At 42.5% G+C, this 144179-nt stretch overlaps 1 protein-coding gene across 7 annotated transcripts; it reads right to left on the reverse strand.

Annotated features, from left to right (window-relative positions):
- Positions 1 to 1671: 1671 nt before the first annotated feature.
- Positions 1672 to 65717, reverse strand: CYYR1 (cysteine and tyrosine rich 1). Of its 7 annotated transcripts, none has more exons than XM_051625525.1 (4): positions 65561 to 65717; positions 63391 to 63493; positions 5676 to 5833; positions 1672 to 2728 (listed from the first exon to the last, which is right to left on the reverse strand). In XM_051625525.1, exons 1-4 carry the CDS (start codon positions 65655 to 65657, stop codon positions 2595 to 2597), a joined length of 492 nt encoding a protein of 163 aa, XP_051481485.1. In that variant the 5' UTR covers positions 65658 to 65717; the 3' UTR covers positions 1672 to 2594. The 7 variants fall into 7 exon arrangements, with proteins under 7 accessions (XP_051481485.1, XP_051481478.1, XP_051481509.1 ...); XM_051625518.1 differs by having other exon boundaries at positions 63391 to 63496; XM_051625549.1 differs by lacking the exon at positions 65561 to 65717 and adding an exon at positions 65189 to 65256 and having other exon boundaries at positions 63391 to 63496.
- Positions 65718 to 144179: the final 78462 nt, after the last annotated feature.

A 144179-nucleotide genomic window follows, 5' to 3' on the forward strand; every position in this document is an offset into this window, starting at 1 on the left:
CTCAATATCCTATTTCCCTATTTTTCCCCTGAAATAAGCCATATATACATTGTAGGTACTTTGGTCACCAAGACCTTTATGCAGTATCATCAGGGGCAACACGCAATAACAAAGCTGAAAACCAGAGGACTCTGTGATGACAGACTTTTAGTTATTTTCCAGAAATGCCTTTTTATTTAAGAAATCTGCTTTATAACTTGTTCTGACAAATGTCACGGCTGAAGAAATTCTTCCACTAAGGGAAGATTTATGATCTATGGAACAGTTTTCTTTCTCTGTATTTTTCAGGAGACTGGATTCATCAAATACAAACTGCTTTTTGATTTGTGTGTCTGCTTGTGCAGCACAAAGAAAAGAAATACAAGAATGCGAAAAATGACAATACTCTTTATCTCTAGGTAAGTTTTTGACACAGAAATATCATCCAGTGTGATTAACTGGAAAGTGCTGAGGTACTACTGTAGAATGATGTGACAGGAACAGGATTTCCCAGAGAAGACTGTTTATTTTGTTCTTCATGCTGGCCACTGCATTGGCAGATGGTTTTCAATAGGGACTGCCAAAACACCGCACACAGAAGGTTGCCCTTCATGAAAGGATTTTAGCTGAGGAATATGTCTCTTGAGAAGTCATGGGACCAGCTGAAATGTCACAGGACCCAGCCCAGAGCATCAGTAATTGTAAGGATAACCTGATTCAGGACAGAAATTGGTATATAACTTTCCTTCCACAGAAAAGACTTCAAGGTGCCAGCAGTAACCAAACCTGTGACACAGCTCAGTTTTCATCTGATCGGGTTACAAATGCCAAGGTATCTAACGGGCCTGTGACTCAAGGCTCAGTTTGGCCAAGGGCCAGAACACAGGTCTTCTGAACTTACAGTGAGGCCACTTGTGCTTTCAAGTGGGGTTTCAAAAGGATACGCTTAGTCAGCCTGGGAAGAACAAATGCAATTACAAACTCTAGGCAAGAAAAGTCAATGAGGTCTTGTTCACAAGAAAGCCTCTGAATAAATTTTGTGTTCAAAGCAGAAAGGTTGCTTGAGTTCTTCTCTGAATCAGGACTGAATGCCAAAAATATCAGACTTAGGGAGTGATGAGAAGCTGTCAGCTGACCTCACCTGGAAAGAAGATGAGGGCTACACTGGAAAACATTCCAATGCCTTCTGATCTCTGGGAATCAGCCGGTGTGCTCTAGTCTCTTCCTCTGAAATGGACCTGGTGCCATGCCCTGAACTCTAGATGCCACCCATTTGTCACCTTCCACTATTTTGGCTGTAGCATTCTCAATCTGCTAGCCACCCAACTCAAGCTAAGGGTGTTCAGCACTTTTACACCCCCAAAGAGAACCACTGTTGTTGTGGTTTGCATGTAAAGCTGAGAAAAATACTAGTCTTATCACTGAAGTATGATGCTTTAGGTAATGGGATACTCTATTGTGAAGTCAAATCGCTGCTGCTGAATTCCAGTGAGTTCCGTAAGGATATGGAACCTTTCAAATCACAAAGGCCTGTACTTTACATAATAGAGATTGAGTCACTTTGAACAATGTGTGACAAATGCAAAAAACATTATTTGGTGACTTACACTTTTGAAATGTCCAAAACAACATGCAAAAGTAATATGATGTTCACAGTCTCTCTGCTCATCTCTTAAGTTAGGCAGAATATAATTATTACTGGTAAACAATATGAATTTTATTTTTAAAATAGCCTTTATGCAATCCAATTGAAGACAAATCTATGATGCTTTAATACTTGGTTTGTATTTCTTCTCCCACTTGTGAGTTTTCCCGATTCAGTATTTTTTTAAAAAATGGAAATATCTCTTGTTGATAAAAAAGGCATTATAGCATAGGTCCAACGTATACAGTAAATCCAGGTAACTCAGCTATAAATTAGTATATTTAACATATAAAAATGCTCTTTATGTTTACATTACAGGTCACAAAGTAGTCTCAAACTGTTTAAAAGTAGGCACTTAAAACAACCTACACTTGGCAAAAAATAATATCCATCAGTTTTTGGTTACTGAATAATTCCAGCAGCACTTCTCTTGATAATAAGCTTACCAGACCAATACAGCTGATAGTGAGGTATTATCAGCCTGAAGTAGAAACTGAAAATAGCTTCAGCCCCCCCAGTTCTTCCTTATTCCCCTCATTTAAAGAAAAGGTGTAACACGTGCTTGAAGACAACAGTTGGAGTTTCCTCCCAAAACAGACCCCAGCAGCTGCTTCTTGTGCTTTCAAAACAGCTTGTTGAGCCATTTGTGCCACTTCCATGTTCTTTCATGGAAAGACCTTGCTCCCACATGGTATACTGGACTGCGGATGAAGTGAAGCACTGATGATAAGAACTACTCATCAGGCACTGACTTACAGGAACTGTTTCTTTGGTCACGCTTTGCTTAATCATGAAACGTGATAGTCCAGAGTGGACAGTATTTTTCTTCAACCTGAGCCATGGCAACTCTCCCAGGTTATTTCAACACCTGGCCATAATGTGTTGATGCAGACCCCATCCAATTTGTCCCTGAGCTGGTAATATTTGTCCCAACGGTGCAGGCAGTTAATATTTGCGTGAAGTCACATAATTATTTCCCAGAATATCCAGGGTAAGGAGGGGGTGGGGGATATTGTATTGAATTCTGTGCCGTTGGAGTATAAGGTGGAGGTAGCTCAGCTGGGTACTCCATTTCGTATTCATAACTGTATGGTGGTGGAGCCACTAAAATGAGAGAAAAAAGAAGACATAGTTAAAAATATCTTTTTCAGATGCAGGTCCTCAGGTATGTTTTTGTTGACATTCAGACTTCCATACAACAGATGTAAAGTGGCAATGTGCTCACTTTTTTTTTCAGACTGTCATTACACAGTCACTTTCTGTCAGTGCAAGTCCTTGCTTATTGCCCTTTCCTTCTGTGCTTAGCCATGTGCCCACTGACTTGTTGTGCTGGTAACAGAGTTGAGTAGCCATTTGGCAGACAATACCAGGGTAATATGGCACAGCTCAACTTTTTCAGGAGAGGAAAGTTGAGCTTTTATCAGATCCATTCCCTTTCATCTGCTTCAGCAGCAACATGGATTTATGTTATCTTGAAACGATGAGGTAGTCAGGGCTTTTGCTGATCTCCATAGACCTCCTAAATATCCTCTGGATCCCCAGGAGATGTGTGACATGCCACATCATGCCAAACACAGCAGCATCACACTTCCCAGGGCAAATACCACCCATCTTCCCAGGACATTCCCAGGGCTTGGGTTAAGAAGAACAGAGTTTTCACCTTGTTCATTCCAAAGGAGACAGCTGAGGAGAGCCCAGTGTTTGTAAACTGGGTCAGGCATTTAGAAAACCAAAATATTCACAAACAGGTGAAAACATCTTCTTAATTATTTCTACTGATCTTAGAGAAAAAGGATTTATTCAGTGATCAACAAGCCAGTAAATGCTGCAGAATGATAGCATGCTAGGAACTGAAGGCTCTACATCAAGACCCCATTAGAGTAGACTTTAAAATTTTAAGGTTGAGTCTGCTCATGTCTGTGTTTATGTCACCATGGGTACCTTCCAATCTCCTCCCTAGATGTTTCAAGCAGACTGGCAGTGAAAAAGCACTTGAATAGAGAGGAAACAGAAATCTAGGATGTTTGTGATGTGGGGAAGAGAATCAAATCCCAGTGTGCCAGAAAAAGCATTCCCTGCTCTCTGAAAACCCAGCTACCACCGTGGCTGAGGCCAAAGGAAGGGCAGGCCCTTGCTTGCCATTCCTGTCCAAGACAGGTAGTGGCAGGGGGAGGAGTTGGTCACAAACCCTGCAGCCAAAGCCAGGTCAGTCATTATTCCAGAAGTGTTCATGACAACGGAGAACACAAAAATAATTTCAGAGCACCAGGAACAGGGAGTGTGCAAAGTCAAACTCCTTGGAGGTGCAGAGACAGGGGTGAAGCGCTGCAGAAGCAGAACTGGGGAGGAAAGGACTACAGCCCTGGAGTCTTCATTTTGCTCTTGTTTTTACAGCTTGCAGTGACTATTAGATTCTGAAGTATCTCTTCAGCAATTCATCGCTGAGAATATTGCAGTTTTCTTTCATTACTCATCTTTCTATGCAAAACAATGTTGCAATGATAAAGATGATAATAGATGGTTGTAGTTTAACTGGAAAGTAAGAGCATGAGGGAGAAAACAGACACTCAGAGCAGCGAATGTGGTAAAGGAACACATAATAAATATTGCATAGCTTGCCTATAAGTATACATATTTCACCTAGGGTTTGCTTCAACCTTTGCAACAGGAGGGAATATAAAGGCAGGGGATCTCTAAAAAGTGGGATAAGGGGACTTCACACCATTGCCTTTTATTACAGTGAACTCTCAACTTATCCCAAGGCAGTCTCTCCTAGAGTTGTTATTAACAATGTCACTGAAGCAGACACAGCTACATTATAAAACACCATTATGCTGCTTGGAGGGTCAGCTTTGCTCTTCAACAATGTGGCCACTTTCACGTGGTGGGGAGCCCAGACAAATGAACCTTGCAGACCTCAGCTGGCTTCGTGCAGACCCCCTTTGGTCCTCCTGCACCACAGTCTTAGGCAGGCATGAGATGACAAGTCAGGTACAGCCTGATGTCCCACTTCCAACTTGCTGTGGGCATAACTGCACTGGAGCAGACCCATGAGGGGTCCTTGCTGTCCCCTGGGGTGCCCAAGAGCCCCTGACAGCTTATTAGCGTGGTCCCAGATCTGACTTAGGCTCTGTGCCTCCCTTGATGCTGTGCTGCACCTGAAAAACTATTACACCAAAACCATGTAAAGCCACAGACAAGCCTGCATTGAGCACGTCTAACACTCAGCTAGAGCAAGCAAGCACTGCCAGATCTCAGCTAACTTAGACCGAGGCACAACAGGCATCTCTGCACTGTGCTCCAAATCCCTATCAGTTCAGGCATGGTGCCAGGTGGATGCAGAGAGCTAGCTTGGATCCAGCACCCTGTGCCAGCCAGCAGTCACTCCTGGGATACAGGAGAGAAGACACTGCAAAGATGCCTGCTAGAAGTAATCTGTGGTTGTGCAGCACCCAGCAGGGCTTGTGAGTTCTGCCTGAGGACCAGCCATCTTGGGCTGCATTAGACTCCACACGACACCACTCAAAGCCTTTGCACTATGATCCACAGACCTTAGTGTCCAGGTTTTCCCCTCTCTGTGGTATGCCGGGCCCCCATTATATTGGACAATGAAAGGGAGCTGACTGCACGTGAACGAGAGCAAATACAAGAACCAGAACACAAAAGAAGAACAACTGATCCATTGCCAGGGAGCTGCTGGCACAGGGAGAAGGTCTATCCTGCACAATGCAGCACCGCCCTGCGCGAGGTCTCGACGTGCTACTGCGGGCACGGCGAGCCGTGCAGCTGCGTGAGCGTGGCACCCGGCCAGACCTCATCAGCCCACTGAGCAGCTGAATAAATGAGCCCAGGCAGAGCGCTGTGCTGATGAGCACTGTGCACTGAGCTGTCTTGCCTTCCTCAGCAGGGATTTGTACCACTCCCCTACGGACAGAGAAGAGCAGCCTGCTGTACTCACAGCTCTCATTTACTGTGGAGCCGAAACTATCCAAAGATACACTCCTACCACGAGTGCAGGCCCTCTTGCAGGGCTGTAACTGCCCTTCCTTACCTGGGTACGTGCTGATAGCGTTGATGTGCGTCGTTCGGATAACTCCTACTCGAGTCCCACGGTTGTTCTTCATGCACATGCAGATGCAGATGGCAATCCCAGCTATCACTCCCATTATAAATACTATACCGAACACAATTCCAGCTATTGCTGTGCCTCTGCAAAGGGAATGGAAATGTGTAGTCAGTCTCAGCCAAATAATGTCACCAAACCAAAATTCTTTTCCCAGAAGCAGCCACTCTTTGAGAAAAAAAAATGCATATTGGTTACTGGAAATGCTGGAAATCTTGACCTATCAGGGAATCTGAACAGAAGAAATGAAAGATCTCCGAGCCAAAATGAGAAAGTCTTTTAAAGTCACCTTTGCAATCATGCCAGATCACACTGCTGATTTTACTGTATGTTAAATCCTCCTATTCCACGGCCTTCTGAATTGAACAACTTTTAAATATTACCAAGCATAATTTCTTCCCTTTTCCCTCATAACACAAGACTTTTTTCTTTTTTTTTTTTTTTCCTAAAGGCATTGGTATGATTTTCTTTTGAAAAGAAAGCGTAATTTTTCCCCACTAATATATTCCAGAAGCATCCCAAAGTGCCTGCATGCTGTGCTTCCACAAGAATGGTTTTATCATTGTTTTGTCTTAGGTCAAAAAGTCCTGCTGTACTTCTGAGCCCACAGATTAAGGATAGCCTCCTCTTCTTGAGGATGAGCAGCAAGAAGCAAAGTGAATGCCCACTCTTTCACACATCTGCTGCTGAAGCCAGCACAAGCATTCGAGGCTTAAATGATTCCTTTTAAAATGGTCCAGAGGAAAGAATTTAGCTCAGTGCCTGAAGTAATGAATCAGCCTCTCCCTGAAATTATATAGAGAAAGGAAAGGAAGCCTTATTGCATGGACACACAGGAGAAAAACCTCACCAAGAGGCACTGAAGAGCTCCCAGTAATATTGAGGGGAAAATCAGCCCTTCTGATGAACCCTAGTTCTCTCAGGTTTGTTGTCACGCACAGGCAGTGAAGCATATGGTCTGGGAAAGATGGCATTTATAGCCTGCCCTTTTATGAAAAAAAAAAAACGAACAACAAAACCCAACAGTGGCTTGCCAGAAACATTCCTACTCTGTGCATCTCTTCATCTTCCAGCATGAATTTCACAAAACTGGCAACATTTCTACTGGATATTTTAATCAATCTAGACTGATAGTTTGTCAACATGAGTAAGCTCCACTAGGAATTATTGCAATGCAGGGAATAAAACAGGCACTGCAATACTACAAAGACAAACATTAAAATGAGTCTAAAACATAGTTTGGCTTCCACATACAAGCGTGGGAATAAGTAGCAGGCTTGATTTTAAAAATGCCAATAGCCTATTTGCTTCCAAAAAGTCAGCAAGAATCAGGATGGACTCAGTATTTGAAAAATCAGACTTTCTACTTAGGAATCTAAATATGAATTTAAGAATTTGATTTTGGGCTCCAACTATTCAAGAACTTGACCAAGATTTGCAGTATAATTACTGAATTGTTTAGCATAAGGAAACACAGACACTTTGCTGTCTTACTAAAATATACTGCTAAGGAGCTAAATTGCTACGTGCTGTTATGTAGCAATGAATGAAGAGTGTGCAGGGAGAGCAAACCTATATTTACAGGTTTGCAGAATATATAAAGGTCTAATTCACAAAACCCCAACTCATGGCAGCAAGCATCTGGCCATGGTCATACCATTCAAGTTAGAGAAGGCGAAGGCATGGACTGTGAAAAGGAGGATCTCCCCACTCCAGGAGAATAGCAGGTTTGTCTGAAGGATCTGAACATGTACAGGTCCATAGGACCTGACAGGATTTATCCACAGCTCCTGAAGGAATTGGCCAATGAAGTTGCAAGGCCTCTGACCATCATATTTGAAAAGTCTTGGCAGTCTGGAGAAATCCCCACTGATTTGGGGAAAAGGGGAAACATAACTTTTATTTTCAAGAAGGGAAAAAAGGAAGACCCAGGGAACTACAGACCAGTCAGTCACACTTCTGTGCCCCACAAGATCATGGAGCAGATCCTTCTGAAGGCTCTGCTAAGGCAAGTGGAAAACAAAGGGGTGATTGGTGACAGCCAATATGGCTTCACCGAGGGCAAATCCTGCCTGAATAATTTGCTGGCCTTCCTCAATGGGATCATGGCATTGGTGGGCAAAGAAAGAGCAACCAATATCATCTACCTGGACATCTGTGAAGTCTTTGACACTGTCCTGCACAAAATCCTGGTATCAAAACTGGAACAGTACGGATTTGATGGATGGACCACTCATTGGATAAGGAACTGGCTGGATGGTTGCACTCAAAGAGTGATGATCAATGGCTCGATGTCCAGATGGAGACCAGTGATGAGTGGTGTTCCACAAAGGTCGATACTTGGACCGGTGCTGTTTAACATCTTTGTTGGCAACATGGACAGTGGCATTGAGTGCACCCTCAGCAAGTTTGCTGATGACACCAAGATGTATGGTGAGGTCAACATGCTGGAGAGAAGGGATGTCATCCAGAGGGACCTTGACAGGCTTGAGCAATGGGCTCGTGTAAACTACGTGAAGTTCACCAAGGCCAAGTGCAAGGTCCTGCACCTGGGTTGAGGCAATCCCAAGCACAAAAACAGGCTGGGTGGAGAATGGATCAGAAGCAGCCCAGAGGAGAAGGATTTAGGGGTGAAAGTGGATGTGGCCTTTGTGTTGAGGTTGGAGCACTTGCCAGAGAAGACTGAAGCAAAGAAGTCATTGAGGACCTCAGCCTTCTCAATATCCTGTGTTACTATTTCACCAGTTCCCTTCAGGAGAGGGCCTACACTCTCCTTGGATGTCCTTTTCTCCCCAACATACCTAAAGAACCTTTTCTTATTGTTCTTAACATCCCTGGCAAGATTTAATTCTAGCAGGGATTTGGCTCTCCTCACCTGATCCCTAGCTGCTTGGACAACCCCTCTGTAATCCTCCCAGGATAGCTGCCTTAGCTTCCACTCCCTATATGCTTCCTTCTTCAGCTTGAGCTTTTCTAGGAGCTGCTTACTCATCCATGCTGGCCTCTTGGAGTTTCTACTTGACTTCCTCTTAGTTGGGATGCAATGCTCTTGGGCCTAGAGAAAGTGATCCTTAAATATCAGCCAGCTTTCATGGGCCCCTCTACCCTCCAGGATGTTATCCCAAGACACTCTTGAGCAGATCCCTGAAGAGGCTGAAATCTGCCCTTCTAAAGTCAAGGGTAGTAAGCTTGCTGTGAGCCCTCCTTCTGCCCTAAGGATCTTGAACCCTACCATTTTGTGGTCACTACAACCTAGGCTGCCCTTGAGCTTTAACATCCCTCACCAGTCCTTCCTCGTTGGTGAGGACAAGATCCAGCATAGCACCTCTCCTTGTTGGTTCCTCAATTACTTGGAAAAGGAAGTTGTCATCCTTGCACTCTAGGAACCTCCTGGATTGTTTATGTTTAGCAGAGTTGTTCTTCCAACAGATGTCAGGGTGGTTGAAGTCTCCCATGAGGACCACGGCATGTGAATGTGAAGCTGCTCCTACCTGTCTATATAGTGCCTCGTCTGTATTATCCTCCTGCTCAGGCGACCTGTAGCAAACCCCCACTGTGATGTCACCTTGGCCTTTCTTCCCCTTAATTTTAACCCATAAGCTGTCTGCTGGCTCCTCATCCATCCCCAGGGAGAGCTCCATGCACTCCAGCTGGTCTTTGACAGAGAGGGCAACACCCCCACCCCATCTCCCCTGTCTGTCCTTCCTAAAGAGTTCGTAACCCTCCATTCTGAAGCTCCAGTCATAACAGCCCTCCCACCAGGTCTCAGTGATGCCAATGAGATCATAGCCCTGCAGGCTCACCCTCATCTCTAATTCCTCCTGTTTACTCCCCATGCTGCATGCACCTGTATAAAGGCATTTAAGCTGGGCCTCCAGTGAGGTTGCCTGACTAGCTGACCTGACCACTCAAACCATTCTATGATTCTGTGATAAAATCAGTAACTCAAAACACTGATGTGATCAGGTGCTTTGTTATTAACCACCATGAATAACTGAGAAACACCCTCCCACTCTCCTATATCCCCAATAGCTTGCATCTAACAAAAAAAGTCTGTTTTTGGAAGATGTGATCAAGTTTTCCCATCCAGCTCTCTCTGGTAACATTATTTCTACCTTGAGAGAAACTGCTGCATGAAAAAAGCAGTTTGATTCAGGAGACATTTTAACACAATATCCTCTTCAGGTCAGAAAGATTTCTTATAATACTGTGATTAAAATATTGGGCATAATGCAAGGTCCCCCTGTCACAACCAACAGTGAACCACTAGTGCTTTTTCTACACGCACTTAGTGGATGAATGGCTGTGCCCTTCACTGGGACTGCACGGCAGAGTCACTGGGAACTTGGTTATGTTGAAATAACCCCTCTCCCAGGTGGAAGAAGCAGAACCAGCCACTGCTGACCACTGTCCTCAGGTCCTGCACTGCATTTCTGCTTTCTGTGTGGTCCACTGCTGCTCAGCTCCTGCATCCCAAGGATCTCGGCCTGGCGGATCTGCCCAAATCCCAGAAACTGCAACATTTCTTGCACTTGTAAGCAGCTGCACTATGAGGAAAACCCAACCTCCTTTCTGAAGGCTGACAGAAATGGGTAACACACAGCATGTTACCTTCCCAGTGCTAACTTCAACATTCTTTATTAATGAAGCCCATTTTAAACACAGTTTAAACAGTTTGTCTCAGCTGTCTCCAAAGACAAAGGTATCTCATTTGTTCCAAAAGTGGTCAGCCAGATGCCATTTGGTCATCTGCCCTGAGCAATGGGTTGTGCTCCTCAAGTGCTGGTACCTGCCAGACACCCCAGACTCACACCCCAAGCCCACTCCCCACTTCTGCGTGAACAGCAACTGCTCCAAAGCAGCACTGTTCCACTAATTTAAATGCCAATTCCATGACAGTTTACATAAGAAGTAAGAATGTTCGTAAGGAAAGGAAAAGAGATTAAAAAAATGGCTGATACCATTTTCGAAAGGAGATTCCACCTCTCCTGAGATACTAAACAGATGCTTCTACACACCTGCTAGCTTGCTGTGGGTGAATGAACTGAGATCCAAGGACTCACTTGCAGTCATATTTTTTTTCCTAGTGACTCCTTGGAAGTGCTGGCTGACTGGTACAATCTTGCCTCTGCAAAGAAACCGCAGCAGACCAAGACACAGCTGAAGAAAGCCCCACTGTATCTGCCTGTATCCAAAATCCAAAAAGGGCTGAAATCCACTGACAAAACTTCAAAGTTTAAAAAGTCCTCATGGTCTAAACACAACTACACTGGAAAGTGAAAACCACTTTTGACAGGCTAGCAAATCCGGGTCAGTAAGTAAAATAAAGAATATCTGCTAAAGATTTTTTTTGCTGGTCCCCACCATAGCTCCTTCTGGTATAGCCATGAACCAGAAAGAAAAATGGTCACCAAAGAAAATATTCACCAGGGCAGCTCTGCTGACAGAACTGGCAATTGCAAGTCTTGCTCAGGCTGTGAAATTAGGACAAAAAGTGGCTTAAATAGTTAGACCCACAGCTGTCTGTGGATTCAAGTTTTCACACTGCAGTGGTAAATTTAGATCACCTATGAATGGTTACGCAAAGAGAGCCTGAGATGTGGAGCAAAAGATGTAGGTCACTTTTTAAATCCAGTAACAGCCTGACTGAGTACCAGCAGAAAGGCACTAGCTGGTCTTGGTGGGCTTCAGATGAGACCCAGTGCCACACATATGAAACTGTTCCAGGAACCGAGTGTTTGAACTGAAAAGGATCTGCTCCAGAGGACATTAGGAGAGGTACTCCTATATGCTATACTACTCTCTGACAGTGAGTCAAAGCAAAAACCCATCCTGCTTCAGAGACCTGCAGCCCCTGCCACTCAGAACAGCCACCAGTAAAACCAGGAGCACTCTGCCTCTAAACATCAGGCTGCACCTTCTCAGTACCCAACTGTGGCAGTGGCAGGGTCGTGCAGTAGCTGCTCTGCGCACACAGAACAAAAATAAATGCTTGTTCTTCTTGTGGAAAGCCTCTGGTATGACTAGAATGTATGAAGAAAAATAACCATGTATTTTTTATAAAATGCCAAAGTTTCCCTTTGTGCTACTAGGGATTTTTTGAAAATAAATATCCTATAAGTAAATATCCCTTATTTTATAATAAGTAATGCTTGCTTTGTCTCTCTTTCTCTCACTGATATGCTTGACTTCTGTATAGAGGCAGAGAGGGATACAGTGATTTTTCATATTACCACCACTGTAGAGCCGTTCAAGTTAAAGTGCCTAAGAGGAAAATGACACCGTAAAGCACAAGACCTAAAAACCACATAGCAGAGTCATACAGCAACTAGGGAGTTTGAAATAAAGGGAAAACTTTGACATGGAATAATTTGATGGAAAACATTAGGCAAAGTCCTTTACAGAAGCAAAACCAAAGAAGAGAAAAAGACTGCCACAGAAAAACAATGCACAGAACAGTAAAGATGGAGAGGGGAAAAGTAATTTCAGTGTAGAAACATCAAGAGACATTATTGGGGTAAAAATCAGATATTCAAAGAAGCAGCTTTCCAACTGCTTTTAGCAACATCCCAGCTGGAAAGAATATCAATTTCATTCACAGCTTAACATTTCTGGCCCAGCAAAGAGAGATCTGTGCAGGGGATCAGGCCTTCTACTGAGCAGTACCAACACTTCAGTAATGCTGGAACCAGGCAGGGCTCTCATCGCTCTTGCAGCTATTGTGGTTGAGATGCTTGGGTAAGACAACCTGTTCTTCAGTGAAACTGCTAACTTGGGTGTTTTACACAAGTGACAGAGGCATCACCAGTGGTTGCTCCAACATGCAATGGCTATGGTTGAGGTGGCTGGAGAAAAGGAGAGAGACTGAAGAGCAGCCCTGCTCCATCAGATCTTAATGGAGTTAATTTTGTGCCCTTTCCTCCTCCAGAAGGCTACTAATTTGGGATTTCAGCTAGCAAAGTGGATGTGGAATTTGTTCAAGAATAAATTCTACCTCTGTGGTCATCTCATTTTTGGGGGACTGTTGATCTCAGAGGCCTAAAAATTTTATGGCTCAATAGGCTAGTGTTTCCTGAAGGAAGAACGATTACTGAATAGGCACCAGTTTTTAAATGCATTACCAATATCTGGGGGCCAGGTATACATGGCCTGCACTGCTGTATGGCAGGGACTTTGTAGTTAGTTTTTTCTTCTTGGGTTCTGCCCTAACTTCACACATGGTATATCATCGTGCATAAAACTTTGCAGGGGAGCCTCGTTTATTACTACAAAACTGCAAAGAGAAAACCTTTCAGTCAGCTTTTCCAGAAAGCCCTCAGGCTGTAATGCAAAATGTTTTAAGCCCATTGGCATCCAGATAATCCCTCCTGACTCTGCCTCCTACTACCCCTGCTTCCGAAGCAGAGAGCCCCAGCAAAGTGCGCATCCCAAAAACTCCCCACAGCACTGTGGCCAGTGGGACTCCTCCTGCCACTGAGGTGTCCTCAGCATGGGGGCATGCACAGATCTGTCTCCAGTTATGGGTCAGGGAAAACCAGGTGAGGCACAGGGGCACAGATGCCCATCAACCTGCCCTCGCTGCACCAGAGACTTCCAGCCACATCCTTGCATCCCAGTGCTACTTCAGCCTCCACCCAAACCCCTACTTCTGAGGCTTGGGTTGCCATCCTCCCCTCATGTTTGCACTCATGCCTCCACACCTGCATCTCCTCAGTGTGCTGGGGCAGCCCCAGCTGCTGGCACTATTCTTCTCTGACAATGCCATGGGACTGTTTCCATTTGCATGTCCTGCCCCTTGTCCCCTAGGTGCCTTGGAGAGTGGAGGTGCTGCCCAGCTCTCTGCTGGCTGTCCCTGAATCCCTGACTCTTCAGCTTCGAGTTCTGCAACCCTCACAGCTCTGCCCTTTTGCATTTGTTATTCTTCACAAGCAGATGTTTTTTCTTTACTCCTGTTTTCCTTTAGCCCATCTGCTCCCTGGAACACCTTTACACTAGGGGCAAGTAGCCAAACAGACATCTCTGTAAGAGTCTAAGAAAAGCAAGAAAATGTCTGTTTCTCTTCTGGCCTCCTTCAGTGTTTCACAGCTCAGCAACTTTCAGACCCAAGTGGGTTGGTTTTGTTTTTAACTGTAACACTCAAAGGATTTCTCCTCTGCAAACCTGCCCAGCCTCATCCTGAGCTCATGTAAATTTTAGCATCCATAACCTCATGTGGCAACAGAGCTCCCCAGACTAATTATGTGCCTGTCTCCTCTGGTCTATTCTGAACCAAATACCTTGGTGTTTCACCCTAACATCTCAACCTGTCGGCTGCCAGCTCTGCCCTGCCTGTGATTTTACAGACCTTTTGCATCATGCCTGGCAGCCAACTCTTCCCCACCCTGCAGGAGCCCCATCCTACTTGGCTGTTCTGCTTACAGGGGCTGCTTCACACCTCTGATCATCCTGGCCACCCATCCTCTCACTTATTCTCTTCTGTTGTTTTCCAAGAGCCACAGCAGAAGGATGTATGACAGAAGCACAGTAACATCTGCTGGTTTTACCTCTGTTTTCCTCTTAAATAATACACAGTATTAGCACAGTTTTTTCTTGACAGTTGGGAACTAAGATTTTATGGCACTATTTACCATAATACCAAGTCTCACTTCTTAGAGGTACTGTCAGGCCAGAGCCCATCAATTTGTGTGGGAGTTCAGGCTGTTTTTCCCTGTATACATTACATAGTGATTATGGGCCCTGGATCTCCTGCCTGGACTCCTCTGCCAGAGGATGCAGGCTAAAGCTATAGCACAGGTGAACTTAAGGCACCAATTTTTCCGAAGCCCAGCTCACTCCGTAAACTGTATCAGTTAAGAAACTATCATTGCAGAAGTGGCAGAGCTCTGCACCAAAGATGCCTTTATTGGCATGAGGTCTTTTCATCCTGTAATAGCTGACATTAGCAATTTTACAAAAATTTGACCAAGTATGGCAAGAAGTTTTTAGAAACATGTGATGATCAGTATTGCCACTCTGCCTTCACTGTATTTCATAACCATATTAGTACAAGAAAGACGTGCCATTCTCCGTCATCACTTTGCTCATCTGTTCCCTTCCACCTCATCATCTTTCCTAATTTCCAGTACTTTTTTAGTTCTTGAATTAAATTATTGCCAGCTCTCTGTATCTATGATTTGCTGGCACTGCATGTCTAGAGTAATATGAATAATAATGCATGCAATACATTTTAGAATACTACTGTTAATACTAATAAACACCCTTTAATTTTTTTTCCCTTTCAGGCGTTCAAAAAGAAGCTGATCACAGCTTTTTAAAAACTCATTCTCTGAGATAAAATAAAATTAAAAAAATCAATGATCTTTGATCTTCTGATCCAGCCATTGACATTTTGAAAAATGCACTCTTTGGACTCCTAATCAGACTTATGTTACTTGGAGGGAGGGTCTGTCAGGCATTTATTTAATTTGGTTGGCAAACCCCAGTTTACTTGGAGCGACAGCAGAAGTGCAGCGAGGTGATGTGCCATTTTCTCCTGCATCCACTGAAGCATGCAGACCCATTCTTGGGGGGTCTGCCCCTCTCAATGGTTGTCTCTTTATTTTCATAAGGACAAAACCACGTAGTAAGTAATCTCTAAGAGACTGGTTTTGCTGTCCAGGGCATTGTGGTTTTATGGCTGGGGTACCTTAAGAACTTAAAGGCAAAAGATGACGGAGGTGTGACTGAACCATCTGGAGTATCCCATGGCTGACCCTCTTCACCACAGAGTTCTACAGCCCTGGAATGCAGACACTAGGGTAGCATGGATTGAAAAGCCATTCAACTTGGGAATCAGCTAAAATAGTCAGCTAACTGCTGCCTCCTGTTTTAAATTAAATAATTAGTGTACAGAGTAACAACTCAAATGGACCAGGCTTGTCTTTGAGGCTTTACTTTGCAAGTTTTACTTAGACGCAATTCCTACTAATACTTCCTTTAAATACACATTTTACAGCAGGGAGGAAGGAGATGATTGGCAGCTTCTGTAAACAAATCCTGCCTGCCTGTTAAAACTGGGTACAGACTGTACTTGGAAAGTATTTCCCTATTTTTGTTCCTACTAGGTTGTATTTAATGTGTGTTGTTAATGTTTAATTCCTTCAAAATAGTTTCCTCTGTGCCGTTCTCTCACTACCTTTTTGTATTTACAAGATTATTAACTCAAGCACCAAAATATCCTGAGTGCAGCAATGGAGAAGTAATGGGTAATCGTCCCAATTCCTGAGCCCCCTCCTCCCAGTTCCTTGTGGACAGGTCATCAATTTACAATTGCTCCATATTGTTAATCTACATAATCTTGCAAAGGGTTAAAGGATAGTACTTCCTGTCTTTTCGTGTTGCCAGTGCCTGAGCAATAGGGCACCTTCTACAGCTCGTTAAGACTACTGAACCACCGAAACATATGAAACTGTGGCACACTTGAAAAAATGGAGAGAAAATCATGTAAACTGCAAACCAAAAGGATATGTAATTATAGCTTGTTCTGGTTTGGACCATTGTTGGACAGCCTTTTCAGACAATTTACCTTATGAGAAATATGTGGTCGCTTTATGCTTACTTACTCTACGCCAAACCATACGCTTCTCTCCCCACCACACTGCCAGGGCTGCTGCTTGGCCAGTAACGCTGCAAAGTGCTTCAAATAAGCAATCCTGGAAAGGCCAACGTAGCTGCTACAGTGAAGGGCACGTAGACAAAGTGAGCTGGTTCCCTGCCTCTGTACAACAGGCCTGAGATGCTCCCACTGCTCTAGACAGAGGAGTAGAGGGAGGGATGGCATGGCTTGTGTCCTCCTTAAGACTCAGTGCAGGTCTGGTTCAGAAATAATTTCATGGACAGAGGGAATGATGCATGAAATGTAGCTGGGAGGCACATGTTGCAATATAGGAAGCACAATACTTATTACAGTAGCGTTACTCACTGATCATGGCTAAGCAAATACATTTGATCAGTCTCAGCCTGTCCAGCATTTTCATCAGACTAATACGTGCACACATGCAGATGCTGGTTTTGAAACACTGAGTCTGTCTGGCAGTTCAAAAACTTCAGAACATTGCCAGAATGTGAAAAAAAAAACAAACAACAACCAAAAAACCAAAACCACATAATTAAATTAAAACAAGAGATTAAAAAAGTCAGCAATAACAGAGGGCAGGGGGGAGCTTTTTTGTAAAAGACCTTTTATGTAAAAGAATTCTGATTAAGACATTGCAAGGTTTCCAGTTACCACTTTTCACCCTTAAGCTCTCCTGCTGCCTTTCTGTCCTTGTTTCACAGCAGCTCCTCTAGCCCCACCTTTCCCTCTCAGACATCCTGTGCTGTTCCCTGCAGTCATGACCTTCCCTCCCTCTGTAATGTGCTTCACATGCTTCCCTGGAAAGGAAACAGAAGCCATAATGCAATTTCCACTTTCCAAAATGTTCCTCATTGTGCTCACGAATCCAAGGTCCAACCTGGCATTGACTTAAATAGAAAATTATGGCACAATTGTAGCTAATGTAGCCTTTCCTTATCATTAGGGATTTTTATTCTTTTTATGCCTGCAGTTTGCTTTGCTGGCTGACCCCGCCATTTAAATCATTTTCTGAATTAACAGCAATGGGAGAGGCTGAAAATGCTTTGCTGCCCAACTCCCAGCCTTTTTGAGCATCAAGGTGAGAGAAGTCAGGATGATATGGTGGGCTTCCAAGAAGACCACAAAGTTAGTAACCCTCAGTAATAGCTCACAGCTAGGTTACTTGGTATAGACACCAAGAAGAATCCCAGGAATATTATCTTTCTGGTAATTCTTAATATACTCTTTCTTACAGTGATTTATTTATACCAGCTTCTGTGAATGCTTGACTTTGCACACTCTGTGAGCTCAGAGCAGGAGAATCCCATGGCTCCCCTCTCAGGAAGGTCTTGCTGTAGGAGCCTGACTTACTATTGTGACTGCTGCACCTCTTACCTGTCAGATCCTTAAATCTCTGAGCTATCGACAGTCAAACCCGTCTAGTTTTGCCCAGGCATGCATCTTGAGTGTTATTTTTACCCAACCTGAAGCCAAGCCTGTAAAGACATGGTTGCCATAAAGGTCGATAGTTCACCACCTTTTAGCATGCTTGCTGCCTTCTTTGTGCCTGTAATGAACTCCAAAGTCAGCTCCACATGATGTGATTTTGATGTGCCACGGGATATCCTTCACATGGCTAACTCTTTTGATCAGTGAAACAAGTGAGCAGGCACTAAGGGAAAGGGCCAAAAGACAGGGCTCTTAACTCTAGCTCCATGAGGCAGAGGGGCACCAAGGCAGTATGAAGGTGACCCACAGATTAATTCATTTTAAGAGAGAAAGAACCATGATGACTGTAATTAAAAAGAGCAGCTCCTCATGATTTCCAAGGCAATGGGCTAGACAGAGAAGTAAACACTAGATATGGAAACCAAAGGAGAGCTCTGATATCTCCAGACATCCTGTGTCTTCCCTTCATTTTTTTACTGTTAGCCTTCATAGTTTCACAGCTCTTTGCCCCTTTGAAGCAACTTCACTTGCAAAGTTTTGCATGGTAAAGTCTGGTCTTCATTTTAATTTTCTCTGCATAAGACTGTCTCCTTCCCAACAGCCTTGCCTGTTCCCTCCAGCTGCTACCCGAGCACTCCAGGATAAACGAGTTTCTGGTAGAGGTGTGAGCTAACCATCCTTTGCCACATTTTCTTTAGCTGGAACAAAGAAACCAATGAAAGAATTAACTGGGTGTTGGCAGAAAATCCTCTATCCCTTTCACATGACAACCACACCTATTAATTGCAGTTTCTGAAAAACAACAACAAAAATAGTAGTAGCACTCTCCTCTGTGATTCATTTGGGTGGCACAATGAAAGCAGATTGGCATCTGAGTGACTTTCCTCAGCTGTTGAGATCTGGCACCTGATTCCCGGACACGGCATCCTCCAGGCTTTCCTACAAGCACTCATGCTGGCACAGCAGAGAACAGAACCAGGTGGCTCAGGACAACAGCACTGGAAAACATTTCCCCTGCCCAGGGGAGAAGACTCTCCACTGGTCAGTGAGGACTGGGTTAGAGGTTGCTTGGATAAACTGAAAATGCACAAATCCATGGACCCAGATGGGGTGCATCCACGTGTGCTGAAAGAGCTGTCTGATGTTGTTGAGCTGCTCTCCATCAGTTTTGAAGAATCATGGAGAATGGGAGAGGTGTCTGAGGGCTGGAAGAAAGCCAATGTCACTCCAGTCTTCAAAAAGTGCAAGAAGGAAGACCCAGAAAACTACAGACCAGTCAGCCTCACCTCCATTGCTGGAAAGGTGATGGAGCAGCTCATTCTGGAGGCCATCTCTAACCACATGGAAGAAAAGAATGTTATAAGGAGTAGCCAACATGGATTTACTAAGAGGAAATCTTGCTTGACTAATCTGATGTCATTCCACAAAGGCATGACCAAACAGGTAGATGGAGAGCAGTGCATGTCATGTATCTTGACTCCAGTAAGGTGTAAGGCTTTTGATACTGTCTCTCATAACATCCCTATAGGAAAACTCAAGATAGATAATGGGAATGTGAGGTGAATTGAAAACTGGCTCAACAACAGAGTTCAACAGCAGGGTTGTGATCAGTGGCACAGAGTCAAGTGGGAGGCCTGTGGCCAGTGGTGTTCCCCAGGGATCAGTATTGGGTCCAGTTTTGTTCAGGATCTTCATCAATGACCTGGATGAGGGGTTAGAGTGTACCCTCAGCAAGTCTGCTGATGAAATGAAGCTTGGAGGGGTGGTTGACACACCAGAAGGCTGGGCTGCCATTCACTGAGATCTAGACAGGCTAGAAGGTGAACCTCATGAAGTTCAATAAGGACAAGATCCAAATCCTGCATCTGGGAAGAAATAACACCAGGCACCAGTACAGATTAGGGATCGCCCTGCTGGAAAACAGCTCCATGGAGAAGGACCTTGGAGTCCTGGTGGACAGTAAGTTATCCATGGGGCAGCAATGTGCCCTTGTGGCCAAGAGGGCAAATGGTATCCTGGAGTGCGTTAAGAAAAGTGTGTCTAGCAGGTCTAGGGAGGTTCTTCTCCCCCTCTACTCTGTACTGGTGAGACCCCACCTGGAATAGTGTATCCAATTTTGGGCTCCCCAATTCAAGAGAGACACGGATCTACCAGAGAGAGTCCAACAGAGAGCTACAAGGATGACTAAGGGACTTGAGCATCTCTCCTACAAAGAAAGGCTGAGAGATCTGGGGCTGTTTAGTCTTGAGAAGCGAAGGCTGAGAGCGAATCTTTATTAATGTCTTTAAATATCTGAGGGATGGGTGTCAAGGGGAAGGGGCTAGTCTCTTTTTGGTGGTGCCAAGTAATAGGACAAGGAACAATGGGTATAAGCTAGAACATAGGAAGATCCACCACAATATGAGGAGAAACTTGTTTACTGTGAGGGCAACGGAGCACCAGAACAGGCTGCCCAGAGAGATTGTGGAGTTTCCTTCTCTGGAGATATTCAAGATTCACCTGGATGCAGCCCTGAGTAATGTGCTTTAGGCAATCCTGTTTTAGCAAGGGAGTAGGATTAGATGATCTCCAGAGGTCCCTTTGAACACCTAACATTCTATGATTTTATGATTCCCAGTGGCAGCACAAACTCACGCCAAACTCAACTGACCGACTATCTCTGCCTGAAACTCAATGACTGAGTGAACTGAGGTAACAACATTTATTTCCCTGCCATTTAACTGTAACCAGAGTTGTGTCTTTGAGAAGCAAAGTGCCACTGAATGCAACTCTAAGACAATGTTACTATTTCGCTTGCTAATGAGAAACCTGTTTGTAGTCTGCAAAGCTGGCTCTTCAAGGCTGTGACCCTGGGCTTTCTAGGTTCCTCTCAGGGGCTCCCAAAGAAGGCCATGGTTGAAGCATTCCCTCTCAAAATACTCAAACAGAGGCAAAAGCCCAAACCTAAGTTTCTTGTATTCCATCCACACTTCATATAAAATGGCACGTTGCTGGCTCAATCTCCTTCCCAATTATGGAAAAGTTGAGGCCAACAGAAACATTTTTTTCCTTCTTGGTGGTCAGCTCTGAAAACAAAAGTTATCTAGATGCCATTCTAGTAGCTTATGTAAATTGTTAAGTAAGACATATTTTTGCTTAAATGCAACACGGCCCCTAAATAAATGGTGAATCATTGCAAAGAAGTGCACTATCAGCTCCTAACAGAGACAGCACAAGCCAAACATGAGCTTTCAAAGGAATGAAGACCACAGAGTGCAGAAGAACCCATCAAGCAAATGCCACAGACTAGATATTACAAATCCAATTGCAGCTTTCTTGTGCAAATTGAACTGGAAGAGCATAATAGAGAGATACCCTTGTCCCTGAAATGTTCCCTGCTTATTCAGCCTATTTTTCATGAGTTGATCATTCTCCCTCAAGGGGGATCACAGATCTTCCTCTGGCCCCCTAGGATATGTGTTCATCACCTATTTAAAAGGTGTATGAGACCTTAGATAATCCAGAGTAATTTATTTTCCAGAACAAGCTGGTTCTTCATGAATTGCCTCTCTGACCTAAGTACTGTTTTAGGAAAGATCAGCAGGCACCTGAATGCAGCAATGCCAGGAGTGCAAACCATATTTAGCCACAACATCACTGGAAAAGCATCCAAAGAGTATAAACAAATTTGACGCACTGGCTCCTCACTGTACCTCCTGGAAAGAGAAGCAATACTCCTGCTCCTTTTAATGGCAGGAGCCTCTGGGTTGCTGCTGGTGGAAGCTTTGTGGACACCAGCATCATGAGGGGAAGGAGGGCTGCGACCCACTTGCTGTAGCAGTGTCATGGCTGGTGCCAGTGACCTGGTGACTACAGCTGCGACCAGAAAACAGCTTTGATGGCAAAAGGCCAAACCCTCTCCAGTTCCTGCAAAGCTCAATGCATGTGGCACTCAATTAATGGTCCTTTCCTAACTAACAGTATTGTTTCATTTGCACTCTTTCATTGACATTAGTGAGCTATAAATTACTGCCAGAACAGAAACTGACTTTTTTCTTTTTTTTTCTTTTTTTTTTTTTCTTCATGGAGATTGAGGCAGGAAGGAGAGAATTTTGCCTTTTTATGCAACAGAGAGGAAGACTGTAACTAAAAATCCCTTTTCATGACAACAAGAAAGTGAAGATAACATAGAATAAATCAAAGCAATAAAATACCTGAAAATGAACAGATGCCTGCAAACAAGAGTAGGTTATAGACCTGAAAAAAAGGTTTTTTACTTTTTCAGAAATCTGATTTTCAGAACATAAACTGGCATGCCCAAAATGAATTTATGCTTTATTAAATTTCAACTCACATTGGATTATTTTACTGCTTTTAGAACTGTCTGTTAGCTAGACAAATGAAAAAAATGTAGGATTTTTCTGGACATTGAATAATCTGAAGTGGTTCCTGGAGGGTCTGGGAGAAAAAGTCTGGATTAAGAGATTAAAAAGCCCAGTGTCATAAATTATTTGACTCAGTTTTTGAAAGAAAATTATAAATTATGTGCATTGCCTGAGTAACAGTGCAACAGCTTTTTAAAAAGGCAGTGCCTAGCTAGTATGATATATTTGGAGTCTAAATCTGGGCTTTGAGTTATCCAGCATAGGGATTTTTCCCTCATATCTTCCAATAAAAATAATAAGACACTGAGAGTTTAATTTTAGAAATTCTGGAGCAGAGTGGAAGGGGAAAAAAATGTTTTTCATCTTCTCTTTCGATCTTCTTTTTCTAATCTACTTTAATATTCAACTCTTACCCCTGTGAAAGCAATAAAAGAGCCTCTTCTGCATTCTTTTCTGTATCCGATTTATAACACCAATTCCATTTTTCTTTCTGATTGTCTCTTCCCAGGTGCTGCGTTGGAGCTTATGAGGACCACAAAGACCCACTGAGTACAAGCCAGTGGGCATACTGGCTCTATATCAGCATTTGCAAAAACCTACAATGAACTTGAAAGTATTTACATAAGTCTTTGTAGGATTCAAACCTTATTATGTAGCATAAGGAAATTATGGGTTTAGTGGTTTGGAACATCCTTGTTAAGCATGCATGAAGTGCTATTTACAAAGGTAAAAGAAGTTAAGTGCTTGGATAGATGAATAATTTTATGTTTCTGGAGAAAAGGACTATGAGTCAGAAAACTAAAAAAACCTGAAAATTAAACTGTAGTTATAAAAACGTGCTGTAGCTCTTATAGATTCCATAAAATGAAGAAAGTCTCTTTATCTGACAGTAGTTATGCTGAGGATGCAGAAGTCACTGCACGATAAAAACATGTGCTCATGCTACATTAAATAACATTGAGCTAGATTTGACCTCTTCCACTTCAGGAGCTGTCTGGGGGCTGGAGAAGAGCCAGTTACTGATGAATCAGCAGTAACTTCCCTTGCAAATGCGTGAAACCCTTGCTCATCCACCTGCATGTCCCAGATGAAGGACAGGGAAATCCCACCAACCAGTGAAGGAGAGCAGACGAAGGACCCAGTCCCTTCCTCCCCTTTCTCAGGAGACAGGACACTGCTTATTCCTGTAGAGCTGTGTAGAGGAGACCCCTTTGTCCTGGTCACTTCCTCACAGTTTTTGGTGCCTCTTTCCCTTGCTTTTACACTAATGAGATGTAGCAAATTTAACAGTCTTGATTTCTTTTGGCACAGAGCCCAGTGCCTTTTCCCCTCCCATGCAGGGAAGGTGAAGAGTGCTTTCCTGAGAGCCTTGCTTGGAAACCTCAGGAATGAGCTTAAACATATGCTTAGGTTTAAATATCACACTCCCAATGAAGACAACGACCTCCATGTGCTTCACTGAATAAAAGCCTAAATCCACTGTCTGTCAGACAATTAAAGCATTATCCTTCCTTTTCAGTTTTGCCTAAGGTAACAGCTTTGACACTCACTCAACTATTTTAAAAGAAACCCTCTGCTCTCTCCTCTTGGAAACGCCAGGAAGCCTGGCAGAAGGCTCTCCCATGCTGTGATTATCACATTTGACAGTAGTTAAACACAACCGGGAACACCAAAGTGCAGCCAACCTTCAGATGTCCTTTGCCATACTACATGCTCTAGTAGGTTCATGCTCTTTAATAAGGCTGAGCGTGTGTCGTGGCTTGGTGAAACAACACCAGCATCCACAAGCCAGAAGAGCTGATATCTACGCAAGTATCTCTGGCAGCAAAAATAGAGATGTAGTGACGATCTGAGCTGTTTTGACAGAACGATCTGTAAACATAGCATTTCTGAAGTCTTCCTTGAGGCTTCAAGTCCTGCTGTTATGTCACGACCTGTTACTAATCTAAATTTCACAACTGTTCTGCAACAACGTGAAGGAAGCAACTGAATGCCGTTATATGGCTTGCAAAATATGCAACATTATCCACAACCATTAAACCACATATGAATACAGTCTTCATTAAGATACATGCTCAGGGGTAATTTATTTCCCCCCCCCCCAACTGTCACAGTTCATTACAGTCACTTCAGACATATGTTTAACTGTGTTTAACTGTTGGAAAGAGCAGACAGGTCAGTCAACAGTGTGGAGAAGAAACGCAGAAAAATGTCCCCCAAGGAAAACGGACTGAATTCTGTTTCTTGGTGTAAGCAAGCTACACACCCCACTGATTAAACAAGAACTACACTCTTGAATCAAGAAATGCACTTTAGCCTACACAGTTGACAGGAATGCTGTGATATATCCCCAAAACAACTCTAGTCTGGAAACAGCATTACTTAAAAAGGGCTCAAAAAAGCTATTTCACAGTTTTACACCAAAATGGCATATGCAGGGTGAATTTAGAAATGTAGCCTTAGAATTAACAAACTAGTAGAGGAAGCTTGCAAAATAAAAGGTTTTCAACAATCAGAAGAGTATAACTCTGAACAGCTTTCCACAAGATGCAGCAGGGGTTAGCTCCTTTGAGAGGTGTGAATGTTCAGCTTGACAAATTTAGGAAAGCAAATCAAGTGATGGGTTGCCTGTGATAGAGGGAGCCTGGTTGCAATGACCTGGGAGTGCAAGGCAAGCAAAAGTTCTGAATTCAAAGCTGAGCTGCAGTAGGTTTAAAAAAAATATGCAAAGACATCAAAAGGACTTCACATCTCTCTGAGTCAGTGCTAAGCGACAAAAGCTCTATGAAAGCTCTGGGCTGAGAGATTGAGAGGGGGATCTAATTAGCAGCCTCCATTCCAAACTTCTCCAAATTTTCAGTTCTTTTCTTTCTGAAGCAGCTGCAAGCATCAACTGTTCCCACACAAAACACAGGAACACTCTTGTATTAAGCAAACATTTAGTCCAGCACAGATATTTTTATCCCATCAGGACAAATGGAGGTGAGACGGTACCCTCAAACAGGTCTTATCATGGCATGGGAGTGGCATTCTTGGTCACCTGCCTGATGGTACCAGAAGCATGTCATGGGCCAGCCATTTTGAACTGCCAACTCAATTAAACTAATTGTACTGTGCAGCAAATTTTCTGAGGTACAAAACAGAATTATGCTTCCAAGCTCTGGGGAAGACAAGTGGTAAATGAAAGAAGAACAAAGTGATGTGAAGCAAAAAGGCAGATGGTACAATAAGGCAAAGAAAGTAAAAAATGGGAATCTGAGAGCAATTACATTGAAGAACCAGAAAGACTAATAAAAGAAAGACTTAATTGGTCCTCTCTGTGCTACTGAGGATCTCTCCTTGTGCCTTTCAAACTTCAAAGGCTACTCACACTCAAACAGGCCGAGCTGAATGCAAAGGTCCTGACTCAGCAAAACACTTCATTGCTTAGAGCTGAACATATGTTTAAATGCTTTGTGCACTGGGACTCCAGTGCTTAAGGGGAATGAGGAAAGCAGGAATAGAAAAATAAGAGGTGGTGTGTTGGACTTGGCAGAAGCAACAGAATGTACTCAGTCTAATACCTGACATGAGCTGAAATGGAAGGAGGCTGGGAAAAAAAAAGTTAAGAATTAACAGGGTTTTAAGTACCAACAGCCTAACTGTCATACTGGCCAAGAAGGTCTAATCCTGAAGTTAAGCGAAGCTAAGGAGGCACAGTGATTTCTCTAAAACAGATCAAAAATTTATCAGCAGTGATGGACTTTTGGACTGTGCCTCACTTTACAGACAATGGCCTTCCTGCTTCTCCCCACTTTGTGTGAGTAGTGAACACTTGAACCAGACTGACAGTTTGGGCCAGGAACAGGACAGCAATGGCACCCACATGGTGGGAGAAAGCAAGGGTGGGGGCGATGGGAGTATTCAAATTCAGGTTGCCTGACATGAGCCCATCCAGAAGTATGAGAAATGCATGAGAAACCCATGGCTGTATCACCTGGCACACACATACTCCCGTCACAGAAGAAGGTCCCCTCATGGGAAGCCACTACCTTTTGGCCACATGATGAAGATACATCCAGACACAAATTACGAAAAAGGCAATGGAGAATGAGAACAGCAGTTGAGAAAGGTATCAGTTGCATTAATTAGCAAACTACCCAGTCTCATATTTGAGGAAATTTAATCACTGTACAAAAGCAAAGCACCACTGGGAAGACTAAAGAAAAGATTTAAGACTTCAGAAAAAGAGGGAAGAAAAACATGAGTGAGCATAATGAAGAAACTAGAGAAAACAGGGAAAAATATGAAGGTGTTTTATCATACAGGTCTCATTTTCAGGCTTTTGCAACAACTTACTCTGAGTGGCTCTTTGCAGTTTCACTATTTCATACTTCAGCTATGTAAGTCTGCCTGAACAAAAAACATGACTGAACTATCAGGCAAATGCATTTTTATCTGCCTGTCTTTAATGCTGCTCTCTTGTCAGCAGCACTGAATAGAAGGTAAAACCCATAAAGCAAGATAATACAATGACTGGTGAATATGACTTAATGGTGTAATTTAATGGACACGTTTCCTGCAGTAAAAATGCACTTGCACCTTTCTTATGGCCTGCCAGCTTATGAGTAATGAAGTATGTGATCTTCTAGGTACTTAATTATTGTAATGTTTCTGTAGTTTGGTTTTGCTTAGAAATTATTTCATAATCCTTTTTTCCACATTGTGATGCTACTCTACTTTATCACATAGATAATTACCAAGAAAAAGATTTACAGCTTCTTTTGGTTTTGATCAAAGAACTCATGTGGATAAAGTAACATACATGCTTGCATTTTTTATAAAGCCTTAATTTCAAACCTCAGGATATCACCTGATTTTCAGCCTTCATCTCCTGCACTCACCAAAGACAACAAAGCTTCTAACAGGACTGCATCAATGACACACCACAATTATTTTAAAGAAGCAATTTGCATTTTTTAAAGTGAATTTAAGAACTTAAAATAAAAAGCAGTCTCTCTGTAATTTTAACATCTTAAGATATTTATTCTGGACCAACTCTTCAGTACATCATACCTCACAGTCACCACAGTAAAACAGAAATATCACAGCTGCCGAAGAAGTAGAGTGAAGTATCTAAGGAATAATTTCAGTCCCTCTGCGCTTTTCCTTCCCTTTATCAGCAACTTATCTTGAAAGGTGTTTCATCTATTTCAAAATGTTTTTACAATCCAACCCCGTCATTTCTCTAATGGGTTTGGGGATTATGAACAGACCTTCCTGCCACAAGGGAATCAGATAATGCTCAGATAAACATCTGTTTAGAGACTGAAGGTTGTTGTAGATCCATTACCAGATTATGGGTGGTCTGGAGACCCTGTTATAAACACTAACTTTTGGGAAACAAATAAACAGATAAATCAAATCCTTCAATTTCAAACCAGCAATTTGACAAAGTGTTTTTTCCTGTTTTTCCCCCTTCAAAAACAGGGTTCAGGAGATTTCAGGGAAAAAGGTTTTCACTACTAGCAACAAGCTTATCTGAAAGCTCCTATGATTAAACCATGGTGTTCCTTCTTCCTATTTAATTGTCAAAGAGAACAGCCATGTTTTAATTTTGGCCTTTCCTCATTTACTAATTGCAGAGATAGTTGTTTAATTTAACTTATTTAGTTCCAGTTCCTTATGGAATTAAACTCTACAAAAATAAAATGGAAATAATGCTCAATCATTGACAATTTAGGCTACTGGCAAGCAGTTAAGTCTGATTCAAAGAAGGACTTTTAAATGCATATTCAATTCAGAAGTTATGATCAAACACTCTGCTTTTCCTAGACTTACAGATGGAGATGCACACCAAGACTGCCTTTGACTGGTGTTTTGCACCATGCTTCTGGTCCCACTACTCAACCTTCAGTCTCAGGTGTTCGAGCCTTCTCAGGGTAAGGGAAAGCAGGAGATGGGGAGAGAGAAGATCTCTTTCCCTGCTTCCTAAAGAGCCTCATCTCTTTTTAATTAATTGACAGCATGCATGTGTGAAAGTATTCACAACACAAAAAATGGCTTCTCCTTTCCTTTCTGGTAGGACAAAAAAGTTGTTTCAGATCCATGTCTGGCTTGAGACAATATAGATCTATGAAAGCTGACAAATACTAATGCAGATATTCACAAGCCAAGGACATAGCTCAGGGGGTTTTAGAATAACTTCTAAGTATCATTCAAATGACTCTCACTGTACTTCCTCTGTGTAAAACTACAGTGAATGTCAGTAGAAATAGTTTCTCCAACTCCTGCAGGTATCCACGCTTCAGCCCACTGAGGAGCACATGCTGGAGCAGGGGAAAAGTGTGATGAAAAAGGAGTGGCAGAGAAGAGCTGTTATGGACACACCCCATTCCTCATCTTCCCTGTGAAACTTAGGAGGCAGAGGAATTGGGTATGAGGAGTGAGGTTGAGCCCAGGATGAAGCCTGGGGTGGGGAATGAGATAAGGGGTTCTAGTTTTTGTCTGTGTTTCTCACCATTCCATTTGTTATTTAATTGGCAAAAAATCTCCCCATTTTTCCCTGGTCAAGTCTGTTTTGTCCATGATGGTAACTGATAAGTGATCTTTCTGTCCTTATCTTGACCCACGAGCTTTTTCGTCTTACTTTCTTCCATCTGTCTTGCTGAAGAGGGAGTGTGAGGGGTTGGATAGGCATCTGGCAGCCATCCAAGTACAAACCACCAGAAGCAGATAGATGATTTAGAGCCCTAAATCTAATTTTTTTTTTTACTATTCCAGCTCTCACAGAGAGATGTTCCAAGATACCCAAGTACTCAGCACCTGTGCCAGAGGAGTCAGATTTTTAACTCATTAGAAGGCAGGATCTACCTTAGAAACCCCCAGGACTGGCCCTTAGCTGCCAGCTGTACCCCCTTCTCAGAGAATCCCATCACCTACTGCAGAGATTGTTCAGGTTTCTGCTAATTACTTACTCAGCCTCCACAAATTACAGCCTGATGTATTAAGAAAACACAAAACTGGAGCAAGTTTGCCTTAACTGCATGAAGCTTAGCTGCCACTTTAGGGCAGGGGGCATAGTTTTTCATTTAATGTCCGGGGTTTTTTTGTGCTTTGGTAACATTAATGTGAGCTCTGAATCAGGGCAGTAGAAAGTTCTTCCTCTTCCCAAATTTTCTGCTTGGTGAGAGCACATACAAAACAATTCACAGTAGAGACATCAGAACTGGCACAGACCAGCAAAGAATACATTTTACTTAAAAATGTAACACACAGGTGCTCAGAGGTTAAGCTCACCTATTCTAGTCTCAAGCTGACATAACATAAAATCAGAGGTAGAACAGCTTTTGTGAACCGAACTGAGGGAACAGGCCATTTATTACAATGTCATCTTGAAAAACTGGAGACAAGTGACAATAGTTTAAATGGAAAGCAAAAATAGAATGAGGGAAAAAATATCCCTATTTAGCAGTCCAGTAACATTTTAAAAGACTTGATAGTGGGTGGATAACCATCATTTCCAGAAAAAAAAAAATCTCCATGAATTAATGTGGAAAGAGGAAAATAAGGACAACCCCAACACTACAAAAGAAAAGAAAAGAAAACATATTTCTGTCTGTAAGGTTAAACTCAGCAAACACTGTATCATCTAAAAGTATAGAGATAAAGCCAGATCATACCTCTCACAAGTATCTGTGCCAACCTTACTAACCTTCCACAGGGAAACCTTAGGCACTTTTTTTAAGATGTGTGCAGCATCCTGTTATGTGGAGCTGTAAAGAAATTAGTCAGTGCTGGAAGGACAAAGCTAGGAAATGTACCCAAGAAAACCAGCATAGAAGCTACAGTGGTGGCAGAAAGATTTGCTGCTGTCCTGAGGCTAACAGCGAGAAGTGGATAATATTTAGTCCTTTTCCACCCTACCAGTCTCCACTCCTGGGGACAGGATCTGAGTAAGTTTGATGGTAGCAATCAAATAAAATAGAGATGCCATGTCGGAAGGAATAGCATGGTTGGACAAACTAGAGGTCACAGGCTGAATTTTGCCTCAAGAGCCTGTCTTCTTTTCACTATCTGAAAAGACAAATGGATTCTCTATACATTCACTCCTATGTAGCAGGTTTGCTTTGACAAAATAAACACTAGAAATCACATTTTTTTAAGTTGTGGAAGTTGGTGCTGGTGCCTCTAACTGGGTTTTACAAATGTTGTTTAGGATACCAAATGAGCTTTATAAAAGCACTCCAGTAAGTTAAGTAAACAACAACCACATTTTACCAAAGAAGAGGAGGTACAAGAGATTGAACTGCAGCAGTTCCTGAAAAAGAACCCACGATTTCGAGTCCTCATATATATTAGCTGCTTCCCATGGGCATTTGTTTATTGCAAAATAAATGCAAAAGAATTTTCAAGTATTTTACTACATTGATGTGGAGATACTGAAAAGAAGTGCTAGAGGCTTCCTCAACAGTCAGAGCACAAAGATGTGTACAGAAATGTGGAGTTTGATGCAGGCTGTAGGATCTTCTCCTTTCCCTTACCATACACATTAATAGAATCATAGAATGTCTGGGGTTGAAAGGAACCTTTAAAGTTCATCTAGTTCCAACCCCCTGCAAGGCATAGGGACCTTTTTGACTAGACCATTTTGTTTAGACTTACGCGGGGAAGAAGAAGAACCGTTTCCCACACCAGGCTGCTCAGAGCTCCATCAAGCTTGACCTTGAAAGTTTCCAGGGATGGGGCCTCCACCACCGATCTGGGTAACCTGTTCCAGTGCTTCACCACCCCCATATTAAAGAACTTCCTCCTAATATCCAATATAATTCTACCCTGCTCTAGTTTAAGACCTTTGCCCTTTGTCCTACTGCTACATGTCCTTGTAAACAAACAGTCCCTGCCCCAGCTTTCCTGCAGCCCCCCTCATGTACTGAAAGGCCACTATAAGGTTTCCCTGGAGTTTTCTTTTCACCAGGCTGAACAGCCCCAGCTCTCCCAGCCTGTCATCACAGGAGAGGTGCTCCAGCCCTCGGATCACCTTCACAGCCTTCCTCTGGACTTGCTCCAAGAGCTCTATGTCCTTCTTATATCAGGACCTCCAGAACTGGACACAGTACTCCAGATGGGGGTCTCACGAGTGTGGAGTAGAGGGGCAGGATCACTTCCCTTGACCTGCTGGCCATGTTTCTTTTGATGCAGCCCAGGCTGTGGTTGGATTTCTGGGCTTCAAGCACACCTTGCTGATCCATGTTGAGCTCTTCATTGACCAACACCCCCAGGTCCTTCTCCTGAAGGCTGTTCTCAACCTATTCTGCCCCCAACTTGTATTTGTGCCTGGGGTTGCTCCAACCCAGGTACAGGACCCTGCACTTGGCCTTGGTGAACTTCATGAGGTTGGCATAGACCCACCTCTCCAGCCTGTCAAGGTCCCTCTGGATGACCTCCCTTCCCTCTAGGGTGTTAGCCACACCACACAGCTTGGTGTCATCAGCAAACTTGCTGTGGGTGCACTCAATGCCATTGTCCATGTCGCTGGCAAAGATGTCAAACAGCACTGGTCCCAGTACTGACTCCTGAGGAACACCACTCATCACAGGTCTCCACCTGGACATTGAGCCATTGATCACTACTCTCTAAGTGCAACCATCCAGCCAATTCCTTATCCATAAAATCCATATGCTTCCAGCTTGGAGACCAGGATGTCATGCAGGACGGTGTCAAATGCTTTGCACAAGTTCAGGTAGATGACTTAGTTGCTCTTCCCTTCTCCACTGACACTGTGACTCCATTGTAAAAGGCCACCAAATTTGTCAGGCATGACTTGCCTTTGGTGAAGCCATGTTGGCTGCCACCAACCACCGCCACATTTTCCATGTGCCTTAGCAGAGCCTTCAGGAGGATCTGATCCATGGGCACAGAGGTGAGACTGACTGGCCTGTAGTTCCCTGGATCTTCTTTCCTTCTCTTTTTGAAAATGGGGGTTATGTTTCCCCTTTTCCAGTCAGTGGGAACTTCACTAGACTGCCATGACTTTTCAAATACGAAGGAGAGCTGTGTTGGAACTTCATCTGCCAGCTCCCTTAGGAGCCATGGATGGATCTTGTCATGTCCCAGGGACTTGTGCACTTTCAGGTTCTTTAGATGGTCTGGAACTTGCTTTTCTCCTACAGTTGGTGCATCTTCCTTTTCCCAGTGTCCACCTCTGCCTTCTGTGATCTGGACAGTGTGGCCAGAGCCCTTACCGGTGAAGACTAAGGCAAAAAAGTAATTCAGTACCTCAGCCTTCTCCATATCCTGCATGATGAGGTCTCCTCTTTCCTTCTGGAGAGGGCCCACATTTTCCCTGTTCTGCCTCTTATCACTGATTAACCTGTAGAAGCCCTTTTTATTACTCTTGATGTCCTGGCTAGGTTTAACTTGCTGAGGGTGCCCTCGATCCCACTGTCTGTATCATTGATGTAGATATCAACCAGTACTGGTCCCAGTAATGGACCCCTGAGGGACACCACTTGCCACCCATCTCCATCTGGCCATCAAACCATTGATCACTACCCTCTGGATGTGACCGTCCAGCCAATTGCTTATCCACCTAACAGTCCACCCATCAAATCCATATCTTTCCAACTTAGAAGGATGTTGTGGATGACCATGTCAAAGGCCTTGCAGAAGCCCAGATAGATGACACACGTAGGTCATCCCTTGTCCACCAATGCAGTCATTTCATTGTAGAAAGCCACTAGGTTGGTCAGGCAGGACTTGCCCTTAGTAAAGCCATGCTAGCCATCTCGAATCACCTCCCTGTCTTCCATGTACCTTAGCATGTCTTCTAGGAGGATCTGTTCCATGATCTTCACAGGCACAGAGGTGAGGCTGACAGGTCAGTAGTTCCCAGGGTCTTCCTGCCCTTTCTAAAAATGGATGTAATGTTTCTCTTATTTCAGTCAGCAGGCACCTCACCTCACTGCCATGACTTTTCAAATATCAGGGAGACTGTCTTGGCAACTGTATCAGCCAATTCCCTCTGGACTCTGGGAGGCATCTCATAAGGTCCCATAGACATATGTTCAGCTTCGTCGGGTGATCACAAACCTTGTCTTCACTTACAGTGGGAGGGACTTCCTCCTCCTAGTCTCTGTCTTGAGGTCCCTCAGCTCAGGAGGTGTTGTCAGTGAAGACCGAGGCAAAAAAGTCAGTGAGAAATTCAGCCTTCTTCTCATTTGTTGATGCTAGTTTGCCATTCTTGCTCACTGGGGGGCATGCTTTCTTTAACCTTCCTTTTCTGATTGATATATCTGTAGAAGCCCTTTTTGTTATTCCTCTCATTCCTTGTCAAGTTCAGCTCCAGCCACCCCTTGGCCTTCCTGACCTCATACCTGCATGACCGGGCAGTGTCCTTGTACTCTTTCCAAGATACCAGTCCCTGCCTTAACTGCTTGTGCAGTTCCTTCTTGCCTTTCAGTTTGGCCAGCAGGTCTCAACTCAGCCATGCTGGTCTCTTCCCTTCCTTGCTTGATTTCTTGCACCTGGGGACTGAGAGCTCTTGTCTTCTATGGATAGCATCCTTAAAGATCTGCCAGCTCTGTCCTCTTCCCTTGTCTCTAAGGACTGTTTCCCAGGGAGTCCTACTAACTCCTTGAAGAGCTGGAATTTTGCTCTCCTAAACTCAGGGTCCCGACTACACTCCTCATCTGACTTGTATCCATTAGGATGGTGAACTCCACCAAGGCGTGACCACTGCAGCCTGGGCTGCCTCCAATCTTGACAACCCTGATGAGCTCACCTGTGTTGGTGACCATCAGGTCCAGCATTGCATCGAAGGGTCTAACACATAAAGACCATACTTTAGAAACGGGTGCCAAACTGAAGAGCACTCCAGTGATTCAGTCTGACTCCAAGCTTCAATTTCCTTCACTATTTACAAGTTCCTACCCAAGGGGGCTGGCAAGCATAACTGTATAGCTGTTTGTAGATACCAGTAAATTTCCATGGTTTGTTAGTTTGGATCTGGGCTGAATAGGAACTGAAGCTGAAGAAGTTACAGGTCAGGGCTCTGAAGTATAGGCAATAAATGGAAAAATACAGCCCCAGAATGTACCACAGTTAGTCTCAAGCTCTTCCAGGCATCTCTACTCAAAACCAGACTGGGTTTATTGGGTGCTTCTCTTGCCTCAGGAGCTGTGGCAAACAGGACACTTACAGAAATGCTAATCCTTCATGTACTCAATATGTAAGCATTGAAGGCTGCAGATAAGCTGAGTGTAGCTAATGGAAGTAGTAAACTTCAAGCATTTCCCCTCTTTTGTACAGTTACTTGTAGACTTTTTTGTCCCTCTTTGACTAGAAGATGAATGGCATGAGTGAATCCAAGGCAGAGTTTTGTAGGTTTGCTTACTGTGTAGAAGGGAAGGAAAGGCCTCCAGCTTTCCTGAGGTCCATGTAAATACACAATACTTCTTCTTGGCACTAAGTCATGGGACAAGAAGCTGAGCGGAATGGAGTAACTTCTCAAGAGAAAGACATAGGTATTCTCACCTATCTGTTAATAAACAGGAAAAAAAAAATTGGTAGCACATCCCGTTCTTGATGTTTTCCACTTTAGTGTGGCCATTTACATTCACGTTAAATGATAGTTGAGTTTGCAAATGAGAAGGGTAGGAGTTTGCACTCACTCTGCTCCTGTATAAAAAGCAGTGGCAGGGTGGGGGGAAACAGAATCAGGAATTGCTGGTAGCAGTGGTAGGAAAAAGAAGATTGTAATGCTTTCATGAAATCCTAATGGCAGGTTGTAGAAGAGCCATTTAAGAACAACACTCCAATCTTTCTGTGCCCTATGGGCTATGCATGGCCCTAAGCCCCTGTCAGTCTCTGTGAGGCTCCTTCTTTCACACAACTGATGCTGTAGCAGAGGGGGAGTTATTTGACAAGCAACGTGCATTTTTCATATCATTATTACATGCTCAGACCTTAAAAACTAGGAGTGAAATGGTAGCACAAATGTAACACAGAAAGACAGTACCCACTCCCCTGGGAATCTTAATAGCACTAATGTGCTCTTCTGAACCAGGCAGAAAAATCAGGACAGTATGTAACAAAATGTACGTGAGCTTTTGTAGAACAAGTCTGATCAAAATCTCTGGCAATGCATTTTTCCCCCTTCAACATTTCAGTTCTTTTAATATTCATGTCAACTTCCCCACGTTTCAAATAAACCAGGAACTATTAATGCATTTTCTTTTATTTCAGGAACCAGGCAGGCTCTTGGTTGATTGGAAACAGATATTTTGCCTCAGCATTGAGTCTGCATGAACATAAAATGCTTTGGAAGCCATGACGGCATGGGCAAAATTATTCTTTCCATGTTATCTATGCAGTGTAAATCTAACCTTTTTTTAAACTCAGTGCCTGACAGGCAAAACTATTCATGCATAATACATATGTTGGAGTTGGACACAAGATTACTGACATTATATTACTCCCTGTTTCCTTTGTCATAGAGGCTCTGCATTCCAGGCAAACAGAAAAAAAAAAAATAATAAACTTATACCTCTCATAAAGAAAGACCTCTCAACTATGTTTTTATTTCTGAGCACTGACTCAAAGTTTGGAATCGGTATGAGTGTTACTTCTGTTCTTCCTTTTCATAAAGTTTTGAATTTGTTTGCATTGTTCATAAACTACCATAAAAGTGACATTAAAAGAGAGCTTGCTTTGCAACAAGCACAACCACAGTACAAGTAACAGCATGTGTTACACAGAAGGTTAGGATCAGTCACTTTGGGGGTAATTCTAGCTGTAACAAAAGAAATAATGAAGCAACTCTGAGGTAAAACTGTAATTCTCCTCTGAAAGCCGTAAGGCTATATTCTCCTAATATTCTTCCTGCAGTGTCACATTTGAGCTTTGTTTTGTCATCTTTTTGAACCTAAGCTTCTCATTAACCACCCTCAAAACAAATATTGGTTCTCAGAAGTAATATGTGCATATGCAGTAAGGGCAGTGTGTCTTGAACACAGATACTCAGGAAAAACAACTTCAAAATGTGCCAGGCTAACTCTCCCTGTGTCAATGGTTTAGTGCCTGCTATGAGGTTTGCAGATTATGGAAGTTTTTGCCTTACTGTGTGTGTTTCTTACCTCTTGGCACAGATGATCAGAGTCTGACCTGTGGGGTGTTTGCAATGGAAATCATCCTGGTTATGGGAAGTTCCAGGACCTGGTATCAGGTCTTCAATAAGATGGCCCATCCCTACCCCTCATCTCCATGAGTATGAATGAAGAATGGCCAAAGATGACTTTGACAGATCAGAGAATGGTTTGGGTTGGAAGGGGTCTTCAAAGGAAATCTATTCCAGCCTCCTTGCAATGAGCTGGGACATCTTCAACAGGATCAGGTTGCTCAGAGCCCTGTCCAAACTGACCTTGTCTGTCTCCAGGGATGGGGCATCTACTGCATCTCTGGGCAACCTGTTCCAGTGTTTCATTAACTTCATCATGAACATTTTCTTCCTTTTATCTAGCCTGAATCTCCTCTCTATTCAAAGATTTTCTAGGTGCTAGCAGTGAGTCAAATGTAAAAGAAACTTAGCCTGTAACCATGTTCTTCTAAGTTGTCCCACTGGCCACTTAGGAGTGTGACTATTCAACTGATCAATGTTATTTTTAACGGGTTTGCAAGAAGGTGTTTTTGACGGAAGTCAGTATGATTTAAACTCTTGGCTTTGTGGTTAGGGGTTGTATGTTGGACTTGATGATCTTTAATGTCTTTTCCAACCTTGATGATTCTATGAGTCTATGAGATATTAGTATAGTGGGCATGATAAATATACAGAATTAAATTGTGTAGCCGAAGTCAAGCAACAGCTGCTGGCATGGATCTACCAAATGTTCAAGCTTCTGCCCCAGGTATACTGGGTTTTCACCCACTGTTAATCACATCCAAATCAATGTATCTTTCAAGGATTATATGGAGTATAATACATTGTACAAGGAGTACAACAACGCTTGTCCTAACAAATTATGCTAAATATTATTTGACTTTTTTTTGTCTTTTCAAAATATGGAAACAGAACTAAGAGGTCTTTAGGGTAGCTTTCCATTAGTGACAATATGTCCACAGATGAAGGGAAGTATTTGGTTTTCCCATCTCTCCATTGTAATTTTTTCAGAGTAATTGTTAAAATCCAGTCTCAATCTCAGCCCAGGCTGCAGTGGTCATAATTGCAGTGGTCATAATCTCAAATGACATGGCTCAAAGATTTCCTTGTTGCTTGGTTTAAGTTTTCCTTTTTTCACACCTCCTTCCTCCTGGTTTATGCTTCTGTGCATAGGTGTTTGCTCAGTTAAAGCCTAAGACAGAAAGATGATATGGCTATTTTGTTGGAGCTAATCAGTGAGGGTAATCTTGGGTCCGCCTATCACAGCTTGGAGGGCTGTATGCACAGTGGAGCAGTGGCACATGAGTTCACAGGGGGTGGCAGTGATGCAAGCCCTGGAAGCTCCTGTGCTTAGTTTTGTGAGTCCTGTGGTAGTGCGGTTAAACAGGACAGGAAGGCAGTCAGTGTCTGAAAGCATCTGTCCCCATATAGGGATGGGCTGCAATAAAAGCCACTGCTGACTGAGCTGCCCACCACCCCTCCAACATCTATGAAAATGCAGTTGCATGCAGAGAGCCTCTGGAGCTGTTCCAGAAAGTTACTCAGTTTTTTTGACCATGAAGCAACAAAGCGAGAGCTGCTACCACTGAGCCAGTCCCCTCCAGTCATTTTACCTGAGCTGTGGCTGCAGGCAGCGAACTTTTCAAAAGAAAACAGTCAAGGGTGATGGATGTGTGGAGAAGACCAACCACGCAACCTTGAGCAACAGCTTTCATCAGTAAAGAGTGAACACATGGTAGTAGCTATCTGGCACAGTTATGATTCCTTCTGTCTTTGTCAGGACCTAAACAACCTGCCTTGGGGAGCAAAGATGAAGGAAAACAGTGGAGAAGATAGAGACCCAAGGAAGTCTTCAGGAAGACACAAACATGATTGCCAGAAAAGGAGAAAATTATGTATCACATGCCAAAGATATTTTCCATACAATCAACAAGTAAATTTAGTCTTGTATCAGAAATAATTTTAAGTAAGTCAGTCTCCACTACCGTGTTGGCAATGTGACTTTTCTGTTTGAGAAGTCTTTCAGGAATATTTTTGTCCTTCTGTTTTTCACATTTAGCCAGGCTGATCTCCTGCCAAAGGGTGCTGCTGAGCAGTAGTCCTCTGATCCTCACAGGACTTCTACCAATCCTGCCTCTCATGACAGGATAAGGAGCAAGAAAGTGGTCTGGACAGTCAGCCCTGGGAGAAGTCAACCTCTCAATGCACTGACCAAAGGGACCTAAGCCACTGCCAAGTAGGGTCAGCAACAAATCACTCTCCATTGCCTCTCACATGTAACTGTTTTAAGTCTCCTGAGAAAGAAAAATCCTCTCCTTCCTACCATGTCCAGTAGGACATTTCTTTCTGCTGACCCAGGCTGAAATAAAACAGGACCTATGCCAGCATATGCAGAAGTAGAAGCAGATGCAAACCATGCACTGTTCATCCAGGGACAAAGTGACACAAAACTCAGAAATTCAAGACAGGAATTTTCCATTTTAAAATTATGCCAGGATTTGTAAACCTGATACAACCTCAGGATTTTTACCGTTCTGATTCATAAATCAGTGATTTTCATCCCAAGGGTAAAGAAAGGATTTACATTTGAAAGCGTATTTAGGATTTATTGACAGGATTTTCACTGTAAAGGCATGGAAAAATTTGTAAATCTCATTTCTCACTTACAAAAGCTTTTGAGGGTTTTAGTGTGGTAAATCCAATTAATGTAATTTTAATGTCATGATTTAAAATCAGGCAACCCTGCTCCCCAACATTTCAAACCATGTCACGTCCTCATCAGGGAGAGCCACTGGACTGGTAAGGGTGCCCTGCCATTGAGCAAGGTTGACTGAAAAAGCCTCAGTTGTCTAACAAAGAGACAAAGAAGACATGGAGCACAACTTCCAGCCAGATGGGTGCTAGAGAACAAACACTGATGGCACAGAGGTCTTCAACTTTTTTCTCAATACCTTCTGTGCTTGCTCATCACCAACCCCTCTGAGCCACAGCAGGGAAACAGCCAGAGCTCTTCGACCCAGAGAGGCTAATGGGATACCACCTCCTCCTTCGGAACCAGCTGTGTCCCCTCTCCCAGCTCATCCAGGGCAGCAGATATGAGGGAAGGAAAGGATCTGATGCATGATCAACCACAGATTGGAACAGCTGTCATGGAGCATGGCTGTCTCCAGCCTGATGAAACCAATGATACCTCTTGACACTTTGACTCTGAGGGACCTGCCTTCTGCATCTACTCCTGTCTGGGTCAGGGCACCCCCAAACACACAGAGTGATGGCTCAGCTCACAGCATTCACAGCACTACTTCCCACCAGCACATCTTCATGTCAGAGATGCTCATACTTCAGCAAAGACTCTACCATCAAGCTTACTGCTACCTGAGGGACTAAGATCCAGTTACCATTAATGCTTTAAACACAGCCTTTTCATGCTGTATTACCTCTGCAGGGTGTATTTTGAGAACCTAAATTAACTTGGATCCTAGATAGATTTATGTTTTAGAGATTTAGGAACTCCAAGTGCAAGTGCTCCACTGCTGGCCAGGGGGACTGCAAGGTCCCCGTGTGGAGTGTCCAGGGCTGCCCCATTTCAGACACAGCTGGTTCCAGTGCCTCCAGCCGACCTCCTGCAGGGCCCGGTTGAGCCCCACAGCCACCACAGTGGCACCTCAGGGAAAGCCTCTGTAAGGAAGGGCAAAACACTGCCCAAGGCGAGGGGAAAAGTGTGAGAAACAGCCCTGCGAGCACCAAGGGGAGAGGGGGAGGAGGAAGGAAGGGGCTCCAGGTGCCAGGGAAGTGCCTGGAGAGAGCATGGTGGAGCAGATATCCACACTGCAGCCATGGAGGAGACCATACTGGAGCAGAATATGCCCCAAAGAAAGCTCCAGCCCTTGGGAAGAACCCATTCTGGAGCAATTTTGTCCTGAAAATCTGCAGCCCATAGGGACCCCATGCTGGAGCAGGGGAAAAATGTATGGAGAAAGAAGCAGCAGAGGGGAGGTGCTATGGCCTACAACCTCTCATTTCCCAAAATCCCCCTGCACTGCTCAGAGGGTGAGGAAGGCAGAGGAGTTGGGGATGAAGGAGTGAAGTTGACCCTGGTAAAAGTTGGGGTGGCAGGGATATGGTGGTCTAGTTTTTGTCCTTGTTTGTCACCATCCAATTCTATTCTAACTGGCAATAAATTAAAACAATTTTTCCAGGTCCAGTCTGTTTCGTCCGTGATGGTAATTAGCAAGTGATCTCCCTGTCTTCATGTTGGCCCACAAGCTTTCTCATCTTATTTTCTTCTACCTGTTCACCTGCTGAAGACATGGAGTGAGAGAGCAGTTCAGTGGGCATCTGGAAGCCAGCCAAGGTCAACCCACCACAGAAACACAAGAGGCTCTAGGACAATTCAGGCTGCTGATGTAGCAGCACTTGTGCTATCCTTTTTCTGTCAATAACGTTTCACATTTCATAATTCTTCCTTGCCAGTCTGTCAGTATTTTTACTTGGTAATCTAATTATGAGTCTACATTTTAGAGAAAAACAACAACCACCCTGTTCCTGATGTTTAAAATAGCTAATGCAGGACAAAAGAATTCCAAGTACTTAATTATCCGCAAGAACCAAGTTGATTACAGTAACATTAAAAACAACAGGTATCACATATGCACTTGGATTTTAACCAAAGTCTGTTTTCTGCATTCAAATTTGCCAATCAGCTTTTAAGTCTCCTGTGTCAGCAGCCAGAACAGTTTGTTTCTTCTTCAAACAATAAGAATTACATTTAAAGAAACGAAGTTCTGACTCTAGGGCCAACTGTCTGCAGGGTAAGATCAAGGACCAAGTCCATTAGCTATGTCAGGCCCTGACAATCTGCAGCTGGTAAAGATTTGCATAGAGATGCAGTTAGTGGAGTAAGGGACCAGATATCAGGAGAAATAGGGTTTCAGTGGTGATATAATTCCATCCCTTGCTCATTTAAAATGTTTAGAAAACCCACTTCATTTCATGATGCCTCACTGCAAACCCAGAGGGGAGGGGGAAGATGATTTTCTGCTTCTTTCAAAAGGAGCTGTAAAGCAGTATCTGGTTCCTAGCAGCTTTGGGATTGTGAGCAGCATAAAATGTAGAGGTAATTCTGATTTAATTTCACTCTTAAATTCTGTCAAAGTGCATCCAGTAAACAGGGAATATTCTTTATTATGACTAACAGTGCCACAGGGTTTCAACCAAGACTATGAACCTGCTCAGCCAGGAAAAAAAGAAAATAAAAAAGACTATACATACACATATGCTCACAGATTTCGAAACGCTTGATTCCTTCAATGCGTTTATAGGTTGAGCTGATGACAGATTGCTCAAGGCTGCCCAGGACATCAGTGCCAGAGCCAAGATTTTACCTGTGACTTTCAGTAGTCCTAATCCAGCCTGAATTCTGTCCTTGATACTTTCACAAAATGAACCAAGAGGGAGAAAATCCCAGTATTAGCTGAGATAATTCTGATGAATCACAAAAACTATAGTCTGCCTGGAACATGTGTTTCTCTCCCATGCATCAGAAACAGGGATGATGCAGATAATCCCAAGCAAACCACCGGACTTGGTAAAACAATTAATTATTGACCTTATAAAGGTTTAACAGGATAAAAAATCCTGCTAACAGAACAGCACAATGTACAATTTGGTTTTATCTTTCAATATAGAAAACTCATTTGTGCTAAAATATTGGGCAATTCATATCTTCTGTTCCAGCAGATCATTTAAGATTTAACAGATTGCTGAATAAATTGTTTGAATATGTAAATCATCTGGGCATTTTGTAATATTTCTCCAAGGGCTTTTTCCCAGAAGTTCGCACCAGATCATGCAAATTACTAGTGATTCAGAAAAGAAGGCATATAATATTTTAATTGACAGAGTGTTTATTTCAGCTCCAGTTCTTCGATATCTTCCCTATCAGATAACTAGAAACATATGACCTCCAGGAATCCCATATTCTGTGGGGCTCATGACAAAATCGAGTATTAGGGGAGACAGAGCACAGGAAATTAAGAGCTTTACATAGATAAAATGAGCTGACATTGGGAATACAAACAGTACTAAATTTCACTACACAGTCTGCCCTGTACACCTAATTTCCATGATAAATGACCATCTGTAATGGGCATTCATGCATTCCTTGCACGGCATCCCCAGAACTTAATTTCATCTCTCCCTACGTCCTGCTTAGAGGCTGTCAGCCACTGCTTCCTGGGGGTCTGGGGGCAGCTCTGTCAAGGGAGCACTGCCACCTTGATGCTTGGGATGAAGGCAGCCCACCTGCTCATGGTTTCCACTGCCATGTGCTGCTGCAGCCAAAACCCATTTCCATGAAGCACTCTTGACTTGATGTTGAGGGAATCTACCATTCCACCCCAAAGCCACAAAAAGGAAAAGAGGTTTTCTCCTTCTTTCCCATAACTGCCTCCTGGGACTAACTCTTTAATTATCCAGCTTAACCAGCAACAGCCCAAAATCTGAAGCCCTGGGCCAGAGAAGGTAAAAAAAGAAAATAGAAGAGGAAAAAAAAAGAGCAGCTTTTCTCTGAATGAGTCACGCACTGATTTCACCTACCTTTACATGGTGAAAAGTGCAAATGCATTTGTAATTGTGCTGCAGAACACTGCACACAACAATACCTTTTTTCTTTTTTTTTTTCCTATTTTCTTAAAGCTCAACCTCTGTACCAATCTAGAGAGCAAGCAGCGCAAACCACACGCAGTCCCTGACAGCCAAATGGTTTCTCCCACAGCCTTCTGCTGAGAGGCAAACCCTGCAGCGGCAGACTTGGGTACGCTGGCTTCAGCATATCCACAGGTCCCCAGTGATCCACTTCAATCAGAATCTGAAAAGAGCAATTTCAGCCCTTGCAGCACGGTGTGAGCTCTGCTACCTCATGCATTATTTCAGCATGAAATATTTATAAATTGGAGAACAGAGGCAAGCTCCGTCTTTAAAATGTGTAATGATTTTTTTTTAAATGTATAAGCACAACTTCTAAGAATCTGCAACTTGTTTAATATCCTGGGTTTAACAGCTGAGTCTCCATTCCTCACCCATACAAAGGAAGCAGAGATTTCACCTCATAACTGATTTCTCTTCAAAAATTGAACTTCATGTAAGCAGGTATTTTTGTATCTTAGGGCTAATTTTGCTTTTCTTTACATTATCTCGCAAAACCACACCTGTGCATTTTTTGTAGAAAAGAAAAAATAACAGTATTTGTTATTTATAATTATCTTCCCCCTGGAAGCAGTTTGTATTCTGTAATTAAAATGGTGGTCACAGTCTACAGTGACACACTGTTACAAAACTGGTCCTTGGAAAGCCATAGGGGACTGATGGAGGCAAATCTGACAACTTAGAGGGCCAAACCAGTATTCCCATAATACACAACAGTCACTGGAAAAAGCCACTGACAGGTAGGTTCTTTTGCTCTACCAGATTACACCTGTAAAATGTGACTCCTATGTTAGTTGGAAACAAGACGGTGGGACTTCAAAAAAGCTTCAGGCAAATTGGTCCCCTGTGGACACTGGGGTCCTCACCATGTACAGTAGCATTACAGGCTGGAGGACTTGGGACTGAAGAGCACAAATCTCTGTAAATTAACCTTCTGCTTTGATATATTACTCTGCTAATGAATTCTGCAGAAGCAGTTACACATTGACTTGTTCTCTGTAGCACTGATGACTCTTTTTTTACCTACAGTTTTAAAAATATTTACCAGCAGAGAACTAATTGACTCTCAGGAGAAAAAACCCAATTTTACTTCCTTTGGAATTATTCCAGATGTGTAGCACCTCGCAAGCAGGAATACAGCATCTCTGAAGTAATTTGATTACAGAATAACTAATTACTTTGATTTTTCAGAAAACATTGAGTGATTTTGTAATATATATTTTGTGTTTCCTCTTTGACAAAACAAAGGTTAACTGACCTGCCTTCCACTCAGCCTCATCTCTGCCACCTGCTAGTGTACACCTTAATTTACATTTCCTTCAAGCCTACACTATAAATAGACTTCCGTGGAGGTACTGCCTGTGCAGAGATCCTTATAAATGCCAGGACCACTGTGAATCCCTCCCAGGAAGCCAAGAGACATGTGTGGAGCTCAGCAACCTAGCATGCCACGCAGCCCCTAAGAGAAGCACAGCTTTCAGAGGGAACAGACAATTCCTAAGTGTTCTGGTTTAAGCAGACCACAAAAAAACCCAACATCTTAAATCCTGTAACAGAACACTAAAAATTAGTTACAACTTGGATTATTAGTGGAATTTTAAATTCCTCCTTTGGAAACTGCACTGTTTAAACATCAGGACAGATGCACCACAGCGAAATTAAGAGATGCAAATAATCTGAATAAATTTGTATCCTCTTACTAAAATGATAATAGGAGAGTACTAGGTAGAGTTGCTAAAAAGACAACACTTTATTAAGGGTAGCTGCTCGGGCTTTAAGCACTTACCTCAGCACAAAGAATCTTTCAGGAAATCAACTATTCTTGACTTGATAGCTTTTTTTCCACGTGGGGTCATCACTCCCCTTTGGTCATTCATTCTACAGAGCATCATCTGCTTCACTGGCAGATACTGCAGTGAAAGGTACTATGTGGGGAACACAACTCTCTCCTTAACCTAGTTCTATTTTGCTGGATATATCCTTACCACCACCAACAAAAAAAGGCTCCATTTCACTCAGTGCAGCACAGGCTGTGCTAAACTTACGCCATCTGGTGCAGACACACACAGTAAGTACCTACTGAAATTTAGACAGCAGTTATAGCATGACCTGCAGACCACAGCAGTAGGTATTAATGTCTGAGAAACACTATGTGTTTCCATTATTGCCCTGCCTTTTAAATGGAGCTCCAAAGCTGAGAGCACATTAGCTATTTTTGCAGGCATTTTCTCTGTTACACACTGCCTTCTTCATGGCAATATAACCAATTCACTGGAAACTGCCAGATGTGGACCATACACTTGCAACATTCACTGTCCTGCTTCCTGGCATTAAGCAAATAGATTCAAAATGTGTCAGCTTTACATCAAAGCACCTCTCAGAGCCAAACTCTGCAGTCTTGTTTTTAGTATATGACTCCGCTTTGGGTTCTAAACAGAGATTAAGCTGATTTTTAAATGCTCTGCTTGCAAGCTTCAGACTTCCAAGGGAGCTGTAATAAAGTATACCTCCATGTCATCAGTTCAGAAAAACTGCTGCAAGATCAGCAGCAAAATTATTTGAGAGCTTCAGTCCACTTCCTGAACGGAAAGGGATCCAGCTCCCAATAACCATCATTGGCTATTAAGCCACCATAACTGGTACCAGTCATGATGCTAACTGGTCGACTCAGCAGTAGGATGAAAAGCAAGAGCCATGTCTGTTCAGGTGGAGTAGGAGAGGACAGGATTGCCACTAGGGAAGTGACAGTCTTCCCATATCCTCCACCACAGCCCATGTGAAACTTTCTGCTGAGTCCCTAGGAACTGAACTGGGACCCAGGTTTTAGAAGCAGTTCATTACAAATGAAACAAACAAAAAAGAAAAGAAAAGAAAAGAAAAGAAAAGAAAAGAAAAGAAAAGAAAAGAAAAGAAAAGAAAAGAAAAGAAAAGAAAAGAAAAGAAAAGAAAAGAAAAGAAAAGAAAAGAAAAGAAAAGAAAAGAACACTTGTGAGGGTTACAGCAAATCCATACACTCTCAGCACACTTGTACTTACTACTTATAAAATACCCATTATTTTAAACAACGCTTTAGCCCTTGTAAAACAAATCAAGAAATGTTAAAATGCCTCAGCTTAACACTACTCTAGTTCCCACTAAACATTAAAGCTTTCAGAACCTTGTACCAGTGTTGGAAAGGTCACTTGCAGTCAGACACCACTATGTATTTTGGAGCAGATGCTTCTTTCTTAGGCCCCATTCCTTCTGAGAACCAGCCCAGCGGGCTATCCAAAAGCACATCCCATCCTGCCTTGGTGGCCATACTAGAGTAAAATGCTGCCTTCTCCTCCTCTTTCTCCTCACTGCCCTGGTGAGGTGGGGTGGGAGACCTTGGGGATGGGTAGCCACCTCCACATAGACATGGATGAGTCAGGAATGTGGAGGAGCAAGCTATCTTTCCATGTCCTGCTTGTGCAGCCAGAATGCCAGCAACCTGGCAGAAAGAGGAGGTGATTAATGAAACAGCTTTGGCCAGTTTCTGACAGCCTGAAACACAGCCAAGCTTCCAGAAAGAGAGGGATTAGGAGGATGATGTTCCTCCACAGCTCCTTTCAGCTCCCACACTCTCCAAGTCGCTCTGCAATACAGAAGAAACATGCCTGAGAACTGGTGCTTGTATTTGGAGGAGGACAGCCTTTGCCACCCCTTTCTTGCCTCTCCTCAAACACAAAGCACCCCTAGATGGGGCAGATATGCTTCATCATCACACCTCATTTCCCACACCTGCCTGTGGAGCCCTGCAGCCACCTGAGCTCCTCCAGACAGCTTGTAATGAACTAATACCCTTATGTAAAGTAAACCAAACTGATCAATTGACAGAGCTATTAAATTACAACAGACAGCAACTGATTTGCCAGTGGATAATAAAACACTTTGAGAACTCAAAAAGAAGCAAAACAGTAAATCTGGGTGAGAGAGGCTTTAAATCAAGGCAGTGTCTCAAAGTTGCTAGATCAATGTAGCAAACCACAGGGAAGGTAGTTCCCTTCATCAGTCTCTGGACAAATTTCTAGAGCCCATTTACTGTACAAAGTTGGACTGTATGACGTCCTGGTTCATGAAGAGATGGAAGAATTCCACAAAGATTCTACACTGACAGTGCATTGCTATGATTATCAAGCTGCAACCATTTTTTCAACCTATTTTATTTCAGAGATTAAAATGGCACATGAACCATGCATCAACCATTGCTGTGCACGTGGACTGGAGGCATTTATTACCAGTCCAATTCTACAGTCTCAACAAGATTCTTATTGACTTGAAGATAAATCGAGCTGGCATTTTCATGACCACTGGAAATCTGTTTTCAGACTGTAGAAATTAAGCCTGTGACAGATATATAAAGGCAGATTTAATTTTTTTAAGAGACAGTCTCGCAAATATTGTGCTAAAAATACAACAAAAAAAATCCTGTTTCACAGATTAAGTGTAACACTGTTATGAAAAATATGCTAAGTAGCTTAAGAGAATGAATATATTGTTACTGAAATCTATTTCAAACAGGATTGAGATTGTTATCACTCTCTTCTTGACCTTTATTGAGGAGATGCTATGAAATTCTAGGTATTTTGTATTACATCTGATGGCACTAATTCAAATGCATTTTCAACCTATATTAAAATATCAGAGATTACAGTGCAATCCAAACCCCTCCTTCTTCCCTTATTTAATGCCCCATCTTGGACAGCTTTCAAAAATGGGAATGCAGTCACATCTGATTAAGAGTTTATTTATCACATTTCATGGTTTAGCAAAAATAATGTGAAGATGTTCGTGGAAAGTACAGAAGGATCAAGAATCAGAGCAATTGAGCAAGCAGAGAATGCTAGGGCTTTCTGAGGTTTGCATATGTTGTGTTTTGTTTTGGTGTTTTTTTGGGGGGAGTTGGGGGGTTTTTTGTTTGTTTGTTTTTAAGGGAATAGGAAATAGCCAGGGTGAGGACACTAAAAAGTCAGGAAGTGCACTTAACTCAGTGGACACAAAGACATGTATTTTTCCAACAAAGGAGGTAACATTTTAGTAATGGAAAACAAGTGTCCCAAAAGCCAGAGGTGACTCCACAGGAGTCTCAAGCTGCAGAAAATCTGAGTCTTTTTAGGCCTCTCAGAACTCTTCATCTGGAAATAAACCTTTGCTGGATACATGAAAATGTGATCTGGGATCTCTAAACACTTTTGAACATAGGATGGGGAAGAACTTTGTTATGTTTTTAATTAGGCTGCATAGATCATATTTCATTGTATTGTCACTGAAAGCCTCAAACACTCCAATAAAAATGACAATTAGCATGCTGAAATTTTTATTGACTTTTCTTAATGTGCTAACATCACAGGAAAACTCTTCTTGTTTGTGTTCAGATAAGCAATACTACAGAAAACAAGAAAAGAAAATCACTGCACTGCCTTGCTAGTTGTTGTTTGGCCAGGCCAGGAGGTACTGTCTCTCCAAGCAGCAGGCACACCCAGTTGTCTGGCCCTTGTGCTTCTGGTTTCAACTATATCCAACCAATATTTTGCCTGGCACCAGCTGTGATGAATTTTGGTTGTAACCAGTAAAAGCTGGAATGAGGCCAGCAATATATTTCCTATAAGCTGGTAAGGATTTTTGGCCATTAAAGACCTGAGCCACTTATAGGTCTGAAACTTCCCATACCAGGACCACAGAGGGGCTTCTCCTCTAATGCATGCAATACGCACTTAAGGGGCCAAGTTTAATTCTGTACAGTTTTACATGCCCTTAGACATTGAAAATACCTCTACGGAAGACATATACAAATGTTACAAACCCACTGCTCTGTAAAAAGCATGTAATTCAAGGCTGCACCACAAAGTATACAAAAGAGTAACAAATTAATGTCACAGAAGCCCCCTTAAATCTGTCCTCTGAGAACTTCCAAAGTGCATGAATTTAAAATGTATCTTTCGCTCACACACAAGGGATTTTGTATTTTCATCCTAGGTCTTGATTTGCACTGGAAAATTTTCAGTGCTAGTACTAATCCCTGAAGAACCTCAGTGCAAACAACCCTCATTACACAAAAATTCTTTGCTTCCTCCACGTTTTGACATGTCAGCCACTTCTTAATCCTTTTAACTTAATGAAGGAGTAGTTACACAATGACATCGTCCCATGGAAGGTCACTGATCTGTCCCTTGAGAGCACTTCACAGGCATATGGAAAGGAGAAAAGGGCTGTGATCACACACACCTTCTAGGAGGATAGGGCTCCTAGGCTGGGAGAAGCAGCAGCAGGCATATAGGGCTGAGGAGCAGCACTACTGCAAGGCACAATCTCCTCTGAAGAGATGTCTTCCTTGCAGCTTGGCTCCCTGGGCAGAGGCAGTGACAGCTCCCACCCAGAGACTGCAGCCTGACCCGCCCCAGGAGGACTGATCCATGTCTCCACGCATCCTTACAACACAAGATGCACAGCATCATGCCTCCTGGAGAGCAGCAGCAATGAGTCTAAGCCTGTGTGAAGAACAGAAAGTAGAGCTTTTTCCTTAGAACTGTTACAGTTCTGTAGCAGACAATCTACACTTGGTAGCCCAAAGTTTTTTTTGTTGTTTTTTTTTTGGCTCCTGGGCCTATTTGGAGCTGCTACAGGAGAAGAGCAAATGCCTGGTGAGGGAGCACTTCCAAGCGATGTGGTCATGGTAAAGGCTTCTGTGTTGCCACTGCAGTCATCATGCAGGCTTTCCAAGTCCACTGGCAGGCCAGGCAGGTGGGACAGAGACAACAAATAAAACCAGCTTGCTGTTTTCTGAGGAAGAAGCAGGTAAAAACCACAAGCATAAAAAAACTATTGGAAACACAGCTACAAAACAAAGGCTGGTCTGAAGTTCAGCCTCAAGCAACTCTTTAAGCAGGTCAGAGCACAAAGCCCAAAGATGAAGAGTTGAACTCACAGGGGCAGAAACCTCCCATCCCCATTTTATGGCACAGGCACCTGGACAGAAGCATTTGTGTTGCTCTTGTGAAGCTAATACGAGGATTTTCTTGACAATACTAAGGAAAAAGGTATTTCTGACACCCGAATGTGGCCAGAGGAGCACAGGGAATCCTTATGGTGCTGTAGCTGCTGCAATGCTCTTCTGGACAGGCCAGAAATAGCACAAAAAATGTTGTTTGCCAGTTTCAGAGGAAAATCTTGTAGTTCTTCTCATGCTAGACCATATTCTGAGCCACTGCATGTCAGTATAAATCAAGTGACTTGAGGATTTTGCCCAGGTAATTGACAGTTTGTATCTCCTGATAGAAGTTGAAAAACAAAAAAAGAGTGATAAAAATATATCAACAGCTATAGTGCTGCTACTCCCAGTTATGAAGGAGCTGCTAGTCCTGGAAGTTATTAAAACAATTCAACGCAAGTGACAGATAACAGTAATAAATCAACCAACTTGTTTCAGATATCCACACATTCAGTGTTTTCTTTGAGCATGGCAAGTATTCAGCCTGGAAAAACAATGGCATCTCATTACAAAACCCTATCAGCAACTGCAACATGTATTAAATTATTCATACATAATGAAGCCAAAGTGAAAATCCGCACTTGAGGCGTAGCTCCTTCAGATTTAAACAACAGCTGCTATCTGGTAACTTGCTTTCCAGTTACCTGTCTCACAGAGCAGTAACTGTTTTTACATTAGCTAAGAGTGGTATCACATATTCCCTCAACACAAGGGCTGCATCCCAGTGGGGTGGCCTTCAGAGCCTAACGGTAAGATGCAAAAGGGCACCTGTGCAGCAAGAGCACATCCTCACCACTTGCAAGGCCTCTGCATTCCCCCCACTGAGGTTCCATGTTTTCCCAGGGGACCCCTATGGCCACCCCCTACTCACCAGGTGAAGGCTGAGCATCAGGCTGAACCAATGCACCCAAAAATGTGCCCTGCCTGGAACAAGGCACCATAGGCAGGGCAGGGAGGATGCAACACAGGTATTCATCAGTGATGGGCAGCAGGGGCAGGTGCCTGCCAAGAGAGCACATTTTGGGAAGAGCCCATAGCTACCAAGGTGCAACCTGCCCTTTCTCTTCCATTATGGAGCACAAATGCCATGAACTATTCTTCTGTAAACCTCAGTATAGGACAAGGCATAGCAAGAGAGTACCAAGCAGTAATTTTCCATCTTTCACACAGCCCTGCTCTCCCTCATGCTGCCTGGGAGGCTGGAAGCTCCTCAGAAGGAGTCGTGGTGATTTTCTGGAAGAGCCAGCAAGCTTCCCCACTTTCTGAGCAGCAAGAACTTCCAAGCAATGTAAATTCTTCATGGAAATGATGAGTCAACCTTTAATGAGAGTATAACCTAGTTTTCACAAGTTCCTGGGGCAACTGGGGATTGCAAGTAGCTCTGCAGTTATAACAAATCTCTGGAAGGAAAATAAAGCAGAAATACACAGAAACTTAACTGATGCTATCTCAAAGGTACCTTACTGCATCTTCACCTGACAAATTACAAATGACATGAGATAAACTACAGTCATTGCTTTCCTGGACTCCCAAAGATATCTGACGAACTAAAGGGCACTGAGAAGAGAGCCCACAGAGAAGCCCTGGGCTGGCAATCACAGCAGCCTCCCCACAGCCTCCCACTGCTCACCTGCCCAAGTGGGAAACCCTAGCAAGGCTTCTGAGCCCTCTGGAGAGGACTGCAGGGTTCTTCAGGTGCCTACCTGGGCACCCTTCTGGGAAACTACTCACAGATATGCCGAACAAAACCTCCTTTGTAGGAGATTAAAAAAAAAAGACCCTCCCTCCTTTAAACAAGGATGCATGGCTCAAAAACCGAAACAAAGGTGCTTTGTAACTTGCTAAATTGGAGTGATATAAACCAGGGCTGTTTCCCTAGTAGCACACAGGCCGGTTCACAAGCAGAGATGACTTGTCTCTGCTGGATAAACAATACTGATCACTTCCTGCTGCACAAAAGCCAGCCTGGAAGTCAGCGCATAAGCAACTGCTGTCAGCCTGCAGCTGCAGAGGAGTGCAGGAGAGAGACCCTGTACCTATCAGCTTGCCAAGAGCCTCAGCGTGTTTGATCAGCCCAGGCCCAAAACAAAACAAATTCTTACTTCTGAGACTAATGTGATAGGACCTTCTTAGGTCATCAAATCTACCCCCTGGCTAGCACAGGCAACCACACCACAGAGGCCATTTTGTGAGCTTCTTTAATTTCCTCACACACCTACTTCAGAAGAAAGTATGGCTGGCGAGGAGAATAAAGAGCAAGCAGGAAAAGTTTCCCCTCTTGAAGGAGAATATGGAATTTTAAAGCAAAATAAATTATGTTAGAAGATAGGGACAACATAAGCTCAGCAAATACAGATGTGAAATACCATAGGTCCCTCTGAATCTCAACAAATGATCTTAATGTAACATATTATTTGAAACATACAGTAGACATGCCACTATGTTTACAGTACCCCTGTCATACAGCAATTTTGGAAACATTATTGTCAAGCTGACATTTTATTACATATCTGGAAATATGCTAATTCAATCATTAAGTTTCATTTAACAATCGTGTAGGCTCAGGAACAAAGACATATATTGTGCTTTACTTCAGACAACTTGAAATGTTGAAAACGGAGAATGAGGGTCATAATTTTTCATCCATCCCACACCCCTTGAAGCTCTATTCTTTCGCTCTCCACTGGAATTTAATATCAAATTATCACTGGAAGAAGCCACTGGAGGAAAGCAATGCAAGGTAAGCAGACTGGCAATCCTGTCATCCATTTTCATAATTTCAGTTTATGTAAATAGGCCATCTATTTCCAAGCCAAACATACCGTTACTGCCACAGACCTGAACAAACAATATTAGCTTTCAGTCATGTAAATATATTAGCTATCATCAGACAGAGCCTCACCGAGGTCTTTGGGGACTAGGGGCACGCAGCATAGCAAGTGGTCAGCACCCAGGGAAGCTATGCCTCAGAGCAGAGATGTCAGCAACACAGGCAAAAACAACTGTTGTCTTACAAGAATGCAATATTTGCACATGAGATGCTCTGACAAAGTAGGTTTGTGGGAAGGTTACTAATTGTTTAGATTACATTAAAACTATGGCTTCACACTCACAGCTGTGTGAGCACACAAGGATTTCTCACAAGCAAGACCATTCTCCATCCCAAGAGGTTTTCATCTGAATATACTTATCCATGGCATATTCAAAGTCCTATATTCAGACATCAAACTTTGGCTCCAAATAATTAATCTTTATTTGTGGTAGTTTATACTGCTTTTAGAATTGAGAAGTCCATCATGAGCAGTACATGACACATGGGTGCCAGACAGGCAGTGATGCCCAGACACTGTTGCCTTGCCTGACAGGATCTTGTGAGCATAAGACTGAAACAAGTGGCAACTGTGTTTGGAAACCCTTGGAAGATAATATGCTACACAAGTGGAAAGCAAAGTTGATTACAAAAAAACCTGTATTCTTTATCCAAAACATTGCATTAAAAAAAAATCTTGTTGCTCTTCCAGGAAAATCTTGAAGATTTCAACAGACGTATTTCAACCAGGTCTTGTACAAAATACTATTAGAGTTGCTTTAGTCCAAACAATGAAAATGTGTTAAATTTATGCTGGCTGCTTATTTTCTCTACTCTCTGTTTACATTTCCAAAGCAGCAGATGAGGGAAGTTTCCAAAGCAACAGTTCAAGGACTTGAAGGATTTGATCCAAACAAAAGAATTAAGAGCTGCTGTCATGTACTGTTTAAGCTCCATCATATTATAAGTGCTACTTATACATAAGTAATTAATTTCAGGTCTCTCCACTGCTTGTCTTCAATATCTCAGTTCTTTTCAGTCTGCTACCAGAATATTCCTGCTTCTCTTTTTTTCTACAGGTCTATTGCAGAGGTGTTGTGATATGGAAACAAGCACTCCGCAGCATTCCTCCCTCCGCCCTGTTCCCCACCCCAGCCAGTCTCAGAGGCTGAACAGCCTGGAGTGCTCCTGGCAAGAGGGTCTTGTAGACTCCACAGAGCTTCAAACTCCAAATCCTGAGTGCTGCCAACAAGTGCCACTGATGTGGTGCTTCAACAACGCAGGTATCATAACAGGACCATAACATCAGTCAGTACTTTATATGGTTTCAGTATTTCATGTAGGAAAGATAATAGGCAGCAGCTGCAATCCCCTGCTCTCTGCTTGACAACCTTCCTGTTCTCCCTGGTTTATGTCATCTTACCCAGAGAGCCACAAACTGCTCCTGGAGGTCTCTTGTCCTCTGAAGTGCAAGACATCTGCTGGTGAAGCTGGAGCCTCCCTCTCTGTGGTGGGACACATCACTCTCCAAGGCTAAATGCTTCCCTCCTGTGCCAAATGATTATTTCTGTACTATTCCTTTTTACAGGGAGGAGGAAGAAATGCCAGTGCTAAAGTTAGAGAAGGAAAGAAAGGGGCACTACTTACATCCAGGGCCTCTCTTACCCTGCTGTTGGAAGGAAAAAGTGAAATTCACGGGCAGAATACAAATAAGCAGTACAGAGTATCGGAGACAAAAAAACTGCAGTGAATGTGATAGCATAAGGACACACTTGGGACTGCATTTTGTATGTAATTCCTAGGTTACTAACACTGGTTATCTCAGGCTGCTCAGCAGCTGGAAATAGCTTACAGGGCAGCAGTACCCTAATTATATCTTCATTAGATCACATTGACCGTGGACTGTATGAAGGACTGGAGTAGAGGTAGTTTGTACAGTCCCTTTATGCTTCAGTAGCAGCACAGCAAGTCCACAAGACACCTAAAAACAAGGTTCACTGCACTTTGGCTGATGAACAGATGTTTCAACAATAGCTGCAGATCCTTAGTACCTCTTGTGCTTGCCACAAACTGTACCACAGGCCTCAATAAAGAGAGAGAAGCTGGAACATTCAGCATTAAACCAAACGTCCCTTGTGAGCAAAAGGAGTAAGTCCATTTAATGATAGCAGTAAAAATCTCTTATCTGTGTGGATGAGCCAACAGAGGGAGACATGATGATAAAACATGCCTGCCCAGTTTGTGGTATTAGTGCCTCTCCAGCCCATACTGAATACTTATGTACGGAGTAAGTCCTGGTAGAAATCTTGTGTTTTGCAAAAATAATTCATTACAGGAAAAAAAAAAAAGGTTTTATGGTAGCAGAAGTGATTATGAAAGTAAACATCACAACTTTTTTCTTTTCTAAATAGAGAAAAATAATTGAGAAAACTTAATTGAATTTCTAAAGATGATATTAAGTGTGGAATTTCTATCTAGTTGTGGTTATAACTGTTACAGGAACTTGTGGTTGCCCTGTGAATTAAGAGTTAAGTTTCCTTTAATTTTTAATAACTAGCTTATTTATGCTGAACTTTGTTTCTGTGCTTTAAAGAGGTGCATATTAGAAGGAGAGTTTATCTTTCTAGGACAGCATTTTTCAAATACTGAATTAGTGCTACAGCTTTTATTTGGATTGGCTGCAATTACACTGTGTGCAGCACCAAATGGCCCTCTTGCACAGCTTTTGACCAAGAAGTACTGTCACTAATGAACCTGTTCTGAGTTGGTGTGGTACTACTTGCTACAAAGCAACCAGTACAAATTACAGCAGACTAATCCTCTGAGAATCCTGTGAGCTCAGTGAAATCTCCAAATTAGCCAACAAAAGAGAAATTCTCCAGCTGTGGGTAGGTGAGGCATGGATGCATTGGATGCGCAGGAAGTGGATGAGTCAGTAGAGGTGAGACATGTCCTGCGTATCTCCCAACCCTCCAGGAGCAACACACCCTATTCAGCAGTGCCTGAACTGGGAGCAAGGGACCATGAAGTGGCAGCACACGTGGAAGGTACCATGGTGATTAAAAACAAAGAAAAAAATATTTTTTTCTAACACTTGGATTCAACAAGGAACTTGAGCCTACAACTTGTCCCATCAGAGCCAGTGCATGAAGTCCCCACTGAAGTAATTAGCTTCTTGATTTCAACAGGATAAGCACTCTATCCATTGTACCTGCTCACTGCCTTGAAATGACAAATGCATTTAACTCCTTTGCTGAACTGATGTCTAGCAGACTACCTGAATTGTCTCAAAAGCAGTGGATGTACAGATGACTGAACAAAGTTACAGATTCTTATCAATTCAGAGGCAAACCTTTCCCCTACTTGAAAAGGAAAATATGAAGGGATATAAAATAACAGAAGAAAGGACCGTCCTCTTGTGATCAGCATAATCCCCAGGCTCAGTCTTTACATCAGTTTTACTGAGTGTTAAGAAAATATTTATCTTTTACATAACCGAATCTATGGGAAAATCCTACAGGCTTCCCAAACAGACCACTGCAAGTGATAAACACAAAATTATCTCTCATTTTCAATGAAAAATCTTTTCAAAATAAACAGTGCAGTACAAGCAAGCTAATTCACTGAATTCCTTATGAATGTTTACTTTTCCCTTTCAGTGATTTTTCTGTAAGCCACAGAGAACATTTCAGTGGTTTATACCTTAATGTGTCCATTTTCAGGCCAAATTCTAACAATTTTCCAAATGATGAAAACCACGTGATCCAGAGGGATGTCAACAACTCAAGTTTTACCACAAAACCATGCTAGACCTTTTTCTTATGAACTGAACTTGCATGTTTACAAAGACTTCTAGTTTTCACTAATAATTTTTTTTTTTTAAAAATGTATTCTACTTCTTATGGCTACCCACTAAATTAAAAAACTCAAAACATCCAAACATCCAAAGAAAAGAACCTGGTTCCCTTAGTCCCCAACACTTCAAAACAGTTAGAGCCAAAAAAAAAAAAAAAAAAAAAAAAGTGGAAGCAATATTTTGAGAGCCACTGTTTGGCAAGCAAACCAGTTTTTTCTCATTTTGAGCTGCTTGTCACAACACAGGGTCAGAAACAAATACACAAAGGGCTAAAGAAAAGGCAGCCTGTGTTTTAACTCTGGTGCTGACAAGGGTTTCCTCTGCAGCCGTTGTCAAGAGCAAATACAGCTCTGGTCATAAATCTGATTGCACATTCCCTGCTGAAGGATGTGAACTGGGACAATAGGCATGGAACAAAAAAACAACTGGAAGTTCAAACACTTTGCAAAGGTCACATTTCCAATACCAGTTGTCTCTCCAGCAGATCTTACAATGAAAATGTGGTTCTAGATCTTTCTCTAAGCTGTGGTTACTCAAACCCCTGCACAGAGACAGTTGGATACATCTCTTGCAGAGGTTTTCCCAGGTTGAAGCATGGATAACATGCTTCCACAGGTAATACAGATGCTGAAGACCAAGGATTAAAAGGCTGAACTGCTATTTGCCTCTAGACAGAACGGAAGTGAAATGGTTTCAGTCTAATTATCAGTCTTGCCCTTACTGATGACATGTTTATAGCCAGCACCCAGCACTCAGCACAAGCATCCTCAGGCTCTGCTCCATGTGCTCATTCAGGGAGATTCTCCTGATAAGAAGTCACAACTCAAATCAAACAGAAAAAACTAATTATAGAATTAGGCCTTCAGTGCACCTCTGGCATCATAACAGAAGTCTCACAGCCAGAGACATGAAATGGCAACTGCCGGGTAAATTGCAGTTTTAAAAGTGCTTCAATCATGGGAAATTTTGAACATTACGTTGATGAAGAAAAACACAATTTCATTTTAAACAGAGTACCATACAAGTGTAGTGCAAACAGAACCATCTCCAAGTAATTTGCTGCTTCAGATGTTTACTCTGGGATGTCTGGAAGTGTGTAATTTTAATTATTTGGTATCTATACAGTGAATGCCAACCTTCCCAACTTATTTATTTATTTATTTATTTATTATTATTCACTATGAACTCCAGAGACTACATCTCTGTTTCTAACTCTTAAAATGTTAATTCTGTTCTTCGGTGCACTCCTTCTCCATACCCACCCTCCATTCCATATTTTCATATCAAATAAATCAGCTTAAGGGACATTCTTCCTCTTACTAAGAAAGATGGTATTCTCTGAGATTAGCTGCTAGTCTCAAAAGTACTACAGGATATAAAGTACTTCACATCAAATTACACACTTAGATCCACCACACATGACTTTTTCTTCAGTCTTGCAGGCTGAGACAGGCACATTATTTTATGCTAAAAGTATTCTTTGTCTCTTTTCCTCCCATTCTGTCTGCCTTCCTTCCTTCCTGGCCACATTGTGCAACCTCCCAACTTAAAAACAAAGCAAAAAATCCACCAAAAAACTCACCCCCTCCAACATACACGAAGTTCATGTAAATAACACCTAATATTTCAGTGGTCACTGAACAGGCTGCTGTTTCCTCATTATCTTTGGCAAGATTCTTCCTCATACTCTCCTGCAAATCACCATCCACTACCTGAAATGAGATGATAGTTTTCTAAATTCTTTATTTACTTTTTCTCTAGTTACTTTTGAAGTCCTCGGAATCACATGTTTTGGTTTATTTTGTTTTGTTTTTCTGAATAAAAGTTGCCTTTGAGTAAGTAATTCTGAAGTCATTTGCCAAGAAACTTCATACACTTTGCAATTAAGCGTAGCATCACTGCATCTTAGCTTTCTTTTTCTTAAGCCAATATTCCAATTTACTACTCTTCAAGACTTATGACCCAATCACCAGGGCTGAATATTTTATCAATGAGTATTCCTTAATACTGTCGGCCAAATCTGGGTGTAAATATCTTGTTTTCTGCCGAATATTCAGCTGGCCCAGCAGTACTCAGAAGAGCTGGACCGTTTGTCCTCTTTGCTCCATTATTTACCTGGAATCTGAGCTTATTTCACATCAGCTCAGTTACTGGCCATGAAGTAATGTGAAAGAGCAAAGGCAGCATCTAGAACCACCTCCAACAGCATGCAACTACTGAAATGTCTGCCCAGAATGCTCCCCACAGCTCAAAAGCTGCCTGTGGGCCATGACAAACACAAGGCACAACATCCCAAAACTGGAAATTAGCCCACAGAAAATCCACTAGGATAAGCATGAGGGGCAGACAATCTGACGCCTCTCCGAAGAAAATACAAAGAGCACTGTCAGAAACACACTTTCAGATTTGGATTCTGCAGAAAAAAATCCCTTTAATACTGATTGCCACCTCTGAGGAGCTCTGGGGTTTGAGGCTGGAGCTGAAGGCAATAACCAGATGTCTCCAGTTCCCTGAGTGACAGAAGGCAAAATGCTACTGGTTGGTTATTCAGGGAGATGATGTTGTTGTGGGCAAACCCGGAGAATATGTCATGGAGAAAATACACTGCAGTCATTGCAGTCCCTAGCCTGGCAGCAGGCTGCAGAAGCAGATGCAGCACAGGGAAACTGGTAGAAGGTCAGTCACAAATGATTCAACAGCTTAGAAAGAAGGTTCTGAGGAGGAGGGCAGTTGGAGTCTCTTGACTCAAAGGGCTAGGATGATACTGAAGGCTGCGAAGGGTGCCTCCAAGCTTTCTTCTGGATGGGAGTCAAAAGTGGGCAGGAGGAACAGCCTGAGTATGCAGGCATCACTGCACCTTTTCCTTCAACCCACAGGCACAGCTCAATTATGTTGCACAAGTCCAAACATAAATCTGTAATTTGTCCAAGAAAAAACATTTTTCGAAGGGTTAACCACCAAGCGCTAGACTTCAAGCAGATAAACAGGAGGAAATGCATATGCATCAGAGGAAACAATGACAGGCTGTAGATAGTAAGAAGGGAAAATAAGTAAGAAGGGAAAACTAGTAAGAAGGGAAATATAACTGGAATATTAATGTTTTAACAACTTGCTCATGAAGGGGGGGAGGAGGAGGAAGAATGTGTTACTTTAGAGATGCTCATGGAATTACAAATGATGCAATCACAGACTTTGAATGCTTACAGATTATACCTGTAGTCCAACTAAAGATGGAGTTATTGGAACATCTCTTACAGGCTCTGAAATCCTGATCTTAGAGTGAGCCGATAACTCTGCATCTGTTTTTCATGCACAGAAAGAAGAACAGGCTAATCACAGATCCACACAGCCTGGAGGATGTTTGCTGAAAATCTCATCTGACTAAAATAAAAAAATTCCCTGGTGTCCTAAAAGGATAATGATTTCTTAAAATAGAAAATTCTTAAGCTCTACATGGAATATCTCAATGTTGAATCTCATTATAATGAGTGAAGAGAGTTAATTAACCACCTAAAAGCTACAAGTAACTTAGCTGTCAATGATCATGATCTAGCCATGCTGACTTTGCTTTAAAATCAGTATATATATTATTGCCTGGCGCTTATAGCCTGTTTGCAAAATTGCTGGCATATGAGTCTAGAAAGAGAAGAGAGGTGTGAAACAAAAACAGAGGATTGCTTAAAAAGAACCTACTGAACGCCAAAAGGCTTTTCCAAAACTGCAGGAGAGAATTATGCTTATGAAAACAAACAAACAAACATCCCAGCAAAAATAAAGAGCAGAAATTTCAGAAAGACATGCAGATTTATAAAGAATGGAGACAGCAGATAGATCAGTGGCAAACAAACATAGGCAACCTCTAAAGTAGAGGAGCCAATATAACACTGAGGCCTACTAATGGCCTTTTAGGCAGTTAAAAAGGTACTTCTGAACACGCCCCCACAAAACATGTCCATTGTTTGGTGCAGACAGTAGGATCAAAAATTATGACACGGGAAAAGAAGGATATTTAAACAACAACATTATGTGGAATTATCAGGACTTTTGGATTAAAAACAGTTCTTTAAAAGAACAGAAAGACATAAGCAGATAGGTTGCTAGTGGCCATTTCCAAGTTCCAGGGATCGTGTCTTCTTATAACAGAATTTAATCAGTTTGTTATTTGGGGGTGAAGCAACATGAAACCTCTGTGGGAAAAGCTTGCACATTAAAAATAATAATAAAAAAGACCAATAAAGTGCCAAATAAAGAAAAGGGAAGGCTATTCTTAGGGAGCATAGTTATAGTCACAATAACATATTTTGCAATGCATCTAATGGAAAGGTAGTAACCCTAGCAAAGAACAAGTTTGCAGGCTTAAAGCAGTAGACATGCTTTGAAGACCATGGCTTACGGACTTACAGCTGTAACAAATCGCTAAGTTCATTTATGTCTTCTTTGATCATCACAGATAGCTGCTTCAAAATAGGTACTCCAAGAAAGATACAGGAAAAAATAATCCTAGCAAGGCTTATGTCAAAACCCTGTGCTCAACCCTGGTAGCCACACTTCAAGGAGGAAGGGAAAATACTAGAGGGAGCTCAAGGGAAGGCCAAAGAATTGACCCCTAGGCAGGGCAAAGGAAAACAAAGCAAATCTTACATGTGATACTGGCAGAGTTCACTCAGCTCAGTGATAAGGTTGGGGACTGTCCTGGTGAGTGTTTAGGGCCACATTTCAAACTTGCAGACAAGCTAAGAGCTGACAGTAGAAATTTCAACCCTTGTTGCCCCACAAAATTTCCTAGCAGTGTTAATAAATGAACTATAGAACAGTCGACAGATGGTCAAAATGAGATTACACATGTTTAAAGAAGACACACCCAAAACAGCTTTTATGGAAAAAAAACCTGTGGCTCAATCATGCAAAATATCAGGTCAGAGGAGTATAATGATTCCTGACTGCACTTGGATTATATGAATTTGAGTACTTAACCATGAAAAATTAAAAGAATGAAATGTTGCCTTCGAGACACGTTGTGGTGGACAGCACTTGTAAGAGCCCTTCCAATATTCAAAACAATCCAGGTATGCACAAACCTTTCCAATGTGGCAGAGCCACTCACATTCAGCTCTAATTCAACAGCTGTTTATATTTGTTAAATAAACATAAAAAAGACTAGGTGTCAACCCGGCGCTGAAGGCATGGTTTGGACATTTCAGCAGCCACTTTAAAGAATCCCCTGGTCAATCCTTTCCAAAGCCGAGCTCTGACATTAGGCTAAACAAATGCCAGTGATGTTCATGTGGAAGTGGGACATGAAATCCACTTGTCTTGTTGCTCTATGGGAAGCATCCCTCTTGTAATGAGATATCATATGCTATTGTGTCCATCATTTCTAACTACATATGAACTGGAACAAGTTATTAAAACAACTGCACCTCCTTCCATGCATGTAAATAGGAAAGCAATTCTAGAGTGAGAAAAGAAAAAAAAAAAATCAGAGCAGATTTTTCCCCCCTGCTTACCCCCTTAGGTGAGCAGGGGGGGGGGTGAAAAATCACTTGTCATTCTCCAACAGTAATCAATCTTAAGTACATGCGTTTTATTTCCAGGGGAATGAAGGGTTCTGGTGCTCTATCATAATTTTGTTTACTTTAAGCCCAGGAAGTGTCTGACCTGCTTTAAAAACTGTGAATCAATTCTGTATTAAAATACCATCACTCTGCCTACTTCTCCAAAGTGCTACAAAATACACTGAAGGGAACACATCTATGATTCCCACGTAGCATGGCTCAAACAAAACCCACATCAGAGGAATACTTTTAGAAAAAAAAACCTACCACCTTTCCATGCATTCCTCCCCAGGTACCAAGCAGTCCTACAATGTACCTTCTTCCTTTTCTGGTTTTAGTCAAGAATACAAACCAAAAAAAGTCATAGACTGCACACTGAAGGTTCAGGAAATTACTGATGGGAATAACAAAACAGAAGGTAAGATGTCCTATATTGAAGAACAATATTTTATGTTTTGTTTAGGTTTGTCCTTGTACATTAATTTTAATTCTTATGTGTTATCACTTAAATTAAGTGCAGAGCCCAGAGTCAGCTTCTCTTCTTCCTCACTGATGCAGAGCTAACAGCTGCAGGGAAGCCTATGTTTTTAATCAACAGTTTACTTCTCTATTTTTCTCTAATAGAAAATATTAATACACACCCCATTTCACCTGTTGTGTTTTTTACCAGCACTGTGAACCATGCTATTCTTACTGCATTATTAAAGGGTCAGATTACCCTCACCCAGAATCTGTTCAATAAATTCCACCAAAAGCCAAAACATCATTTGACGAAAACAAATAAATAAATGAAAAGAAAAAAAAAAGGACTCAAAGCAAAAAAACCCTTTTGACCCAGGTATTGTAACAAAGCATTTCAAGAAAACCCACAAGATTTCTATTCATAGTCCTCTTCATATGAAGACCTTGAAACAAAGTTCTCACCACCTTTAAGTTTACAACCACAAATTATGTCATAATACGCAAACTAAGGACAAAACCCTCAATTTTAGCAAGCTTTAAAAATATATTCAACATGATACTTCAGAGGAATACCAATGTTTGACACCAGCAAGCAAAAAACAAAGCCAAAAAACCTCAAACCCTGCTGCTGTTTATTGCCAAAAACAGCTTCTCACAACCAAATTTCACATCAAGTCCACAAACACAGCACATGAAATATACTTACGAAAGGACGTTCCCAATGTAGGCATAATACGAACAGCAGTAGGGAGTAGTCCCATCACAGCAGTAAGCTTTGCAGTCATTATCACACTGAGCCAGACAATTTTCTGCTGAATAAAAATAACATTCATGTGGTCAAACAGCAGCAACAGCAAACTGCTGCACAGCACAGCTTTAAAGAAAATGCAATCTAACAGTTTTATACAATCACAGGACTTCACTTGAGGTGCGACCTGACCCTGTAATCCAAATAGCAGACCATTCCCACTCATTCTGCACTACAGTAAGAAGTTCAGAGTTAGGAGCTTTGTGTATGGCTACTTTATAGCTGGCTACTTTGTAGCTGGCTGTATCAGTGCCTTTTCATACTGAATAATTTACTATTTTAAAAAAAGAGTATTTTTAAACATTCAGACACCGTGGATCACCTTTTTCCATCCCAGTAAGGAGTCCAGAGGGAAACCTGACTGGGTCACCTGTCTCGTTGAGCTGCAGGAGAGGAGACAGAAGCTGCCTAGGAACTGGCTACCTCCAGCAGACCCTGCCCAGCCCCAGCTCGGGATGGAAACTAGAGAGAGCTGCCTGGAGCTCCCTCATCCCCTGCCAGCTGGCAGCAGCTCCACTTGCTCCATGCCAGCTCCAGGGCCATGGCCAGCGTGGCACAGGAGTGACCAGCACAGGGGCCAGCGGTGCCCATCTCTGGCCCATCTCTATGCTAGAGACTGTCCTGCCCAGCCAGGGACACAAACATTTCCAGACTGCTGGATCACCAAACTGACAACATAAATTGTGAAACAACAGTAAGAAAACTTTTTAGAAAGAAGGAACATGGAAGAATATGGCATAATTTTATTGCCGCGAGAAGCTGCTTTAAAGCTACTGACTTCTTGTTGCTGGGTACTGCCAATGCACTGCAAAAGCCAAGTCACACTCTTCCCAAATCCCAGTTTCTCCTTTCCCGCTTGCCAGAATCTCAGCTGCAGCCTGGATGAACCCAGACAGGCTCTCTGCCTCACACACCATCACCCTTGGTCACCTCTTTGGTCACACAAACGCGCACTGCCAAAGCGAAGACCTGAAAGCAAAGATGACAAACCATGCTTCTGCATTCCCAGTACACTGTGGCTCCTGCTCCCCAGACAGCTCTAAGGGGTTCCCATCCTCCCCATAGATCTTACTCCGGTTCCCATTGCTGCTTTCCAGACCTGCCGGCCCAGCACTGAATGTGCTAGAATCCAGGCAACCCCCATCTCATCTCAGCTCATCTCAGCTGCTGCCACATTCCCCTTCCCACCTGAGCTCTGGCTGCAAATTCCCGCCTCGCGCGGAAGTTCCTTTGCACGCTGACTGCGTAAGTGAACGCCTTGTGCTTTTGATCCATCCCAGAATCTTAATCTTGCTCTTTAGATTGTAGCAGGTCAGCTCTCTGAACCTGCTCACGCTTGGGCTCTGCTTGAAAAAACAAGGACCAACGGAGGAGGGTGAGGGCCTGAGAGGGCTGTGCAAGGCAGCACGGGGCAGCTCCTGCCTCTCGGCCCCGAACCTCTGCGAACTACCCCCGTATTGAAGAAATGCACACGCACAAAAAAAGCGGAACAACTGACGCACCCGTCTGAGGACCAGCCTCCCCGGTAAGGGCAGGGGGACAACCGGAGGGCCAGGACAGGCAGAGCCAAGTTGCCAAGGAGCAGCAGTGCGAGGCCACGGCCGTGCCGCTGTGCGGGACCCCCACGCCCAGGCTTTTGCGCTGTGGCCCTTGCGGGACTCCCCGTGCCAGCAGCTCCAGCCTTCTGCACTCTTACCCATTTTTTTGGCTCCGGCTGTGCCCCTCCGGGCAGTAGCGCCGGTGGCCCCCGCTCCCGCTCGCCCACCAAACGCGGCGGTACCTAGGGTTGCCTGGCCGGGACCCCTCATGGCTCCTCTCCCGCAGGGCGCGGATTTCACCTCCCTGAAGCCCGGGCGGGACTCACACCCCGCACACCCTGCCCTGGAGAGCTCTGCTGAGACACCGTGAAAGGCCGGGGCCAACTCCGGCTGCCAACTCGGTCACCGACAGCAAGGAAAAGTCCCCGCGCCTGCCTTAAACCGCTCCGGCCCTCGCCACCCTCCCCGCCCGCTCGCACCCGCTGCCTGCGGCCTCCCTCTGCCCCACGCACCCGCCCGGCCCTGCTGACCTGCCAGGAGGAGGAGAAGGAGGAGGAGCTGGGGGGCGAGCAGCTGTCCCCCGGCGGGGCGCCCCTCGACCCGGCCGCGCCGCCCCGCTACCTCCATGCCGGCGGCAGGCGCGGAGCCGCCGACCGCCCCGTCGCGGCGTGGAGCGGAGGCGGGGGCGGCGGCGGGCCGGTGGTGGGGAGGGAGGGGAGGAGGGAGGGACGGAGGGAGGCGGTGGCGGGCGGCGCCGTCGGGGCCGGGCTGGGGCCGCTGCCCCACGCCGCGCCGGGGCCGCCTCCGGGCCGGCCGGGAGGCTCCGTGGGTGGCGGTGGCGGCGGAGCGGCCGCCCCGTCGCGGCACGGCCTCTCTCACTTCCCCGCCCCAAGCCGCCTTTGTCCGCCTCGGCCTCGGGTCGGCCGGACTCGGGCCCGCGCGGGGAGCCCCGAAGGGGAGTGAGTGAGTGAGTGAGGGGCCGGGCCTGTCTTCTCCCACTGCCTTGGTCAGGCGCTGTTCTCGAGAGGTTTTTCTGTTGGGATTCGAATCGTGATTGTTTGTAAGCTGGGGTTCAAATCGTGACCTGTGGGCAAGAGCCAGGAACAGACCCGGGTGGGACAGCTTTCGCTCCGGTGAAGGTGGGTGCCAGCCCTGCTGGCGGCTGCAAAGACGGCAAAACCGGGCTTGGTCCATCGTGGCTGCGGGTGCCCGAGTTGGCTCTGCAGCCTGGGGCCACGGGGAGCCAAGGAGTCACCGTGCCCCTGCCTAAAAACCACAAAAGTGCCTGTCCGTGCTGGCCAGTATTAAAGATTTTCCATCACCAGACCAGAAACATACTCTGTGTTTTCAAGAGTTGTTTTTATAACCATCTACAAGCTGCTATAACTAACCCCCGTGCAACAGTTCCCACCGGTGGGGCCCAGAGGCCAAAATATTTACCCCATGGTCTCAGAAAACAAAAGGGTTACTTCTGACTTGGCATGAAGAGCTGCAAGTCGAGGAATGCCTTTTGAGAGACTGAAGTATGCACACAAAAATGAGAAACATCTACAGGTGTTTCTGCTCATAAAGGGCTTTCGGCTGCTGTCGGCTTAGCAGGGAAGGCTGACACAGAAACATAGAATGTAGTTTTTTCAAAGGACTTAGGTATTCTACACAGACGACAAAAAAACTGCACACCACCAAGCCAAATCACTTGAAAGCCGGTTGTTTTGTTTATCAATGCATGGCTGAGTTTTTTCAAATGTAAGCCAGAACCTGACCAACAACTTTTCATGTTTTAACTACCCTGTAGGGTGTATCCTTTAGCATATGCAACAGCCTGCATTAAATATATACATGGAAATTTCAGTTATATTATACCCACTGAGAGTAAAACTCAGCCTACGTAGGTAGTCTTGGTTTCAAAGGAACTGATTGCATCTGCTGCCTGTGTCTTTGTCTGGTCAGAGGCCACGGTTTGTTACTGAACAAATCCCTCAAAAAATAGTACAATTTTGCCAATGGTAGTAAAGGAAAAGAGTGTCTCAGATAAAGGAGTCTCAGATCTGGTAGGTAACTCCCAGAAACTCAGCATCTCCAGGTTTTTAATTTTAATTAATCATCTTTGATCGTCATGCCAGAACGTCTTAGAAAAGCCTCTTGTTATTTATTTTCTGTTCTTCCATGTTTATTGTTGATTCCTTCCCCTGCAGTCTTCTCCTTTTCATAGCTGTCTCAGCAAGTCACATTTCAGTATGTCCCAAAAATGCTGGGTAAAATTGCCCAGCCGTTGTAAACCAGCAAAGCACGTTTGACTTCAGTACTCATTTGCACATACCAAGCTTGCAGGCCTTCTGTAGCTGTTGCTTCTTTCTGTCAGCAGGGAACAAGTCCTTTGAGCCTCTTAACACTCCTCAGCCCTAATTATTACTTCCAAAGTACTGTCCTTTGGACAAACGATTGAAAGGTTCATCTGACACAAAGAGAAGTATCTCTGCCTTCTTTCCACTGTTCCCAGCATCATGAAGTGCATTTGTCTGAGAAGAGGAAGCACAATGTCAGGGCAATATCCTCTGGTTGTGCTGGGGTGTGGTGAGTCCTTCTGGAACCAAAAGGTATTTCTTGTTATCAGAAAGAGATTTTAAAGGAAGACTATTTCATAGCAAAGAACAGCAAAAGATTAGAGCTCAGTTCCTAGCCACAACAACACTCCTGATACTCTGTATCAGTGCAACGTGATGGAAAATAATATAAAAAATGTTTCTTGAAAGATGGTTTTGAAAAGCATGCAGGATTGATAAAATTATGTTACATGTACAAGTCCTGAAGTGCTAATCTTCAGACACAGTTCAAGGAGAAAATCCCACTCCCAGTGCACTAGTGTTTTGAAACTCACTATAATCAGGCATCTCTGTTTCCAGAAGCTTAATTAGCAGTTTAGAAACAGTAATTATCACACCTAGAGCACTAGAGGAAACTTGATAGAGAAAAAGGCATGTGCTTAGGACAAGCATTTAAACTTCTTTACGTCTAGACTACCTCTAGAGTAATCACTTCAAAACAATTAAGTATATCTTATATACATGCTGAAGATGTCTCTTGTTGAACTCAAGTTGCTAACTGGCTGAACATGAGGGATGCTAAATCTTCTACGTATTTTCCAGCATGTAACCAGCCTTCCAACTTCAGAGCACCTCCAAAAGAGCCTGGATATACTTTGCAACAGCAGGGGAGCTGTTGAGTTGGGCAAACTCCTGGTTCTGGAAAGAAGGGAGGTTGGAAAGAGGTCTTCTCATCTCTGCCCCATGTTATCCTGTAATGGCATTGAGGTGTAGTCTCATCTTTTGAATGTTAGCCTCCTCTGAGCACCACCTCCTTCTCCTGGCTCCGCAAGGTCTGTGTGCGTGGTTCTCAGTCACTAGTAGTGGCTGCATCTACTCTGGTACCTAAGAGAACTGTGAATCTCACCCTTATTTCTCTTACGTTTCTTGTGTCCATGTCAAGCAGTAGGGATTATAAAAGATAGATACACTGTATTTCAGATGACAAATGTAATTTCATTGTGCATTTCATTTAGTATCTTCTCTTTTGCTCCACCATGAAAGAAAAACCTGGAGAAGGCTCCAAGGAGACCTTACAGCTGCCTTCCAGTATCTGAAGGGGGCCTACAAGAAAGCTGGGGAGGGACTTTTTACCAGGGTGTGTAGTGATAGGACAAGGGGTAATGGTTTTAAACTGGAAGAGGGGAGATTTAGGTTAGATGTTAGGAAGAAGTTCTTCACTGTTAGGGTGGCAAGGCATTGGAACAGGTTGCCCATGGAGGTTGTGGCTGCCTCCTCCCTGGAGGTGTTCAAGGCCAGGTTGGACAGGGCTTTGTGCAACCTGGTCTAGTGAAAGGTGTCCCTACCCTTGCAGAGGGGCTGGAACTATGTGATCTTCTAGGTCCCTTCCAAGCCAAACCATTCTGTGATTCTATGATTCTGTGATTAGCTGACAGAGGGCATACTCCAACCTAGGCTGAAGCTAATGAAAGCCTTCCCAATGACTCCACCGGTAGCTGGACTGGGCTTTTAATTTCTGATTCCCTCCCATCTCCCTTTACTTATCTCATCACTGGTCAAAAATATTTCATCTTTTCTCCTTCTTTAAATTGAAATCTTTTCACACTTCTGATCAGCTTCATTGTCACTTTGGGACGCTCTTTCTGCTAAATATTTTTCTGAGGTGGCCTGAATACTAAATGCAATATTTTAAATTAATTTTCCATATCAAATTCTTGACCTCCTTTGACAGAGTGCCATGTCTTTCCCTGACTGCTCCATTAGCATGCATTATGTCTATTGTAATATAGGCATATAGTTACAAGTGCACTATTAATAACACACACACACAAAAATACCTGCTTGTTTTCTTTTTAAAAGATGTTGCCTGTGATTACATTGCTACTTATCTCCCCACAAGCCACTTTATTATCTCCTTCAGGGTTTCTGATTTCTGCCAATATCTTTGACACTGGAGAATTTTTCACAGAGCTCCTTGAAGGCTGTAAGACAGTCTCATTGCCAGTCTCTCTCATGTGAGGAATATACTCAACACTCCTGCCTGTTGCTTTGTAAAGCTCACAAAAAGTGTAACACAGGAAGGCCATTATTCCTAGGCAGCAAAATCTTCTATGACCCCTTCAGTTATACCTACTGTGTTAGGGTAGCTGTAATCTCTGCAGTATAGCAGTTATATTCTACAATTTTTTTCTAATTCTACAGATAGAAATACATTAATTTTGTAAACTTGCATAAAAGCCAGTGAAATCTTTACCAACATTTTGCCTCCAGAGAAAACCAAGGCAGCAGGGAATAAGATAGGTGGACGTGTTTTAAGTATTTGCAAGGCAGACATTTCCCTGTTCATATCATCTTCATGCATTTGCCTACAGGAAGGGAAATAGTGGAACACCTTTGGCAATTTTTTCTATTAAGAGCAAGGAGTGTCTCAATAACACTGTATCCTTTTTGGTAGAGCACCAGACAGTGATTTATAAACCTATGCTGACAGTAGGCTTCTGCTGAAGGGCTGAATTTCATTCAGACTTGATAAACACTATTGAAAAATACAGGCATTTGTGTGCTTTATTAGTTTCCTTAATGAAACATTTATTTAATAAACTAATAAGTAATGCTTGGTGAAGCTCAGCAAACAGTAACAACATCTAGGGAGAATTCACTGAGCACAGCAGTCTTGGTGTTAACATTGATGTTTCTTCTCTTCCAGACCTCCTCCCTTCCAAACAATTATTTATTATTATTTTTTTTCAGAATTCAGTAAGAGAATTCAGAATCTGAGTAATAAAATAATGTTTCTTAGAGATCATATTGCTTTTGAGGACATATGATTTGACAGGACCAAAATCAGAAATATAAGAACTTAGTCCAAACTGGACTTTTATTTCCTTTTGAAACTAAGCATGAGATACTAAACACTCACATATGACACAGAATCCATGGCTGAAGTGACTTAAGTAGCAAAGTAAAATGTACTAGGAGACCTATCTTATCATCTGACTAATCTCTTTTTCTTTTTTTTTTTTTTAATTCTTTTTTTTTTCCTTTTCTTGTAATTGAATAAAAGTGTAGGATGTTTACTTTGCAAATTTTATCATGTGCATGGTTTTAGGGGACAATGGTAAGTTTTTTTGAACAGCATCCTTTTTTAAAAAGACAGTGAGGAAGGTATGTAAGGGGATGAACAACAAGCTGGAGATTACCAAGCTAAAATGCGGTATCAATATCCTGGTCACTGTTATTTTTCACATTCCTTCTACAGAGTATTTTGAATGATGAGCCAAACCTTCTATTACATTTGAAAGCATTGACATAGTATGGAGAACTCCGGATCAAATCATCTCAGTGCTGGGAAAAGTGATGTACCTTAGAAAGCAATAAATCCCCAGAGTTTGTTAGGGGCTATTACCAGCAGCCAAGGTTTAGTATTATTCTAAGTTTTGTGCCTTAGGAAAAAAACAGCAGCCCAGAATTCAGGAAACCATGAATATGACTTAAAGCTCTTTCATGTTGATTCAGGGATGCTCTATACCTAAGAATTTTGCCTGGAATTTTTAAATTATATTAAATACTCATAGAAAATATTTTCAAGTTACTAAATAATTTCTCCTCTTTAATAAAGTTGGTTGTTTACAAATATATATTACTGTGCTGTAAACTTCATGGGAGGCATTTGCCCTGGTCACATTCAATACAAACAAAGCAAGACTTCTGAAGGCATGGCAGAGGCTAACATTAAAGGACTGTTTACAAGAAGCAGATGAATATCCCCACTTAATAAACAATGAACTCAGTGAACTTCAAGTTTCTGCTTCAAACATAATGTTTTTTTGTTTGTTTGTTTGTTCTGTTTTTTTGTTTGTTTTTTTTTAACAGAATAATTCAGAGCACAGTCACAATGCATGCCTTCACCATTCAATGCTGAGTGGGATTTTAAAAGCTTATGTTTGGGATAGGTAGATGAAAGTTTCATTGGATCAGCAGTTTTTGTTGATGGATGCATTGGTGTCCAAAGAAGCCTGGTATGGTACATTTTCCCTTACGTAGTTTGCTTTATCTTGTATTTTCCCAACATATCATGTATCATCTCAGTTTGTTATTTAGCACCTATGGTAAGAGAAGAATGAAGGGGAGGCAGGAAAGTCTCTGAGTTTGAGGATTTTTCCCACCTGATATAATGAACCTACTAAAATTATTTTTCCTAAGAAATGCACAGTGCAAACAACCAAATATCACCTTTCCCTGAAGCATTCAATGCATAGGGAGAATAGCCTCAAGTTCCCTAACAGTGTCCATTGTAATTACTGATGCTTGGCTGGTAATTGTGACTTTCAGAGAACTCTGTGAAAAATATTGCAAAATTTACTTTTTTTCTTTGCTAAACAGATCTACACAGGAAAACATTTTATAGAAACATGCACCAGACTGTAGATTTTACATTTCAGTTAATTTATAAACTGGATTATGAATTAGTACACTTACTTACTTGAATAAAGATGAAATAGCAAGCAGCAGAAACCAGCTAAGATTGGCAGCAAATGAAGAGGGTAGAAATTGTAGCTTGTTGTATTTAGGAGGGAGGAAGTAATTATTCTGCTGATCTGTTAGTCCCTGGCCTACAATGATAAGGGTTGAAACAGGTAGTCTTCTGAAGTGCCATGTTCTTCTAGACTTGTTTGGGCAAAGATAGTTATTAGTTACTTTTAAAAGGCCATCTTTTGCATAATATCCTTTTATAAACCTCATGGTTGCAACAAAATAAATGTGGCTCCCAATGCTTGTCAACACTACATGGCTTGTCATGAACCAGTATATTGAAGAAAGTTTAACTGATCCTCTTCAAGCCTATGGGTATCTATACATTGCCAGTCTGAAAGTATGGCAGTCCAACATGCTGCTCATGGAAATGGTGGTGGAATGTAGCTAGCCCAGCATATAACCTATGCTAATGGACCTGGTAATTTCCTTCAGTATCCTATTCCATGGATTGAAACGGGAGAGTGGTGATTGATAACATTCTTTTCTTTAACTCTCACACAAGAAGGAGTCCAGTCCCTGTTAGTTGGACTCAGCACCTTGCTTTTCAAAATTCTTTTGACCTGTATGTCTAAACCTCAAATTCTTGATACCATAATCACAATTCTGCAACTGTGAAAGGGGTCAAAGTCACATGTCTGAAGATGGCCACATTTATTAGCTTCAGCATTTGAATTGCTCTAGTTAAAATGCAGTAGCTTTTCCTTGAGCAATTTCAGGATGAGGAAGCAAACCTTTGACTATTTCTCTGTTCTACATAAGGATGCTTCCAGAAGTGGCAGTGTGCTTCTATTGAAAAACAAAACAAAATCTTCTCAACTATTCAGATAAATAACATGACAAATGTTTTGGAGCAGGGTAGAACTCATTCAAGCTGGAGGCAGAGAGAAGGGTCAAACCCGCACCATCTATATTCAGCAATGTTCCTAATCATCATGGCCATTGGCACTGGAATTACTAATCAGACTGTATGCTCATTAGCACCTTGGAAGCTTGCTAGTTCACTAAAATTGGCAACAGAAACAAGTTCTTTATATCAATAAACTGGGGCAAAAAAACACACCCTCAAAATTGCTAGATGTTTTTCAGCTTCCTAAAAAAGCTCAGCTGAACAACTTACGCCTCCTGTTTTCAATGCTCCATGCAAGGATCTTTGTATCTATCTCCACGAAATAGAAGACTAAAAATATTGTGAGTATGCTTACAGTGCTCTACTCCCTGGTCTGTAAGTAAATAAGGTGGAAACACTACATGGCTTTCCTAATCCACTATGAGAAGTCAGTGACAGAATCAAGATTTGAATCCAAAGGATCCTGAGCTCCTCCTTCAAGCACAGTCATGAATGACATTCCAAACACAGCACTAGAAATATTAGGTGAACTAGGTTCATCAACAGGTTCTGGTAAGAAAGTTAAGACAAAACTGGCCATACCTTGCCATCGCTGTCTCCCCACACACATAAATTAAAAAAAGCTGCTTCAAGAATCACAGAATCACAGAATTATTTAGGCTGGAAAAGACCTCTGAGATCATACATTCCAACCTGTGACCTAACACCACCACATTGGCTAGACCATGGCACTAAGTGCCACATCCAGTCTTAAACACCTCCAGGGATGGTGACTCCACCACTTCCCTGAGCAGAACTATGGGTCTGCTCTGCTTCAAAATGCAGAGATTGTGTAACCCCATATAAAAGCTATAAACATATTGTTCTTCCTCGTAATAATACACTAAATGCACACAAAAGTGCATATGTATATATATTTCATAAATATGTATGTATATATAAGTATTATTGTGTGTATACATACACACACATCTATATGTAAATATCTGAATAGGCAATGAGCCTGAGTTCTGATAAACAAGCATACAAAAATACCCAGCCCTGTGGAAGTTTAATGGAGCTGGAAGAAGGAAATGGAAGCACAGTGCTGATTTCATACATATCACCCATGTAATAACTTGAAGAGTAGTTGAATGTTGCAGAAAGAGGACAAGAGAAACAACCTAATTCTATCCTCTTAAAGTTGTTGTTGTTCTGTTTTCTAAATGGTGGGTAACCCCAGGCTTTAGCCCCCACTTGCAAGCCTCACAGGATCTGAGAGCAGGATTTCAGAAGAGTGATCAGGGGGAAACCCTGAGCTGCTTGGTCTGGTTCTTGGCTCTCTGGCCTTTGGGTACACCAGCTGCACAAGATGCTCATCATGGAGAACCAGTGCTTCTGGCTGAGGCTAGAAGACAATGTCCATAGCAGGCACTGGATTCAGAGGAGGAAACTGCAGTATTCAGAGACTCTCCCCATGCTTTTCAGTGGTGGCACTGTGTTCTGGCCCCTGTGTGAGGCGGACACAGGCTTCCTCCTCACACCCTGAGATCTGACAGTTTTCAAGTCCTGAGGCTAGAGACAGAAAAAGCACAGTCATTCAGAAGTAAGTGCCAAGGACTAATAAATGGAAGATTAAACTTCATCCTTCTGAGAAGTGCCCCACAGATATTTCACAATGACTTCTTGCCATAAGGACTTACTGGAATCAAGGAGTTGTTAACACAAATAAAAAATACCATTAATAACAACATGTCTAATAAGTCACAAATAAACCTTCTTTATTCTTCCCAGACACTTGGGTCTTCAGAGGTCCTGCTCCCTCCTACAGAGATCAAGGCTCAGAGGGTTTTGTTTAAGCAATAATTTTTGAAGAAGAAAATATTTTCTAGAGATCTCATAGCCAGCTACTGTAACAGTACAGGTGATCGATTTTCAAGCAATGGCCCACTTTTCTTGGTATGCCTTAACTTCAGGGGTGGAAGGTCTTCAAGCTCTTGACTTTTTAATAAATTTTTTCGGGGCTTGTTTTTTGCTTTTGTTTCCGGTTTTGTTTTTTTGGTGGTTTTTGTTTGTTTGTTTTGTTTTGTTTTTCCGGTGGTGGTTGTTTGTTTGTTTGTTTGTTTTGAATGTTTTTGTTTTTGTTTTGTAATGCAATGTCACCCTTGCCAGCAGTACAGCAGCTGTTAATTGCATTCTGCAGTTTGTCATGTAGTGACCCAAGATGTGGAACTGAAAAGCAAAGGTCTGGAACAGCACAGGTGTATCATAAGAGGTTGTGTGTGGTATAATCAAGCCCCATACATTCCATTTTGGAACTAAAAAAAAAGTCATTTCAGGGTGATAAAAGACTTGGTAAAATAGATTGTAGGAGTTAAGCCAAGAGATTACTAACTTAATCAGATAGCATCTCTGTGTATATTTAGATTTACTTGCATCTATCCAGGACTATCCTATTATAATGGATCACACAATGGATTACACAGTATAAAATAACTATTTTTTATAAAGGGTAGGGAAAAAAAAGCTCTTCTCTCTTGTATTAATCTAGATGCACTGGATGCAGTAGGGGCAGCATTTTATCAAGTACTTCAGTCCTCATGCACAGGGATGTTCTTTCTGAAGATTCCATTTAGACAACAGAATGGTCAAGTCTGTAAAAACTGTTGCAGTACAGGACCATGTTGTCACCGTGTCATGAAAGCAACACTCTGTGCACACTTACCTAGGGTCCCAGGAAGCTGAGAGATGGAGGAGGAAGGTATACGGGGAAACTATATCCATGTGTTGATGCTGAGCGACTAAAATTCTCTTCTGTTGGAAAACTGTGTCTCTGCAGCTCTTAGGCACCTAGATTGTCCATGTGCCATGTTTTTTAGCTTTTCTTTTTGGGTGATTATCTGAGAGCAAAATGGATTCAGATATCTATGCAAGGCACAACATACGTAATGAGCATATCCTTATGCATCTCCTTTGTTCTATCTGGAGTTGCTGTCTAAGATACCAGCCTTCTGCATTATATTAATGATTTCTCTTCCTGTCAAACATTCTTGTGATAAAGCAGAAGTGTAAAATTCCATTCACCTGTTTATGATGATCAGAGGTAATTATTGTAACTGGCTGATGACCAACGAGGGTCCCTTCAGGGAACTAAGGTGGAGAACTGAAGCTATGAAAGGCCATTTTTAATCAGTTCCTCTCCTGAAAGTTTTCTCCAAAGGTCTCTTAATTTTGGTTGCATACTTGGCTAGTAATGCAACCCTTATTCGAAAGAAAAGTAGCGATGAACCCAAGTAACCTCAAAGATGTTTCACAGACTATGCATAAGTTTAAATGTCATTAGCTACAATAAAATGATTGCCAATGAAAATTAGGATTTCCAGACAGATACCATGCAATAATTGATATTCTCTCTATTCAGAACAGAAAGTATTTCTACCTATTAAAAACATGATGTCTTAAATATAACCACTGTATTCCATCAGCTGGCCACATGCAGTTTTACTAAAACATTAAAAAATAAGTGACATATATCATACGTATGTGTTCATAACCATAACTCTCAGAAGAAATACTGGTATGGCTTCCTAAAGGCAGTATTATTGGTCAAGAATACCTCCATCCACATGACAAGCAGTCGAGTAGTGACCTCTTCAGGAAACAGAGAAATTCTAACTCCTGTTTGACAAACACCCTTACAGGGCTTGATGGCACCTACAATTAAAAAAAAAACAACACAACAAAAAAGAGGAAAATACCCAAGAAAAAGCAGCATTCTTGAGGATTAGGTAAATACTGCTTTAGCATTCAGATTAAAAAAAACAACAACCCACTAAACATTTGAAACATTCCATTTATGTTTGGAATTTCTGCGTAGAGCCTCTGCTGTTGTAAACTGCCACAGAGCCACTGAAATATGAGCAGTACACCAGCCTAGAGCAACTAAGGATTTGGCTTATGATGCTTAGGCACAAAGCTTGTAGAAGGTGCAAACTGCAGGAAAACATAAATGTGGACTCATGAATTCAGAAAGTATTGAACCACAGATCAAATTCCTATAACTTTTTGGAGTCCACAACAAGGAACACAGAACAAAATGAACAGAAGGCTGAAAGCAAAAAATGGGAGTTATTCTCAGAAGTGGCAAGGATTTCCTTTGTGAGCTTCCTAACCTTTGTATTCCTCGTTTATCCAATCATAAATTAAATTGGATAATAACAGCTACCCACAGAGTGCTTAGTTCATTATTGTTTTGTAAGATATGTTGAAAACCATCAAGACAATCTGCAATAGAAGATAAGTTATATCTTATGGTTCAAATTCTACAGGTATAATACATCAATAAGTAATAAATTTAAATGTGTAACATTTTTAGCATTGCCAGCACAACAGTAAATAAAGAAGGATTTTTTGGTAACACAAAGATTGCTGATGAAATAGTGCTATAGTCAGAAACATGATAACCAACATTCAGAGAAAAAAAATCTTGGTCACTCACCAAAAGAGAATGTAAAAACAAGATTTTTTAAACTTTTCTTGTTCTATGTTCCATTATTATACCAGGATAAAAGAGGTCTTTACAAATATGCTGTGCAAGTGAATGCATAGTTCATCGTAGCTTCCACATCTGAAGGCTGAAATGTAGCTGAATATATCCAAGGCCATTTGTTACTTGGAGGAAGAAAGAGAATCAGCATCACCCACATTTTCCAGAACAGAGGACATTTTACAGATTTTAACAGGCTTGGATTTTAAAGGTCTCTTTCCTACAAGAGCTGCTATTTTATTGTAATTCTCTCTGTTGAGTAAAGAAAAAAGGAACATTACTTTGAGCTCAGGGTTTTCTTTTCAGTCTCTTCTTCAAATTTGACAAAGACCACTACCACCATCCTCCTGGTTTCAAAAATGCTTCTTGTCTAAATTCTATGTTTCACAAAAACCTTTAAAAAATCCCTGTAAGTATGCAGTTGATTATGCTGAGAGATGGCAATATTAAAAATAATAGAATCACAGAATGGTTTGGTTGGGAAGGGACCTCAACTATCATATAGTTCCAACCCCCCTGCATGGGCAGGAACACCTCCCACTAGACCAGGTTGATCAAAGCCCCACCCAACCTGGTCTTAAACACTTCCAGGGATGGGGTTTCCACAAATTCCCTGGACAACCTGTGCCAGTGTCTCACCACCCTTGCACTAAAGAATTTCTTCCTAATGTCTAACCTAAATCTCCCCTCTTTCAGTTTTAAGCCATCACCCCTTGTCCTATCACTACATGCCCTTGTAACAAGTTCCTCCCCAGCTTTCTTGTAGCCCCTTCAGGTACTGGAAGGCCCCTATGAGCTCTCCCCAGAGCCTTCTCTTCTCCAGGCTGAACAGCCCCAACTCTCTCAGGCTGTCTCCATAGGAGAGGTGCTCCAGCCCTCTGACCATCTTTGTGGCCCTCCTCTGGACTTTCTCCTGGAACTTCATGTCCTTCTTGTATTGGGGGCCCCAGAACTGGACACAGTACTCCAGGTGGGGTTTCTCAAGCAGAGTAAAGGGGGAGAATCACCTCCCTTGACCTCCTGGCCATGCTTCTTTTACTGCAGCCCAGGACACGTTTGGCTTTCTGGGCTGCAAGCACACATTGCTGGCTCATGTTGAGCTTCTCATCAACCAATACGCCCACGTCCTCCTCAAGGATGTTCTCAGTCCATTCTCCCCCGACCTGTAACTGTGCTTGGGATTGCCCCAGGTGCAGGACTTATTAAACTTCATGAGGTTGGCATGGGCCCATCTCGCAAGCCTGTCGAGGTCCCTCTGGATGGTCTTCCTCCCCTCCAGTGGGTCAACCACATCACACAGCTTGGTTTTATCAGCAAACTTGCTGAGGGTGCACTTGATGCCACTGTTTGACAAAGATGTTAAACAGCAACAGTCCCAGCACTGACACTGCACTGGTATTTAATTTGTTAGCAAAAAATAACTGCTTTTCTTAGTCCTGGCAATAAATTACTTGTCTAATTTGTAGGCCATTTACAGGTATCTAGGATATGGTGAATCTGGGTACTCATATGAGTGGGACTACCTGTTTGGTGAAGTTAAGCTTGTCCTTAAAAGCACTGCTGTATCCAAACCTAAAAGGTATAATATTTACCAGATTTTTTACTTTTGCAGATCACTGCTTATGGACAAATCCACTTACAGTGTGATCCTGCATATTTTGTAGAAAATTACACTCTTTACCCGTCATTTTTATTGCAATTTAAATTGCATACATAACTGTTGTGGTTTGGGCACAACACAACAAAGGAACAGCCCCATGGCTGCTCACTCAGCTCTCCTCACACACACACTTGGGATGAGGAGGACAAAGCTCCTGGGTCGAGACAAAGGACAAGGAGGGTTCTTCACCAATTAAGGTCCCAGGCAAAACAGACTCAACCTGGGGAAAAAATAATAATTTAATTTCACACTCATCAAACACACACAGGACACAGACAACACACAGAGCAGGGCTTGCATATGTTACCCCACCCCTCCCTTCCTCCCGGGCCCAAATCACTTTGTTTCTCTCCCTCCTTTCCCCCAGTGGCACAGGGGGCAGGGGATGGGGTTTAGAGTCAGTTCACAGGCTGGTGGTTCCTGCTGCTCCTTCCTCCTCAGGAAGAAGGATTCCTTATAGTCCTTCCCTGCTGCCCCACGGGGCCCCTCCCATGGGAGAGAGTCCTCCACCAACCTCTCTTTCATGAGTCCTTCCCACGAGGTCCGGAGCTGCTCCAGCCTGGGCTTCCCACAGAGTCAGGGGCTGCTTCGGGAACAGCCACCTCCCCTGGAGCCAGGGTCTTCCAAAGCTGCGCAATCAGAGTCCACTGGCAGCAAATCCTCTGGCCACAAAATCCAAGTCCCCTGGCCAAGTCCACCCCTCCTGGCACCTTCAGGGAATGTTCCACCATGTTCCTCCATGAGTGCAGGGGGACAGCTGCCATCTCGCCATGGGTTGCAGGGAAACTTCTGCTTGGGCACCTTCTTTCCCTTCTTCCTCACCAACCACCAGCCCCGCTCTCCTTCCCCAGCACAGCTCTTCTCCTTTAAGTGCTCCTCTGCTCAAGTGTTATATCAGTTCTTTTTTATGTTAAAGGCAGAGGCGCATCTATTGTCCCTCTAATGGCTCTTTGGCTGGGTTTGGAGCAGGGGGAGCCTCTCAGCTTCTTACTGGAGCCACTCCTGTGGCCCTTCCCCCACTACCAAAACCCCCACCAAACCAAACCAGAACAATAACTCATAAAAGTATAATAAAACATTTTAGAAGTCTCTATAAATTATTTAAAGGAGATCAGTCTTCACTGTTGATGTTTTAAAAATTGATACAAAATGAGAACCTGTTTAAGCAGAGTGCTCTAAACTATCCTTAATGTTAGCTTACATCAAGGAGGAAAAATTGTGCAAGTATTTCCTAGGTAAGGATGAGCTTAATTCATAAAAGCTTCCATGAAAATGAAAAGCTGGGATATTCCTTGTCCTATAGTGTAAAGCTCTCATATCCAGCTCCTACTAGCTGTACTGCAGGTTTATTCAGTTGCTAGTCAGGACAGGAACACCATAGATTTATGTATCATTCTCATGTTAAGGCAAGTTATTTTTGTGGCAGATTTTAATAACTCTCAAAATCCTAATATATGCACCATGGTAGGGATTGGGGAAGCTTGCAGAAGCCCCAAGAGAGGCAGCAACAAGCAGAAGGTAAGTGATGGACCCTAGATGCAATATTTTGTAAGTCTTTTACTTTCAGTACATGTTGGATAACATATATTTCTTCATGCACACCCCACTAACAAATCAAAATATCCATTCAACTCAGTTGAATAAACGAAACATTGATATATGCAAAGATGAACATGAGTACTGTCTGTAGAAAATTTAATGGACTTGAATGGTCTCTCTGAAACAGAAAATAGAAAATTGAATTGCCAACTTACCAGACAGACTAGAGTAACTTCTGTATTGTCATTCTGGTCTGCTGCGTACATAATATGCTTTTAAAAAGTCTTAATTACGTACTTAGCTGATAGACTAATAGCTCCTGTGGGAGTAATTTTGCTCTATTAAGTATGAGTAAATATGTATTTACCCAAGAAGGAGCCTCCCTATTCTCTGGAATAAAAGGTAAGAATTGTTATTTTCTACCCAAACAAGAAAGAATAATAATTTTAAAAAAAATAAAATCAGAAAAAGGGCAAAATAAAGGTATGTTCACCTAGTATAAAAACTACTTAAAAATAAATACATGAACAAGGCTTCAAAGACAATAAAGCATTAAAGTAACACTTTTCCAGTTTCTCCCCAGGTAGTATTCCAGGTACAATATCTACAGGTGAGAAGTAAACTCCCCTTACATTTTTAAAATGCTATATAGTAACTTCCCTCCTTGCAGTACAAATTGTGCTACAGAGAATATGTGGGCCTGCTGGCTGGGAGATGTTTATGTTCTGTGGGTCTTAATAGACATCAAGAGAGACCTTGAAGATACAGTCATTCCAGATGCTCTGAGCAGCTATGGCTCATGGCATAGACAAGTGTACTCTTCACTGGGTAAAAAACTGGCTGGATAGCCATGCCCAGATAGTTGTGGTAAACAGGGTAAAATCTAGTTGGTGGCTGGTCACCAGTGATGTCCCTCAGGGCTCAGTTTCGGGGCCAGTCTTGTTCAACATCTTTATCAACTATTTGGATGAGGGGATTGAGTGCACCCTCAATAAGTTTGCAGACAACACCAAATTGGGTGGGCATGTCAATCTGCTTGAGGGTAGGAAGGCTCTGCAGAGGGACCTGGACAGGATGGATCAATGGGCCAAGGCCAATTGTATGAGGTTCAGTAAGACGAAGTGCTGGGTCCTGCATTTCGGTCACAACAACCCCAGGCAGCGCTACAGGCTTGGGGAAGAGTGGCTGGAAATATGCCCAACAGAAAAGGACCTGGGGGTGCTGTTTGACAGCTGGCTTAACATGAGCCAGCAGTGTGCCCAGGTGGCCAAGAAGGCCAACAGCATCTTGGCCTGCATCAGGCATAGTGTGGCCAACAGGAGTAGGGAGGTGATCCTGCCTCTGTACTCAGCACTGGTGAGGCCACATCTTGAGTGCTATGTTCATTTCTGGGTCCCTCACTATAAGAAGGACAATGAGGTGCTGGAGTGTGTCCAGAGGAGAGCTACCGAGGTGGTGGAAGGTTTAGAGCACAAGACATATGAGGAGTGGCTGAGGGAACTGGGGTTGTTTAGTTTGGAGGAGGCTGAGGGGAGACCTCATCACCCTGTACCTGAAAGGAGGTGGTAGGGAGGTGGGTGTTGGCCTCTTCTCCCAAGTAAATAACAACAGGACTAGAGGAAATGGTCTGAAGTTGCAGCAGGGAAGGTTCAGATTGGATATTAGGAAGAATTTCTATACTAAAAGAGTGCTCAGGCACTGGAACAGCCTTCCCAGGGAGGTGGTTGAGTCACCACCCTTTGAGGTATTCAAGAAATGTTTAGATGTGGCACTTCACAGCAAGCTCTAGTGGCTGAGGTTGTGGGGGTTTTGTGGGTGTTTTTTGGGGTTTTGTGGTTGCTTGTGGTTTGTTTTTTTTTGGTTGGTTGGTTGTGTGGTTTTTTGTGTCTGGTTTTGGTTTTTGTGTGTTTTTTTGTTTAGTTGTTTTTTTTTTTGTGTTGGATTGGTGATCACAGAGGTCCTTTTTACCCATTTTACAGTCCACCCACCCAGTTTATACTCTTCAAATTGGCTATAAGGATGAGAAATTAGAAATGTTTTTTTTGCACTTCATCACTCTGAGCCCATTCCATGACTTCATACTGATGCTGAAAGGAAAGAGAGAAAAAGAAATGGTCATTGTAGCAATTGATAATTGCAGAATGCAGCTTGCCATATTTTCTATGCATTTAATACATATCTCTATTTAAGTGCCCACCCTTGGACAGATGTCATTTTTTTCTGATGAAAAACTCCAGTGCTGCATGACTGAGGGTGTGTGTCACTTCTGCACAGAAGCTCAGAATGATGAAATGGCCCTTCATTACCAACAGGAAGGCATACATTAAGATTTTTTAATCCCTTTTCTGGCGCAAATCTAGATTGTGCCAAGTCTAAGATACATTCAGACAATACAAGGAGTATAATTACAGCTGGCTTTTGACTATTTTTTCCCAAGAGTTTGTTCTGGAATGGCATGTACAACACTGACAATAGCTAGTTAGAGGCAATGGGTGAAGGACTGGCTTCGCCACTAAGGCTGACCTGTTGAGAATTTGAATTTGAAAGGGAAGACCTCTTCCCTGTTTTGGTCAAGAATTGCACCAGAAACTCAGGAATATCCTTCATCAGTCAGAAGGTGAATAGGCTAGATGTGTAGCCCAAGGATCAAGACTCTTTAGGGAAGGCTGATGTCACTTAAGAGCAAGGATACATAACTGAGATAGAGATGGCCTAACTATTCCACTTCCTAAGTGGGGGAACAAAAGTTAAACAGAAGAATGCCTGGTCCAGGTCAGGCTGGATGTCTGCTTCGTTCAGTAGTATGTCTCTGATGGTGACTAAGAATTGATGCATAGGACAGAGCTTCAGGAAGAGATAAAACCACACTGCAATGTTTCTCCAGTGTGAGCCTCAAACTTGTTTTGTTGATAATCCTTGAAGGACTATTTTGGTGTGAAAGTGTCTGAATTTTGTTTTGTACCCAAGAAAGCTTATGGCACTCACAGCCTCCAGCAGTAAGGGATTCCACACCTGAGTTATGCATTGTATTAGAAGGTGACTCCTTTTGTTTGCTTTCAGCTTGTTGTTATGATTCATTTGATGCCCCTTTGTCCTTACACTGGGAAGCAATGAATAATCATCCTCTGTTTACCCCTGCATTATCTTGACTTTATAGATACCGAAAAGTTCATTTATCTTCCAGGCTGAAGGGTTCTATTCTGCTTAATCTCTTCTTGTATGGAAGACTCACACCTTAACCATCTGTCTTACCTTTTGCTGTGCCTTTTCAAACTGTATCCTCTTGAGATGGGAGGATGAAGGTTATGCATCCTACTGAGGATGCAGCTACCATCTAGACCCAAACAGCCGCCTAGTGATGTTTGTTCTTTTGTTCTCTGTTCTATTTGCTTTTTTTTTTTTTTTTGACCACTGCCAAGCTTGAGCTGACATTTTCACAGAACTATTTATTATAATTCCAAGATCTTTTTTCTGAATGGTAATTGCTAGTTCAGAGCCCATCATTTTGTAAGCAAAGTGAGGGTTGTTTTTCCTCTTGTGAATCACCTCACAAACAGTGAAATTCATATGATGTTTTATTCACCTTTCATTCTTCTAAGAACCTTCTGCAGAGTGTCACAGTTGACTTTTTTCCTTTCTTTTCACCTTTGCTCTGAAAAAATTAGTACTGTCTACAAACAGACACTGCACTCCGCTAATTTTTAGATCATTTAGGGCTATTTTAGATAGCATAGATCCTAGCACAAATTTCTGCAAAAATGTCACTTGTTCCTACCCTTTGTTTCCTGCCTTTTAGTAAAGTACTAATCCATAAGAGGACTTTCTCCTTATAGTCTGCAGCAATTGAGTCTCCTGAAGAACTTTCTACTTGGGGAGGAGGAAGAAATCTTGCTTAAAGCCTTCTCAAGATGAAGTAGACCATGAGCTTGTGATGCTTGTCTGTGTGCTCAGTCCACTCAATCCACTTGAGAGGACACAAGTGGGTTTGTGAGGCATGACTTGTCTCCACAAAAAATTAATATGATCTTCCCCAGTGTCATATTTGTCTGTGCATTTATGAATTTGGTTCTTTAGTGCAGCTTCTGTGAGTTTGCCCTATACTGAAATCAGGCCTACAGGTCTTCATTTGCCAGAATAAAAAGAAGAAACAACAAACATTATGCTGCTAAAACCTACTGGCGAAAGGAAGTGGCCATGTTTTGTTTTCTGCTCTGAAAGTAATTAATTTACTTAATCTAGTAAATTCTCTGTCCCACTAGATATACTCACTCCCTGCTGTACTATATGGTACGATCCTACAGTAGCTATTCTCCCCTTACAATAGTAATCTGAGATGCAGTTAAGGAGAAGAATGAGGAAACTTCTCATGCAAGGACATGGCTGACCTTGGAGTCCTCATGCAGATCCTAAACGGCACTCCCATGCATAAATTTTGCACATGCAAAGGTTGATTAAAAAAACCCACCCGTAAAGACCTCAGATTTCTGCAGGTTATTTATGGACATAGCTATGTATTGATATTTTCTGAAGTACACCTTAATATGTCTTTTACCCTGTCATTCAATATTTTAAAAAGGTAAATAACCGTTTCATAGCATGGTTGGAGCTCCATGGTGTGCCATATGACAATAAGGTTGCCACGGAGACTTCTTGTCCTCAAATATTGGTGTAATTAATGTGGAAGAACTCAGCTCCTCTTATCTGCATGAGAGTTACAAGATAGTCTCTTCTTTTTTGTAGACTTTTTATTTTTTTTCTAGCAAGCATCCATTTTTTGTGTAACAGAACAAGGCATGTAAATCTGCAAACAGTTTCCTGACCTCTGAAACAATGCAGGAAATATAGAAACACAATGTTTGCTGCTGCAAGCAAAGACTGAGATTACAGCCTGTGTGAAAAATGCATCAGTAGCAACACAACAGCAGCTACTTGCAGTAGGATGCATACAAAGCAGGAAACATTATGAATCACAAAATGGCAGCTCCCCCCCACCTTCTCTTCCTTGTAGTATCAGTAATAATTTGTCATGTATGATATGGAAATGTCTCTTTCATTAATTTCTTGATAGCACAGTAGTCTCCCAAAACACAAAAATCTGACCTGGAAAATTTCCTTTACCTGACATCAGAGAAGTAAATGTGGTGTTGCTTGGAGATTATCACCGCAAGCAACATGTTGCATTGACAATATAGTGCTTTGAAAAATAATGTTTAAGAGCTATTGGATGAAGAATGGGATGTTGGCTTTAAGTCAGAGGAAAGATTCCCTTGCAATTCTGTATAATTTGTTATTTACATTTGGGATGCTCTCCAAGACTGGACAAAAATTTGGCTGCCTTAAATATTGAGGTCACTTTTTTTTTTTTTCTTCCATCCTGTCTGTCATCAGGGATTCGGATCCTGTCTGGACTGGATGAGTCTTTTCACGGCAGAAGTAATGAAACCATGACTGCATGAGAGACAAGAAAATGAGCTATTACAACGAAATAGGATTTCAACAGAATTGTTTAAAAGTAATTTTTGTTTTGCTTTTTTTAGCACCTACTCAATTTCAGCACCTCATGTTCTGTATAAATAAGCAAGGTCCTGTTAAAATTCCTACACTCTTAGTGATTCACTTAAGAATTTGAAATAAACAACCATTAGACAGTTTAAAAAAAAAAAGCAAAACCAAAGCAAAACAAAAAAACCCCCACATTATTTCTGATTTTTTATATTCCAGGGCATGCTGTCAGCAGATAGTATCTGTTCTCAATTCATGTTAATTAACTGAGCTCAAATGCTGAAATATAATCTCTCATGCTGAACTCACTTAACAGTCTTTTTTTTGCTCATGGAGACATAAACTAAGGCAGAATTTCAGGACAACTGTAAAAAAAAGTAGAAACCTTTACCTTTCAAACTCTTTGATATTCCACCTGATACTCAGCATAGCTTCCAAGAGTCACAAGATTTTATTTTTTCAGCTGTATACTTCCATCCTCTCTGCTATTTTTGAAGTGGAAATACAGGAGAAGTAGCTATGGGTAAAAGCCATAGCTTGTAACATAGTCCTTGTAACTTTATTTTTGTAGACTAATTGGGGTAAGCAAACCCCAGCTTTCCCTTCCACAAATGGTCCAGTTTTACATCTACAATGAAGTGGTCAATTAGGCTTAAAAGAAACAGGCTTCAGAAGCACCAATCCCTTCCAGTGTACAGGTGAGAGAGGCCAGACCAAGCTGCAGCACTGAAGTGGGCAAAGCACAACCTATTGGTAAAAACATACCTTCAGAGAACATACCACTTCTCCCTGCAACAGTTGACCTTTAACCAGAAGCCTTTTGAACAGATTTTCAAGGACCTGACACCCAGTGAACAGAGGTGCCCAAAGACCTAGAGGATGTTGGAGTTCTCTGTCCATTGGTGGGTCTGTTCTCATCCTCCTCCTTTCAACCTTGTGTTCATCCTGTCTGTTCAGACTGAAGGAGTAATCCTATATTCCATACCTTACAGAGCATCTTATTTAATTGAAAACCTTCTCTCATGTTATGGGTAAATTAGTAGATGAAGTGCGCCTACAGATGATGGGGCTGGCACACTGGTCCTTGTCTTCATTGAAGTTCTTGTGAGCCAGGTGGCCCCGGAAGGGCATGTAATGCTGAGTGGGACAATATGTCAGATGCATCAATGGAAAGGGACACAGCACAGAAAGGCTGGAAGCAAACCTTTCTGGGAGATGAGAACTGTCAAACCTCTCCACACAGGGCTGCATTCAGGTGTGTTGCACCCTAATATTATAGCTACAGTCTCTGAGGAAACATTTGGTGGTAAGCAAAAGAAAAACAGAGACAGGGAGAGAAGGAGTGTCTCTGCATCCATTACTGTGTCTCTGGGACTGGAGTGTTGTTGAGGTTACCATAATTTCACACCAGACATACACCTTGTGTCTGCTCTTGGTGCTCTTCTGATGAAGCCATTGAGCAATTTAGAACATCAGATTAAGGTTTCTGGAACTTGCCTGCAGCTTGTCGTAAACAAGCTTCTCATATAAAATGTAAAGGCCCTGTAGTTTCATTTCATCCTGGGGTGAATTTCTGTCTTAATTTGCAGAATTCTCTTGAAAGTGACTACAAAATGATCCAGTAAACAACTGGAGCCAGCCAGAATGCCTGGCACCCCTGGTGAGATGAGTTACAATGACCCGTATAGAATAAGAGACAGGACAGACTTTCCTATCTGAGGGTATTTTACTGCCAAGAGTTTTAAGATTACATTTTGACTTACAGAAAAATTTTGTCAATAGAAGCAGATCTTCTTGCCATATGTTTAGATGAAAAGGTTCTTAACAGCATTTGTTTTCCACACATTGCAGGTGGTGATCTTAGTTTGGAGCACAGTGATTATTATGTGGTGTAATTCCTCCTGTGTTATTTTTGGCTCACAGAAGTTGAACAGAAAGGAGAGCCAAGAGTTTGTGTCTAACATTGCTGCACGGAAGGCATGTTACTGTGCCAATTCTCAGGTAGCCTGTTGACAATTACACAGCAAGTTCCCAGGTAATGCTAGTGAACTTTGAAAGCTCATGTCAGCAGCCAAATTTTACGTTGTGAGCAGGAAACCAGAACTGCCATATAGGCTGCTGTGAGAAGTCAGTATCAGACAGGATTACAGAAAGACCATGTCTTGCCTGAAGCACAATTTTGCTTCTTATGTAGTTTATGTTCTGCGTGTGACACCTAACTCCACTCTGCTAACACTCTGATCCTGAGCAAGGTTCTCCTGCACAGCTCCTATGTCAATATATGTTTTAGAAAGCTGCCAGTGTTGCTGGCCATTGCAAATGCCCCGCAGCACACTGCTCGTGTGCTGTCAGCAGTTGTCAACTAGTGTTTCAGCCCAGCTGGACTTGCCCTGATGGGGCCTGTGGGATGGAACCTGGCTGGAAAAGCAGGGCACTGCACCACACTGCTGGCCCTGCATCCCCATGTAGGACTTTACTGAGGGTATTGAAGTCACCTATTGCTTTTTCTTTTTCAAATCTAAAGAAAACTGTGATGACATTTGGCTCTGTCTCTGTAAAACCTTCTAATCAGAACCTCACATTTGCAGACATCATTAATACCAAAACTGAGGATTAAAAAAACAACAAACCAAACAAAAATCAGGTGTAACTCCTACTCTTCTCTACCCTCCATGATAGAGTCAAAGATTGCAGTGGCTGCATCAGTTGTGCAATTACAAATTCAGCTTATTATTCTCTACCACGGCCTCCTAAATCTTCCTCTGACAGCAGTGTGACCCCCATGCCCCACTCCCAGCTGTATGGCTGCACTATGCCATATCAAGAGGACGGTGGTTTGCTAGCTTGCTTCCCACTTACCCCAGGTGGCACTGAATCAGTGACTTCATTCTTTTCAGGGGTGGCTGCTCTCCTAACACTTGTGTTCACTGGAAACTTTGTTAGCAATGGTTTTATAGAGCCTTACAGGTCACACTTGAAATGTTCAATAGCACAAAACCAAGGCCAGCGACAGAGAGGTCTTCAGAGAGGGCCAGCAACCGCACGGTTTATCCCTTTTTGCAATTCTATTTTTGAGATAATGTCACTTAGGCCAATTCAGATCCATTTAATAACTACCATTCTAAACAATGGTAATTTCTAACATATTGAACCATTCTCACTTTTTGGCCAAAATACAGCATAAAGCCCACAAGCCCACTCAGACAAACTGCAGAAGCCTAGATACATTACCCCCATATGTTCCATTTATTAACAATATTTCTAATGTCCTAAAAAGTGGGAGTTTTTTAAGAAATAGGTTTGTGCAGGCTGGTGTGCTATGTCACAACTTCAAAGGGGCATAACAGACACACCATTCAAAGGGGTTTAATAAATTTATACTACATTTGTCTGGTATGGGTTAAAGACAATGTTTCTACTGAGGTATTTGTATTTTGTCCAGTATCGTTTTGTCATATATACCTATAAGGTCCCAAACACAGGATCTAAAAGATCTAGCGTATTTTGGTTATGCTTTTCAAAAAGTATACTCCAAATTTTGCTACCTTCAGTCATACTCAGACTCTATTCCTCAAACATTTACTTGAATTAATGGGGAATTCACAGATTAAGAGTACACTCAATATGAGAAAAATTATCAGGATCCAGTTCTAAATAGCAGAATTCTATGAATATTTGCAGTATTTAAACTATTATTTTAAAAGTATAGGGCAGCAATATATGCCTGACAAGAAATAGAAGTGACTAGTATATCACAGGTATAGAAGTCTGTTGTTTGTTTGTTTTTCTTGATGGGTCAATTACCAGGAACCCATCAATCTTCCCTCTAAGCTTTTCTGTCCCTGCCCTAAAATTTAAATAACTGAGAAACACTTCTGAAATGATCTGCTGAAGCTTATACACCATGTGCTTTAAAAATCAGTAAGAATACAAATTTCCTAATGTTGTGTGATTTCTTTCACAACACTAAAATATTTTCAAAAGACAGGAGTAAACCACTCACTGTGGCAGAAACAACTATTATGAGAAAAAATATAATGATAAAATCAGTTGCTAATAGCTAACAATGACAGGCAGACACAAATGCAATATGGATCTTATGTTTTCCCAAAGCTATGCACCACTATTTATGGCTTTAAAATGAGGACCTTACACAATGAAAAATGAGATTAATTTCCTCCTGATGTTTGCTCTTCTTGCCATGAATTTCCTCATTAGCTGCTTTCTTTGGCAATCAGATCTTTTTATTTTTGAGGAAGTAAGTTGTCATTTTAGAACAAAATGGACTGTTCGCAGAATAGACAACTTCAAAGCATGTTGAAAAAGATGTGTGCCCAACAGGGTCCTGTTCTTCAGCTTCCTGCTTTGGTGAATACTCCTACTGAAATAAATGATTGCTTTCATTGCAAGGGTTTTCAGAAATGTGTATAAATTATTCCATTGCTTGGACCAGTTGTGTAGCCTCTGATGCTGAGCATGAAGGAGGGTGTTGGATCCAACAAATAGCAGAGTCAAGTCCCTGTGGCATGGGATGGTCTTATGCCAAGATTCAAGGAAGAGTTTTTTAAGGAAAAAACACTGACAATGACAGAGCAATAAGAAAGTAACGTTGCTGAGTTTCAGTGTATTTTACTTGATTGGCTTAAATGCAGTGAAAACACATTAAATACACTTTTGGCTGTTCCAAGTCATCCACAGAGCCCAGAAGAATTAGAGCTGAATTTCTAATGTTCCCAGAGAAGCCTTTTCAAAGCCTTCTTCTCCCATTATTTCTATTAATCAGAAAGATTTCATCATGCTTATTTCAAAATTACTTTTAACATCCAGTTGAATTCTGACAGCATGCTGTTACCCTTTTCTAATGCATTATCATTTTGTATGGGTCACAGACTAGGATATACGAAAACTTTCCCTCACGCTGACAGCAGAGGACAGCCAGACACAAATCCCTATATCTATCTAAACTAAGTTATCAGACCACAAATTTTCTGTTTCATTTTATTGGAGCTGCTCAGCAACCTGGCATAATTCAGAAGCTATCCCAATAATTTTCTTGACTTGATACTCCCATAATTGTGAAAAAAGGGGTTGGAGAGAAGAAAAAACTGTTCCCACTGTAGCAACACACTGTTCTCTTGCATCTGGGTGCTTGAAACACTAGTCTTGGATGCAGATTTGGATTTCCCATCTGGTTTTCCCCATCTCTGGAGACTTTGGGAACCTCACTGAATCTTCTTGTGCATTGGTTTCCCCACTATACAAGTAAGATACTAACATTTCCTCTCTCTTGTTGGCAGAGTGCTAAGCAGAGAGAGCTCCAGTTGCAGCACCAATAACCAAATTAAGAAAACCCATCAAAGACCTCTTATTTCTATCGCCAGGCTTCAAATAGGTCTGAAAGCCTTTCTTTAAAAATAGCACCTTTCTTTAAGAATAAGATGGACAGGCAGCATATTCATAAAAGACCGTAAGTCAGTATGACCAGAGATGAGTAGAGCATTAGTGTGTTTCTACAGATGAAGAGAGATGATGGATTTTATTTCTCTTTTTTTCTAAAACTTGAGAATCGATTTTTCAGTTTGCGATAATTGCGAGTCAGTGGAGCTATGCCATTTTCCTCCAGCTGAGCGGTCTGCCCACCACATGATCCCTGAGCTGTGTGATACACTGCTAAAGAAATGCAATTTTAGGACTAATATTAAGTTCTTTTATCACAAAGTAGTTGTCATATCAAATACAGTATCACCATGTGTCAAAAGAAGAATCATGAAAATGACAACACTTGAAAAGCCTCATAATTCTATTTTTAGTGGGAGTAAAATCTCTTTGAAATTATTCCAAAGGACATGAAATGCAGAAAACTGAGTCACACTAAAATGATTAGAGATTGCTGCTTCTGATGAATGTTTTGAAGCAATCAGGATTGCTGTGATCAAACCTGTTCACTTAATATAAGCTAGTTGCAAAAGCCTTTTGGACTGCTTGACCTAATGGTGCAAAATCTTGCCTGCTGCAAGCAGAAGCCCTCAACCTGCCCGCTCACAAGTCTGTCATTTAAACCTCTCCAACTCAAATTCAGGAGAAGTACTGGATAAGCCCCGGACGTTTATGTCCAGGACCTGACGGCACTGTTAGCCCTGACTGTCCCTGCCCAGTCCCCTGGATCTCCTCTGACCCTGCCCAGGGCCCAGGACCCCATCTCAGCCCCTGCCCTAGTGATGCCACAGCAGGGCCAGTCCCAGCTCCCCACAGACCTGCTCTGCCCAGCCGTGAGTCCCCCAGGCCAGGCCCACCCACAGACCCATGTTCTGGCCAGCCTTGGCCCATCCCCAGGGAGGTGCCTGATGCCTGGGACTGGGGCTGCCCCATGTCCCCTGGCTTCCCTGCTCCTGGCTGAGGAGGTGGGATGGGCCCTGCCATCCCAGAGGAGACAGTGCCGCTCCAGTACCCTGGTCCCTGGGGAGCCAGAGATCCAGGCAGAGCCCTGACAATGTAGGCACAGAGTCAATTTTCTGAATCTATTTCTATATTAAAAGAAATTTTTGGTCAGTCTCAGATTTCAAAGTTAAGGAAGATTTGCAAAAATTGTTTGTCACCACTGAACTGTTGAAACCATAAATATGGAAAAAGAAGTGGTCTCTTCAGTCTTAAGTCTCTTAAGTGGTCTTACTTCAAACTGTCTTAGGAAGTTCCAAATAGGTTTTTCAGTGTCTGAATAAGCTTGCTTATTCTGGATAGATCACGCAAACACTGCATGTGTTAGGAGAAATCTAATATCCGAGCTATGAAACACATAAAAGTTTGTGCCTCATCACTGAGATGTGTGTGCTCACATGCTTCTGTGGTGACAGCAGCAGAGCCTGAAATCACTGCTGCAGAGCAGTGCAAGAGGGACCCCATTTCCCCCAGCTGAAGCCAGCAATTACAAGTATTCAATCAATTCAATAAAATTCTTTGACAGTAAGACAGAGACACACAAAGAAAGGAACATCTGCAGAAAAATTGTGATTATATAGACAGGGACCTCTAATTAGAATATTAATCTTCATAAGGGCTAAAACCTTTCTGGAATAACTTCTCCTTCCCCCACAGATTTATAGTTCCTTGGAGAGAAGGAAAAGGTTTTCACAGGGTGCATTTCAATAGCTCAGCAATTTCTTACTTTATGTATTAATCTTTCCATGAATCAAATAAGTCTATAACGGTTTAAAAGGAAGACATTGTGTGCACAGAGCATTGTCTGGAAGCTGTTACTGCAGTGGGTTGGTTAATGAAGTGACAAGCATCCATGTAGTAAAAGATCTAATAGCAAACTTGTGGTCAGTGATGTGGAACTTCAGCTGGCTGAAAAACACAGTGGAAAGTAGATGTCTGAGTGAGAAAAGCAACCACACAAATGTTATAATCAAGAATATCATTAAGCATAGCCTAACCATGTAAAAGAGAAAAGACAACACTTGCTACACTGCACTACATTTCCCCATGCAGGTTGATCCTGTAATATGGGGAAATTTACTTGTGGGAACCTTGCATGACTTTAGTGCAGAATCACACTCATGCTTTGTTTGCTCTTTGTGTGCTTGGCATGGAACATGCTACTTTGGAGAGGGAAATGCCTAACAGAGCTTCCACATTACTAACATGTTTGCTGCCCTATGGTTTTGAGAGCACAGCATGGTGCCCTTTTCCCCATGGTGGATTCCTTCTGTTAGACAGGAAACACCCACATACTGTCAGTTTTCATCACCCCCTGCATCTTTCAGGGTGGTTCTAGAGATGAAATATATAGCAACTTTTCCACTCCATATTAATACATTTCTTATTCTCTTCCTAATATACTGTTTCAGGGAGCAAGGAATCGATTCCTCACCGATTAAAGAAAAAAAATTATGAAGCTATTAACTAAATTCCCAGAGTTATAATAAGGAATCAGACTCTATTATGCCTACAAAAGGCTGTTATGAAGAATATCACCAAGGATGGCCAAGGATGGAAGAAGATCTGTGGGGAAAGAGAGAAAAACCACAAGTATGCAGGGCTCTTCAGGTATGAATGGAAATCTGATGTTGGATTGTTAGTGGGAAGAAGTTGTCACTTTTGAACAGGGAGGTGAAGGCACAAGCTGGCTGTGAGAAAGTTGGGATAAGGACAGATAGTCTGCCTGAACAAAAGAGAAAGCCAAAAGAAACCTAACAATTAAACTTTGTGGACAAAGGTGTAAACTCATTTGTTATATATGTATAACTATGGTCTTTATTCAGAGAGAATTTTCAACTAGCTAGCTACTGCATGACAAGAGGATCCATTGATGTATTACAAATGACCAACATACAGAACATGTGTTATCCTAAGAACAACATCATATTGAACTGCACTACTGAATTATGATTTTTTAAAATCCTTTTAAGATCTCCTATTTTTTTCAACCTTCATTTAACTAGCTTTTATTGTGGATATTGCAAGAGAGCATCAGAAGTCACTGTGTTAGCTTGTCTTTTATATAGCTCTTGTCACTGGGAGGCTTTGCATAGACATCACAGGTGGTGAGACAAGGGTACACAATAATTTTGAAAGAGTTTTACACAGGAAACATAGATGAGGATAAAATATTAAAATGCATCTGAGAGAAGCTGCCTGATGGACTGCACTGATGGAAACCAAACATTAGTCTAGTATTTTGGATCCAAATAACTCCTTCCTAGGAGGCCAGAGACTTGTTTGCCTTTGAATCTGAGTACATGGACCACAGGTAGAAAATAGTCCACATACTTTTCTCCTTTCTCTTGGTCATTACTCAGAGACTGAAATGACAGCTACATAATGGTAAACTCATTCCTACAACTTCAAAAGGATTATTAGGTACCTCCACCATAACAACATATTGTTAGACCACAAAAGAACAGATGGGAATTTCATAGCATCTTAGTAATGAAGCAGGAATAGGCCAGTGGGTCTTAGCAATAGCTGCAAGTTTTTCAGCACCTTGTAGCAGAGATCTCAAAAGTACTCTAAATTTATTCTACCTTACTGAGTTATGCTTTAACATCTCAAGTAAGTATGCAGAAAAATGGGAGCTTCAAGTATTACATGACTGAGAAAATAAGCAAAATCAGTAAAAGATCTAGAAAAAGAACCCAGGGATCACAGAATCACGGACTTGTCAGAGTTGGAAGGGACCTCTGGAGACCATCTAGTGCAACCCCCCCTATCAAAGCAGGATTGCCTAGAGCATCCAGGCAGGTGCAGTCCTGAGCGATGTGCTCTAGGCAATGGGTTTGTAACTTCCAATTTTGTTTTGTCAACATACTGTAAAATGGAATTTTTTGCTCAGCAGTCTTTCAAAATTTGAACCAAAAGGCAATTTAAGTGAACATTATCTCATATTAAGATCTGATAGGTGTTTTGTACAAAAATCACCTGTTTTGGCTTTCTGTCCATGGTTAGAATAATGTAAGTCTGCACTGGGAGTCTGCCAAATTAGGAATCATAGAATCACAGAATCACAGAATCATAGAATCTTAGGGGTTGGAAGGGACCTCGAAAGATCATCTAGTCCAACCGCCCTGCCAGAGCAGGGTCACCTAGAGTACATCACACAGGAAGGCGTCTAGGTGGGTTTTGAATGTCTCCAGCGAAGGAGACTCCACAACCTCTCTGGGCAGCCTGTTCCAGTGCTCTGTCACTCTCACAGTAAAAAAATTTTTTCTGATATTCACCTTAAACCTCCCATGCTCCAATTTGTATCCATTACTCCTTGTCCTATCACTGGTCATCACTGAAAAAAGCTTAACTCCATCTTCTTGACACTCACCCTTTACGTATTTGTAAACATTGATGAGGTCACCCCTCGGTCTCCTCTTCTCCAAACTAAAGAGACCCAGCTCCCTCAGCCTTTCCTCATAAGGGAGATGTTCCACTCCCTTAATCATCTTTGTGGCTCTGCGCTGGACTCTTTCAAGCAGTTCCCTGTCCTTCTTGAACTGAGGGGCCCAGAACTGGACACAATACTCCAGATGCGGCCTCACCAATGCAGAATAGAGGGGGAGGAGAACCTCTCTTGAGCGACTAACCACACCCTTTCTAATACACCCCAGGATGCCATTGGCCTTCTTAGCCACAAGGGCACATTGCTGGCTCATGGTCATCGTCCTGTCTACCAGGACCCCCAGGTCCCTTTCACCTACACTGCTCTCCAGCAGGGCAGCCCCCAGCCTGTACTGGTACATGACATTTTTCTTCCCCAAATGCAAAACTCTACACTTGCCCTTGTTGAACTTCATCAGGTTTTTCCCCGCCCAAGTCTCCAGCCTCTCTAGGTCTCTCTGAACGGCAGCACAGCCTTCTGGTGTGTCAGCCACTCCTCCCAGCTTAGTGTCATCAGCAAACTTGCTGAGGGTACATTCTGTACCCTCATCCAGGTCGTTGATGAAGATGTTGAACAACACCGGTCCCAGTACCGACCCCTGAGGGACTCCACTAGTCACAGGCCTCCAACTAGATTCTGCCCCATTGACTACAACTCTCTGACTTCTTCCTTTCAACCAGTTCTTGATCCACCTCACTGCCTGATCATCAAACCCATACTTGATCAACTTATCTACAAGGATGCTGTGGGAGACGGTGTCAAATGCTTTACTGAAATCAAGATAGACCACATCAACCGCTCTACCATCATCTATCCACCTAGTAATTTCCTCATAGAAGGCTATGAGGTTAGTCAAACATGACTTACCCTTGGTAAAACCATGTTGACTGCTCTTGATGACCCCCATGTCCTTGATATGCCTAGAGATAGTGCCAAGGACAAGTTGTTCCATCACCTTTCCAGGGATGGAGGTGAGGCTGGCCGGTCTATAGTTACCCGGGTCCTCCTTCTTGCCCTTCTTGTAGACTGGAGTGACATTTGCTATCCTCCAGTCCTCAGGCACCTCTCCTGTTACCCATGACTTACCGAAGATGATGGAGAGTAGACTAGCACTGACCTCCGCCAGCTCCCTCAGCACCCTTGGATGCATTTCATCCGGACCCATCGATTTATGGATGTCCAGATTACTCAACTGATCCCTAACCCAATCCTCATCTACCTTGGCAAACTCCTCCTTTATCTTGACTTCTTCTTGGGCTATTTGAAAGTGGGCCTCATGAGGAAAGCCTGCAGGAGTAAAGACAGACGCAAAGAAGGCGTTCAGCACCTCTGCCTTCTTTATATCCTCTGTCACCAGGGCACCCACCTCATTCAACAGTGGGCCTATATTGCCTCTGGTGTTAGTTTTGTCAGCTATGTATTTGAAAAAGCCCTTTCTATTATCCTTAACCCGACTTGCAAGGTTAAGTTCCAAGGAGGCCTTAGCTTTCCTAGTTGCCTCCCTACATTCTCTGACAACATTCCTATATTCCTCCCCAGTGACCAGCCTCTCCTTCCATGATCTATAGATTTTCCTTCTCCACTTGAATTTGCCCAGCAGTTCCTTTTTTAACCACGCTGGTCTCCTAGCTCCCTTACTAGATTTTCTACCCACTGGGACACACTGATCCTGTGCTTGCAAGAAGTGGTCCTTGAATGTTGACCAGCTGTCTTGAGCCCCTTTACCTTCTAGCACCCAAGGAAGGAGGAGTAACCTGTGTATCAAAAACACCCTCCACAACACTGGGGCTAGAGACATTTCAAAAGGAAAGAAGTGAAGCATATGTTCTTTCCTGCCCTATTGTTTTTGCTTGTGTTGGATTGAAAGTTCAGAACCTGTTTCGAATTTCTTCCATGCCTAGAATGGCATATTTCACAGAATTAGAAACATGCAAACCTCAGTCCTGCCAAAAAAACCATACATGTGCTGTCACAGGGAAATCTCCTGATGCCTACTGACTCATTATGTATATAGCACTTGTTGCTGCTGCAGGTTAAGAGACTCTGAATAGTTTTGATTAATGCTCCTCTACGGGTTGAAAATAAGAAAAGAATCATAATACATTAGGTGATCAAATTCCCTCATGGAGTATAAATCAAAATATAACCCATTTATTAATTGTCATAAGAAGGGGATGAAGAGTCCAAAAGATTGCATGCATATTTGTTGTCCCAAATCCCTTGACATCTAACAAATTGCAAAAGATTCCAGGCTTTCACCAAAATGCAAGTCAAATTAAAATGTGAAACCTTACAGTTCACCGGATATAAAAGTTAATAATCTCTTTGTCATAGTTTGAGATTAATTTTGGGTATGTATTTGCTATTAATCTGATTAAGTATAGAGCTGCAATTCAGAAAGAAAATAATGATATTTTGAATTCATTATATGAAATCATCTTGTCTGGACTTGCTGCTCTCAGTTTCAGTTCTGAAACTCCAGGAATTACATATAAGACATATAGTCCTAAACTAATTCTTTTCAACACTCTTTCCCCTTGTTATTCTTCTTTTAAAACCAACCTAGGGAAAAAAAAAAAAAAAAGTTTATCACCCCACAACTTCCAGAATTCAAGTGAGAAACACAAAAAAACACTAAACAAAAACTCTATTCCAACTTGTAGAACAAAGCAACCTATTAACTGCTTTCTTAACACATCCTGTATTAACACATCTTGTATTAAGATGGAAACTCTGTCTTGATTTTATAAATTAGAATTGAATTCTAAAAGCTACAAGAGAACATAGACTTACTGTATCTGATTTTTAGATACAGAAGTCTAGCAAGGAGTTCAAATGTCAAAAGAAGTGTCTGTACAACAAGTTGCAGCATCATGTTGAGACACACTAGTTATTTTAAACAAGAAACAACCAAACTGAAGCACATGGGTGTCTGTATCACCATGGCTGCCTCTTTTCCAGGACCTGACCTACCTTACTGAAATCTACCTATAATATTTGTAAACCTTCTCTTCCATTGAAAACTGCAGGGGGAGTCACACCACTTGCCTTCAAAATTGTATATAAAAATAAATAAAGAGAGAAAAGAAATTGTTAAATTCATACAGTTTAAACATAAAGATGTTCAAAATTCAAAATAATCTATTCAGACTTTGTCTGCAATAACATAGCAGAGAAAAGATGAACCAGTCTGGCCTGGTTTCATTTAGAAAATAAAGCAGAATTTTGGAAGGCAAAAGTATTATATATGTCCTTAAAATATTATTTTTATATATATATATATATATATATATATATATATAGCCTCCCCATATCCAGTCAGTGACACACACACAGAGGAAAAGAACTACTACTAACTATTACTTTTTTCCCTTCTTAGGCAAGAATTGAAACAATCTTCTTGAATGCAAGAGAGATCCTCAGGAAGGACAACAGCCTTCTACTTCTCAACATATTCCTCAGAGCTCCTCAAAAGAATAGACAAAAATTTATCAGAGCTATGAGGAACTTCCTCTCTGTTGTACTTCATGTTGTACAGGGCAAATATTATATTCCTTTAGAGATTACCCCCCAGAGGCAGTGGAGGATAGTGTACATCTTCCATGCTCCAGCCAGTCACTCTACCTTACATAATATCACTACTGTAGCAAGAGCGTAATTTATACTGGCTTTATAGCCACAAATACACAAGACACAGCAGAGAATGCACCCAAGGTACTGACCTTAGCTTCTCACCTTAAAAATAAATACATTTCAGGATGGTAATACTGGATCTTTCTGATCCAAGCCCTAGGATCCCTATAAACAGTTTATGACACTGAAACACCTAGGAAAGTTTATTAGTGATAGTTAACCTTGCTCTGGCGAAAATTGTGTGCCCTTGATTCTAGCTGGCAATGCTTAAGTGCTCAGCTCAGTCAACCATATCACAGTAATTTTGATGTCACCATGTTTTACTATTAGAAGATACTGTCTGCCACTACACATCAGCAAGATATTCAGCCTGTTGCACATGAACAAGTTAATGGCTGATGGCCTGTAATTCTCAAATTATAATAAATGTAAAGGAAAGAATTGTTCTGCTGAATGTTAGCTGAGTCACTGCTCATTGCAATACAAGGCATAAATGTGGGGCTAAAACTTTTGAAGGGTCCAACACAAACCCTGATAGATCCATTATGCTTACATGTAAGTCTCTTTTGAAATCTGAATAAAGAACACTAGAAGGGAAGAATACCCCTCATAGTCTTTGGGAGTGTTCAAGTACTCAAAAAAATTATGGATTAAACCAATTTTAACCTACCCTGTCCAAAAAGCTTGTTGGAATAAGATTATATTCCCTGCATTACATTTGAGAAAACTTGGTTTTGGTCACAGTGAGACTGAGCTTCTCTTAACTAGCAATAAATATGAGTCATATATCCTTCTGCAGAGATTAAGTATTCTGGACTCAATTCATGTTCTTTCATAATGCCTTGAACTTCAAAAATAGATCAAAATCCAAAAATTACTCTTTTGAGCCTATAATACTTTACCCAGAATGTGTGCTAACCTACTGGATCTCTTTCATCTTAGCATCCTTGTTTTGTCAGAAACCTGGGAGTCCTACAGACCAGCACATTTTTCCACAGTGATGATTGCGTGGGAAGGGTGGTGACTATCTTCTTGGAGCTAATCCTAAACTTCTTTTCTTACTTTCTCACTTGCTTGAGGAAAGGTAATTTGCTTTGGCCCTATATCAGCACACAAGATGGTGTCAGGCTTCTTCTGCTACTGAAAGGCTGCCTCCTCCACTCTCCTCTTAAAATCTGCTTTGGGTTTTACTGCGGTTAGTTATGAGACTGAGATTCAAAGAGTTATAAGCTCAGATGAGAGGCCAGAATGTATTCTAGTGCCAGTTCCAACTCCCATTTGTTAACAGAAAGCTTCCTCTGCTGAGATTTATCTTACCTTATTTCAGATACTTACACATTAGATGTCTAACTGTACCCACTGCCTAAATTCCTGTTGTGGTCAGTTGACACAGACAGGCAGCACAGTGGAGACACAGCATACTGCCAGAGGATGCCTGTCTCCCTGTTCCTCCCTTGACTGAGATTTGATGCCTGACTCCTAGAAAGTCAGACAGATGTATCCCACCCCACGGAACATCAAGTGACTGGATCGCCTTCCTAACCAATAATCTGCAGAAATGCTCTCTAGATAACAATCATAATTAAGTAAAGAACTTGAATTCAGTAGTCCAGGTGTTAGGCGGAGGTAGATTTTGAAGTATCAAGTAATACTGCATGACAGTATTGGCATACTTAAACATCCTGGACTGAAACATGCTGTGCTGTCTACCTCTCTTCTGCACCTGGTCATTTAGAATCACTCAGTTATTTCTAAGGAGAGTCAGAAAAATCACATTGTCTGGTTTATACAAAAAATTTCCTATATGGTATTACATGTGACAGCTCTAGTATTTTGGGAGCTACAAGTCCAAATATGTTGAGAAGGATTACTAGACTGTGGGTTGTCCCCTGCACAGTCTTACCCAAATTTGGCCAAATTATGTGTATTTGGAAACATCACTTCATATTGCTCATCAGAGCATCTGGCAGCTGTTCATCTCTGTTAATTCCATCTGTTGTGGATTATGTCCTAGTGTAGTTCCTTCAAGGGCTGCGCAAAACTCACTGCTGCAATTTGGAAGCTACACGAGTATTTGTCCTGTGCTCTCAGCAATCCCTATCTTGGTCCCAGTAACACCCACCTGACTAATGATCCACAAAGAACTAGGTTAGAACTGAAGGAAGCTGAAGACTGGCACAGAAGGAGATTGGGACTAAAACTGAGGAAGGCTGGGGAGGAGAAGTGGGAGGAAGAACTTGTTGATACGACCAGAAGTGGAAGGCGCAATATTCACTAGAGCAGATCCAATGTCTGAATGGGGATTCATACTGGTCAGCATTAGCAACTTCTCAGGAGGTCAATAACCAGGAAATTAAGGCTGGTACCTCCCTTAGTGTCAGTTATGAGAGTGGAGTGGATGACTCACGCCTGGAGAGTCCGTGTGGTTCTATTTGGCTTTTAATTACTACCCTGTACAGGACTGACAGAGAAGAGGCTTCCCAAAGAATCCTGCTCTCTCCACAACTTCCCTGCATACATTTCTATTTGAAATAACAGGTCGTACCACAGACGTTAGGACACAATTCAATCCTGCAATCTTTTGTCATATAGATTGCACTTGGAAAGTAGAGACTACTTGGAAAGTCAAGCTAGATGCAACAGACTAGCATTCAAAATCATTGGAGTTTTCTTGCTTTTGCTAACCCAATTATTCAGGAATCTTAAATATACCTCCATACAAATATAAGAGTTTAAATATAAAATAAATATAACAGTATTTTTATTTTGGTTATTTGTTTCCATTATCCAGACATCAAATGTTGCTCTGAAAAAAAGCTCTTTTTTTTAAATTATGAAAAAAATGGAAGATGTACACTTCATGTAGTCACATGAATTAAGGAACCGAAAGACCTTGGGAAAAGAGAGGACTTGCTAATACCGAGCATGGACCTGGGAAGGAATGGCAGTACAGCACAGGCCTTCTCATTGCTTGTCACAGCTGCTCCTATTCCTGTCACATGAATGATGATAGAACTTTTGTCCAGCACGTTCTTCTTGAAAACCAGGTAGCAAATACAGCAAAGCATAGGAAGTATGTACTTTCAGTGCTCATTCTCTTGTATCTGGTTCCAAGAGCAATAAAAAAAAAGTTATTAATCTCCTTTCTCTGCCTTCTCCTATCTTTGTCATTATTCTACACTGAAAGAAGATGAAGGGGAAGGAAGGTTAAAAGGTGAAATTGTTTTGTCCCTCATCTTAGAAATGAACTAATCCTTCCAGACCCCTTCTCGTAACTCCAGCTGCCAAGTGAGTCTTTTCAGCTGCTACCACCAATACAGGATTTTCTGAAGCAACATGTTGCTCTGTGGCACTTTCCAGATTCTTATTGTTAAAATTAACTATAAGAAAACAACACACAGCTTTTGATTTCTGCTGCCTGCCTTGAACCCTGCAGTAAAGAATAAAAAAGCCATACAATGAAAGAAATCTAAGGCTTCCTGCCACCCCCCACCTGCTTTTTAACCCAAACTCACTGCCTCCTACCATGCTTGAACTTTTTTTCTCCCTTCTCTTTTGTTTGTGACTGAAAATCCAAATCTACAAAGCTGAATGGTTTCTATTTTATGGATTGAAAGAAACAAACTGTCAAACAGTAATGCCACTCTCTTGCTGAAACTGTTGACACATCATTTGGTTTTTTACAGTCAAGGGCTCTGTACATTACTCACAGGCCTTGTGCTTACAAGGTCAGTGAGTGACACAAAAACATCAGCAATACTGAGTTAAAAATGTCAGCCTGGGTGTAAAGAATCCCTGTCATCCTCCTGTGCAGGATCTGATAAAGTTCTTGTAATATTCTACTAAATGTTAATGGCACAAGTCCATCAAAGTTAAAACTATGCTTTGGTCCTGCTAATAATAGGATACACTCAAAATGGCCCTTGATAACATTATGAACTGCATCCTTTAAGACATGAAGAGAAGAGCATTCATTAGTCATATAATGTGTCTTTTAGGTGCCCAGTGAACCTTTAGCTGATGCAAAATGTTTAAAGCCCTGATCCAGATCTATCACTGGGACTTACTGGGATGAGTGAAGAACCCAGCCATCAAAGAAGTGCCAGAATCCTGCTAGTTTGTCCCTACAAAATGTGCCTGTGGGTGCATTCTACGGGAAGAGATCTGCAGCTAATGACCTGGGAGAAGAGCTCATGGGTCTGCCCATCCTAGGATCAAACTCAGGCTTGTTTGTAACATAACCTTCTGGGACTGACTGGTTAAAAAATAAAAATACTAAGCTGTCCATCTCATTTGGCTTCTCTGTGTTCAGCCTATTTGCATTATATTTTTAATACAGCCATCAGCATATCTTTTGAGAATGACTTTTTTTCAGTGTGGTCATACCTTGTTAACCCTCATATCTACCAGAGAGGTTTAGAAGCTGAAAAGAAGTAGGTGGCATTAAAACGACAAGGAAACGCTGGTCTGCTGTAGTCAGAGTGCGGTGCTGCTTGCTCAAGATGGACCACCTGCACCTCCCAAACCACTGCCTTCTCCCTGGGCCCACGGGCAGAGGCTGTGGATCTCAGGCTGATGCAGCTCAGGTGGGACAGCAGACATCTTGGTTTAGGCCCCATCTCTGAGGACAGTTGATAACACGCTGAACAGACATCGCTTGCAGTAATGAGTTCTATTGTGATATTTACGTTACCTTTCAAGACTGACTGAGGCTGGGAAGGCTTTGTAACAGCTGTAGCAGGAAGGGTGCCCTTCATGTTTTTTACATTATGAGAGCATAAAGCTGCATCAGGGCTACAAGCTTTACCTATAAACTGCTAAATCAACAAACTTAGATGAATAAGGACAGATAGGAATAAAGTATTCTGACATTTCTTTATTGCAATGCAGCCTTTGAGAATTATTCTATTGCTTTCATTGCAGACACTTCTTCAGTTTAACTTATTCCTACACCTTGAAGTCATATGCCACTTAATTAACCTAAAATAATAATAATCTATATTTTCAGAAAAATCACTTCACTGTACACACCCCACCCAGTCCCTACTGAGAGGCTGTTATACCTGGGCAAGCAGCAGGACACTGGGGACAGTACAGCATTGTTGCCTGTATGTTTATGCTTTGTGACTAAAATAACATAACATAAACCTTTTCAAATGTTTGCTTCCTCTACTTTGGAAGGCTAATTCAGCATAATTTCCAGGATATTTCCTCTCCTAGGCAAATATTGCCCTTTAAAACACAGCTGCTTTTAAGAACAGTTAGCAGCTCCTATAAGCTATAATGATAATATAGATGCACCAGGATGATGTGCAAGAGTGATAATTAAGACACAATGTGGCACCTTAACCGAGCCAAGCAGCGAATAAAAATGACTGTTTGCACTTGAACTGGATCATATTTGATAACTGAAGGCATCCTCCCCTGGATGCCCAACTCCATGGTTAGCCTAGTCAGAGCCAGATCATGTTCACTGAAAAATATGACAAAGTGCTGTCGTAAGGGGCTTGAACAGCAATTAATCTACCCTTTCCTTACTGTGCATTGAACCTGATGCTAGTGTGTCTGCAGGATTTGATTTTCACTGTCTCAAAACAAAGAACAGGATGGGGACAGACCATAGGCCAGAAGCGTTAGTGTCATTCTAGCCATTTTTGTTCTTGGATTTTCCACAATTTTCATCCTAGGATCACAGGGAGCTTTACAAAAACAGTCAGAATCATAGTTTTTTTAGAGTCAACCGTATTCATAACATTTTCTTTGTTCAGCTGCAGCACTCCTACAGAACCAGAATCAGAAGTGAGGACCTATCTTTTGCTTTATCAGTCATGCCAGGCCAGGCAAGACTCTGGGACTGCCGGCAGGAGAGACAGGGCCAGCTGTATTTTGCAGCTGGCTTTTTTTCTCTTCCTTCAGGCTGGGAGCACATCCCAGTGCATAGAATAGTTGAGGAGGACAAGAAAATGTGGCTCAGGTGCGATCACTTTAGCATGCCAGAAACACTTCCAAATTGGTAGTTCAGAATAGGTCATATGCTTGTTGTACATTTTCATAGTAAGCAATTTCCTTAATCAATTTAGATGCATGGATATGCCTAACCAATTAAAAAACCCACAACAAACCCAAAACCCACTTCTTCATTACTATAGGAAGCAATAAAATGGCAAATGATCAAATACAGCATTGACTTGTTGCATTTTTGCAAACAGATGATACACTTCACAGAGCTACCACAGTATCTTTGGGTATCATATTGGCATGAAATAGAGTGCATTTTTCTTCTAGTGCAGTCAAGACCATGACTCATGCCTGTGTTCTGAAATTTCAGGTTCTAGTATTTCAGATTTAACAACCAGATAATCACGCTATTAAATGCATCTACTTAATGCAAGTTCAAATTTGCGGTAGGATAATTATGTACAGCAAAAATAACACGGAGTAATTTAACTAATTAACACCTATGTCCTTCTGTCTTTTTTTTCCTTTTTTTTTTTTTTCCTCTGCATATCCAATGGAAAGCAACGTTGTCCAGAAGGGTACCTTAGATTGGATGCAATGGTGTATTTTCCTAAGAGCAGTATGCTATTTGCTTGAATCTGTTCATTATTCAGCTTTTACTCAGACAGTTTATAAGCAGTCTTATCATAGAATCATAGAATCATAGAATCATAGAATCCTAGGGGTTGGAAGGGACCTCGAAAGATCATCTAGTCCAACCCCCCTGCCAGAGCAGGGTCACCTAGAGTACATCACACAGGAAGGCATCCAGGCGGGTTTTGAATGTCTCCAGCGAAGGAGACTCCACAACCTCTCTGGGCAGCCTGTTCCAGTGCTCTGTCACTCTTACAGTAAAAAAATTTTTCCTGATATTCATCTTAAACCTCCTATGCTCCAACTTGTATCCATTACCCCTTGTCCTATCACTGGTCTTCATTGAAAAAAGCTTAACTCCATCGTCTTGACACTCACCCTTTACATATTTGTAAACATTGATGAGGTCACCCCTCAGTCTCCTTTTCTCCAAACTAAAGAGACCCAGCTCCCTCAGCCTTTCCTCATAAGGGAGATGTTCCACTCCCTTAATCATCCTTGTGGCTCTGCGCTGGACTCTTTCAAGCACTTCCCTGTCCTTCTTGAACTGAGGGGCCCAGAACTGGACACAATATTCCAGATGTGGCCTCACCAATGCAGAATAGAGGGGGAGGAGAACCTCTCTTGACCTACTAACCACACCCTTTCTAATACACCCCAGGATGCCATTGGCCTTCTTAGCCACAAGGGCACACTGCTGGCTCATGGTCATCCTCCTGTCTACCATGACCCCCAGGTCCCTTTCACCTACACTGCTCTCCAGCAGGTCAGCCCCCAACCTGTACTGGTGCATGGCGTTTTTCTTCCCCAAATGCAAAACTCTACACTTGCTCTTGTTAAACTTCATCAGGTTTTTCCCCGCCCAAGTCTCCAGCCTGTCTAAGTCTCTCTGAATGGCAGCACAGCCTTCTGGTGTGTCAGCCACTCCTCCCAGCTTGGTGTCATCAGCAAACTTGCTGAGGGTACATTCTGTGCCCTCATCCAGGTCGTTGATGAAGATATTGAACAACACCGGTCCCAGTACCGACCCCTGAGGGACTCCACTAGTCACAGGTCTCCAACTAGATTCTACCCCATTGACTACAACTCTCTGACTTCTTCCTTTCAACCAGTTCTTGATCCACCTCACTGCCTGATCATCAAACCCATACTTGATCAACTTATCTACAAGGATGCTGTGGGAGACGGTGTCAAATGCTTTACTGAAATCAAGATAGACCACATCTACCGCTCTACCATCATCTATCCACCTAGTAATTTCCTCATAGAAGGCTATGAGGTTAGTCAAACATGACTTACCCTTGGTAAAACCATGTTGACTGCTCTTGATGACCCCCATCTCCTTGATATGTCTAGAGATAGTGCCAAGGACAAGTTGTTCCATTACCTTTCCAGGGATGGAGGTGAGGCTGACCGGTCTATAGTTACCCGGGTCCTCCTTCTTGCCCTTCTTATAGACTGGAGTGACATTTGCTATCCTCCAGTCCTCAGGCACCTCTCCAGTTACCCATGACTTACCGAAGATGATGGAGAGTGGACTAGCAATGACCTCCGCCAGCTCCCTCAGCACCCTTGGATGCATTTCATCCGGACCCATCGATTTATGGATGTCCAGATTATGCAACTGATCCCTAACCCAATCCTCATCTACTATGTCCTCACCTATCTTGACTACTTCTGGGGTTATATGAATCTGGGGCTCATGGGAAAAGCCTGCAGGAGTAAAGACAGAGGCAAAGAAGGCATTCAGCACCTCTGCCTTCTTCATATCCTCTGTCACCAGGGCACCCACCTCATTCAGCAGTGGGCCTATATTGCCTCTGGTATTAGCTTTGTTGGCTATGTATCTGAAAAAGCCCTTTCTACTGTCCTTAACCCGACTTGCAAGGTTAAGTTCCAAGGAGGCCTTAGCTTTCCTAGTTGCCTCCCTACATTCCCTGACAACATTCCTATATTCCTCCCAAGTGACCAGCCCCTCCTTCCATGATCTATAGATTTTCCTCTTCCACTTGAGTTTCCCCAGCAGTTCCTTTTTTAACCACGCTGGTCTCCTAGCTCCCTTACTAGATTTTCTACCCATTGGGACACACTGATGCTGTGCTTGCAAGAAGTGGTCCTTGAATATTGTCCAGCTATCTTGAGCCCCTTTACCTTCTAGCACTCTGTCCCATGGGACTTCCCTTAACAATTGGTTGAGGAGGCCGAAGTTTGCTCTGTAGAAGTCCAGGGTTCTGGTCCTGCTGGAAATTCTGTTCCTCCCACACAGGATCCTGAACTCCACCATCTCATGGTCGCTGCAGCCAAGGTTGCCATTGACCACCACTGCTTCAATAAGGCCCTCCTTGTTGGTGAGCACAAGATCCAGCAGCGCTCCTCTTCTAGTCGGCTCATCCACCATTTGCATTAAGAAGTTGTCATCAATGCATTGGAGGAACCTCCTAGACTGTGAAAGGCTGGCTGTATAAGTCTTCCAGCAGATATCGGGATAGTTAAAATCTCCCATGAGGACCAAGGACTGCAGTTGTGAGGCTGCTTTCAGCTGCCTGTAGAAAGCCTCATCAACTTCCTCATCTTGATCAGGAGGTCTGTAGTAGACCCCCACAACTGTGTCACCCATACTACCCTGTCCTTTAATTCTTACCCACAGAATTTCAACTCGCCCCTCATCAGCCCCTGTACAAAACTCAATACATTCTAGTTGCTCTCTCACATAAAGAGCAACTCCACCACCTCGCTTCACTGACCGATCTTTCCTAAAAAGCACATAGCCATCCATGGCCACATTCCAGTCGTGTGAGCTGTCCCACCATGTCTCTGTTATTGCTACCAGATCATAACCCTTAGACCGCACACAGACCTCTAACTCTTCCTGCTTATTCCCCATGCTGCGTGCATTGGTGTACAGGCATTTCAGGAAGCAAGTAGAGCACATCGGTGGGACTAAATCCTCCTTAGCCCATCCTCCTACAGGCCCTGGTATGTTCCTCTTGGGCTTGTCCCTAACAGACCCAGTTTTCTCCCCTTCCCCCTTCACATCTAGTTTAAAGCTCTCTCAATGAGCCCTGCTAAGTCCTGCCCCAAAAGCCTTTTCCCCCTCTGGGACAGGTGCATCCCACCCGCCACCATCAGGCCAGGTGTCTCATAGAGCAGCCCATGATCAAAAAAGCCAAAGCCCTGCCTTTGGCACCAGTCTCTTAGCCATTCGTTCATCATTAAACTCTTCCTGCTTATCTCTCCACCCATTCTTGCAGGAGGTATGGAGGCAAACACGACTTGTGCTCCAGACCCCCTAACTAGCCGTCCTAGGGCCCTGAAGTCTCTCTTCATTGCCCTTACATTTCTTGTAATAATTTCGTCACTGCCAACTTGAAAAATCAGCAGTGGGTAGTAATCAGATGGATTTACCATACTAGAGAGTTTCCTTTTAACATCTCTAATGCGAGCCCCAGGGAGGCAGCAGACCTCCCTGTGGGATGGGTCAGGTCTACAGATGGGCCCCTCTGTTCCCCTCAGAAGGGAGTCACCCACCACAACTACCCTCCTTTCCTTCTTAGTTGAAGAAGTCCTAAGTCGTGGAGCTGAGCGACAAGTCATAGGCGGTTCACTAGACAAATCTGTCACTCCAGCTTCATTTTCCTTTCCCTGAAGTTCCAAGACCTCGTACCTATTCTTCAAGGGCAATTCGGAGGATGGACGGAGTTGGGAGGGTTTTTTCTTGCCTCTCCGAGGACGGACCTCCCTCCATTCCTCCATGTTCCTAAAGTTCTCTCCTTCTGTCTGAGAACAGGAGGGGAGGGGATCCATCACTTGTTCTAGCATCTCTTCCTCCTGCCCTTGCCTCAGGGTTTGACTCCACCAATCTATTTCGTTCTCACATTCTCTGATAATTCTCAGTCTTTCAACCTCCTCTGTCAGTCTAACCACCTGCCTGAGGAGATCATCAATTTGCTCGCACCGCACACACGCGGTGCCACTGGCTCCCTCTGGCACCAGTGCCAGGCTCAGGCACTCGCTGCAGCCAGAGACCTGCACGGCTGCGTGCCTGCTCAGAACCTCCGTCTGAGTTCCCATATCCTTCTTCAATACAGTTTTAGGGCGTGTTGCCACCATGCTAGAGAAATTTACTGGTGTTCTCTGCTTCCTGCCTCCACTCACGCCGCTCTCCCCCTGCCCTCGCGCTCCCTGCCCTCGCGCCACTTCACTTCCTGTGACAGCTAGCTGCCGCTCTGCGCTCTCACCGCTGCCGCGTGCTCTGAGGGAGCTGCCGAGATGGCCGCTTTTAAACCTTGCCGCGGTTCTCAGCCACACCCCCTGCCACGTCAGCCTTCCTGCTCCTCTCAGGATTCCCGCTCAGACTCGGGTCTCCTCGCTCTGCTCCGGCTTCGCCGTCTCCGGGAAGCCCGGTCTCTTCTCTAATCCTCAGTATTTAAAGGAGCAGCTCTCACCGCTGCCGCTCTGCGCTCTCACCGCTGCCGCGTGCTCTGAGGGAGCTGCCGAGATGGCCGCTTTTAAACCTTGCCGCGGTTCTCAGCCACACCCCCTGCCACGTCAGCCTTCCTGCTCCTCTCAGGATTCCCGCTCAGACTCGGGTCTCCTCGCTCTGCTCCGGCTTCGCCGTCTCCGGGAAGCCCGGTCTCTTCTCTAATCCTCAGTATTTAAAGGAGCAGCTCTCACCGCTGCCGCTCTGCGCTCTCACCGCTGCCGCGTGCTCTGAGGGAGCTGCCGAGATGGCCGCTTTTAAACCTTGCCGCGGTTCTCAGCCACACCCCCTGCCACGTCAGCCTTCCTGCTCCTCTCAGGATTCCCGCTCAGACTCGGGTCTCCTCGCTCTGCTCCGGCTTCGCCGTCTCCGGGAAGCCCGGTCTCTTCTCTAATCCTCAGTATTTAAAGGAGCAGCTCTCACCGCTGCCGCTCTGCGCTCTCACCGCTGCCGCGTGCTCTGAGGGAGCTGCCGAGATGGCCGCTTTTAAACCTTGCCGCGGTTCTCAGCCACACCCCCTGCCACGTCAGCCTTCCTGCTCCTCTCAGGATTCCCGCTCAGACTCGGGTCTCCTCGCTCTGCTCCGGCTTCGCCGTCTCCGGGAAGCCCGGTCTCTTCTCTAATCCTCAGTATTTAAAGGAGCAGCTCTCACCGCTGCCGCTCTGCGCTCTCACCGCTGCCGCGTGCTCTGAGGGAGCTGCCGAGATGGCCGCTTTTAAACCTTGCCGCGGTTCTCAGCCACACCCCCTGCCACGTCAGCCTTCCTGCTCCTCTCAGGATTCCCGCTCAGACTCGGGTCTCCTCGCTCTGCTCCGGCTTCGCCGTCTCCGGGAAGCCCGGTCTCTTCTCTAATCCTCAGTATTTAAAGGAGCAGCTCTCACCGCTGCCGCTCTGCGCTCTCACCGCTGCCGCGTGCTCTGAGGGAGCTGCCGAGATGGCCGCTTTTAAACCTTGCCGCGGTTCTCAGCCACACCCCCTGCCACGTCAGCCTTCCTGCTCCTCTCAGGATTCCCGCTCAGACTCGGGTCTCCTCGCTCTGCTCCGGCTTCGCCGTCTCCGGGAAGCCCGGTCTCTTCTCTAATCCTCAGTATTTAAAGGAGCAGCTCTCACCGCTGCCGCTCTGCGCTCTCACCGCTGCCGCGTGTCTTATGTTCTTAACAATCAAAATTCAATCAGTTGTGCTGGATCTCACTGCTGAAACCATTTGGTTGAACATTTTTGGCCACAGAGACTTGAATGCAGGATCAAGGCATATACTGTTTGGTCCAGACCAGACGCATATCCTCAGTGACTCTTTGCTCTTTATGTGTTTGTAAAGTGTAATTTTTTGATTTTTAAAATGATAATAATAATTTTTGTGGATATCTTCTATAACTTCATAGAATGGAAATGCTGCAGTGACTACTCCCACTTGTAAACCCATTTGTGAGAATGTTCATGGTTGTAAACATCTGAATGCAGGTAAAGCCATTTCATTTTTAAAAGGCATTTTCCCAGATTGTCCATTCAGTAATTTGTCAGTGAATAAGCACTAAAATGTCTGGTATCCCACAGATGGAAAAACTGAAGTGATCAGTCAGTAACCAGCTTGGTGCTGTTCATCTATATGAGTTTTGCATCCTGCATTTGATTTTGAACTCCTTAGCTGAGAGGAGCGAGTAAATGCCTCCTGCCCCTTCTTCTTCTTACATCCCCTTCCTGGGCAAGGCTCCAGGCCTGCACCACACTCAGATGGATGCGCTGCTGGAAGGGAAGAAGACAGGGGTCATATCTCCAAAGATGCCACCTCATTATAAACACCTAAAAGCTATATGAACCAATTCAGGAGCTATGAACTCCATTCTTATTTCCATTTTCAATATCTTGTTTCTTTTCTCTCACTTCAAAAATAACCCAATTCGACCATTAAAATATATCTTCAAAACTGTCTTTTTCTCCTGTTTGATTAATGCAAGTTCTTTCCTCTTGCTAGGAATCCCTATTGTCTTTTGAATGACTCAAGCAGAATACTTAATATGAAGTTTTTATTTGCCCCTATAAATGCATTACAGAAAAGATAATATAATTTTTATATCACTGGTCTTATTGCTTTCTGGCAAGACACAGCAACTTATAGGTTTAACAGTGTAAGGTGCCAGGTACACTTCCAGACATATAAAAGATTATTATTATTATTATTATTATTATTATTATTATTATTATTATTATTATTATTATTGTGGATGTAGAAACATGTAGGCAGGACTGGATAAAGCATGTTCCTCTAACCAGGGACAAATTATCTCTTCACATTCATGTTAGTCACAACTGACTTCATCTCTTCTCCCACAGACCCACTATGTTTACAGAAATGAATCTGAGTACCAGTCAGGCAGTCAGTTTTAGAATGACTTACGCTTTCAGATCTATTCTCACACCCCTTGCCTCCAAATTAAATAACAGAATGTACCCTATTATGTTTCTGACTGATAAAAGGTGTAAAGCTGACTCAATTTCTCCTCTTTTTACTCTTTGTTTGTCAACTTTGTAGGTGAGTTCCAATTTGGCACAAACTTTACTGCAGACCTTGTAACACAAGTGTGTTGAGTGTTGATATTACTTCCAAAATAAGATTTAATTTATAAAGATATTTTTATTTCTCTTGCATCACTGTCCTCCATGGCATTACTGATTAATCTGATAAAAATCATTAAGGGACATATCTACTGTGAAGAATTGTGTGACGCATCTCTCACAATGTTTGATTTTTATTTGCTTTCTTAACTATTGAATTCTTAACTATTGGCTCAATGAGGCCCTTTGGTTTTTCCTCTGGTTGGTGTGAAAATCATCAAGCTAGCTCTTTTTGACACTGGACTATGTGTCATGAACTTTATTAGTAGCAAGTATCTGTTCCATGCTATGTAAGCAAAGCACCTCACACAGCCCCCCACATAGTCACGCTAACCATACCTTGAAAGTTTACAGCTGTATCAGACAGAAAGAACAATGGGGAAGACAGCGTAGGAAAGGTAACATGTATGAGAGAAGATGCAGAAGATTATTTATTTGAATTACTGTAATTTATTTGAATTTCCTGCAAAATGAAGGTTGTCCAAAAAGGCTACTTCTACTCTTGTGTTCATTGGAGAGTTCCAGCAGCATGTTAGAAATTTCCAAAAACTTCTTATAGCTGATATGAGGCCTAACTTATCTCACATATTCTTATCTGCCTATCACTTTTACTCTTAAAGAAGTGACCAAAGTCAGGAAGAGAAATAGAGGATAGGTAGTTCTACATACTGAAAGTTTTTCAGTGCAGGGACTAACTTGTTAGTGCTCTTCACCTGTGTTTGTGTTGTGCCCAGCACGGTAGGTCCTACTACCACTTAGAGCCCACGGGGCTGCTGTAAGAGAAAGGCAGAACAACAGAAAACTGTAATAGCACAGGGGTAAGGAAGGGCAGTAGGGGAAAGAAAGAAAAGCGGAAGAAATTACTTCTAAGGAGACAACAGAACAAGAGCAGGAGCATGTTTAGCACTACTTTTCCTGTGTGCCATTTTCGGAAATAAATGGAATAAAACAGTACTGTCTATTTATCAGTTTCTCTTCCTTGCTAAGCAGACTAAATTTCTACACAGAAATTATTTCTTTAGCAAAGTAATAGAGATTTTCACCGGCTTCACATTAAACAACTAATTTCTCATTATGACCATATGCAAATTTTTGTCTAGCCTACAGTTTGGCCTTGCATAGGCTAGATAGCTGTATGAGTATCTGCTAGTGCTTTAACTTCTGCCACAGTGATTCAAATAGGAAAAGAAATAAAGAAGAAACACTATAATGCTGCAGTCTCGGATATGAGTCTTTTTTTTCCTGCTTATACTTATTACCCTTATGTTGTATTCATGTTAAGGCGTAAAAGAGCACAGTGCCTGGTACTCACTTATGCCATTGTCGTGCAGAAAACTAAGCCCCAAAGCACATTCATTTGTTGAACATGGTATGATGCCACAAATAATAATTATGGTACTTATTTCAGAAAAGATCACTCAGCAAGCAGTAGCCTACAGGAACAAAGCACTCCATTTCCTAGTGTCTTTTTTTTGGTACAAACTATACAAAATGAACTAAATTAAAAGCTCTTGATGAAAGAAAAAGTAAAACAAGAACCCTAGGTGATTCAAATAGAACATGTGAGCTATTTAAAGACTGGAAAAACAAAATCCAAACCAAATGGCACCATATTGAGCAATGTGAAACCTGGCTGGTTTACTTTAAATGGCCCTCAAATGATCCTTCTGTTTACTTGTTCTGGGTTTGTAAATTGCCTTAGCTGCACGTGTTTTCACATTACAGTCATCAATTTCTCTTCATAAATTACTTTTTCATCACGTATAGCATTTGATATGATTATTTTATCTCTTTTTTCCCCTCCGTTTATTGAACTGGGCATGGGAGGAACAGAAGAGAAGTTAGGCTCTATAAGATATTTTCATAATGTTTTACATGTGCCAGAGATATTTTATCTTGCCCAGACAGACAGAACATGAAACTATCTGAGTATGAAGTGAAAATATGAAGAACAGAAAAACCCAACCTGAATATTTCTCATAAGTGATTTATAGATTTTGTCAGCAACTCCTGCGAGCCAATGAGCATTCATGTAAAGTTTGTATTTTTAGGAAACTGAATTGGAAGCTTCAAATCAGTGTTTAGTTCTGCTTTTAGGTACTTGTTACCTGCGAATTTGAAATCAATCCTTCTTTTTTTCAAGCACTGATGTGTCCGCAACACCACCTGAGAAGTGCTAACGGCAGAACCTGAGAAGAAAATTTACATTGAGTTTGCTGCTGCTGGGGGTTCTGACCTGGGATTTTGTTGAGGCTTTCCCACTGCTATTACATGGCATTCATCCACATGGACACCAGCAATACTGTGGATGGAGATCTGGAGCATGTCAAGAGTTACCACAGGACTCTGGAGGCTCGAATGGGTCCATAGGTCCATTCCGGCCATTTTATTATTTCCAGTGTGTCTCCACACTAAACCTTTCAAGGGAATGGGTAAAAAGATCTGGACATTACTGGCTTGAAACTTCACATCCCCTCATCCATTTGAATCTTACTTTCTTCATTTAACGGAAGTGAACCTCTCAGTGAGGAGGGCACTGGGACTGAAAGAACATAAGAATGTCACACAAGTTGCATTCTTCCTTCTCTTCTGAACAGATCTGCATATTTGATTGTTAAAGAACATGTATCAAAAGCTTCCAAAATGGGCTGAGAAAAACATAAGAATGAAAAGTCAGTATCTGGAGGAAATTCATAATACCAACAGTCCCTTACCATATTAGACAAAACTAAGACAGTCAACTTTTTATAGTTTTGTAAATAAATCCTTTTTAATCTAATCTTTGTGAACATTTTGGGAAGGTATATACTCCCACAGAATGAATTGCCAAGTTTTTTTTGTGCTAGCTACACATAGGTCCACTTTTATTGTTTGCCTTCTACATAATTTTCTCTTCATTTCCATAGCAAAATAGGAAAAAGAGGCATGGCAGAAGAAGCAAGAAGAAATGGTTGAGAAACAATTTCCTTCTAAACTCCAAATTTTGAAAAGTGACTAGTTGCTATCTGAAATGCAGGATATATGTACAGCCTTAGAGAAATTCCCAAAACCATCACATATAAGAATCTTGATCACAACCTACAATGTGAGTACCCCTTTGTCATGCATCATTTCTCAGATGAGGTCCAATGAAAAGCTAATACTTCATGTTCCTGCTTTGCATTCACACAAATACTCTCTTCCTTTCCTTTTGACCCTCATTATGCAACTCTTCATTAAAAAAGCAATAATTTTTTTTCCCCATACTAAAAAAAAGGGTGTGGTTGGATAACATCAGTAGTCCATATTTAAAACCACATTGACTGCTACTTGCAGAAACACTATGGAAGGTAGATAATCCATCACTGCTTTATAAAGCCAGAGAGAGTTCCCTACAAGAAAAATATATCCTGGAAAAAGTGTGCAATGCCATAAATGGCAATGCTAGATTTAGTCATCAAGGGATGATATACAGAGGCACTTCTGAAAAATCAAATAATACTTCTGATACTGTCCTCCTGCAATACTAGAGGCTGGCTTTTGCCACTACCACAGTGTATAGACTATTACAAATGTATGCTGCAAGGATTTTCTTATTGTCTATAAAACTGATTTTCTAGATAAAAATTAAGAAACAGACCAGAGAATTCGGACTTAGCTGTGACACCACTGACTTATTCCAAAAGCTCTATTTATACTCAGTTATTAAAGTCTTCAATAATCTGTATGTATTTCTGCATTTTATTATATTACAGTGCTAGCACAATCATTATAAAAAATCCATATTACAATCCTTGTAAAAAAGCATATGGTTTGAGTGTAGTTTGATGGTCTATTTATTATAGAGAAATCCACATGGAGCTAAAAAATGGGATCATAACATCTAATTCTGTTCATTCAAGTATTTAGATTAAGTTTTATATTCTGGAGCTCTATTAATAAGTATTTTTCTTTATGTTCTTCTGCCTGTATTTTTCTTTGATGACTGGTAAAAAACAAAGCTTCAGAAAGGAGCCTTCAAATATTAGAGTCAATTTTCCTTTAGCAGAAGTAATAACTTGCACATCTGAAACATTTTCAATACCTTAGCCTAAGCCAATAAAGGTAAGACCTCTTGAGAAAATACTGAAGAAGCCACAGTGTAATAGCAGTCTCAAAAACCAGATATTAATCACTATTGTCTCGTCACTCTGTTCCAGTGATATTTTGAAGAGGTTTACGAGCATTCCATGCAATTACCTTCAGGACTGGTTATCAATCAGTAGACATTGCAATGCTCTCTTTCTATCACCTCTTGAGCTACTTCTCTTTCCCGTCTGCTCAGATAGATCTCTTACTAGAGGAAAAAAATAATCCGATGTTTAATTCATCTTGGGTTGCCTGCATAAGACTGACATGCACCATAAGAAAACACAGCCCCAAACCTTTCTGTTTTTTCTCTTTCCCTTTACACATTGAAATGTGATCTTACTTTCCAGTTTCTATCCAGCCTCACGCAGTTTGGAAATTTTTATTTTTCTAAAAGAGATTCTCATATTCATTTGATCCAGGAACTATGATATTAAAGCAAAAAGGAAGCCATAAAACTCAATTAAATTTGTGGAGTCAATCACAATGCTGTCAATCAAACAGCAGATATGCTTACAAAACTAAGTAGTGTGATTTCCAAAATACACTGAGGTGAACTGAAAAAGTGTGCTATAAATCTCTGGTGCTTTTAGGAATAATGTGTCTGGTCTGATTGCACAGTTAAGTGCTGCAGAACCCTTTGCCAAAATAAGCAGAATTAAATGAAAGGTGGCTGTACAGGATTACTTAAGTGCACACCTAGGGAAGGTAAAACAATGGACTTCACAAGGAATGTTGCCCTATGTCTCTTACTGTTTATAACTACAGAGAAGGCCTTGGTCTTGTCCTGTGAGAGAAAGAAAATCTAAGTGGCTGTTAAAAATTGGATCTGCTGAAAAAAACAAGGAGGCTGCAGGCATAATCTGCAAGGCTTGCAGAGGTTTTGTCAGGAGAGATAGTGGCAAGCTTGGAGGCAGAGGTGGGACAAGGCAAACCTGCCTCAGCTGTTGCTATGGAGTTGAGCTTAGGAAAAAGAAATTATTAACTTTGGTCTTTCTCTTCATGTTGATTTTATTGTGCTTTGTTTTGAGGAAGCTGTCTATGCCACCTGGTCAATTACTATAGGTCCAAAGGCAGGACCTGCAGCTGAGGCTGGACCAGCTGAACTCATTGTGGTTGGAAGCTACAGGTGGGGAGGGAGGAAGGTGCAGCCCAGCTTTGGATAAGAAAGCAATAGGGGAGACAATTCAAGGCCCACAGCCAATGAAGATAAATGGATGCAGTCTTGTGACTGTAAGACTGTGTTCGATGACACTCAAGGAGCCATGTGCAACAACCACTGCACTTCATCTTTTACCAAGTATTCAAAACTTTTGCAGATTACATTGTTTAATGTCCTTTCAAATATGAAGTTGCCAACCTAATTTTGCTGATACTTAGGTAAAACAGAGAAAAGGGCCAGAAAAGTTGTTCTTCAGTGTGGATTTCCTTACCCTTTAGGTAGCCTAAATGGAGTCCCCTCCAGAGGCAGTTGGAAGCCAGCAGAGCCTGGCAAACACAGATGTGTAGTATCAGTGCAGTTCCCTATAGACACAAGTGATCTCAAAAAAATTGAATAGGGAATTGAAAATACTCACTGAGGACATAAAAACTAACTCCAAGGCTGTTAAGGAGCAGCAGAAGAATCTCACATGAAATAGGTCCAGCAATATTTTAAAATGATAGGTCTTCAAGAAAGAAATAGTCATTTCATAGACCTTATGGATGATGCAGCTGGTTCTCTAAATATATCTTGTTGCTGCACATTGACAAAAACATGAGCACAAGATCAAAAAGTTTTAGGAAAGTATGGAGAACAAAACCAGAGGACACTGCTATGCTACTGGTCACACTGATGGAGAGAGAAAGCATGGCTTAGAGGAGAGGTGGCTGGAGGCTGATATAAACTCACAGGTGATTCAGACAGAGTGAATATGGAATTTTAAAAAAGTGCCAAGAAGAACTAGGGAACATCAGTGAAATTACAATGCAATTACCAAATAATTTCTAAAAATAATCAGTGAGCTCGATATACAAGCCAGTATACACATCCTTCTCACCTGCAGCTTTCCCATACTTGAAATTTACAGACCAACTATAGAAAAAATAGCTCTGCAGGACAGGAAGCCATGTCCGTCCTTGCAGGCATAGATGTGTGCCTGGCCTTAAAGTCAACATCTTCATCAGAGGTTTGGAAGGTAACCCAGAGTAATGGGTGTGAGTTCAGAATGACCACATTCCCAGGCAATTTCCTCTGGTTCGTGGGTCCTCAGCCTCATGCACCTGCACTTCAGAACTCCTTGGAAGGGAGAAGGTATAGTGAAAAAAAATACTCCGAAACAACCTGCCAGTTATCTTTCTTCTAGCTGTTCTCTCTTAGCTAGAAAGGCTAGCTTCATGCTATCTGCCTTTTCAGGCAATGTAGCAGCAAACTGCACAAAAGTTCCTCAGGGTTTTTTTGGAGGCAGTTTCACCTTCTCAAGCAGGAGGGAGGGGAAAACTTGGTACAAGATTCCTAGTGTTTGTCAGGGCAAATTTTCAAATACTTTTATTCTCGATGAATATCATCATCAGATCGCTTTGTTAAGAAACAAGGACTGTTATTGTGCTTATATAATCCATCCAATTTGTAAAAATCATTCTCTACATGCTGAAAAACATTTTATTTTCCAACACAAGGCTCTGACTTAAGACCAAAAGTAGGAACTTTTCAGCTGTAGCTTTGCTACAGTTTAAGTACTTGAAGAATTATGTTAAGCTTCTTATTAATAACATCTATATTTAAGATGTCAGTTTTACTTATACGTAGAAGTCATTTATCATCTCATTAAATTGTAGAAAATCAGCAATACTGAGCAAGAAATAAAAAGTGTTAATGATCACAATGCCTAAATATAAAGGAAATTCAGCTCAGAATAAAGATTGCCTGTGGGGCAAATTAACAAAGAATCACAAAAAAACAGACTCACAAAAACATAGAATAACTTGGTTTGGAAGGGGTATCTGGAGGACATGCAGAGCAAGGCACAGGTTGTCAGAGATACGCTCTAGTGCCTGGATCATCTGGTTTAGTATCATCAGTCACTCAGGAGAACTGCACTAATATTAAGATCAATAGATTGTTTTTGGTTTTGTTTTTTAAATTCATCAGGGTAGGTGACATTCAATATAAATAAAGTGAAGCAGATGGAAAACAAACTAACTCCACCAATACATACACAATGATAGGCATATAAATACCTCAGTACAATGGCAGGTATCTAGAATGTGTGAATCTAACTTGATTCTAGCTCATCCCCTCTCTAAAAAGAGACTTTAGAACACTATGAGCTGTAAATGGCCTAAGGGTCTTTTCTGATTAAGCTTTTCAAAAGCATTAAAGCCTGGAAAAATTCCAGTCTCTCTGAAATGTCTAGTAGCCTTGCCCTAGAGGATGACACCAGATTAACACTGAGCATTCAGCAACATTTCAGTAGGGGGGAAGAGCATCTTCATATTTTATAATGGATACATTTTGTAACACTAAGATTTTTTGAATAAGTGATTTAATAAAAGCCTTTGACTATGTATCAATAATTATTGCACAAACTGCCACAGCTTTTCACTTTTAGGGTATGGTTTACTATTAAAAATGAGTATGAAGTGACTACAAAGAAACACACTCTTTTGAAGAAACAGCTGTAACAAATAGCTGCATCTTCTGAAATGATCAACAGAATGTTAAATGCTACTGCTTAATGCAGTCAATATCCAAATCCAAACATATATTAGTATTTAATAACAATCTAATTCTTTAGAAATTAAATTACAATGATTTCAGAAAAAACTATTTTTAAAGACAGAGACACCGAAAAGAGAGCTCTGCCAGCTTGAATACAAATCTGTCTCACAAGGCAGGCGACAGACAGGATAAAGCTGTGTCATGCAGACTGCCTGTACGGAAGCACTAACATGGCCGAGGCAGGCAGGCTTGCTTTGCCACTGTGCACATAAGGCCCCTAGGCCATAGTGTCTGTAGTTAACCCATCCCAAAGGAAAAGGCAAACATCAGAGCCTTCAAGTTATTTCCTATTTGGCTTGATGAACTGAAATGTGAGGCAACCCCTCCTTCACACCACAGAACCACTGATGAGGGGTGGAAAGCAAGTACGAAATCTGCCTGCAACACGCCTGCCCTGTCCGGAGCCATGCCAGGCTGGTCACACAGCCCTGACACATGCTGCACACTCTTGGCACTGCTGTACCCATGCCTAGCCCTCGGCAAAGCTCTTCTCTCTCTGGCAAAGCTCTTCTTTCCACTTGTCCATCTCTGATCTACCCATCATACTGTTTTCCCTGACCACTTACAGAGACCCCATAATTAAAACAGCTTCTCAGATCAGTCATTAGATCTGAAGGCATTCAGTGATCAATATTTACAAGCTGAGGTTGTCCTGGAGTTGCGGTATTTATTCAGCATTCCCTGTAACAAGAGGTGATATTTAACACTCTGTTGATCGCTGCAGCAACAGGTCTTGTTTTGAGATAAGGGATGGTATCCTCCTTCGTTGCATTCAGCTGAGTTGGAACATTGTGGCCTTAATACTCAGACACACAGATCCACTGGTGTGTGTAATACACTGATTATAGCAGATCAGTCTTGCTGCAGTGAAGCTGGAAAATTTATACTTCTCAGGAGGGAAAGCTGATTAAATTAGAGAGACTTGATTTTATTTATCTCCACTGATATGGCATGACATTTACCATATCTACCTACTAATGTGGGTTCATTTTTATTGCATTGAACTAATTTAGGGCCTCATCCTTAGTCCCAGTATCAGTGGGAGTGTTTTCGTTGGTCTCAGCAAGCACGAAATCCACAGCTCCCACTGAACTCTGCTTTTCTCTGCAAGAAAAAAGCAGTTACAGATATTAGACACTCTGCAAGAGAGGATGCACAGCATCTCTTGTGATCAGCCAAATATGAGAGGACAGTTCATCTCATAAAAATAACCTCCCTGTAAAACACGGATTATTTTGTGTGTGTGAACTTCAAGATGGCTAAGTCAACCTTCATCTGAAACCATAAGAAAGGAAGATTTTCAGAAATGAACAAGGGAGTTTTGCAGGATTTTCCATGCGAAATAGCTAGCTGTCTTTGAAAATGTTCCCCCAGAAGTATATGCTACTTCTGCCAGTTTCTTTCCCCTCCCTAAGCTTTCCCTTTTAATCAAATTAATCAGCCATTCTACTAACAAACAACTGTGGAAAATATTCATGTGTTCATTTTCAATATTAGTCTAATCAAATTGATTAATATTAACTTTCTCTCCTCCACAAACCTATCAAATTATTTTTCAAAATTATTTTTATCTTTAGCAACTGTCTCATTATGTTTAAAATTATCTATTCTCATTCTTTGGAATTCTGTAGTGGGAGTCTTACATGTCCACTTGTGTAGAAGTCAGTCATATAAGCAACCATCTGAACTATTACATGGTATTAGATGTGACCTGACAGTTTGAAACCGCTAATTCCTTCCTTGAGAAAAGAGATTTTAGTTAAGCAATGTATTTATATCTTCTCCCAGTTAGGAACAAAGCTGCCTCTTTTCACTTGCTGAGTTGAGTTACAAAAACATTCGGAAGGACTTCTCTCAGCTCTGCTGATGTAAACAACTGGAGTGCCAAGAAGAGGAAAGCAATTATTATAAGAAAACTTAAAACATCTAATCGAATTGTAGAGCTGTTATCCAAATAGAGGAGGCAGACACATTATCAAAGTCATCTCAGTACAGGCTGGATCAAACAATTTAGAGCACACAGCAAGCACCAAACTTTCTTGATTGAAGGGCAAGTAAGGAAATATCTTCATACTCCCAAGACTTCTCTATCTGCCTGTCCATAGTCCCATGTAAGTTATTACAGTTTATTTCTGTAGGCACACCTCCTATGTAATCACTTTGGAGATGGATGCTATCATTATCAAATATTTAGAAAATTATGAATATACTTTAAATCATTACATATTTTTCTTGTAACTGACAATCAATACTGGTGTTGCTCTTGGCAATGAAGAGAGGTGGAAAGGAGAACGATGCCTCCCAATAGACCACTAACACTTTCAGAGGTTTCGTTGCCATCCTCCCTATTGCTGACTTTTTTTCTGAAGATTTCTGTAGCACTGCAGAAAGAACACATTAGTCCTCTGGACATTACTGCTGCTGAGTACATACCAGGGACACGCAGCTCTACTGACAAAGTTTGTATTTCAGCAATGAGTTCTCAGTTTCCCTTCTGTCATTGCTGATAGCATGTTCATGGCATGCCCATGTCAGGGCCCTGACAGCCCTTATGTAGATTGATGAATAGGAGTTTGATGGATTAGTTGTTTAGTACAATGTCAAATTATTCCTGAATGTCTTTGTACGGAAGAAATCACTACTCCAGCATGACAGTAGGTTTTGTCTATCAGTCAGTCACTTTTCCTACAACTCCAAAAACGATCATCTGCAAACAAGAATAGATGCTGAGGAAGAAAGGTGGGGACTGACTGGTGGCAGATAGTTAGTGAGGATGGAAAGGTGAAAATAAAACATTCTGAGGTTATTTTGCCAACTATTGTTTCAAACTGAAAAGCCAAAATATTTCATTTTCAGTTTGTCAAAGCAAATTACAAATTCTTCCTTTCCACCTTTGGATTCAGAAATATTTGAAGTCTCCATGAAATACTTTTTGGGAGATGGAGGACGAGATATTTGCTGCACAATGATATGTTACTATTAATTTTTTTTACTAATTTCTATTCGCTCCTTACAATAACAAATAGTTCAAAAGCTAGCTCATACTTTAGCTAGGGACAGAGAGAGGATGAGATGATACAAGAACAAAAAGCATTACTGTTGTTCTGCAGGCATTTTAGAATAAAGAACTGGCCTCAGTACACATAGTTACTTAATTACTTCAGCTAAAAAAAAATGCAGTGGCACATAAGGCTGGCCGTGAACTGTGTCTGGAAGCTACAATGCCACAGGATGTCTGTCACCTATTGGAATGGATTGGAAGGATAATGTTGAATTGCTAACAAGTGCAGAGAATGGCTATCAAACATCTGCTTACTTCTGTAAGCTGTATGCAGTGAGACATTCTTACAGGAGATAAGGACTTAGCCCAAATGGTAACCAACTCTAAAAGAGCAGGAAAAGCCTATTTTCAAACAGAGTAGTTAATAATAATAATAACAATAATAACATCAACAACAACAACAATAATAATAAAGATAAATTTAAAAAATATCATAGAATCATAGAGTGGGTTTGGGTTGGAAGGGACCTTTGAAGATCACCTAGTCCAAATCCCCTGCCACAGGCAGGAAGCCTTTCCACTAGATACAGGTGAAATATTAGAATAGGGCAGAACATATGATTTAAATTTTTAATTAATTTTTTATTTATTATAATTTCCCCATAGAAAGATCTTAAATGAACTGTCTCTTTCCGTACACTATTCCTGAAATATGAGTGTGGGAAAGTGTACGTAAGCCAGCAGAAAGGCACAGCTTTTCACGTAACCAGAACATGCCCCCATGCATTACTGTACAGTGCAGATGTACCAAAAAGCCACACCTAGAAAGCTGTGGTCAATGGCTCAGTGTCCAAGTGGAGGCAAGTGACAAGTGGTGTTCCTCAGGGGTCAGTACTGGGACCAGTGCTGTTTAACATCTTTGTTGGAGACATGGACAGCGGGATTGAGTGTCTCCTCAGCAAGTTTGCTGATGATACCAAGCTGTGTGGAGTAGTTGACACCCTAGAGGGAAGGGAGGCCATCCAGAGGGACCTTGACAGACTGGAGAGGTGGGCCAATGCCACCTCATGAAGTTCAACACGGCCAAGTGCAAGATCCTGCACGCAGGTTGGTGCAACCCCAGGCACAAATACAGGCTGGGGGTAGAATGGCTAGAGAGCGGTCCGGAGGAAAAGGTGGTAGTTGATGAGAAGCTTGACATGAGCCACCAGTATGCACTTGCAGCTCAGAGGGCCAACTGCATCCTGGGCTGCATCAAAAGAAGTGTCATCAGCAGGGCCAGGAAGGTGATTCTGGTCCTCTGCTCTGGTGAGACTACACATGGAGTATACAGCTCTGGAACCCTCAGCCCAAGAATGATATAGACCTGTTGGAGAGGGTCCAGAGAAGGGCCACAAAGACTATCAAACGGCTGGAGCACCTCTACTATGAAGACAGACTGAGAGAGTTGGGGCAGTTCAGCCTGGAGAAGAGAAGGGTCCGAGGAGACCATACAGCAGCCTTCCAGTACCTGAAGGGGGACCACAGGAAAACTGGGGAGGGGCTTTTCAACAGGGAGGGTAGTGATAGGACAAGGGGTAATGGTTTTAAATGGAAAGAGGGGAGATTTAGGTTATACATCAGGAAGAATTATTCACCATGAGGGTAGTAAGGTGCTGGAATAGGTTACACAGGGAGATTGTGGATGTCCTCTCCCTGGAGGTGTTTAAGACCAGGTTGGATGAGGCTTTGTGCAGAATGGTCTAGTGTGAGGTGTCCCTGCTCATATCAGAGAGGTTGGAACCTGATGATCTTTAACGTCCCTTCCAACCTTAACCATTCTATGATTCTATAATGTACTCCAAAACTGAAGGCGGAAAAGTTGTCTCTCAGCTTTGATAGACCTTCACCCACACCCTTTCTTAAGCCTCTACCTCACAGAGAGCTCTTAAGAAAGGAGCCCCTTCAAAGTCTGCATGCACCTTGCGGATCTCTCAGAAGGCTGCTGCTAATATTTTTACCCTGCTAGTATTTTAAAAACTTATCTTTTCCCAGCAGTAGTACTTTTAGCGTTTAAAAAACAAAACCCAAAACAAAGCTGAAAAGAGTATGAAATAGCTATGTTTTTACTATGCATGACCCTACAAAATAAGTAAACTAAACCCACAAAAGTCCATGCCTGCTGATCAGCTATTATATTTAATTAGTCAATTCACTCAGATAGCTAAGGAGGCTGATACAACCAGCTTCTCTAAGATGAAATGGGCCATCTAATTATGCACTTTTATAGCTCATTATACCTCATTTTGAACTTGAAGCACAAATTAATTCAGAGGAATTCAGTGGCTGTGTTAAACTGGAGGCCATGTTATTTAATCATGGAAGTCCTTGTTTATATAAAAATGTGTATCTCTGAATCGATGTTAAATCAATATACCTTGACATTTAGCATTATTATTCTATTTTTAATATTCTCCTTGAACCATTCTTTGAAGCTGCAGCCTGGTGGGTCTCTGTTGCTTCAAGTGTGGTATTGAAAGTGCCTGTTTGCTGCAGGGACAGGCAGTCCCTGTCCCAGAGGGCAGATACTTACCACAAAGTGGCACTGGAGAAGAAAGGCCAAAGGAAGGGAAGGCACTGAGGAGTCTCCCCACGACTGTGCCACTCCTAGACACTTCCATGTTAGTTTAGTGCTTGTGCGATGGGCCAGACAGGCATCTCTGAGAATCCAACACAGTGGCCAGATACCACCTAGCCCTGCCACATGCTGGATCACTAAGCCACATGGACCACATCCCCAGTGGGGAAAAAAGGGAGCTTCCCACTCCTCTGGCCCTTACCCCTGCTCAGGTAGACCATCAAGGGAAGGGGTCTGTTGTCTGAGGAGGGGGTTAGGAGCAGTGGCCATCAACCCCAGGATCAAGAGATAGTGGAGGGCTGGAAGGCCCTGGTGGACATGGAGGATTGCCCTCCAGCTTCCCCTGCAGGAGGTTCCTCTGCTATGCTCCTCTGCACCCCTGCAAGCTGAAATTGCAAACCTGCAGAGATCCTGGCCCCTGGGGTTTGTGGGTCCAGAGATGCCCGGGGTGCCCGCAGGCTTCCTCCTCTGCCCCCCACCGAGCGGGGCTAAGCCCACAGAGTGAGGCAGGAGCCAGGCTGCCTCTGCTGAGCAGCCTGGGATTCACTTCTTTGCCAGTAAAGGCCCATGTCTTCTGCAGGGCACACAGAACCCAGCCTGGACCTCCAGCCTGGCCCCCAAATCTGCTGCAGCAAAGGTGGGTGGTGGGTTCACATCCGGCAACGAACAACAAAACCTATTTAACTAATTTCTACCTGGGTATGTAGTAACATAAAACCAACCTTTGTTATCATGCCCAAAGACGTACTGATGCCAGGCATCAGATTCCCGGGGAAGTGGGGGATTCCCCAGCACTGGACGTTTCAAAGACTCAGCTTGACAGGCTGCCGGGCCAGCTCATCGACACCCCGCTCTTACCTGGAAGGGGTGAGCCCTGAGGTGATCCCCGAGGTCCCTTCCAACCTGGCGCGCTATGCAGGTATGATTAAATCACAGATTTTTGGCGCTGTGGGGCAAGACGTACAGACAGACGCAGGAGTGCGTTGCCTTCTCACCACGTCCTGCATCGTCCGAACCGAACCACCGCCCGCAGCCCGCGTGAAACGCGGGTCGCGCCTGGCACCCCCAAGACGCTTTACCCTCCACGCTCCACCCCCTCTGTTAAGCCAAGGCTGACACACGTACACACCGGCCTGGCTTTTTGGTTTGGTTTCGCTGTTTTCCGGCAACTGCCAGAGCCCGGCCCGGCCGGCAGCGGGAGGCGCGCGCCGCCTGCCGCCCAGCGGCCGCCGCGCGCGCGGGAAGGAACGGGTGGGGGGGGGGGCGGGGCTCAGGCAGGGCGGGACGGGGCGGGGGGCGAGAGGGGGGGAGGGGGCAGGAGGGGGAGAGGGGGCGAGAGGGGGGGCAAGAGGGAGGAGGGGGGCAAGAGGGGGCCGGGGGGGACGAGAGGGAGGGAGGGAGGGAGGGAGGGAGGGGGCAGAAGGGAGGGAAGGGGGCGAGGGGCAAGAGGGAGAGAGGGGGGCCGGGGGCAAGAGGAAGGGGGGGGGCAGGAGGGGGAGCGGGGGGGCAAGAGGGGTGCAAGAGGGAGGGAGGGAGAGGGGCAGGAGGGAGGGAGAGGTGCAAGAGGGAGGGAGGGAGGGGGGGGGCGAGGGGCAAGAGGAAGGGAGGGGGGCGAGGGGCAAGAGGGAGGGAGGGGGGCAGGAGGGAGGAAGGGGTGCAAGAGGGAGGGAGGGAGGGGGGGCGAGGGGCAAGAGGGAGGGAGGGGGCAGGAGGGGGGGAGAGGGGGCGAGAGGGGGGGCAAGAGGGAGGGGGGGTGCAAGAGGGGGCCGGGGGGGACGAGAGGGAGGGAGGGAGGGAGGGGGCAGGAGGGAGGGAAGGGGGCGAGGGGCAAGAGGGAGAGAGGGGGGCGGGGGGCAAGAGGGAGGGGGGGGCAGGAGGGGGAGCGGGGGGCAAGAGGGGTGCAAGAGGGAGGGAGGGAGAGGTGCAAGAGGGAGGGAGGGGGGGAGGGCGAGGGGCAAGAGGAAGGGAGGGGGGCGAGGGGCAAGAGGGAGGGAGGGGGCAGGAGGGAGGGAGGGGGGCGAGGGGCAAGAGGGAAGGAGGGAGCAGGAGGGAGGGAGAGGTGCAAGAGGGAGGGAGGGAGGGGGGCGAGGGGCAAGAGGGAGGGAGGGAGGTGGGGGCGAGGGGCAAGAGGAAGGGAGGGGGGCGAGAGGCAAGAGGGAGGGAGGGGGCAGGAGGGAGGGAGGGGGGCGAGGGGCAAGAGGGAAGGAGGGGGCAGGAGGGAGGGAGAGGTGCAAGAGGGAGGGAGGGAGGGGGGGCGAGGGGCAAGTGGGAGGGAGGGGGCAGGAGGGATAGCGGGGGGCAAGAGGGGTTCAAGAGGGAGGGAGGGGGGCGAGGGGCAAGAGGGGTGCGGAGGGAGGGGGGCGAGGGGCAAGAGGGGTGCAAGAGGGAGGAAGGGGTGCGAGAGGGAGGGAGGGGGGCAGGAGGGGGGCGGGGGCAAGAGGGAGGGGGGCAGGAGGGAGGAAGGTGGGCAGGGGGGAGGAAGGGGGGCGGGTGTCCCGCCCCTCCCCTCGGGAGCCGGGGATCCTGCCCCTCGTCCTTCGGGCGCCCGCGGGGCTCCGGTTCCTCCCCAGGCAGAGTCTGGGCGGGTGTTTCTGACCGAGCGAGCGGTTCCCGCCCGGGTTGGTAACGAAGCGGCTGTAACTCTGCCGTAACTAAATACCCTTCTATGGCAGCTTCGTTTTGGAACGTAAAAATGTATGAAATGTGCACCCTGTCGTTGCTGGTAAGAAAAACCAAACCAAAACAAGAAAACCCAAACCAGCAGCGCAGTCAAATCCGTAAGCTGAAACTACTAGTGTCCTCTATGCATGTAAATGTTGTATTTTAATATCAATTTCTTACGATAAATCGAATTTGTACAGAATATAGTTAGAGAAATTAGTGAATTCGGTTTGCTATAGTATCTAGCTGAGTCTAAAGATTAAGGAAGGCTGAAACGGCAAACGCGTGGCCACTAGAGCTGCATGTGCCCATGTGTCTTACTGCCATATTTTCCCCCTATAGCTAAATAAATGCATTGCAGCCATTTGCAGCCACCCTTGACGAGACGCCAGCTGGGCCCGTTGCAGCAGGCTCTGTGGACTGCGTGTAGATGCCTGGGGCTAGAATTTATTACCTGTGCACTGCCTCACTGTCCTGAGCACCCCCTCTGGACTTTCCTTTTCAGCTCTGCCACCCAGGGATTGCACTAACGTGTTTCATTGGTTACATGTCAAAAGAGGAGAACCCGTATTATGACTGGGTATTTCTTTACTGCACAACAAAATGGATTAGTCAAAATACACAACTAGCCAGCAACTTGAGCGGCCCGGGTGAAAATAAACCAGGAAAACCGAAATGTCCACCTTGCAAGTCAAGCATTTTTTTCATATTTGATTTAAAAGCTGTGCTGCTGCCACCAACTTTGCATGCAGCTATCTCAAATACAGACTGAAGAGCAGCCAGCTCAGCAATTAAATGCCAGTGAGCAGAAATGAATAGAACATGTGCCTTTCTTATAATATGCTTCATATTCATGGCTAGGTGTTTTGTGTGGTTTGTGCAGTCATTCAAGCAAATAATGAATCAAATTTCAATGCAGAGGAACCTTTTGCTTTATTTACAGTTTTACAAATCAGGCAGGAGCTTTTATTTTCAGAAAATAAACATTGAATGCTGATGTTTACCAAATAACCCGAATTCAGATTATTTTGCTAAAAATAACTACAGAGAAAGAGCATCCGTCGCTGGTAGTGATTAGTCTGACAAACCTCCTGCTTGGCTAGAGCAGATGACGTTGCACCAGGAAGTCCAGATGACCCTTTCACAGCCTACAAACCATTCCACAGCAGCACTGTTACTAGTGACTGCACCTGAGACCAAGGCACTACTGTATTAGGTGCTAAATATAAACAGTTTGATTGATTAGTTAAGGAGGGTTTTGCTGTCCTGGCATTGCTTAGGGGAAACCAACATATTCAAATTTGTTCCACTTGTTTTTGAGTAACAAGCTCAAGCCACTTAAGTTCTACTGAAGTTCATTGTAAGTGGTAAATCTACACTTGGTGTGAAAAGTTAATATAAAAAAATCACCTGAATCCCTGTGCCTTAATCTAATTTTTTGAGCCGTTTGTTTACACTTTTTCTGAGAAGTACTTTGAAGCCAGACAAAAAAGCAAAGGCACTCATTCCTTGTCTCACACTTGCACAAAGAACCACCTATGACCCTAGGGACCCTGCTTATCTACAATTTCCAGATGTTTCATCAGTCTGACCTGGGTGAACAACTCACATCCCAGTTTCCATTAGTTGGTGAATAAATTACTTTATGCCAGATAGGCTTTTTTTTTTTTTTTTTCTTTTTTTGCAGTAGAGGTGTTGCTGCCTCTTTTGTTCCAGTAATGTGGTCAACAAACATCACTCAGTAAAACGACTGAAATGACAGGGACCATCACAATGCTGTGGTACAGCCCTTGCTCTTTCCCCCTTGTCTCTCTCAGACAGGGAACAGGGTTGACTCAGGTTTTGTTTAATGTGTAAGTATCTATAGCTACAAAATTAAGAGCTCTGAGTGTCTGCTCAAACAGTTAATTTCTATCTATTCCCGGTAAAACAAATCCAACAGCCAACACCCCACAAAACATTCAATGCCGTCTCAATGTCCTGTCCTGCTCTTTCAGAGTTCTTGATATTTGCATAAAAAATAATATACACAATATTGTTATTGGCTGCAGGTTAAATAGCTGTAAAGAGAAATCTAGTAAAACAGGGCTCAGATTTCTACTGATACATTTTTGCCTCCCAGATGAAACATATTTATCAAGGCTCCTACTGTAAAAGTTAGAATCCTTTTAAGATGCACTTAAAGCAACCCCCACCCCGAAAACCACCACTCAAACTTTAGACAACCAAATTAAGGACCTGTATCTGACATTCCTTTAAGAGCTTCTGCTACTGTTGAGCCCAGTTTTCTCAGGCAACAGCAGAAGAAACCCCTGGATATCATTTCAGCAAACTCATTGTTCTGCAAGAAGCCTTTAGTGCACCAGAAAGGAAAATAAACAGCAAATTAAAATGAGTGCACGTGAGCATTTGTCAACAGATTCAAGGAGTCAGCACTTCAGCTTTTTTACTTTCTCATTTTTTTCTTGTCTTCCAGTTCTGTTTTATTTCACCAACAGGCTCGTAGTAGTCCTTCTTTTAAAAACTCTGCAGGTAGCCTCATCCTGCTTACAGCAAGTCATACATTAGTCTGTCACAGTTAAAAGAAAAAAGATTACGATGCAGGGCTTTCCTTTGAAAACCACAAAAGATATGCCTCTGGTTGCTATGCTGCTTCCATCACATTCCTATACTAGTGCCTACTACATGACATGATTTGGCAGAAGCAAGTCAGCCTCTGTTTTTTCTCAGCTAACACAGAAGACATTGTCATTCTCCATAGATTCCTCAGCTTTGCATAACTAACAAGCTTCCCCTCTGAAAGCTTATTCCTATTGCATGCCTAATGTCTTCCACCTCACGGAGAATGGAAGTGGAAAATGTTGCATCTGTCAAGGGATAAAGACTCTGATGAGAATTTCCAGAGGAAAGAGGAAGGAAAAAAAAGAAAAAAAAAAGAAAAAAAAAAAAAGAGAGAAACAGGTAATACAGATCTACTAACTTTGTTGTGTTCCTTCCTCATGAATTTGCTGCCCAAAGTAGAATGTTTTAACAGTGGCAAGTGGATGTTCCTGCCTTGACTTCTTAATGATGCAAAAGGAAACTCTCACATTAACTTTCTGAAGCATGTAGAAAACCATAACATGCATATACATCCTAGAAGAATTATTTTTTCAAGTGTCATTTGATTACAGAGGCTAACATTATGTTAATAAACTATCATCTGTTTACTCCTTAAATATTTTTAAAAAAATTTACTTTTCTAAAATGCTGAAGCAAAGGATGTGATGAACATTTTCAAGTCACATTGCAGAAATAAAGGTATGCATATCAGTTATATGCAAATACAGAACTATGGTCATTTATGATGGTAGGAAAGGTTTGCTGAGAGAGGCCGTATCTTTTACTAGAATAATACAGAGGAGGAAAAAAACACACAGGCTCTTCTTCAGGTTTGAAATGCATAAAAAACTTTGCAGTCGTGACTAGAGCTGGCAATCTTCTACTAGATATAAATATAAAAATAATTAATTTGTTGAGAAATGTAGTTTTAGGGCAGACAAAACTCTTTGCCAGATCTGAAGTATTCCATCATGAGTTACAGCCAAGAAGAGAAAGAGCTGGAATGTCAAAAGGATTTATCTTATTTCTTCTGAAATGGAAACAGTGACCAAGCTCATAAACAAGAGCCTTGACACAGACACAGAGACACATGCACACATTTCACGTTCCATTCACAAAATAGTGGGCAATCCTCCACAGCCTAAAGCAGGGCAGCAGGAAAGTTTGGGCTCAAATGTCCTCACATTTGGTACATCTAAGTTTTCCATATTCTACAGAGCATCCCAACTGTCTTTCGATTGTTCTGAGATACAGCTTTCTTGCTTGCACAAGTAACCTATATTATATTATATTTTAACCTCACAAGATCAGTGACAGGACTGAGACAAAGTCAGATTTTGTGTGACCATGTCCATTAGTGGGGGAAATAAAAGGAAGAGGGGGAAAAAAACCCAGATTCCTTGCATTTCCATGCCACAGCTTTTAAAAACATAATTTGGGTTTGAAATTAATTTTTTTAAGATTTTTTAGACTTCAGCTCTTAATTCCCTTATGTTCAAATATCTGTTTTGACATGGTGTTCTAATATATGTGCAACCAAACACCTAGATGCAGCACTATTTCTTGTTAGACAGAGCAGTAAGGATTTATTTTTTCAAAAACATCCAATTTTCAAGCCAGTATATGATTTTAAGCATTTTCATATGATTGGAATAAAAAAGGAGCCAAGGTGAACTAAGAAAAAGCATAAACAAAATAGATGCTTAGGTGATATGATTTATTAAATGAGACTAAGTGATTTACTGTTTGCAGTTTATAAAAAGGAAAACAAATCTTGATTTCTGGTGTATTTTTCATCTCAAGAGATAAATGCAGTAGAAAATGAACTGAAATAAAAACATACAGCTTGCTCACTAGTGAAATACAGCTGCCTCTAGGATGGGAAGCAGCAAATGCTGATCTGGACAAGCCTTTGAGGACAACAGGGATGGGGAAACTGTAAAAACTGTATGTGATAACATCTGCTTCCATGGTACAGAATTGAGGATGACTCCAGTAAGACCAACAATAACCCAAAATGCTGACAGTGTAGAGGGAGAGGCAAACTTCATTTCTCTTGAACCTCTAATTCTTCTTCCTCTGTACTGTCTGTCCCAGTTCCAACACTGGTGAGGACTAGAAGGGATTAAATGCTCAGGAACACAGATGCAAAACTGTCTTACGTTTTTTCCTGGGAAAACAGCGGAAGAAACTGCCAGGGATTATTCTCCATAGCTCAGAGAGTGAAACTGTGAGCATCTTCCCAGGCAAAGTGAGTGCCAGACCCCTAAGGACAGGGATTATGACCTGAAAGGTGTTTCTAAGGCAGTGACTAGCTGCAGCTGATCTCATATCTCCTTCCTACCATCACAATCCCCAGCTGGGCCTATCAAACACACCATTTTTCAGGATTTGCAAGGGGTCAGATCTCTCTGTAGTGTAAGAAATAGCATTAGTGAGGACAGGATCTTACTATGATGTCATGTTGTAGTATGAGAGAAAGAAATTGGATCAGTGATATGGGACACCAGGCAACCCCTCACACCACAGACGTGTCAGTTGCATGCCCAGTGTCTTGCATGTCCCTCTCCCCTCCTGTGTGCTGGTGGGTGCCCCTTTGGATAAATGAATTTGTGATGTATGTTCTCTTCCTTTGGGTGAAAAGCTTACATGACAACAGAAGCCCAGGAAAATATCAGTTAATAAAGTGGGCTGCTTGCCTGCCTGGCAGTTTTGCTCCAGAGTTTTCTTCTTGAACTCCAAACAGCTCGTTATCAGAAGGCAGAGCAGCGATACAGTAGCTGTGAGGCAATACCTTGCTCTCAACATCTCCAGTATACATCAGATGGGGAAATTAGCTGTCAATAAGCAGAAATATTTCCTGATCCAGATTCAGGCATTTTATAAACTTCAAGCCTCTTCCCAGCTGTACAGCTAAAACAGTGCTGAAGGAAGATGCAGCGATAGCTGTTAGAAACAGACGTCTTTGCCCTCCCTCACTGTGTGTGGCACAACTGTTAAGGAAATATGTATGGGATTTCACAACAGAAATGAACGTGTGTTTCGGTTCTGAAAGGCTCTCTACTTGAGTTGTTTCTCATTGTTTCTGCTGAGCAGCACAGTACCAACTGCAAAGCTGTGCTGCAAGTGCCAAATGTTACACAACAATCCATTTGCTGAGCGCTCTGACTGAAAGACACCTAAGCAGAGAAATGTCATCCTCCCAACCTACATGTCCTTCTGCAGGAACCAGCTGGTGCCTCCAGGCTGACCAAAAGGGTCCTTCAAGTATCTCAGCCTGTGCGGCACTCATTGTTACCCTGTGTAGCTGTTAGCTTGCAGGGGGCTAGGCAGGGACTTTACACCTGGTGGCATGATGTGGTGCAGAACCCAGAGCACTAAATTAGGGAAGACCAAGACAAACATAAGATTTTCATTTAAGAAATAAATAAATATAATCCATGTTAAATAATCCCTATTTAAATCCAGATAATAGCATTCTGCAGATAGCAAAAATACAAATTTCACAAGACTATGTTGTACTTTATTTTGAAGCTAGAGAATACATTTTACAAAAATTTCTAATATCTTCTAAGAACAGATGTCCACTTTTCTGAAGAAGGCAGCTTGGTTAATTATTGTCCTCATTCATTACCCATAATAAGAGGGTCTTTATACATAGATACAAATGCTAGTTGACACTTGAGAGTAACATTGCTAGAGGGGGAAATTGTATGGAAGTGCTTCAGAGGCTTTACAAATAATTAATAAAGACTTCTTTATGTATTCTTTTTAAATTGAAATGATCTCTTATGAAATTCTGATGACAATTCTGATGGTACTTTCTACTGGATCATGCACCTCAAGCAAGCAGGTGTGCCATTTTATAGTCACACTGTAGAGCTGCTGAATGTGGGACATGTTTCACGGTATCTGTGACACTGGAGTTTCTGCACTGGCACTGCTGCAATTTCCCCTGCATCAAGTCTTTCCAGCTAAAAACACAGCCCGGGCTCAGGTGCTGCCAGGGTTGTGGATGGCAAATCCAGCAGTCCAGTGTTGTTCCTTCCTTTCTGCACTCCTGGAAGCAGCCCAGCGGAGTATGAAACCCAGCTCTGCTTGATGGATGTGGGGGATTTCCTGGGTTCTCCCTCTTCCCGCCACCCCTGTGTGGCTGAGGCCTGCCCAGCTCTCTCTTCATCTTGCCTGGGCTGAGCCAGACAACCCTTGGCCGGCCAAGGAGAGCCGGCGCCGTATCCTGGCCCCTGCAGGGCTGCTTCTGTCTCGCCCACCCTTGGTTTCCAAAGGGAACCCGCCAGGCTCTGGGAGCCAGGAGGGCGGTTGGAGCAGAGCCGTGAGTCAGCATGGTGAAAGCTCCCCTCACTTTCCCCACGGCAGGGCCACGTTTCTTAATAAATTCAGCAAAAAGCCCAAAAATGCAGCAGGGGTTGAAAACGACCCAGCTGAAATAGTATAATTGGATTTGGAAGGGGGAAGCCTGTTTCAAAAGAAAATTCCTGGGATGCTTGTTTTTAAAGTGGTAGCAGCAACTTCAAGAAATCAACAAAGCGTCTGCTAGAAGATGAAGGGTAATGCAAGGCCTGACCTCAGGACTTACCCTAGCACAGCTCTGTTGTCCTCTACATGTCTCACATCCTTGAGAGAAAAGTCATCTTCGGCACATAAAATCAAGGTATATTCCTGCAAACACTTCTGAGCCTGATTTGTTACACGGTGAAATTCTTCACTGAGCTTCTGTGAAACTGGACAGGAAGACAGCTTTCAGCTGACTAAGATGGGCAATATTTTTGGACAGCTTTTTAATATGATTTTTTAGATGCTGGTAAGTTAACCCAAGTTCCAATGTTGCTTAAAGCAGGTTGGTTATAATTGCACCATGCAGCTGAAGGAGCAGGACTCTGTTTACACAACAATGCTATATGCTGGCTTCAGCTGAGCCTGGGGAACTACTGTGCTAAACACACTACAAAACAAAACCTAGAATAAATTATAAATCTGAACAAAAAAGGATTACTAATCATGCTTCATCTTCAGAGAAAGAGGCTGCAACAGAGCCTCTCTTGCATCTAAACCAAAAAGCTTTCAGGAGACTGCATGGTTTTGTTCATAGGCAAATAGGGTGAGTTAAACTAGAGACAAATCAAGCAATGGTAAAGTTCTGAATGTCTCTATTACCCAAGCGATTTCTTCAGAGGACCAAATTATTTCTAGCCTCTGGGGGGATTATTTGGTCTACTCTACACTATCCATATTCTGTATGAGAAAACCACAGTTAAAAGCTGCCGTGCTGAGGGATTTGATGAATCTTCTGCAGATCAGTGACTTTTTTGAAGCTGAAATAGTTGCTTTTATATCAGTTGATTTGCTTTCAAATCCTCAAATGACGTGTTAGCTGTAGAGCTTTTTTACTCTAAGAATGTACATGAAACACACAGAGGAAAAATCTTGTGATTTGGCTGGATAAATGTAGAGAAAGACTGAGTTTTCCTCATTACATTAATTCTCATGACTTGCAAGTCAACTGTATTTGACACAAACTGCAAATTCGTAAAGGACACACAAACAAAAGAATTGCCTTCTTTAGAAATCTGCTATTCTAAAGAATAACAATTTTCAGTCTAGTATATACCTAGAATATACCCTGAGTTATATGATATTTACTAGCACCAAGAGAAAGCAATGAAAGGAAAAACAATGGATAGGTGTATTAAAAATACAGACGTAATAAAAAAGAAAAGGCTGATAAAATCTCTGGATGCCAGCAGTTCCAATGTGTGGTTTATGTTCACATTTTACTACACCCTCTTCCTGTTTGCCTGAGAGCTTATCTTTGATGAAAAACACAAACATTGTTTAAGGTCTGACTAATACTAAGGAAAAGAAGGGCAGATAGAGAAGGACATGAGAACTCTCATTTCTGTACATTCCCTGATGGCTTATGAACCAGGTAGCATTGCTGAATGAAGCATTACCCTAATGTCTGGAAAATGTGATGATCTGTAATTGCTCAGGTTTGACTTTTTTTGTCTAGAATAGGATCACTTTTTACAAATATAGGTAAAATCACCAACGATACCCAAGCAAACAGTTCTTACTAGGTTACTGGAAATAACTAATGTTAAGTGTTTAGCACTTCTAACCCTCTTTGGTGTGTATTTAGGCTGACACATAAAGCAGACTTTTTCCTTTAAGAGCTGAGTGTCATTTAAAATCAGGCATCTAAGCAAGCTCTTGTACTAAGGATTTCAATATTTACTTTCCATAAATAACCTCTTTAAAATGTTCTTTTCTTTGCACTTCTTTGCACTTTGCTGCACTTCTCTGCAGGAAAAACAATTTGCTAATACCAACATCAAGGAAAATTTGAACAAGGACAGGAAAGGCAAATTTCTCTTTTGTTCAAACAAGACACTCCCTTCCTCAATTTTTTACCTCCTTTCTTTGAAGACCCATATGCTATTAAATTTTACTTATGTCTTTCAAGTTGAATGAAGCAGAATTTCTCACCACTTCCAAGTATCTAACTTCAGGAGTGACCACATAGAGATATATACCAAATAATTTAAAAAATTTAACAAAAGCTTCACTTCAGCCATTGCATATTTGTCTTCAATGGTTTTACTTGTGTAAGAAGGTACAGAAGGTCCCAAAGGACTGAAAGAATTAGAGGTCTGAATTGCCACTAAGTTCACAACAGTACTTCTTTCCTTCTTTGAAATTCTTTCTATCCTGTCTGGTACACTGAATGTGTCTGAGCACGCGTTGTTCTCCATCATCAAACACTGAACTGCAGAATCCTACCGCAATGTGACTTTTCTATTTGCAGTTTCTTTGACAGGTTTCTTATTGGATAAGTTGTGAAAGCACCAAGATACTTCACCAACAGTGAAAAAGGGGTTTTGAAAGAGTTCTGCACTCTGGTTAATTGGATCATTCATCACTGAAATCTGTCTTTGGAGCATAGTTAGTATTTGCTTCACAGATGATCATTGGTTATTTTATGGGGATGAATACCTTTATTAAAAAAGATTATTGGCCTATAATTTTACAGATTTCTGCGTGCAACCAATTATGCAACTGGTAAGTCACTATTAATAAAACTTCTTTCCATAAATCAACCAGCTTGAAAAAATATATCAGTCTAACTTCTGCTTTTTAACATTTCTAATGTTTTGTTTTTACTCTGCATTTTTGCAACCTCTGTTTCTGATGGAGAAGGAAAAGCAGGACTCTGTCAATCTAAATCACATTTCCAAAGTTCTGATAGCTAATCCCTTTAAAGAATAACCTAATTGGTCAAGACACTTCTATAGCAAAGCAAAGACTTAGAACACCAACCTCATGGTGCATCTAGCCCCATCAGTTCAAGGGGCAAGAGACCAGAGGTCATTGCTGAACCTTAACCTCTCTCACAATGGCATGCAGAACTGCCTGGCCAATTTCCTCTGGGTTTTATTTAGCAGGCATGTGGCCAGCATGGGAAGCAGCCTTTCCCACAGATGTTTAGTATAAAAGAAGCTATTTATCAGTGAGAGTTACACAGTTAGGCTGTGATCAGAATAGATCAGGTCTCTCTGTAACACAGCAGTTCCCATGTTCTCTGAAACAATGGGTTATAGCAGCTAAATTAAAATTAATTTGTGCCTGAAGCCTGTTTTCTTCTATTATTGTCTTTTAGAGGACACTGATTTACACCATTTCTCACCAGGACTGATATTTCTGGGGAGAATGGGAAAGGTCACAGGACAAATGGTGGCACTGTCCAAGGTGACCAGCTGAACAGACCTCTGGCAAGCATCAGCATTTTCTGACAGCCCAAATCCTATCTCCAGTGGTTCCAAGTCCATTCCAGTAGTTCCCTTTAATACAAGTATTTTTCTTCCCCAAAAGCCCTCTAATATGGCAGTCTTGTTCTGTTCCTTTAAAACAAACAAACAAACAAACAAACAAGCAAAAAACCCCTCAGATATTAAGTCTGCCTAAGTACCTTTCCCAAACCAACTGGACTCTATCCTCTCACATATTTGCCATTTGTTAGGAGAAGTACCATTGCACTCGTTTCATTTGCACAAAATACCTCAGACATAAATAATTAGGAACATGGGTATTAATCCATAGTACATTCTTGGATTGGACACATTCAGGCCTATGAATGTCTCTGAATGTACGTCTTATTTCTCTTTAACATAATGAGACTGACTGATTAGGTATGTTTTTTGATTTATGTCTATGCAGTGTATTGGAAAATATTTGTGTTCAGCCTGCTTTCTCTTCAGTGATTTATATTTTCCTCAGATAGACAATTTTTTCCCTTGCCATACCTTTGTGAGGGCAGTGGTCTTCATCAATTCCAGAAGAACTTACTAGGATCTTTGTAGACTTGAACGTCATATCCTTGAGTATTCTTACTTCTATGCTTCACTCTAAAGCCACATGGGTCATTTATAATCTCAAAGAGCAAGAAAAGTTTCTCTTGTAAAGTTTGCCTTGCGACTGTGATAAAAATTATTGATTTACTGATTTACTGAACTCATTAGACTGAAAACATTGTAAAACAAGCCTTCCAGCACTTCCAATTAGAAAAAAAATATAAAATAAAATATATAATCTTTCTGGAGCAGGCAGGAGGGAACTGACATGAGTTTAAGCAGCACACTTAATTTCTGGGACTGTAACTGAGCCATGCTAAACACTGGCATTTTCAGAGTTCAGGTTTTAAATCTAGCCCCTGCAGAGGGGTTTGATAAATCACTGGTTTTACTGTAACTTTCTTAAATTCTAGAGCTTTTGAAAAGCCTCCAGGCTTAGATTTGAATCAGAAAAAGTAGAACTCCCATGATGAGAGCTACAGAAAACCACTCCTCTAGTCAAACCAGTGCTCTCCTTTTTCTTCCCCAGGAGTCACTGATGAAGTCCATGCCTGTGTTCCCCCATGTGGAGGATGGATGGTCTCAGGGATGACAGAGGGATTGTGAGACCCAGGAGAGCCACTAAGTGCTCCAGCCTTGGCTCTGCTGCTGCATCAGCCCTGAAAATGACTGGATGTGATGTTGCACTCAACTCTGAACTTCTGAGCCCATGGAGATGGAGTGTCAGAGCTTTCGCCAAGAAACCCTAATGAGTTTCAAATTAACATAGGAGAAGAGAAATGCTTCAAAGACTTATGCATTTAACCACATTTGGGCAAAATTTCACTAGCAAACCAGTTTTTACAAAGAGAGACACATGGCTCTCCCTGTCCAGAAGTCAAGTTGCTGCTACAAAGCATGACGATCTTGTCCTGTCCCAGAAGGGCACTTGTAAGGATTCAGGGACATGGGAAAATGCATCATGCCACAATTATCTTGAGAACAGATGACTTTTTTTTATTTTTATTTTTTCTTTTTTTTTTTTTTTTTTTTTTTTTCCTGAAATGTTAAAAAAACACATCAGGAGCTGTAAAATAGAACTGCAAGTGTTCACCCTGAGGCAGAGGCCTGGCATAAGAAATTTCAGAGCACTGAGAACTAATTTACTCCAGCAGAAGCAGGATTTTACAAGGAAAATTGTTGGCCAAATATAAGTACTGGCAGCATTGCCAGCTTTGCTTATAAGAAATAATGCATCTATGCAAATCAGCCAGTTCTTGAAAATACGCAAATCCCAAATGCTGTGCCTCTGTCTCATATCCAGAAGGAAAGTTTATTTCTTCAGGAGATGTTAGCCATATTTTCAGTAATGTCTTTTCAGGAAAGGCTTATAAATAATTAAGGAAAAAGATTGCTTGGCTGGCACAGTGTTACTAGAAGCCACTCAGTAATGCCTCCAGCTGCTCTGATCCCACTCTTTTCTACTGCCCCAGATTCAACTGGAGTTACAACAGCAGGGTGAGGCCCCTTCAGGTCAGGATTATTACCCACATGCTGCTTGTCTCCTTAGTTTCAGCACACCTCTGAAGCAGTCATATGTGCTGCCGTCATGCTTCACCCTCTCCTCAGCACGTATGTACTTATGTCACTGAAACGTCACTTCACAAGTGACTATGGAGAGTAAGTACTAGACTGAGTTTTGAGCCTCTCTGCCTGCAGACCCCTGCCATGCCCATGTCCTTCATGGGTGGGGAGTGATGTTTTGCTCAGAGAGAATACAGTTTATATCTTAATGCAATCCCTTTGGCATTTTGAGAATCAAGTTAATATTATCTTTCTCTTCTTTGCTCTCCACTCTCAGAAAAAGTATGAATTTCTAGTTGTCTTATCATATGTCAGAGGATACACAGGAGTTTGCCTTTCAGACACATCTGTATGAAAACAGACCTCTGGAGTTTTGCTGTGAACTGCTATAACTTGCTTATTACTTTGGAAATATGATCAGTGGTGCTGCAGGGTAGGTGTGCACAGGACAGCAACCTCTATTTCAACCAAGCCTGCACACCAAAAAGTTTGTGTTCAGTTAGCATAGACCAAAAAGCAAGCGCCCCAAGTAATAATTTATATTGGGGTTGTTTGGCCTGGAAGCGGAAAAAAGTCAGTGAAAGGAGAAAGTAAAAGCATAAAAGAGGAATCAGTTTATTTTTGACACAGAAAAATGTAACAAACCTAAAAATCTCCTCAGATCCTGAAAGCAAAGTGAATAATTTGGCGAAGATATAGCTCAATACTGCAAGGATAAATAAGATGCATTTTAATATTTTTAAGCTGGCTTATGTTTCACATTTAGTTTTCTTACAATAGACGAGTATTCTAGCCTTAAATACATTCCCCCCAATATGCTCTATTTTACATACAATTCAAAACATCTGGTAAATGACTTGTTTTCCTGAAGCACAGCAAAGCATGCCTGGATGATCCACTGCTGTTTGTAAAGAGTTTCTCTCTGTGGAACGCTTCCCTTCTTCCGTGCCCTCTCCATTTTTGCTGGTTGCTTATTCTGAAAATAATAACACTAATCTAAAAGCACCATAACAGATTAGAGTATTGATTGTGCTGTAAGAATAGAACTCTAATATACAACAGATGCAATGTTTTACTACTGAAAGATCACAACTTTAATCAGATGGGATCTTTAGAAATAAGTATAGTTCTCTTGAGAGTGATGAATTGAGATGCCACACTACTGTAATGCAGAACATTGTGCCATAGCTTATTTGGAATTTGTAATGTATTTAAAGACTTTTTTTATTTTTATTTTTTTTTGCCAGGCAGCTTGGTATAGAGGTGTTATTGGACTCTTACCATTTGTGAAATGTTGTTGAATGCTATTTATCTTTTAATACATGCCATAGTCATCTTTCCCACTCACTTCCTAGGCAATACACGAGATTTTCAGTTTTCAGCTTGGTATAAGTAGCCTCTAAAACTGCACTGGCTTTTTGTTGCAGTAAAACATATAGCCTGTTATAGTACTGGGTAACCTTCAAATGGCTACTTTTTTGATGATGTCCCATTCAACCTTGCAATAATTGAGAAAGAGCATAATCACAACAAGGCTTGGGGAAGAATGACTGGAAAGGTGCCCAGCAGAAAAAGACCTGGGGGTGCTGATCAACAGCTGGCTGAACTTGAGCCAGCCATGTGCCCAGGTGGTCAAGAAAGCCAGTGGCATCCTGGCTTGTATCAGACATAGTGTGGCCAGCAGGAGTAGGGAAGTGATTGTCCCCCTGTACTCAGCACTGGTGAGGCCTCACCTTGAACACTGTGTTTAGTTTTGGGTCCCTCACTACAAGGACATCAAGGTGCTGGAGTGTGTCCAAAGAAGGGCAAAAAAGCTGATAAAGGCCCTTGAGAACAAATCTTATGAGAAGTGTATTAGGGGACTAGGGTCATTTTCCCCTGAGAAAAAGAGGCTGAGGGGAGGAGACCTTACCACTCTCTCCAACTACCTGAAAGAAGGTTATAGTGAGATGGGGTTTTGTCTCTTCTCGCAAGTAATAAGTGATAAAGCAAGAAGAAATGCCCTCAAATTGTGGCAGTGGAGGTTTAGACTGGATATTAGGAAAAATGTCTTCATTTTAAAAGTTATTAAACACTGGAACAGGATGTCCAGGAAAGTGGTGGAGTCACCACCCTGGAGGTATTTAAAAGACATCT

Source organism: Apus apus, chromosome 1, assembly GCF_020740795.1.
Source record: "Apus apus isolate bApuApu2 chromosome 1, bApuApu2.pri.cur, whole genome shotgun sequence".
Taxonomy (NCBI): Eukaryota; Metazoa; Chordata; class Aves; order Apodiformes; family Apodidae; genus Apus; species Apus apus.

Bases quoted from the DNA above. Each gene is read 5' to 3' on its own strand.
- CYYR1 (XM_051625501.1), bottom strand. From the start codon at position 64,409: ATGGTGTGTGAGGCAGAGAGCCTGTCTGGGTTCATCCAGGCTGCAGCT. The intron at 63,497-64,270 runs GTCAGTAGCTTT...ATTTTTATTCAG, and splicing joins GCAGTACCCAGCAACAAGAA to CAGAAAATTGTCTGGCTCAG. The intron at 5,834-63,390 runs GTAAGTATATTT...TTCCCTTTGCAG, and splicing joins TACATTGGGAACGTCCTTTC to AGGCACAGCAATAGCTGGAA.